The following is a 117,933-nucleotide window of genomic DNA, read 5'->3' on the forward strand; positions in this document are numbered from 1 at the left end:
CTGACCCACTGGGAGAGGGGATTTGCTTTACCATACGAAATAGGAATCACAGATTAATTAGCACTTTGGGCATTAGTTTTACTAGGGTTGATAATTCCAACATAAAAGCTGCACAAGTTCAATGTGTATATTTTCACTGGAGAGTATTCAATAATTGAAATCTGTAAGCCACTGCTACTTCTTTCTTTCATAGATTGTCTGAAACATGTCCAACACATTGAAGAAAAGGATAACATTATGTATTACAAGCTTGATTTAGACTCCATTCCTTGCCTTTGCTGCATCTCAGAGTGTAGAAATGTGTAAACGTGCAGTCATCTGTGATGCATTTAATGTTGCCTCACTCAAAATGATGATAGTTCTGTTCCTGAATGTAATACATTAAGCTGGTACTTTGATAATAATTTCACTTCTCTTGGTCACTTCTTTTTAAAGTACAGCATCTCCACAAGTGTGTCATCTTAGTGAATATAAATATTCTGCATGCTTTTAGAGAAAGCTGTCTATATTGAAATCCATTGTAGCATGTCTTACTAATATTGTAAAAATGGACAGACTACTCATAAACAATGTTTAGAGGAAAAAATCCCGTTATTACAGCACTGGATGTTTCTGTACTGCTTGATATTTCTTGTAATTGATGCATTATACTTAATACCTAATTCTTGATGAAACAATTAATTAATTAATGAAGCAACTTTAATTAATTAATTAATTAAATTTTTTTTTTGGATACTCTGGATTGTTGGGGAAGTAAAAGAAACTGGCAAGGCAGGAGTAAAGAAATGTTTGTGTAACTTTCATAGTGAAAATCAATGATGTACATGCAATAAAGATAAGATTTTCAGTTCTGTTGTCATGGGTCATGATATTATGACCCATGATTCATGTTTCAAACACAACTCTGGAAAGCCAAGACATTAAGTCAGTGAAGACACAGGTGTTCTTCAAAGGGTGCAGAGTTTCTGACTGCGTCCCTTTTGACTTTGGCGTTTTTCATCATTGGAGATGGCAGGTATCTTCCATGTAGAAAATAGAAAGGAACTTGTCCAGCCAGCATGGCCACTTGGGTTGCCCACAATATTTTTCTTTCTCAAATTAAACTAACAGAATGTAGCACACAGATGATAGGTGCAAGATAGAAAGGGAAGTGTTGAAGAGCAGTCTAGGCGCTCCCTGTTTGTGCATATTTGGTTGGAACAAGACATTTTGCAAACACTATAGTGAGGCTGCAGCTTACAATTTTTGGCTGTGTAAAAACATTAAGTTTGAGATACAGAATAAGATACTGACTTGTAAATCATGAGCAACATGTAACCTGTCATTATAAACAATCATTGAGGTAGCTGGTATTGTAACATGAGCAGAAAGAGATGATGATACAACAGCACTTTTAGAGAACATGCCCTAAGTAGCCCTAACTGTGTTGATGGAAAAATGCATCAATTCCTAAGCAAACAGCGGAGAGTAATGCAAGTCTTGTCTTCTTTACTTTAACCGTGGCCTATCTTTGTCCTAATGAGTATTCAAGAATCCCAACTCAGTTACCCAGGAACAGTGTGGAACATGATGCACTTTAGCTAGTAGCCTCTGGTGCAAAGATGTCTGAATTCCAAGCATACATATTTGGATTCACCAAACATCCCTCCCATTAACCATCACAGCATGTAAAAAATGCATCTTTCCTGTCATAGTATGCTATTAACTGGAAAAGGAATGTGGTCATAGTTGCCATGGTCATTATACCCATAGTTATAATTGCTAATTGGTTACAAGAGTCGCAGGTTGTATTCAGAACAATTACAGATGGCATATATGAATAATCTATTGCCTGTTTTGGAGCTGTAGTCAAAGACAACTTCAGCATCAAGCTAGTGTAGTATCTCCATTGGTTTACAAAACACTGCAATCCCTCCTTCCTGGTTTCACTTGGTCTTTCAAAGATAGGTCTCATGGTGAACTATCCTTGTAGTATCTGTACCATTTTCAATTTTCAAGCCCGTAAATATTTTCTTCCAGCACTGGAGAGTTGTTTGAAGTGGATTTAAGCCTCAATATTTGCTTTTTCATTTGTGGAGCCGTTAGACCCAAGAACAAACTGCTGATTTACAAAGCAAGGCCACACATCACTGGCCTGACTTTTTAGGTAGCCTGCATTTCATTAGCTCAGCAAAATAAGAATGATATTATAGGGAGCAGAAGTGCCAAGAAGCATTGTCCCTCATTAAAAATCTAACCTGAGGACCAAGCTGAATTAATGAGGTGCCAAAGTAGCAGGGTTATGTAATGTCAAGGATTAGATATTTTTCTCAGCAGAGGTTTTAATCTTTTATTTTTATGGTTAACAGCTACACTAGAGCAACAACAGAACTACAAGACTGGAGTTGGCCCATACATGTGTCTTAAAGTCTGGCTAAAGAAGGCTGGGTGGTCTAACTGTAGGTTTGCCATTCCTGTGACAGTTTCTGGCTTTATGTCATTCTCCATTTTAAGCATTCCCTGCATAAACAATGAGTAAGCAGCAGAATTGTGTTACTCTACAATCAATTTTCTATATCTAGATTACATGTTGCCTTATTTCTTCCGTTGCCTTAGCCCTAAGTTTCCTAGGAGAGAAAGTGAATAATAACATAAGTGAGCCCTGTTTCAGGGCTTGTCATTACTGTGTGAAGCAGCAACAATGACTGTGCCCAAATCCCCTTGGACTAGGCTGAGCTAGAAGAGTCAGTCTAAGGTGGAGAGCTCAGACCATTTCTCGGACACTGCTTGCACAGTGTTGCCATTGATGTGTGTGAGCCTGCACTGCTCTGAGCTGCTTATTTGCATTATTGCAGTATATCTGGGGAATAGTCCTCTGTGTTCTCCAGGCACGTAATCAAAATCAGAATTTTCCCAGTGGTGCTTCTTAAATGGTGAGCCCTGATGCTCTGAGGTTCATGGAGGGACTCACAGGGCTTGAGAAGTTTCAAAAGGCTGTAAAAAGACAAATGCATAATTTTAAGAAATAGCAGTAAGTGTTCAGGGGTCTCATGAGGACAGAAGATCAACAAGAATTGTAATTATTCTCTAAAAAAGCTACAGTAACTTGACAGTGCATTGTTCCTTCCCGGGCTTTTTCTACTGCATGTTTTGGGGAAGCTTTGAATTCTGCTCTGAACCACATCCTTCATGCAGTGCTGACACTAACACAATTACCATTTTGAATGCAGGCACAACATGCAGTGGGATGGCTCTTCAGCAGCTGCTAATTGCCCTCAGAACACAAGAACACCCCTTGATGAGTTTACCATCCAAGCCACAGCTATATTCGAGAAAGTTGTCGGACAAGTACTCCAGCTTAGTCGCGATGCGGAGGCGATTGTAGCTGAGGAGTGTGAATGCTGAACCGGAGGTCAGGATCACAGGTAGCAATGCACCTGTGTTGCATGTAATTAGAATGCATGTAATTAGTGCATTAGGAGATGAGATAAGGAGATGAGATCAGAGTGGGCTGAAGTATTCAAATACTTCAGACGTTCTTCTAGTTTCTGCATAGCCAAGGTCTGTGAAAGTCATATTACCAATTACTTTTCCTGAGCTTGGGTCACCTACCCAAGGTGTGTCAGCTACTTGCCGCTGACATACTTGCCGCCTGTGTCATACTGAGGCCATAGCATATGCTCGTTCCTTTTCTGCTAAAGGGAAAGTAAACAATCACACAAGTATGAGACTGGGATGCTGAGAAATCAACCCATGGCATACAAAGATAAGACAAGCAGAAATATTATCCCAGGACTGATTATTATTCAGGCCATTTAGAAGAAATCTGTGACACGTGCAGCATGTAATTTTTTTCATCTATAGGAATGGCAGGATGAGCTTTTTGAAAATAGCGCTGAACTAGACTTTATTGTAAAAAAAGGAAGCTGGTGGATCTCAGATTTGGTAGCTTAGTTTCCCACGTCAACATTTATGATCATTCCTGGTACTAATACATGCAATTCTATGTTTTGTTGCTGTGCTGGAAATCGAGAGGGAAGTGACATCCGGGAGACACTGGTTCATTGCCTTGAAACTTGAAAGGAAACAATTTAAAAAGGAATCTATCAAGAGATCTAGCTTTTACATCACTCATGTTACCTGAACAAAATTCCCTTTAACTGATGAAATATTTGAATAAAACATTCTTTGCAAGGATAACAGTAGTTTGAAAATCCTGGCTGTCAAACAGGGATCCACAAGAGGAGGAATACTAGTCACAAAATTTTGGTGTGTTTTCAGAATGAGATTATACAACAATATCTGTCATTGAGAAGCTTTCTAGGCAAATCCACCCACAGTTTTATGATAATACGGGGACTAGATTTCAAAGGCTATGGAGAAACTCTGCCTAATCTGAGCTTGAAAACAGACTGTACGTCATGTAAAACAAAACACTCAAATTGTAGTAACAACTTCTACTATTCTGAAATTATGTAAGACATAGAGAGTATCTTCACCTATAAAGAAACAAGTAAATCTCAGCATTTGATGTATTGCTAATGTCAAATTCAAAGATACAACTGTGAACTAAGAAACTGTCCTTGTATAAATTGAAATCATGGACAGTTTTATAGTATTTCAGCTGACTGTTGCAATCTTAAAACCCTCTGAAGTGCTCTTGATTCCAGAAGAATAGAGGTGTTACAGAAAAAAAAAAGAAGCTAACAACGAAACCCAAGAGAATGATAAGAACTAATCCATCCTGCACAGCTCTGAAAAATCAGCTCATGCAAATGTCTAACCTTATGCAAAAGGAACACATTACTGTCTTTTAGAGGGAACTGTTATAAGAAAAGTCTAACCAATAGCTGTATTATAAGTTCCTGAGCACAGAGCCAGATGGGTTCCAGATGGCTAGGGGTAAGAAATCTGGGAAAATAAAAGTCATCTTGAATTCCAGTTTGGAGGAACTAGTCTTGTTTGTTAACTGTTCTAAATGCTGCAAATGTTTATTTACTGGTAAAGAATGAAGTAGAAAGATTTGTTCTAGTAGCACTTCTCCATACAAGCTTTTAAAGCAAGGAAAGCCACATATTTTAACTCTTTTGTCAAAGTGCACTAAAAATGGCCCCCTTTAACCTTCTGTTTGCCACTAAGGCCAAAACAGTACCTTTGCCAAGTTTTCTGATCTTTCATTTGATCAAATAAAAAAATAAACTATAATGCAGACACATTCATGGGGGAGTCCACCTGTAAAATGTGAAGGCCATGTTAGTCTAATTTATGCCTTGACTTTGGCCTCTTTTGGTAGCAGAAATTGATATTTGGGTATACACATGAGCCAAAAGTGTCCATTCAAGTTTTTTTCTTGCTATGTTCATTGAAGGTGGTAAGAATTTGGCAATGGAGTCTGCTGATACTTCCAGCTAGTATTTTAATAGAGCATTGTAAGAGTAACTGAAAGTCAGCTATTTAATCTGAAAATCCTTGCTGTTATTTTAGCAGGCTCCAGTACAGCTGTAACACATCACATCCTGATGTTGCCAGCACAAGCCCATTTCCTGCAAGGAGTCCCAGAATTAGCTCAGTAATGTTATAAATCATCTGATGGGTAGTAGAATAATCTAACATCAGGCTCTATAATTTACATTTTCTCTTTACTATAAATATTATTTGGTGTCTCTTAAAAGTTGTATCGCTTTGTCAGGAACTCTATCAACAGAGTCTGTATCTGCAACTCTCTGGGCAAAGGAACAATCTCCCTTCAGTATTACATCTGTGGCCTCTGCAGATCAACGGACCGCTACTACAGCTGCCTTTTGAGTTAGTCATCATGATACTAATCTGTATCTTCTGGATCATCTTCTGCAAACAGTGCATTCTCTGTTTCTGCTTCATTTTGCAATAGTCTCTGAATTGTTTTCCACTTTTTCAATCATCAGTCATTAACTGCAAATTTTGCCTCATGCTTGAGCCACGATTTGTTGTTTGGGGTTGTTGGGGAGTAGACAAAAGGCTTCTGATATACAGGCTTCTCATTCCAGTCTCCTCTTTGAGAAGGTAACTGAACTCACTGTTTTACTTTCCTCACCTCAATCAGTGACTCAAATAGTGGCAACTCTCCACAGCTATCTCTCAATTGCAAATGTAAATTTATTTGACATTTTGCTTTCATCAAGAAGTTTTTCAATCTTTATTTAATAGCAATCCTAATTTCTTTTTCAAATGCACTGCTGCTTCAGTTTAACAATTGCAGCATAATTATGATTAAGGTTTGTTTCTATTCCAAACAAAAATAGCTGCCTCAAGCTCTATTATTGCACTGGTCTGACTCACTGGATGCAACTTGTTTTTTGGCTGACAGTTGAAATACATTTGAAGCCTTCACTACTGCAGTCTATCACCAGCAAGAAGCTCTTAGCAAATATCCTAGTTGGAGCCATAACAAAATAGTTTAGCGGTTCTGCCAATAGTCAGGGCACTGCATCTCACATCATAGGTCTGTGAGGTCCTGCGCTGCTGGGAACTCCTTTGTGATGCTGAAGTAGCAGAGCTCAGCATCATCCAACAGAGCAGCAGCACAGCAAGAAAACCAGAAAAAAGATTCAAAGACAGGAAACAAATAGGATGGGTTCAGACTCCCACTGTCCTCCATGCAGCCTGCAGTGGAAACAGGACACAGCGGCACAATGGCAGAGGTGAAGGCAGAAAGCATCCTCATGGTCCACTACCACTCTGCACCATTTCTCCTGCCTTTTTTCAACAGGGTGTGAACTGGAACACATTTGTATAATTGTATTTACATTATTCAAAAGATAACATGAAGGCCAGAAGGATTTGGCTGGTTTTTGACTGGATATGACCTTTATCCTTTCATTTCCCACCCCCACCACCCCTACTGATTAGCAGGCAGTTTATAAGGTACTAGTGAATTCTTCTTATGAAATACTGGTACTTCAGTTCTTTTTCTTCACTATGAAGCATATATTTCTAAGACGTCTTTTCTTTCACCCAAAGAGAAAAGATGAAATATGATAAAAGTACCTGAATAGTGATGGTTTTTAGACCTGGTTTCTGTTCTCAATTAGTTTGTCTACCATTAGAAGTATGTGATTACAGTAATTTAAAGTTAACACACTGGCTATTTTCTTTTCTTTTGTCTTTTATATACCTCTGGTCAAAGCATATGCTCTATTGTTTTCTTTATGTGCTAAGTTCGAGTTTTGAAAATAAAAAAAAATAAGAAGCAGTGGGAAGGTTTAGCTTGGTTTATATTTTTGTATGATGTTTTTAGCCTAACTTGAGCTATAAGAACTGCCCGTTAATTTAAATGTAACAATGTTTTTGCTTACATTCCCATTACCTCTTCTGCTTTGTGTTGCATTTTAGCATTGTAAGCTTGGAGAATAGCATAATTTCTTTCATTAGATATCTGAATTCCATTTCAAGTGTTGTTACTATGTAGCAATATTATTTAATGCTTACATGTACTTTGTTTAAAGAGGTGACGTGATAATTATTAAAATCATGACTGCTCACTGCAATTAACTCAGTAATAAGTATAATCATGACTACGGTATAAAAAGCAGGAGACGAATTCTTTAAGCTTTCTCACAATTAATGAAGTGTGCTAAGCTGCATGAATAACCGACAATCACTAAATATACCTTAGGGATTGCTGGGTGTCAGGCACAGTCTATTAAGCTAACCCAGAGAGGTTCAGCTAATCATCAGAAGAAATGTCTTTCTTGACCCATATGATCCTAGATCTGAAACTGGCCTGAGCAGCTTTTGTGAAAAAACATCTATTACCATTTGAATATCCTAACCACTGAATAATTCCAATCAGCCTGTTGGGAAATAATGTCCTCATTGAAAATTCCAGTTTTCTACTGTTAAGGAATATAACCACCACTCCAGCGCAAAGTGTGTACCTGATGAACTACAAAGTCTGAGTAGTTGACAAGCATTCTTAATGCAAACATACAAATGAGATTCATCCATGCAGTGCATCTTAGCTCTTAGCTGAGAACAGACAGAATGGGAGTCACCTACTTTAGGGTGATATTAGCATTGAGATAACTGAACTCCAGATCCTATCTTTGAAAGGTGTGGTAATAATAGTATAGCTTCAAATGAAGCAAGCTTCTAGGTGTACATAAGGCATAGTGCCACAAACAATCTTAAGAAAATAACTAAGGAAATAATGACGAGTGCTGCAGAGGTGGATGTGTGGGAAACTTGTAAGAGCTCAGCTACTAAAGCTCTCGAAGAGAGTCATAGTTCAAGGAACTGTCTGAATACTTTTCTCTACTGTCAGAATAATACTACAGGAGCAAATAAGGTTCAGTCTACTTAATCTGAAGACTTCCATGATACATGTGAAGCTTTTTAGGCAGGCAACAAAATCCACATCTCTCAGCAACGGGATGCACTATCTATGGCATATGGCATCTGTAAGAGAATACAGTGACAGTTTCACAACTTTGCACAGTCACTCACTGGTGAATAATGTACATTACATAGGTAGAATCCAATTATTTACTCTGGAAATGATTTTTCTACTTGTGTCCAAGTGTCAGTTTTTTAAGCATTATGATAAAAATACAGAGGTTTATTAAGTCATTGGCTCATATTTGTCTCTTTCTTCTAACAGGTATTTTTACAGTCCACTTTACCAGCTTATAATTTTAATTTCCGACTTAAACTGTTAAACATTTCCAATGCATGCATACCATGATGACTGTTGCACCCTATTTTACGCGCACTTGGTAATAAATCACTGCCGTAATAAATTACACTGTCTTGTGGGAAAGTTGAAGCGCAAAACAGAAACACAAACTGCTCTTTAAAATACTTAACCTGATTACTTGATAAAGGAAAACCCTTTATGAATAACTACTGGATCACAGGAGCAAAATGTGAGTGGTGGCAAATTAGAAAGTGCTCCTTCTCTACTAAAGATGAGGTAGGTGAGAACTGTGGTAGAGTACTGATGTTACTCAGACAATACTCCTCTAGTAATGGGAAGAGAGGATGCTGGAGCAATTCCTTTATTTCTGCTCTTCCTTTGTTACCTGGTAGAAACTGTGACTGTTATTTACACTCCTCTGTTATCTTCTTTGTGTTTTCACTATATATTCAATGTTTTACATACATTAAATAGGTCTCTGTTCTCTTTATGATGCCCTTAAACCAGCTCTGCTGGAGTCCCAAGGCTGCCTTCCTGCACTGATGAGTCATTGACCTTCTGTGATTTATGTTTACACCTCAGTGTGGAGCTTGGCCTCTGCTATTATCCTGTCTGCACTCTCGGGGGCCTCTGGTGTGCTGCTGTGAAATCCAGCAGACTTATGGCACACAGTGCCAGATCTTCAAAGAGGAATAGCATCCCAAAGCTCAATATTAGCATAATAAGCCACATTGCCCACGCTCCCTTCACAGTCAGCGTAGAGTGATAAGCACTCCAGAGAGAAATTCAAAGTGGTGAAGTTGGAGTTTCATTGCTTTCTGAAGCTCTTTCTGAAGGACCTCAGCTCTGACTATTAATTCTATATGAAGCCCAAGATGTTCAGTCTCAGTAGGTTGTATCAGCTTTTGAATATACTGCCCACCATCCATTTTCTCCCACCTATTGCCTCCACACCCTTGGTAAGGAAGGGTAGTTGTCCTGAGGAGCAATCAGCATGTTTTGCTGTGCAGCACTGACAACTAATACTAACAATAAGTCTTCCTATAAACTAGTTCAGCCAAGGAACTGAATTCAGTTACTGAAATGTAGAGAACAACAACAACATTTGAAGCATACATTTTAATCCCAGTAAAATCAAAGGTGTGATGGTAATGCTACAGCATCACTACAAAGTAAATAATCTTGGAGAACCTTTAAAGGACAGAGACATTTGTTTTCATTATTCTCACTCATTAGTCATTCTACTGCTACATCTGAAAAATTTTTTTCAATAGATCTTCTTGCTGAGCTTTTCTCACTTCATTCATATCTTTCTTTCCTAAAGAGTACTTACACCACTGGTGTTCATTCCAATGCTTAATTAATGAACTTCTTGTCTCTGATTCTAAGGTTAAATTTTTTTTAATATCTGAAGTCCACAACCAAATTGTCTCAAGCTTTGGATCAGTTCTTGTGGATTATAAATGGTTTTATGGAGGAATAATATAAAAAAGATATGGCAGATATTCATGTTACATAAAATGTATGAAATAATGATGCTATTTAGTGAATATCTGAGCCAAATATCAATGAATAAACAACATGCTAAAGAACTCCAAATATCTTTGGACCTTTCAGTTACAATCTTGTTCTACCATGTTTTAACTTATTCCTTCTGCTTATGTCATAACAAAACTGTTCTTATGTAAGAAAAGCCTATCACGTTTTTTGATGGTAAAATCACTATCAGAACTTATTATTTAACTATAGTTTACTGATCTTTAGAAGCAGCCTTCTGGTACTCCTATCCTTTCTTTTTGACATGGTGGAACACCATTTGTATTGTGCATCAGCTTGATGTTAATACAAATTAAAGATACAAGCACATCACTGCAGCAGCCTGAGAGTAAAAAAATAGCACATCAGGAACAAAGGTCCTTCTAACCCAGCAACCTACAGCAACCAACAGCAGATGCCTAGCGCACAGCACAAAACCCAGTCATAATGTAGTGATATTTTCTGAGAGCGATGTCCTGCTATTTAGCCCCCTATGGATAGGTTTTCTTGCATTCGTCAAATCACTCACTGAATCCATATACACTTTTACAATGAACAACGCTATGACTAGAATTGTTGTAGTTTATTTACTCATGTGGAAGATCACCTGTCGTTTGTTCTGCATCTGCTGCCTGCTTCCTTTATTTGGGGTTGGAACTAGATGATCTTTAAGGTCCCTTCCAACTCTAACTATTCTATGATTCTATGATGCTATCATTCTATGATGCTATGATTCTATGATTTGAGAATAATACCACTGTCTCTTGGATTGTAAAAAACAATTGTCTTCTATTTATTCTCTGTATTGCTAATGGCGGCAGAGGCCTCTATTGTATTCCCTTCTCAGGGTTTTCTTTCTCATGCTAGCACTTTTACTCACAGAGATGGTCCAGACCCTGATCATCATTGTTGCCCTTCTCTGACTCTATTCTAGTCTCTGGGATGGGAGAGTCATAACATCTCAGAATACAACAGATGCAGGCACACAGGTTTCATGAGGGAAAAAAAGAATGCTCCCTGTTCTGTTCTCTATTCCTCTCTCAGTCATTTCTAGCATTTCATCTGTTTTTCTGTAATCCAAGCACTTCAACACTTAGTTGGCATTTTCACAATATTCCCAATTCTAACAAAAGATCTTTACCCTGATCAGAGCAGATATTTTATGTATCAAGCTCTGTGTGAATCATCTGATCTTTACTACTTCTCTCGCTCTTGGTTTTGCTCCAAATACTTCTGGCCTTTCTTACTAGAGCTTCAGTGGCGATTTTGAAAATCTTGTTTTGCTTCATATAATTTTTAGCTGCTGCCTGCTCTGCATGTTGGAAGTGCATATCCAATTATTTGATGTAAATCAAAGCTTCCAGGCTACTACTCAATTTAAATTCTACTTCAAAGCCATGCCTAATTTGAATAGAAAAGGTTAATATCTCCTCATTTTATTCAGAGACATATTTTAATTCAACAAGGTTTTCATCATACAGGACACTCCTAAGATTTCTACCTTAGACCATATGCAGTTATTTCTTTAAATTAAAATCTCCTTATGCTTTTCTCACAAAGAACTTTCCATCATTTTGGGGTTTGTTTTTTTTTTTTGCTGTTAAGTTAATCTTGATCAGATCTACCACCATGTGTTCTGATCCCACATTGCTTTTGTCATTCCTTGAAAGTCCTTCGTAACTATCCACTTTTCCTTCAGCGGAATGTATATTCTATGCAGAATGTGCTATGTGGGAAAATTCCTGAATTCTTGCTTTTTTCATAAAACTTATGTTGTCATCTGGCAAACTGTACTTGTTCATGCCGCAATATTTTTTGAGATTCAGGCATTTAGAAAGTAATTTAGAGTTCACAGGCCTGTAGAGTACTCTATTCTGGCACTAATTCTCCTGCTATTACCCGTCTTGTGTGTGTTTCTTCACTCAAAACAATGTGTTTTCTCTGTTTGTCCTGTCGTTTTGCATGGCAAACACATTCTATGCTGACTAGATTTGTCATTAACTGCTTGCTGATCATACTAAACATACATTTAAGAAACCTCTTTGGGGAAAAATGTTATTAGCAATTCTGAAGACACAACATGTGATGTTTGGATAGGGAGGAGAGGAGAGGAGAGAAGAGGAGAGGAAAGAAGAGGAGAGGCAAAGTAAATATTTCTTGTCCTGGTGGTGGTGCATAATTCAGTGTAGTGAAGCAACATTATACCTGATTTTATGTGCAATTATACACTAATGAAAAACAGATAGCAAACGTTTTTTAATTGTTGTAAATTGCTTTATGAATATAAATAACTTCTCCATAACTTGTAGGGACAAACATTTAGATATGTATGTTCTGAAAGACCTTAAACCAGTTCTAGTGCTCCTAATAGCCAAAATTAGTAATAATTTAAATAAATCAGTGGTTGTTGAATATTGCTCTACAGTTTTAGTTTTAATTTTAGTTTTAGGCAGAAATCCCAGAAATCTTCAGTAGTAACATGAAACCAGACTAGTATTTTGCCTCTAGAGTAAAACTAGTGTTTGAAGTTACACATCTAAACTCAAGACCTTATGCAGAATAGTTTACTTTAAGAACATAATGAAATTTATTGATTTATACTCAAGGCCATGTTTTAGCAATATCAATGCAGAAAAAATGCACTATGGTAAGGTGTTTAAACAGTGTTTCCACTGGAATCTTTTGGTTCCCTCTATGTTGAACTGTTTCCAGGAAAAGACATAGAGACTACAGTTTTCTTGAAAAGAATACCAATTTGCAGCTGCCTGGAAATGTATTCCTGCCTTGGAAAAGTAAAGACTTCTCTGTTTCAAACCCCATTATTCTGTGAAATTATTTACTACAATTGAAAATATCACTAAGGATGCCTGTTGACACATCAAATTGACTTCAAAAAGCCAAATAAGCTCATTAGGTGTATTGAAAAGATTAGCTGCATCCATTATCTGTTCAAAGTCAATTAACTGAGTTTTATTTAAAACTAGAAATCCTTTCTACAACTGCGCATATTTTTTTTCAGTCATGATTACAAGACTAGACATATGTAAAAAAGTAATCATACTACAGAATACATTTATATTTAGGTCTCACCCCATGAAAAGCTGCTCAAATCTATTTCCTTCTGAAATAGCTTGCAAAAGCTGCAAAAGAAATGAGCTATGTAAGTCCTCAAACAGGACTCTCCAGGTATCTAATATTCTGCCAGTATGGTTCTCTCCCAGTCTGAGTTCCACTCTGAGCCATTCAGACTGATGCCATCAAGCTAGACTTAGGTAGCTAAATGCTGAAGGCTAAAAAACTCCCTCAATTGCTCATCCAGGCTCTTGCACAGCACCAGTTACATTTGGCCTTTTTAATTTTGTCTATAAAGCTGGGGAGATTTAAAGACCCAAAAGGGAGGAGAAAGTAAATTTAAGTATGTGGGGCTGAAAATAGTTATACCAAAAAAAGCCTATTTTTTAGCCTTATCTAAACTAATTTATTGTTTTTCTGGGCACATTTAAAATAAAAATATCTATAGTTGTAGTGTATGGGGAGCAAGTCTGACAGTATTTATCAGCTCTAATTTCTGATAAACAGTAGAGATGATAACACAGAATTTATAGTATTCAGTGTGTTGTATTTTATGCTTAACAAAATGTTTTTCAGACTTGTGAATATCCAAGAGATGTGCCAGCTGACAGTAGCCAACATTGCTAGAAGGGGCTCTGGCTCAGCTTTGGTCTCTTTCTTGCAAGTAATTATTGTGTGCTGCCCTTCGCAAAAGTACCCGAGTCACCCCCAAATTAAGGATTACTCACAATCTGTTGAAAATCTGTTGCAAAAACTCCTGTCTCCTCATTCCAGTTTCTGCCCTGACCATACTCTGTGGTGGCTTCTCTTGTTCGCCTTAACTTTCACCTGTTAACCTCACTTACCAAGGGAATAAGGCTTGTGTGATCACAAAGCCCAGAACTTTCACCTTCATGTTTAAATGTGTTTCCAAAATTAAACAATTGGATAAATGAGTAGAGGTCTACCTAAGAACAAGCTTCTTAAGACTATAAAACCTGGTAGTTTGCTGGAGGATGGACAACTAAATTAATCCAACTAGGGGGTGTTCTGCCTTGCTACTAGCCTATTAAAACATTTTGCTTGGCAAGAGGCAGAACAAGGCACTGCCGTGTAGCTTAGGAACAGAGAAGCGAGGCCTTGTCTGTGTAAGTTTTGGGATGGAAAAAAAGATACCATATGTGAGTCGGTGAGGTCACCGACAAATAGAGACGTGGGTGGAAATATTAGAAATATTGAAGCAAGAGAAGACAGAAAATGCTAGAGAATTGTATTTTTTCTTTTTCAAGGCTAGAAGTGCAAATTTCCTTAAACTGAAAGTGAATGTCCACAGACAGGCTTATAATCTTACAGTAATACACCCTGATAATAAACCATGAAGGCAATATTTACAGTACAGCAGCTGGGTTACATGTTGGCCACTAGAGAGCAATAGATAACCAGTAATGATACACTTGGTACAGCAAAACGTGATCATGGTGTAGCTATGTAACACTTTAAAAAAGACAGATGCAGAAATTAACATCATAATGTAAAACCACCCTCTTGACAATAGTTCTAATACCCTCCAATCAAACAAAATAGCAGGAGAGAGCACTCTGGTAATTCGTAGGAACCTGTATCTAAACACCTCTGGAATGCATCATACAACATATGCACTTTGCTTAGTCACTTGAAGTGGGAATGTATCATACAGCATCAAGATCAGCTGCAGAAATGTAAAGCAACACTAAGCTAGTTCATTCAGTGTCAAAGGCTGCATTATGAGGAGCTGGGAAACTTCCAGAACTGAAGCTTCTTTTGCTGCTATTTTAAATCCTGAGTATTGTTACTGTATGCAGCTTCTGCTTGCAAATTTCAGGAAAAAAAAAAAGATGGCATTTTTCTTTTCTAAGTACTCTGAATGTTTACAAAGTACTATGTTTTCACCCTGGAAGCCAAAATGTTCTACTCAAGATAATTCAGTACTACAAACTGCCTTCACAGAATACATACCCAAAGCAAACTCTTTCCTCTCTGTTCCCAGAGTTAATAGACTGTCATATGGCATTAATGCAGCCTATAGAGTGAAAAATCACATCCACTTGAGTATAGTTATGGTAGTGTCCTGAAGGGGGATAGGAGAAGCCCTTACGTGAGGGTACTGCAATGGGCAAGAGAGAAACTCTGTATGTCTCCAAAAAGTGCCCTTTTTAATTTTCAACTTGGGTTATCGCTGCTGGTTTTCTCAGGTTTTCCAGTACATTGCTTTCTTACTTTTCTGGGGGGTAGGGAAGGCTTGAGAATTTAGTAACAAAGCAAAGCAAAACTGCCCCAAGAAAAGCTCCTAGAGCATCTGATTAATCTTGCAGCCCATTTACTCACACTGTTTATTCTTTTTCCTCCTGAGCCTTCTCCAAACACATCTGTTTCTTAGTTCTGCACTTGAACTGCAAAGCTGAATCTTTACAGCAGCAACTGTCAACCTATGGCTCTCATGGTTCAACAAGACAGCATTAGCATTTCACGTCAGATAATCCTGTTAGAGGGTGGAAAGAAATGAAATCTGATGGCAGAACAAGCAGCAGAGGAGTTATGATAAATTCCTGGTCTGTGGATGTCCCACAGCGCATGACAGGACCAGTCTCAGGCTTTAGCAATGGTGCAAGGATGCAGGAAGGATATCACCTCTTTGCTGAAGAAACTAGGACACACTATGAAGTAAAATAGACTACTTGCTTGGATAATAGCATTAAAATTAGTCCTTGGAAAGTAACAGAATATGTGTAAGGTTTCTGGGAAAATTTATACATATACCTGTAAGTGGGAAATACATTCTGTCCCCAGCTCTGGTCTTGCTGCACGCAGTCAATGGAGATCACCCCCTCGTGTTGTCCAGGCCTGATAAAAGATGCTCACTTTCTTTAACTCCAATATGAGTTTTAGAGAGTTCATTTGCTGTCATTTTTTGCATCAAGAGCATATGAGCTGTCTCTCTGTTACCAGGAGGCTCTTTTTACTAAGCCTGGCCATAACCAGGGGCAACCAAATCTGCAGCAGTTGATTAAAGTGAGTAAAAGACTACCCTGAAGTAAAATAGACTACTTGCTCGGATGCTGTTTCTATTTGCCAATTAATAGCATTGCCACCAGCATCTGCTACCTAGGTAACAACCCTTACCATTAGTAGGTGATGAACCTTTCTTTAGGGTGACCGATGCTCGCGTGTATCTAACTAGCAACGCAGGATCCCTGAGTCGCAGGACAAATTGAGAAAGAACAAAAGACCTCGCGAGAGCTGGGATTTCAGAAGTCATCAAAGACGACTGGCAAACGGCAAACAAAAGGGGAGTGATAATGTGGTAACGCCAGCAGAATTACTCCCTGTCTGGTGATCTAAATAGGTTCAGGGATGGAGACTAAGAGAGAAAGAGGAGCTAAGATCTGATCTGTTCAAGTCTGACTCATCTCTGCGAAGACAGCATTCACACGATAGGGAGAGAAAATGGAGTAACTTTGAACTCAAGGTTAGAAAATGCAGGGAAGAGACTAAAGCTGGAAAACACAGGGGAAGATGCAAATTGACTCTCAAGCTTTCCATAACAAAGGCTTTTCTGGATGACATTGTTTAGTCTGGCCTTACTTAAATACTGAATGATCTATATGCTACTGCCTTTCTAATTTCAGAGCAAGCTAGCTAAATGCATCTAGGGAAGGGTGGTAAAAATGCTTAATCAGTATAAGATGCTAGATTTCATCTTACTGATATTTTTCTTGCACTCTGGAGCTGAAAAAAACATTTTGACTTGTGAACTATTTCTTGAGTTAGTGCTTGTGTCACAGTATGTAATCTTTTATTTTAGGCATGTTTCAAATTTTTCTGGTTCTGAAGAAAATGACCTGCTAAGTATAGGTGACTGTTCTGTTAATTTTGGAGATCAACCAGCGAGGCTAAGAAACAATGTATAAAATACAAAGGTAAATATTTATTTATGTATTTCTTCATTTATTCATGAGGTGTGCCAGCCAAACTGGGTCACCCTGAATGTTGCTTTTCACAGGATTCTCATACCCTTCAACCATTCAGGTACAAAACAATTTGACTAACCCACATTACCAATTACTAATCACAGTAATACTTGGCAAAGCAACTGTTATTTCTGCAGCATTCTTGCTGCTTGTCTATTGATCCTGACATCCGTGCAGTCAGTCTCGCTAGAACTACTCATCTATGATGCTGGCAGGGTTTCAAGGATGTGTCAGAAGGGCAAGGATGCTGGCTTTACCTTGGTTGTCCATAGGTATCCTTTATCTTTCATGGACAGCGCTTCACAATTCCCACCTGTAACTGTTTACATTACAATGTACACTCATGATTTTTAGCACTTTGTTATATCATAGTTATCTTCTTTCAGACAGCTCACTTAGTAGTTGTTCCTTACAGGAATGCTGAGAGCAAAGCACCCTTGACCATCCTTTTTTTACCTTTCATTGAACCTTTTCCACTATTATTCTGTCTTTCCTGAGATGAAGGAACTATGAACCACAAACAGCTTTCAGGATGTGGTCAGATCATGAATTGACATAGCAACATAAGCATCTTTTGTTCTCTGTTCCTTTTCAAATCCCAGCATACAGTTTCTTTTCCTAAACTCTATTAGGTACTGAAGAGAGGTTTTCAGAAAGATGTTGTAATTCTAAGATTTTACTACTGCACAGTAGTAGTCAGCTTGGCGGTAATAAGTTTATATTTGAAGTTAAGATATTCTTCCCCACCGTGAACTGCTTTTATCTACCTAGAATGTAATCTGTATTTTTCATAGAATCATAGAATCACCAGGTTGGAAAAGACCTCTTGTATCATCGAGTCCAACCATTCCTATCAAACACTAGACCATGTCCCTAAGCACCTTGTCTATCCGTCTTTTAAATACCTCCAGGGATGGGGACTCCACCACCTCCCCGGGCAGCCTCTGCCAGTGCCCAATGACCTTTTCTGTGAAAAATTCTTCCCTGATATCCAATCTGAACCTCCCCTGGCACAGCTTGAGGCCATTCCCCCTTGTCCTGTCCCCTGTCACTTGGGAGAAGAGCCCAGCTCCCTCCTCTCTACAACCTCCTTTCAGGTAGTGGTAGAGAGCAATAAGGTCTCCACTCAGCCTCCTCTTCTCCAGGCTAAACAACCCCAGCTCTCTCAGCCATTCCTCATAAGACTTGTTCTCCAGCCCCCTCACCACCTTCGTTGCTCTTCTCTGGACACGCTCCAGAGCCTCAACATCCTTCTTGTAGCGAGGGGCCAGAACTGAACACAGGATTCGAGGTGCGGCCTCACCAGTGCCGAGTACAGAGGGAGAATAACCCCCCTCGACCTGCTGGTCACGCCGTTTCTGATACAAGCTAAGATGCCATTGGCCTTCTTGGCCACCTGGGCACACTGCTGGCTCGTGTTCAGTCGCTGTCAACCAACACCCGCAGGTCCTTCTCCTCCAGGCAGTTTTTAGCCACCCTTCCCCTAATCTGTAGCACTGCACAGGGCTGTTGTGCCCCAAGTGCAGGAGAAGAGGCCGGCACTCTCCCCTCTACAATCTCCTTTCACAGCCTAATTCCTTTTTTACTGCCTAATTATTCAGGCTCGTAAATCCTTCTGCAGATCTTCAGTGGGCTTTTGTCCTGAATAGCCTGGTAACATTAGCAGGCATTCACTTGAGGCCCATCTCCTTTTCCAGGTCACTCAGAATCACCAGGTTGGAAAAGACCTCTTGGATCAACGAGTCCAATCATTTCTATCAGCCACTAAACCACGTCCCTCAGCACCTCGTCTGTCTTTTAAATCCCTCCAGGGACGGGGACTCCACCGCCTCCCTGGGCAGCCTCTGCCAGTGCCCGACGACCCTTTCTGTGAAACACTTGTGAGCGTGTCGAGAAGCTCCGCTGTCCCCGGGCGGCTCCTTTTCCTCAGCCACACACATCGCGGAGCGCCCCAACCCTCCGCAGCGGATCCCAGCGGATCGCAGCCCATCCCCGTGGCGCCGAGGGCTGGTAGAGCTCTACCCGCGGGCGCGGGGCGGCGCTGGCCAATGGGGCGGCGCGGCGCCCGTGAGCTCAGTTCCGCCGCCGGGGGCGGGGCCGGCGGGGCGCGGGGGAAGGAGCGGCGGGAGCGCGGGGATGCGCTGCCCGGCCCGGCGCCCGGCCCGGCCGCTCTTGTTCTCCTGCGGGCTCCGCCGCGCCAGGTAAGGCCGCCCCGGGGGAAGGGGCCGCGCGGTGCTGCCCCCTGCGGGCCGGGGGGTCCGCGGGCGGCCCGGCCTCGGGCGGGGGGGATAACGGGGGGCTTATGGGGCGGCGAGCGGCTGCTGGTGTGTCCTGGGCGCCCTCAGCGCCGCTTTAACCCGCCTGGGGTGCAAAGCTGTGGCCCAGGGTCGTCGTGGGGGTCTTCTTCTCGAAGAAAAGGACCTTTCGGGTTAGTAACTGTATGGCTGAGCAAAAGGGGGCATCCTCTGCTTCGGATGCGTGTTGTGTCCTTTGGGGTAAGAATTCTTTATCCTCTGTTGTGCCCTTTAGAATAAGAGTTCTTTAGTCTATACTGTGCTGTTTAGAGTAAGAATTCATTATTCTATGTTTTGCCCTTTAGAGTAAGAAGTCTGTATTCTGCTTTGGGCCCTTTAGAGTAAGAATTCTTTATTCTATGTATTTTGCCCTTTATAGTCTTTGTGTTGGGCCCTTTAGAGTAAGAAGTCTTTGTGTTGGGCCCTTTAAGAAGCCCTTATATTGTTTTTGGAGTAAGAAGCCTTTATATTGTTCTCTTTAGAGTAAGAAGTCTTTATATTGTGCCCTTTAGAGTAAGATGCCTTTGTATTGTGCCCGTTAGAGTAAGAAGTCTTTCCTCTGTGTTGGGACCTTTAGAGTATTTGGGTGTGAGAATTGCTTAATCAAATCCTACATTAAGTGTTGTTGCAAGAGAATCTATAATAAAAAAGTATTGCATTGGACACTTGAATGTAGAAAATGACTGAACTCATAGAATCATGGTATCACTAGATTGGAAAAGACCTCGGATCATCGACTCAAACCATTCCTGTCTGCCAATTCTTCTATGTAAGCCACCAAGTGTTACAACAGATGTAGCCTAAGTGTAAAATGACTATGAATTCTTCTAAATAAGCAACCCATTGTTACAATAGATGTAGCCCAAGTGCCCTGAAATACACGTTTTATATATAAAAAAATATTATTTTTAAGAAGACTTAATTATATCCTTCAGGACTTTGTCAGCATTCTGTTCTGCATTGTTACTACAGATAAGGTTATTGCCCAGGCTCTTTTCATCCACATATTTACGTACATTGATAATTTGAGCAGGAATTAAATTTTTAGAACTAGATTTTAGTGTCTACATGAGCGTTTTGAGGACTAGATGTGGAGAAATATATTCTTTTAGCACGTCTTTCCCCTCTTCTCCCACTTTCTTCAGTGCCATACTTCCTTGCTTTGTTGCTCACAGGCCTTAAAGCTTAGAGTAAGGTAGCACTAAACACTAGTCAGGGTGCTTTGGGTGTTCAAAGAGAATTTTTAAATGGTTGTAGATTGTATGAAATGTGCTGCATAAATTTAGAAGTCGATCATACATGTCATGATACTGAGAAAACATGTATGAGCACTCTCTAAAATACTCCTTTTGATGCAGCTGTTATTTGAGGGTGTGTTGCTTAGGTTATTGCAACACCACCAAGCAACTGAATGATAATGTCAGAAATGTGTATCTTTCAGATACGTATAAAGCTGAGCCTCAGTCCTAGCCTGCAAAGCAGACCTTAATTTCAGCAGAACACCGTATAGTATGTATACGTATCTGCTTTCTTACAATTCCAATAGACATCAATAAATTGGACATTTTTTCACTTATGCATTTGAAAAAGTGATTTGCTTTCAATCACTATTTTGCATAACTTTATAAGTAGTAAAAATTTTGAATGTAATTAATTGTTTTCTGTAGAGTGAAATAACTGTATATTTTCATAATAAAAGTAAGCTCTAAAAAACTGGTGTGTGGTCTTTGTTCTTAATTCTCTGCATTGGCATTCCTCGCTCATTTTGATGGAAAAAATTTGTGGATTTCAGGTACAAAAAGTGTTATGACAGTATGATTACTTGTTATTGTGAAACAAAATGTCTTCTTCAGAAGAAATGATTGTAGGTAAAATTTCTTTTGTTAATTTGTATCATTTAGCTTTAAGACAAAATACATTCTTTTAGTTAGCACAGTATGCTATATTTGAGTGAAGCACTTTGGTTCTCTTTCAGTCATTAGGCCTAAAATTAGTGACTTATAATTTGGGGCTGCATAGTGTGGTCAGTAGAGCAGTTGACAGTGCTTAACAGAGAGAGTCAATTGATGTTAAATGGGTAGTATGTGATATATATGTAATTGTAAAATACAGACGATAATTCTAAGCTTCCACAGGGATTTAAGTTTTTCAGAGACTTATTTTATGCTCTGCATCTTCCTGGTACAGTGATGCACAAGTTCTTCCAATTCTGTTTAAAATCCTTTGTTTTAGGAGATGACCTCTATGGGTGTTTTGATATCAAAGCAGACTTAGATTGCTGGATGCACTCTTTGAATTTAGCATGCAAGAGGTGTATGCTTTGCTGACAATAGGTCTTATTTATCTTATATGATAAATGTATGCTGTTCATTGCACTGATTTCATTGATAGCAGCAGATAATATGAGATGAAGTGAACTAAACCACTGGAAAATAAATACTTTTGTTTGGAAAGGTGATTGAAGTATCAATGCATTTGAAGTAAATGGAAATATCAGGAGTATAGAATGATGGGAAGACACTGCCTGACAGTGGCCGCATCAGTAGTTTATCTACTGCAATGCAAAATTACTTGTACTGGATGAATGTGTCACAGTCAGGCTGCACGTTTCTGCTTATTTTTTCTTGTTTTTAATTGGTCATTTTGTGATATCCATTGTTGGAATGCCTTTGGACTGCCGCAAGTCTGTTTATCTCTGAGTCTTGAGCGGCAAGATTCAAGACTTACTGGAGTGATGTGAAAGGTGGGAATGTTTCCCTTTGTTAAATGCCCCACTTTTTAATGTTACTGAGTTTCAGATGTTTGATAGAAGTGAATGAGAAACTGTTCTGTTTTCCTTTTTCTGTGTACCTCTTATGTTTCTTCCATTTTTTTTCAAAACTAGGATCTTTACACTTCTTCAATTTCTCTGAATTCAGGTACTTACTGTATTTCAGAGTGTTTTTGAAAACTTTCTGAATCCATTCCTGTAAAGATAGGAACTAGAATTGATTTTAGCATTCCTAGTATTTCTTACTCCATTCTTTATCCATCCTGTTCTTGTATTCACCATTCAGACACCTCGTAGGCTTTTAGGTCTTACTTCAAAGATGTCTTTGGGTTGGTCTTTGTGATCTACGTTTTATTGTAACTTGAAAATTTGGGTATGTATCTTTTAATTAAATCTTCTGAAGCATATCTCTCTGAACTTTTTAAATGTCAAAACAAATCTTTAGCAGAGCCCATGCTTTCCCCCCATCCTCCGCGTATCCTCCTGGAGTGATGGATGCTGGATTGCATCACCTCTCTCTGTACTTTGGTTTCATTTTTCAGAAGTAAACAGAAAAATAAAATGAATGAAATTACAATGTACTTCCGGGGTTGTTTTATCAAAAATAATGCTAAGTGGGCCTGTTTGCATCAACATTTCTTGTTAACTATTCAGTGATCAGGAAAGGTTGGTGAAAAATTAGATAGGGAGGCAAGAGTGGTGTCCCTTCAGCATCACTTGGTTAATCAGTTCTTTTTCACCTTGTACTGGATCTAGCTGGGGAAGAGTTAAACTTCTTCATAGCAGCCTTTCTGGTACCACGTTTTGCATCTTTGGCTAAGATAGTGTTGGTAACACACCAGTGTTTTTCCTGTTGCTGAGCAGTGTCTGACAATGTCAACGTTTTCTTTTTCACCCCTCTCTGCCTCTGCCACAGTGAGTGGGCATGGGGTGGGCAAGAGATTGGGAGGACATACCACTGGGACAGGTGACCAGAATCAGTCAAGGTGATTGTCCATACTGTGTAAGGTCATGCTCAGCAATGAAAGCTGGAATTAAAGGAAGAAAGGGATAGGGAGGTTGACTCCCAAGCTGGCTGTTGCTTGGAGACTGGCCAGGCATCTGTCTGCTGGTGGAAGGTGGTGAGTGATTTCCTTTGTGTCTCCTCCTGTGTCTGTCCCTCGCCTATTAAGCTGCCTTTGTCCAGATCTGCAAGCTTTCGTGTTATTCTCCAGTTCACTTCCCTTCCTTCTCATGGAGGGGTGGGGAACCAGGAGTAGATGTGTGGCTGCTTTGCTGCTGGCTAGGATCAACCCTCAGCAGAGCTGAAATGCAGCGGCCCTGGCAGGGGAAGAATGGTCCATCTGAGATTACAGGAAACATTTATTTTTCTTTTTCTTTCCTCTTTACAATCTGGATAATAGAGGGCATAATGTCACCAACATTAGAAGTGCTTAAATAAGCTTCAGATCATGATACAGTAGTCATGTATATTTTCCTCCTTCCTGGGACGCTGCCATTGATATGTTTTTCACATTGGAACATGGAGGGTTTTCGTATAGGATTTTACAGCTGTCTGCATTGCATTGAGATGAGATTACTGCAGTCCTAAAAACTCCCTACTGAGGAGTTTTAAAGGTGTGCAGCCATCAGTCTGGCTAGAGAGTGAAAAGACATTATGTTGTCCCTAGCCAGATTTCTAACTTATTTTCCCTGTTGTTTGGGGTAATATCAGTATTATTACTCTTTGCAGAGATGCATCTTTAGGGGGCAGCATTCTTATTGCAGATATTGGCAAATGGAGCACAGGGAGATGCAAGGGGAACTTTCTAGATCAGATCCTTTTTCCTATCAAGCCGTGGTGAAGATGTACCATGGTGTAAAGTTTTCCACATTCGCGTAGGATTATTGTAATAGATGCTAATTAGATGATCTCAGCACTGTACTTTTTGAGTCCAAATCAAACCCTGCTCTCTATAGATAAGCTTAGAGAGGTACTGGATTTCAGAAGCAAAAGCCTTCTGTAGTATGTATTGAAATCCAAAGGAATCTAGAAGTAACCTCGTGAAATAGGGTCTGTGCATGAATGCAGAGCTGTGTAACAATTATTTCTGTAAGTAAGAATGTTTGAATGAGAAAGATGTTGAGTAGATTTTACTTATTGCTGTTGGCTTTGGACTTATTTTATCTTATTTTATGTATGTTTCAAAAGGCTAATTTAATTGTTTGTTTTCCAAATAATAGTGTTTTGGCAAAATCTTAAAGGCTGAGATATTCATGTTAAATATAGGAAAGATACAGTAAGAGTGCTGGAACCTGTGGGGCCAAATATGCTGCGCAAGTTAATATGGTGTTTTACACTGATGATATTGTTCTTCACTGCCTTTCATTGTATTATTTTGCTCAATTGCCACAATCTGTATTATCAGGATGGATTGAATTATTTATGTGACTGTCCACATATATAGAAGTGATTATACTGAGATATTAATAGAAGTGAAAGTAATTAATTTTGCAGCCACAGATTGTTTTGGCTTCATTAGTTTGAGAAGACTTGTTATGAATTAATGTTCAAGAGTGTTTGGGTTTGATACATTAGCACTGCTTAGAAAAGAACTTCCTTCTGTACTTAGGAATTTCCATGCAAACTGAAAAATCTTTATATTTAGAAACTTGTAGTTGCATGTTTCTAGTAACCATTGTAGTCACTTTCCTTTTTCCTACTGGGATTCACAAATGAGTGGTACCTGCAATGTTTTGTAGTATCTTTTCATGAGTTAAGGACTGTATATGAATTGAAGTCATATTCTGCTCGGTTCTGTTACCAAGTATCAGTCTTGTTGCACTTAAAAATACATCTCTTAAATGTAAAATTTTTCATGACATGGAAATATCATGAACTCTTTAGCCCTTAATGCATACCAGATACTTTTATGAATTTATAAATATTTTTGAGTATGAGCAAATGTTAAAGGATTATTTGATTTGGTGTGTTTTGCTTAGAGTTAAATGGTTATATGTGCAGAATAAAATCAGTGGTATATTAACAGTACCCTTGCACTCTGTAATTCAGTGCTTGTCCACTAAAAGTCCAATTATTAGTTTATTGTATTTCAATGATGGGTGAATTGTAACTGACTTAATCTTCTTCTTTTTATTCTTTAGTGCTGCAAGTTGATTGAATAAAGTTAAAAGCATGGAATACTGTATGGACGCAGTTCCTTAAGCACCGCTTCTTCCAGAGTATATATTCTGCAGATTGACTTGAATGATTGGTTGGTAAGCGGCAATACACAAGACTAATATCAAGAAAACCTTCTCTTCTCCTGCTGTGTTTGACAAAACTGGTGCAGAGTCACATCTGAAATGCAGTTGAAAAAGATGAGGGAAATTTTACCGACACTGTATGCTGGACAGGTTAATGATGAAAATAATACCTTAACTACATCGCCAAAGCAATCTTCTGAGGACAAAACAAATCCATCAAAAGGGGATGGTGAGCAAAACTGCTGTTACCAGGGATCTGAAGCTGAGATTAATACGTTGTCACTGATAAGCTGTGTAAAATGCAGAAGTGTTCAGAAACTTTCATTGCAAGATATAGAAGAGCATAAGAAGCTTGGGTGGACTGAAGATAAAATTTTCATCTGCAAGAAATGTAGTAGGATTACACCACCAGCTTTACATTTTGTTCCCAAGGGTGCCAATGCTGTAGAGTTTGAAAAACCTGAAAAAAAATCCCAAAGTAAAACTCATAAAACTTTTAAAGTTAAAAACTTTCTGCCTGGTAAATACTACTGTGATAAATGTAGATTTTCAACAAAGGATCCCCTGCAGTATAAAAAGCACGTAAGTCAACATGAAGAAATTAAATTTATTTGTTCCCACTGTAATCATATATCCTACACCAAAGGAGAATTCCAGAGACATTTAGTGAAACACACTGGAACTTTTCCGTATCATTGTGAATACTGTGAGTATGGTGCTGTTAGGCATGATTATATAGTAAAACATACAAGAAGAGTACATAAAGCACCCATAAAACGGCTGTCAGATGCTATCATAAACCATAAGCAAAAGAAATCTTACTTGTTGAGTCAAAGTGCTTTATTCGAAAAACAGAAATACGATAAAATTCCTTTTCAGAATGAGCTTTCAAATTCATCTTCAAATATGGTTTGTGAGATTCCAGAAAAAGTAACTAAACTAGTCTGTTTGTCTCATGATGTAGAATGTAGTGTAAATGCAGCATCAGTCCCGGATAAAACAGTATTGGAGTCATCTGAAATAAGTGTATGTGAGAATCAAAGTGTGGAAGTTGAGGTTTATTCTCCAAAAATGGAGCCATTACAACCTGGGATGCCTTTAACAGTAATTGCACCGTCTGAATTTGTAGTTCCCTCTAACTGTTTAGCTCAGATAGTAGAGATTAAAATAGCAAATGGAGCGCAACAGCTTGTTCTTAAGCTAATTCCTATCAAAGAAGGAACTTGCAAACCTGTGAACAGCGCTGAAGAGGAACTTGAGAATCAAGGTACAGAACTATCTGCAGAAGGAAAAAAAACATCTAATGTTTCTCAAAATGAGTTACTAACCATGGAAGTGAATGTAGACAAATTATCAAGCATTAGTAACCAGCTTAATTTGGACAGTACGTATGACAAGATTTCTGAATGTCTTTTTTCTGATTCTCAACTCTCGGACTGTAATTCTGCATCTGTACAGAAGGAAGATGCATCAAAATTATGCTTCCATTTGGTGAAAGGTATTGATGTCCATTCAGGTGTCATAGAACTTTGTTCTTCACCTCTGGTGGTGAACAGTACTGAAAAAAATCCTGATCTTAAATCCTCAGGTTGGGAAGTAGATAGAAAAAATAGCTTACATAGTGACTTGCATTGTTATGAAGAAGGTGTGGCTATACCCGCTCCAAAACACGCTGTTTTTGAAGAGAAAAGTTCCAAGAACGTTTCAGTAGAGGCTGTTCGGGAGGGCAAAAATTCTTCCTCTTCTGCAGTCTTAAAACAAAAGGAAACATTGCCTCTAAAGAGGGATGAAAAAGAATGTAGGAGTCTGCCAGTCAGCTGTACAGAAACACATTTAGCTGGCAAGAGCTCTGATAAAAAACCTGTTCTATCTTCTGAAGCAGGGAAAAACTTCCATGTCACTAAAACTCCACCTTGCGAGCACGTGACTTTTGGCTTTAGCAAAGAAATGAGAACTGAAACCATAAGTCAAAGGAACAATCTTCTTCTGGAATCATTGGAACTACAGAAGGTGGAAAATAAGGGCAACCTTTTTGAGGGACCTGTTATTTCGTCTGTATTTTCTCTTAGCTCTGGGGCTGAAAATGTTCCAGATGGTGTCAGATGGGATGATGCAACACACAATAAGAAGTCAGCAACGTTGCTGTGTAGAAAGATTGCCCAGCTCATGTCTGCTGCCGAGTCTAACATGAAATCCATGCCTGTGAGATGTCAGGCTTCTAGTAAAAAGATGTTTTCCCCTCAAGAAAATTCAGCAAGCTGCGAGAGGGTTGTTCCTGCTACTAAAGTGGAACAGTCTGCCTGTTTGCCTCAAGTGCATGGTGAAAACAGTGTGATCGCTAGTGAAGAACACAGTGAAGGTCAGCTGCTTACATTTTCAAGAACATCTAAAAGCAGGGTAACTAAAAATTCTCATGTTGCTACTCCAGTGTTTATCCCCAAAGGGACAATGCTGAGAGTGCTGAAGGCTACTAACAGTCAAAACTCAAGTGGAATAGAAAACAGGAGTGAAATGTCAGCTCCTTCTGTGTATTGCAGTGAGATGTTTCTGCCTCGTCCCGTTCCTGTCAGTGGTTCTGAGACACAGAGCAGTAATTTGCCATATTTGCCTAATCAGAGTGAACTGAGTGCTCGGTCCCGAAGTATATCACTCAGGCAAAGACCAAAGCGAGAGGCAGGTGTTAAAAATAGTAGGAAACAAGCTAATGTACCATTTCAGAAAAGCAGTGGTGGAAATAAGCAAAGCAAACCCTACTCAAGAAGTCAACTAGGTCCCAGAAATAAGGCGAAGCAAGCAAGCATCAGGGAACTTCCTAAGAGGAAGATGAGAACTCAGTCAGAAAGCAGTTCAAGTTCTGACATGTCGTATCTGTTGACAGCAAGGCGTCTTCGGCTTGTCCCTCTCAGAATGAATCAATTAATAAAATGCCCTCGTCGTAACCAGCCAGTTGTGGTTCTAAACCATCCGGACGTTGACTCGCCAGAGATAATTAACGTCATGAAGACTATCAACAAGTATAAAGGTCAAGTCCTGAAGGTAGTTCTATCAGAAAGGACAACCAGTTGTCTTGGTGTCAAGCGTTATCGGAAGCGTCTTACTCTTCAAAATGGTGAGACAGGAAACCAAGCAAAAAAGCGGAGTATGTTAAAAATGAAACTAAAAAAGACCCATAAAAACAACTACCAGGTGGTGGAAACTTCACCACCTGAAACACTTCAGTGTATGTTTAAGTGTTGGTTCTGTGGAAGAGTATATATGGACCAAGAAGAATGGATTAGTCATGGACAGAGGCACTTGATAGAGGCAACCAAGGGTTGGGATGTTCTTTCTCTTCCAGCAAAAAAGCATTAACTGAGAGGCTAGAGGAGGATTGCCTTCTTATTTTTAAGTAGTGCCGCTAACTTGCTTGGAAAGGAAGATTGACACAACTTATTTTGCCAAAAGGTCTCTGCTGTTAGAAAAGTGGGAGAGCAAAGCAGAGCAGAGTTACAGAGAGACAAAGAAACCAGTAGTGAGGATTAAGCACTGCTTTGCACTGTTATGTTTGGAATTTGTATTGAAGGTCAACTTTATCTGCTCCATAGGAGAAATTTGAAAAAGACTTGCTATGCAAACATCTTTCTGGTTACCATTCTCCATGCTAGGATACTGTGCTGTAACTGGTTTTTGCTAAGTCTCTGGATTAAAATCTCTGACGATGAGATCTTTGTAGATTTAAAGGGTTTAGTTTGCTTTATTACAGCATGGTGTTTCAGAGATCAAGTATACATGTACTGAGGAGCACCTTTGATCCTCTGTGGGCAGCAAGTGTATCTCATAGATTTTAATGGCAAATTAAACTCCATGCATAAGAAATAAAACTTTAAATGCAAGTACTCTGTTTCAGTGAAACACAAACACTTCTGCTGACCTCAGAGTAGATACAGAGGTGTAAATGAAAAATCTGTGGGATTAAAAACTACTTCCACTAGGTCAGATAGCACTAAAAAGTTTAATGTTGTTTAGTACTTAGTCTTTACCTAGCCTGTATTGTGTAGATGTGAGGAAAAAGAGCAGAACACTGACAGCTTTCTTTACCATCTTTGTTGAACAGGCAGAGCTGGAGATACCCTTCAAGGCATGGACTGCTAGGAGAGAGAAGCTTTTCTGTGTATGGTCTCAAGGCTGATAGAAACACATTTGCAGAATTGGGCATTTGATTAGAACTCTAGTAAGCAAGTTAATACTTCTTTACAGGGAGAACTTGCTAAAGACTTTTCAAAATGAAAAACCATGTTGCACAGCTTTTATATTGACAGTGTTGAAACAGATTTTCAGTGCAATCTTTCATTCTAGAATTTGCGTGTTGTGAGACTACATTTTTTGTAGGCCTCAATTCTTATAAGCATGTGCCTAGTTACATATGTACGTCTGATGTGTATCTACCGACTTCAGTGCAGTGTAAATGTTGTTCAGTTGCTTAAACACTTTCCTATGTCAGGGCCAAATTTCAGGTTTTTAGTTGAGAAGAGGGATGGGTGATACTGAAGTCTGATGTTTCTGTACATGAACAATAGCTGTCTTTCTTCATCTTGTCAGTTTGAAATTGTTTTGAAATTGTTTTAAAATTGTATTGAATGAACTATATTGAAGCACATAGTTACAATTAAAATAACTTCTTAAATTTTTACAGATAAGAAAGTCAATATTGATTCAAATGCTGGATGTGTGTTCTATGTTTGAACTGGGACTATTGAAACATGGGTAGTTCCTGACTTTTTCACTGTTGATGCATTTTTGTAAACGATTTAAGCTGGGAATATTTTTTTTTATATACTCTAGCAGATTATACATTTTTTTTATAAAGTATGTATTGTTATCTGTATTGAAATGTAAATATTTTTAAAACTACATCTGACTGAGGTTTATTTTCAAAACCAGTTAAAACCTTGCTTTCCAGTCATTTTGCAATACAGTGTTAAAATCCTTCAGATAGTTGGTGCTTTAATTCAGATTTTTTCATGATGCTCACATTGAAAAATTTTGTATCATTAATATTGGACTGACCTGTTCCACAGAACAAACTTCCTTTTATCTGTTTTGTCGATAATAATGAAATGACAGTTCTCATTTTGTATTCAAATGGAATTATATTTTTTTAGTGGGTACACTAGAGGATTTTTTCACTTCATATACTTTGATGCCAAACCTAACAATACTATTTGCATTTTTGATTGTGAAAATATCTTCCATTTTAAAATTCTGGCATATCACATCTAATAAATATTGCAATTCTTAACGTAAGAAAAAAAAATGATTGAAATTCCTCCTTTGAACTTCTTCAGTTCAGTTTACTGTTTGAATTAATTTTGTCTCTGCAGAAGTTACTAAATAAATAGTTTTGAATTTGCTTTGTGAGAGTTGTCACTGGCAAAATTAGAACATTCCTTATGAAGGCTGTAATGGTGGGCCAGGGGAAGTGTTGCTGCTCATCAGTGTAAACTGCAGGTAGTTTTCCTTATGCTAGTAATGCTTGTCTTTTGTGAACAAGTTTACTGTTTTAGTAAACATCTGCAAAGCTTTATATGTCACTGCCATAATCTGCTACCTAAATTGTTAAGATGTGGCTTTTTCATGGGTTTAATTCAGAAAATATTTTTGTTTTAACATGAAAACATTTTGTAAGTTAAGTTGTATGGTGGCTGTGAAACTCTTAAAGCAGCATGATATCACACTGCTTATCCTTTTCATGAGCTCTGCTGTCAAACTCTGCTGAGCAGCTTCTATGCTGTTAATTTTCATTCTTCTTTATACATAATGTCATGTCAGAATAATTTCTTTCAAGTTTAACAGTCTCAGTGTTTGGGAGAAATAGTCATAATGAATGTGCTCTTGCATTTTGCTGCAGCATTGAGAAATCAAAAAGTTGCAAGGAAATAACAGGCAACTGCTAAATTTATTTTTACAGCTACTTTGTGTCACTACATATTATATCCTAAACTGGGTTGAAATGTCAAGTTTTGATCTCGAGTGATTTTATTCTTCTTGTTCCTATTCTGCAAGGATAAAGTAATGGAAGTTGCTTTCTTGGTAGATTCCAATAATCTAATCAAACTTCTCTGCGTGCTTAGAAAGGAAGATTACGGATGCTTTGCAGAAAAATACAAAATTTTGCCTTTTTTTTTATAATGAATGTAGTTAAGCCTTCCAAAACTCAGATTGTATGAATAAATATTATTGTATGTTTTGTTTGAAAAATATCACCTTCTCGTTGTCTTTGATATACACTGGAATATATTTTCTTGCTGAGTTTGAAGCACATGTGCTGTTCTAACTGATTTTTTTATCTCTATTTTTACATATAGTATAAATTCAAAGGGACTGTTTGTGTAATGGTCATACTAAGTGTTTGAAGGCTCAGATATGGAATAAAAACTATCTGCTACTTAAACTAAAGAATAAGTGTTAGTTAAGTAATAGAATAAAGCTAGCTTTATAATCTGCTCTGAGACTTATGAACACTAGTTGATACCACCCAATGACTTCAGTGGCTGCTGAGCACAGCTTGTAATTGGGCATATAGGTAAGCATGCTAAATGAAATAGTTAAACATTGAATACTCGGGTAAATAGCATTTCATGGGTATTTTTAAAAGCAAGACTATTTTATATATGACTGTAGTATGTTTTATTAGGTTTTGCTACTGACTGAGCTTCAGTGGCACTTAGGTATGCAAGACTGAGTTTGGGTGTCTTGTATTAGAAGGTACAGTGCAAGATAAGTAAATTGCTCAATTGTTGTCAAAATATTAGGATTCGGTCTCTCTTAACACTTTTCTGTGAATTAAAACAATGGCATATACTTTACCTGTATCTTCTAAGTTAAAAACAAGTTCCAAGCATAAAAAAAACGGAGTAGATCTGTATAATCATTGATAAGAAGTTTTTTTAGTGGAGCATTTACAATGTTTCATAATACTACGGGAAACTCCTAGTGCAAAGGCTAATCTGATTTTTGACACATTTAAATAATTTTTCTACTTTCATCTCTATGAACAAATTGGTGATACTAAGGCAGAAAATATCTTTTACACAACTTGAATGGATATGTAAGGTAGCATTGTTCTCTCCGGATTCCTGATTTATCTTTTCCGTCAATGAGTGTGATTGGAACATATTTGTAGAAGTCTATCATTTCTTCCATAGAATTAAATTTCTGGGGGAAAAAGGAATTTTGTAATCAGTGACTGAAAATGAAATTGCTAGATGATTTTATCTATAACATTAAAATAATTGCAAATGATAGTATTAGAAATAGGCAATATTTTGCATAGAATTTAGATTAGATTACATTACATTACATAGAAGCAATCATAAAAAGAAAAGCACTAGAATTCAATCCTCTTTATTCCTATGTGTGCTTGTCCTGTGTAGGAGAAAACAACTGGCTGCTTAGGGCAAAAAAGGAGCATGCTTAAGCCCTGAGAATGAAGTATCACCAGTGAAAGTTTGTGATGCCATATGTAATGATAGATTGCGAAAAGATGTTTCAACTACAATTCATTGCTAACTTTCCCATGTCAAAAGTTATGCTTAAATAGCATTACATGATACTTTACACTGCAAGTTTCTTTGTACCTTTTTAAATGTACCTTTTATTTTCACATTCAGTCTACTGAGAAAGTTGCTATGAAGCCCCTTTAAAATATGGAACAAGAAGGGTCTCAGCAGGGTTTTAGTCTTGTTCTCTGGTGTCCAAGACAATGACATCCTCCAATCCTGTTTCTAAAATGATGAAGGTGTGGTTTGAGATTCCTGAATTGGATCTAGCAGCCATGGAAGGCTATCTAAGGTATTTATCATCATCTGGCCTGGTAGGAGTGTCTTAATCCAACCACATCCAACCACAGCTCTCACCACCACATCCTTAAGCTATCAGTATTGCAAGCTTACTGTGACATTGATACTTGTCTTGCATTTCTGTTATATCAAATTTGCTATAAGTATGGGCATTCACTGTATGCATGGTAGTATCTAGTGGTAGTTTCTGTCATCTCCACCTGATCCACACCTGGTTTATAATAAGAGAATCTGATTAGATCTGTGATTTGGTGTTACTGTTCCTGTATTATTTCAAGATGAAAATTATTTGATGTCAAAACCAGGGTGCTAAATTTTTTAAGTTTTATTTCCATAATTTTTACTTGTGTATGTTTGTTCCACTTCACTGTTTTGTCTTTGCCATATGTTCAAGATCAATACTGCTACTAGAAATCTGGACAAAACTATGGTTTGTATTTCATGCCATAACAAAATAATCCTATTTTTTTTCATTCTAAATTTACTCTTTATCAGCACAAGTTATTTTCCTGTTTTCTTATTTTTTTTTGTTGGAAAGTTAAAAAGTTGTACTGTAATTTTATCTGCTTTGGACCAGAAGTAATGATTTTTTAAAATCAAAATGTGATGATCAATGCTTTTTCCTCCTCTTTATGGCCTTAGAGGACTATATGAGTGCTGAACTGCATATGAAAAAAACATATTCTCTGTATTCAAGAGAAGCAATATTGAAAAAGAGGGCTTAAAGTAACAAGTAATGATTACAGATTTGGCCTGGTAGAGCCAAATCTAAGATGTGCTGCTGGTTATTAATTAGATGCTTGAAATTCTTATTCTGGAATTGTAACTTTGCAATTTGACTGTTGTGTCTCCAGACCTACTGTTTAAGGTATGTACTTCTTGTGTGCAACTTGGAACAAACAGCTAAGTCATATATTTTGGTATTTCCTGATATGGGAGGGGTTGTGTTGGTCTTCCTTTTAGTTCACTAAGAATTTTTCAAATTGTTAGTGTATTGTTCAGTTAATTTTCTCATTGCCTTAATTGCTAAATCTGGTAAAATAATGAAAAACCAGTTTGTCTTTATTCTGAAGTGTACCGTTCACATACTACATTATCCTGTAATGCACTGTATTTCAGTTCCATTTATTTTTTTTAGTCAGTTATTGTTTCTTATTTGACCCATTTTTTTTTTCACAGCCATTGCAGGAAGACTAAACAATGTAAGAACCACAGAAAACTAAATTTGCTTTCTCCTATATCATCCAAAAACTGTAGGAAGTTATCTGGGAGGTTCAGTTCAGAACACTGCTTTTTTTTTTCAGGACACTGAAGGCTCATTACAGCAATGCTAGGGTGATGGTACTTGGAGTAGTTCTTGATTAGTTCTACCCTTCTGCGTTTCTGAACAATGAAGGACATTTTCCCCTAAACCAGTGTTCTTGAAGAACAACTTGCTGGCATTCTGCCTCATTTCTGAAAGCTCATGAACCCTATCCAGTGTTTTCTAAAGAGAGTCCAAATGTAAATCTCAGACCTGCCAAATTTACCAGGTTAGGGTCAGGTTTGATTTCAGTTTTTTTTTCAAGTCTGTCTATAGAAAAGGTAAGTTTTAAAGGTATTGACAAATGTAAAAAGGATGTAATTTAAGACTGAGCTACAAAGCCTTTGCTCTTCACTTTATTTAGTTTTCTGTCTGTCATTTACATAGCTAATAACCCTCATAATACTCATAGTGGATTGTTTGCTTTTTTTTGCTGTGTAGCTGGTCCTCCCTTATGCTGAATTTCATTTCATGCTCATGCTCGGCTGAGCATTTTTGTAGGGTTTTTTTTTTTTTTTTTGTGAGTATCACATCTTTATAGAGATGACTGTTGCAGTTTTAACTTCATATTTTCTTGTGTGAAAGACATGCAGATACAGTATCTGTTATTTAACCAGATAGAATAAGAATTAGACTCTTACTATGATTATAATTGAATTATGTAAAAAAGCATTGCTAATGTAAAGGGATATTCTAATTGAAATTTACCATATGTGAAAGAGTGATTGGTGAGGATCCATATGATTTAATTACTTCTGAATATCCATGATGACTTTAGTCCTATTTCCTCATTTTTTTTAAATGTACTGTTTCTGCTTTTGCTATGTGAGACAGACAGTAGGAGACATCATGCAGCAATAATTGCAACAGGCCATGCTATCAGATATGTGGAATTGTATATATTTTTAAATATATAGTTTAACAAGTTAAAAGTATGCTAAAATAACATGTAAGGGAAGACTTTTCTTTCCCCTTTACTTTGCAGGTGTTACTTAGAGTAGGTAGAAGGATTCTAAGTACTTAGGCAATTTTCACATTGATTTAAATTTGAATTTGAGCATAGTATGTGAAATTGTTTTTTAAATTATTATCTTGAGGTTGCAGAAACTTTTGGACATGGCTGAAATGAGAGCATTGTAAAAGACACTGTAATGAAACACAGTTTATGTGAAAGAGTTTATAACTAGTCTTTAGTATTAAGAACTTGTGAAATGCAGCATAAAAGCTGTAGCCTTGACATTATGTGGGATTTCACTTACGTCATCTCCTTTGAGCCCCGTTCCCAGTGCATATTGTTGACTCTCTTCCAGAAAACGTACTTTAATGTTGTATACTCTTCTTCCATAATAGACAACCAAAACGTATGGTTCAGCGTTTGATTTCTTTGAACAATCTCTAACCAAGAATGTCCCATCCTGCATGACACAGATTTAAGTTATGGATTGTATAGTTAGTTCAAAAGAAACCCTGTAAGCCTTTGTGGACGCTTTACAGACATTTTCTGCAAGAGATTACACCCCAGATTTGAAGATAAACTGTACTTACAGTGTTTTCCTGTAACAGTGCCTTCTCTGCTTCATGGCGATTGTATTCTCCAATGTACCATTCATATTTGTTTAAATCCTTAAAATTAAGATAGAATAATCAGCGTATAGAAATTAACCACAGCTTGGCAGGAACAAAAGCCAGTGAGAACAAATTAGATATAGTCTGCATTTGAATCAAGTTTAGCAGGGTTTATAAAAGTAATTGTAATGTATCTATATTGAGAAGTCCTACTAGGAAACTGGAATGAAATTATACAGTAAATTCTTATTTGCGATTTCAGGACTCATATTGGACTGTTTTCAGGGGTACTGAATACCCACAGCTTTCAGACCATTTAATTTCCTGAGGAAATGTTTTCCGTAAACATTAGCTCTTATGGTTTGTGTGCCCTTTTGTGATAATACTTTTTTCTTAATACCTGTCTCTTTATGAAGTGTTCCTTACCTTTCCAATGGGTTGTGTAAGAGATTGCATTTCCTGTTTTACAATTGACTGTTTTGATTTATTTTTGCATGATGGGTACGGTGCAGGAGGTGGTGACTTCTTCACTGACAAATTCTCTACATTTAATGTGGATCCTGTAAAAGTAAATTCAGATGGAAAAAGTTGTATTTTTTAAGCTTAAGTTATAGTTATATTTTATCCGGTCAGTTTTACTTAGTAGATCTGAGAATACCATTTACAGTTCAAAAACACAGTATTGTGGTATGAACCTTTAAAACATAGAGCTGTCAGTTATGACTGGTCTTATGCTAGTGCAGAACCAGTGATTTCAGATTCGTGCCCCAAGCGATATGATGCTTTAATTTCTAGATGTTTACTAATTAGCACCACTCTGCCAGCACCACTTGAGCACATAAACATAGTAAAATATCAAAGATAAACTATAATGAAATAGCAATTGCTAAATAAAATTACAAAATACTATGAGACTTTCGTATTCCACAAGTGTAATGGTTCATTCTGTTCTACTCTCGCCTCTTGAGCCCTTGGTGTTTGTGTCGGATCAGAGGTGCTGTTAAGTTAGATCATACTAAATGTGCTTCTCCCGTTGCCAACTAGCATTGTTTCCGCCACGCTCTAGAAACCTTAAAGGATTTGGAGGTTCTGCTATGGCAATATTTCAGTCTGTTCTGTGCCTTGTTTCAATTGACAAATTTAGGACCACACAGTGAGATTGCTCTTGCATTAAGGAAAAGATGGAAGTGGTTCCTGGCTTCGTGTTCCAGCCCCACACTGCGCTCCTGAGAAGGTGGCTGACGGAGGGACCTTACCTAGGGGAAAACAGTCCTTCCAAAGCACATGTGATTCATTGGCTGTAGATTCAGGGCTGCTATTTACCAACCAGACCCGGCTCACTGTATGACTGGGGAGCCCGCCAGTTCAGGGGGTGGGCAACAACACAAACAGAGCTTGGGGTAGTGTGGGAAGCTCAGGCTGAGTCTGACTAGGATGCACCAGAAACGTCGTGAGAAAAGCAATTGTGTATGTTCAATGTATAGTCAACTGCGGTTTGCAGGTACACAAAATGAGGGAAAAATGGTTAACTGAAGATAAAAACCACCATATCCTGCTCTACAACAGAGAGCATTTTTGTTTCATGCAGTGTTGGTTGGAGAAATGACCTAATGTTTATTATATGAGTGAGAAAAATGTAATTATCAATAACTTCCATCTTTTCCTTCTGGTTACTGATGGAAGAGACAGTACTGTTTGCCAAAGTGATATTTCATTATGTTTTTCCTGTTGTTTATGCTTTTATCAGTTTATTGGTTTTCTGCTTGTACACAGCATATGACAGAATATTAGCCTAGTTTTCAAAGCAATCTGGGGCTCTTACCTGAGCTGCAAGTGTTTTCAGAGCGCCATGTAGATTCAAGGCTAGGAAAAAGCAATGAATGAAAGTAACATCAGAAGATTATTTCTGTTAGTAATACTATTTAAGTAAGAGTCAAATTAGAGAGCAGTGCGTAGCAGTGCTTCCCTAGAAGCCCCTTCCTCTGCTGATTGCAACTTTGGACTTTTCTGGGTTTGAGATGTTGATTTTATATTTAGCATCCTTTGACAGATTTCCATTAATTTCACCAGCCTCTTTTTGAAGTTATGTAAGTTTTTACTCTCCACAGGAGTATTTGGCAAGAGTTTCACATTTTAACTGCACTTTAGGAGGACGTAGGTTTAAAAGTGTAGAAAAGAAAGATCTGTGTAGGTTAGAAAAGAAAAACGGGAACAAGTGTGTCTTTCTGTGGAAGAATAATTGGCCTTTGAAAGGCCAAGTATTATATTCTTTGTATATAAAACTAGAATAGAAGGCGGAAGGGTAATGCTGAGGCTGGAGAAGGCAGAGCTTCTTTATATAATGTATTTAACATCCTATCATGGAAAGTGATGCAAAAATGTAATACAGCAGTATGGTATTAAAGATAAAAATTGCATGCAGTTAGAATGGCTTGAAAGCAATTCCCAAAGATGGTTCTTGTCATGTATCAGAGCAAAACATAATGTATCACTACATGGCATAAGCAAGTGATATCATCTTGCTTTTATTGCATAGTGAAGTGTGAATTGCTAGAGTAGAATGTTTAGTCCTTGAAGTATCCAGTACAAACCATGAAATGCTTATATTCTTACCTAGCTTCAGGATGATCCTTTGGTTTGTACTTTTGTGCTTGAGAAGATATTTCAGGTTTCTTCCCCAAATCTGTAACTAATAGAATAAGAATTTATTATTTTCTTTTATTTATAACTGACAGTATCTAGCAACAATCATGAAATAAGTTAAATGAACTAAGCAGTTCCATAGAAAAATGTAATAGGCTGCAATCAGCTGACTTCAATGAGTCAGCTAATGATTTCAGTGGGAAACATTTATACTAGTAATGAATGTTAAATAGTGAGTGTTACAGGTTTTACTGATGCCAAATATAGCTTAATATAATGGTAAATAATGTAGAATGCTGTACTAGAAGTATATATAGAGGGTTGATAGATATATAGAACAAGATAGTCATTGAATGTATTAATGCATTCAATATTATTTTTAGCTGAAAATCAGGAAGCTGTGCCTTAATCTGCAAAAGAAAATGCCCGAGGAGATTATGAACTCATTAATACAAATTTGTAAACAACATAAAAATAACGTAGCCTCAGTCTGACTCCAGAGTATTTCAGAGTAATGTTTTTGTTGATGGACCTTCATGCACACATACACAGTGAGTAGCTTAAGCTTTTTTTTTCAAAGCTGTTTGTACATCCAAGGAATTGACATGTTTTTAAAACTTTTTCTTTTTTTTTTTTTTTTAGCAAACCTGTGGTTTATAACTTTAAAAACCTAAAACTTTTAAAAAACTTTATTTTGAAAATTCTCATCCTCAAATTATGGGAGAGGAGCAAGGTGGAGAGAAGGCTGGTGTTCTCTGTGCAGATCACATTAATCCAGTCTTCTTTCTTTAGGATATCCTTCCCTCAGGTTTTTAGGACCCAGCACTCTTATTTTCCTGAAAACACTAAGACTTTGATTTGCTTAGAACAAATGTTATAACCTGGTTCCCCAAACAGCTATAATTAATGACAAGTTAAATTCCTGTTTTCTACTACATCTTCCACAACTGTTGATGTCAGTCTAAATCTCTCTATTCTCAGCAGACATATACTTAGAATCATAGAATTATGAATAGTTTGGGTAGGAAGGGACCTTAAAGATCATTCAGTTCCAACCCTCCTGCCATGGGCAGGGACATCTCCCACTAGATCAGGCTGCCCAAGGCCCCATCCAACCTGGCCTTGAGCACCTCCAGGGATGGGGCAGCCACAGCTTCCCTGGGCAACCTGTGCCAGTGCCTCACCACTCTCATAGTGAAGAAATTCCTCCTTATGTCTAGTCTAAATCTGCCCCTCTCCAGTTTATACCCATTGTCCCTAATTCTATCACTACAAGCCTTTGTAAACAGTCCCTCCCCAGCTTTCCTGTAGGCCCCCTTCGGGTGACTGGAAGGTCACTATAAGGCCTTCTCTTCTCCAACTCCCTCAGCCTGTCCTCGTATTGGAGGTCCTCCAGCCCTCTGATTATCTTTGTAGCCCTCCTCTGGACCCCTTCCAACAGCTCCGTATCCTTATGTTGAGGATTCTAGAACTGGACACAGTATTCCAGATGAGGCCTCATGAAAGAGGAATAGAGGTGCAGAATCACCTCCAATTTGCCTTCTGGACTGTGAGCACACATTGCCAGCTCATCTTGAGCTTCCCCAAGTCCTTCTCTGCAGAGCGGCTCTCAATCACATCATCCCCCATCAGGTACTAAAAACGGGGATTGCCCCAATCCAGGTGCAGGACCTTGCACTTGGCCTTGTTGAACCTCATGAGGTTCTCACAGGCCCACTTCTCCAGCCTGTCCACGTTCCTCTGGATGTCATCCCATTCTTCCAGTGTGGCAACTGCACCACTCAGCTTGGTGTAATCTGCAAACTTGTTGAGGGTGCACTCAATCTCACTGTCAATATCATTGATGAAGATGTTAAATGCTGAGATGTCTCTTATTCATTTAAATATAGAGCCAGACGACCTGATGCTACATAGCAGGATTGATGTCAGATTCCCATTAGGAATTACTAGGCTGAATGATAAGCTATTTTGTTCTTGGAATATGAAGGAAAGACAACAAATTAATATAATGTTATTAAATACTAACCTTTTTCTCTTCCAGATGCCTATATGAAATGATAACACAGACAGTAAATATTTTCTTTTGATTATGAACTCAAGCTTACCCCGAAGACCCAACAATCATTAAATTTAAAATGATTTAGAAACATTTAATCATTAATGCCTGATAACTTTGTAAAAAACTCGGGCTGAATGCTGATTTCAGTCCACTAGAAACTATGCGAATTGAATTTTTAGAGACATAAGCAAACATATTGGTTTACAGCACTAATCGCCATTTTATGATGACTGTTGTGCTCCAGTGTAACTTATAATATGGTTCGACTTCAGTGGTCGTGTCTTAAATCAAGAGGTTGATTTTGGTTGCTCCAAAGATTAAAATCAGTCATTTCTTTTGAGGTTCCTTAACTGACAGTGTGATTATTTTTGCTATTATGGCAGATAATTCATTCAAAATCACTGTGTGGAGAGTCTTAATTCAGTATATTATGTTACAAAGAAATGAATGACAGGTGTCTAAAGACCAGAGTTTGGCTCATAAAATTTCACTGTATTTCTGTGTTATTTTAGTTCATATGAGAATGGTAAATATTTTGTTTGTTAATTTGATACACACAAAAATATAATACATAAATATTAAAAGAGAAGATTGTTTTACTCTTTGCAGATGTTGCTCTTTCAGTCTTCCCTAAAACTCACTTTCCTCTGTAATGTTTACCCATTACTTACAAATCCATTCTGATTCAGATCAGAAGAGACCTTGGCAGGTTATGAGTGCAAGATCCTACTTAAAGCATGGTGAACGGCAAGATGAGACTTGGACATGGAGCTTTGACCAGCTGAGTCTTGCAGACCTTTCAGAGCATACATTTCACAACCTTTCTGGGCAACTTGTTCCAACATCTTCATAAATACCCAATAATTAGTTTTTCTTCTTTTGTTACTGGTTGAAACCTCTCTCGTTTCAAGGTTGTGTCCTTTTGTACTTCCACTGTGCACTCTGTAACATACTGTGCTCTGCGCTCTTGATGATCATCTCTTGGGGACTGGCAGGCTGCTCGTGGGTTCTCTCAGAGCCAACCCCATTCCAGGTTAAGGGAGCCCAAGAACATCAGCTTAATTTCACAGAGCAGATGCTGCACACTCTGACTGTACTGGTGACCCTCTGCTGACCCTCTCCTCTCCGTCAACTAGAGCCCTGTGCAGTACTCCAGGTGCTGTCTATTTGATAAAGGGATTAGTTCTTTCCCTTGATTTCTTGGCTATGCTTCTCTTGGTATAACTCATTATGCTGTTATCCTTAATGGCCACCACGGGCGCACCAGTCTGGCTCATGTTCAGTCTGTGGTCCTCAGGTCTTTTCAGCAGAGCTGCTGCAAAGGGAGTTAGCCCATCCTGGGGCAGGATTTTGCATTTTTCCTTTCCAGCTTCAGGAGGTTCCTTGTGACCCTTTCTTACTGCCTGTCTGGGTCCTGGGGAAGGGCAGTCCTGCTCTCAAGCCTATTGACCTGACATTTGGTGCCCGAAAGCCTGACAAGAGCACTCTGTCTCTTCCTCCAGGTCACACTGAAACTGTCTTCGTATCTATGTGAATGGGAAGTGATCCAATTCAAATTTTATATTTTCTGTGTTACGAGATATACAATGTTTCTCCTTAAGATGTGGCCTAACTAAAAGCCTGGTGGGAGCCGCAATATTAGTGCGGCTGTACAGTGCCTAGCTGGAAATATTAATTTCAGATGTAAGACATTTGTTATTCTTGGGAATGTTTTCATATTTGGTTTGTAATGAGTCAGTATCTAGGACAAGACATAGCTTTTAATGTTAAAATATTCTCTTTCTTGTCAATAGATAGATTTTTTTTTTTTTTAGCATTAAATGTTAGTTGCAGTATTGTGACCAAACCATGTTTTGTAATGATTTGTCAAACTAAAAGTTTAAAACCATGGGAGGAGTGAGATTCGCAACAGCCTCCCAGTCAGAGCTGCAGAGGATTAGAACTCAAAGAATCTGAAAGTTAGAGCTAGACCAGTCTATAAATTTGTGGAACAGCCTGCTGTGGTAAGAAATGGCTGGGCATAACTAGCATAAAAATTCCTTTCTCTATAGTAGGGGGAGGAGAGGGAAAAGGGAGCTGGATCATAATGGGCGAGTTTTGTTCTGGATTTAAAATTTGTCAGTTTTTTATTTCTCTTATTGAAAAGGATCTTCTTTTTGAAGTAGCCTTGTATTTACATCACAGTAATACTATTACACTTCTCTGTTGACCTTATAACTTCAGTTTTCTGCTTTTAAAAATAGACGGTGAATATATTTCTCTGAAAGAGAGTGTCTCTCCTGCTGCTCACTGTTCTTGGGCATCTACAGCATCTGGCAGTTATGAGATGGACTTTTATGTGGATACTTGAAAAGGTAGCTTTGCACTGTATGTGTGTTTTTATTACTGCAAGCAACTTCAGGAACTTACCTGCCATTCAGAGGGTGGCAGTATTGCAAATGCTATACTCATTAATGATGGATACATTTATGACCCAAAGCTAGTATGATTCTTTTTGCCTAATAGGCTAAAATACTGTTACAAGAAAGGCTGTGCGACCAGAGAATGTGTATAGGTTTTATGGTCCTAACATACATGAAGATGATTACTTACTTCGTTTAGTTCCTTAAAAGATAGATGTCTGGAAAAGAAAGAATTATATGCAAAACATTTCATTATCATGAAATAATAATCACTTTGAGTAATTAAATACTTTTGATTACATCATCACTGAAAATTAACAGCCCTTGGCAAGGGAGGGATTTTATTACTGCTATAGAATTTGAGAGGCTGGTTATTTTTTACATAAATTATTTGCAGGAGAAGGTTATGGACTACCATAAGAAAAAGAATAGCATCCACTGAATTAAGTATGGTAGGTAAGAAGAGTCTTTGTTAAGAACTTTGTTATTCTGGGAACAGGGGAGAAGCGATATAAATTATTATCAGCTTTCTCAACACTTTTCATCTCATGCCAAAAAGTCTATAGCTGACTTTAAAGTCAGCTATAAATAGAGGTAAGTTCCTTTAAAACTGAAGAGTTTCAAATATGAAACTTCCACGGAGGCAGAATGGAAAGCATAGAGGGAAGGAGATGCAAACCAAGATAAGAGGAATGGAGAATGCTCCTTATGGTCCTGCTTCAAGTAGGTGTTAAACTATTTGTCTACCTTCTCCTGATCAATAGAAATAACTTCCTTTCCTGAAAAGGTTAATCAGAAAATATTCTCTCCTCAAAAAGGGTATGATAAACACTCATGCTTTTTAGCAGCATGTATCTTATAGTAAAAGAGATAGAGGAGTGGATTTTAGAGGTTATTTAGCAACATGAGTTATGTATAAGCAACTAGTAGTTTTTCAAGGGCTCCAGGATTTAGCCCTTGCTTAGCTTATGGTCTGGACTGAGAAAATATGATAGTGAGTTATTTCGCTAAATCAGTCAGAGAGAATGTAAAAAGAAGAAATGGTATAGAAAACCCTGGCAGCTATTTTTCAACACTTGTTCAGTGAGAAGAGGTCTCTTCCTTGTGCCGGTGCTGAAAACTTCTGCACAGAGTTTTAAAGAAGCAAGAATTTTGGGAATGATCTGCTAGGGGAAAGTTCCAGGAAGGCTAGGAGAAAGGAGAAGAACATTCTTAGGTTTGGATAGTTGCTTTTGTGTTAGCTTCTGCAAATTGTTTGCTTGTTCTCCAAGGTCATTATTTGACATATGGAAGCCTATATTCAGGACATTGGGTGCATGCTAAAGTGATAAAGGTGTGCTTGTGGGGCTGGCCTCCACCATGTGGCAGCATACCACTCGCATGACCCGCTTATAACAGGCATGTAAAAGTTTAAATCACACCAGAGCTTCCAAAATATATTCCAGGGTCCTGCACATGCCTTTTAAAAAATTTTTTTTTTATTTTATTTTATTTTATTTTATTTTATTTTATTTTATTTTATTTTATTTTATTTTATTTTATTTTATTTTATTTTATTTTAAATTTTTTATTTGTATTTTTTATTTTATTTTTATTTTATTTTATTTTATTTTATTTTTTTATTTGTATTTTTTATTTTATTTTTATTTTATTTTATTGAAGCTAATTGTAGTAGAGTGTATAACTAATGATGTGTTTAATTTCATAACTCTTACAAATCTTGTTCGAAAACAAGACTTGGAAGTCCTAAATGACATCTGTAGTTTGACAGCTTTGCTTATAGTCTAGCAGATAGTGGCTGTAATGCTGTACTCCTCCATACTGCAGCTCATACATATGTTTTCTTCTTACAAAGCTGTGACTGAACTGAAGATGAGTAAGAAATATTTTGAGTGAACTGCTTGTGTGGGAAATTTATGGTATCTTCCCCAGATCATGTGTGGTCTTAGTCTGTGCCGCTCCTCTTTTACTCATGTGATTAAAAAAAAAACAGTATGAGGAAAAAAATCCCAAGAAACTTACAGAAATATTTTAGTATCTACAACTGCAATGAGAAGTAGAGTTTGTTGTTATATTTGCTCCTCTATACTTCTAGAATAACAAACGACATGTATTTATATTATAGAATTTGGCTTTATAGTAGAACCGTGCAAATTCAAGCGCTCTGCATACTGATGTTAGTTGGCAAACACAGCTTATAACAATGCTCACGGAGCGTTCCATGTATGTGCTGCCCTGCCCAGGGAGGGGATCAGTCATGGGAGCTGGAACTTTCCAGCTATAGGTCAGGCTGTGCATCTGAGTATGAAGCTACTTAACATTAATGAGATGTCTTAACAGTCAACAGATTTTGGAACCTAATCTATGAAAGAATTACAGCACCATTCAGGAAAAAAAAACCCAACAACCTGTACTTGGAGCTTACTTCTTAATTATGTACCTATCTATAAGCAGAAGCTGATTTCATTGATTTGTAAGCTCTGCCTCTCCCCCCCTCCCCCCTCCCCAATGGGATTTGTAGTGACCACTGTAAAATGAAACACAATTCCATCCTGGTGAAATGAAACTGAAACCACTTAAGGAAGGATGGATGGAATTGACAGAACTCAGTTGTGCTCAGACTTCTGGCTGCAGATTAATCACCTTTGTTGAGAGGTGTTCGAGCCACTGGATGTGTGTCATTTCCCTTCCTTGCATGTGTCCAACATCATCCCCCTTTGGGAATGTGCATTTGATACACAGCAATAACACAATGCTTCTGGTTAGCTGGCAGCGAGCAGCGTGCATGTGTGCTTATCTGACTAGACATGTATGTTGTGTGAAGAAAGCAACCAGGCTCATATCCTGACACATGCGTAGGCTTGCGCATACAGCTGAACACGAGCAATTTGTGCTTCAGGACTCAGCGCTCATCCACACTGTCATGCCAGAACGCTGAATGAACATGGATGGATGAAGGTGAGAGGGATAGGGCAAGAAATTACTTGTGCTCTGTATTCGTTGGTCTCATGTGCTGGAGCAAGACTTCTGGCTACAGATTAGTAATTTCTTTTGCTGAATGTAACATCCTTGAGATGTGGAGTGTATTTCTGTATCTCCAGTGCTGTCAATGTATTCCTCCATCACTTGATTCACCAGCTATGCTAAGCAAGTACAAATGTTTCTTCTTAGAAGTGGTTGCCATACCACTAAAGGTTAGCAAGAAAAAGTAGGGCAAACCTTAAATAAAGTACTCATAGAAGTTCTGTCTACTTTTCTACTGCTTTACTTCTTTACCATTATGTTGGAAGTTTTTTCTTTAGAAATGCTAGTGTCACATTACACTAAATACCACTTCTCTCAATTATTCACAGCTGTCTAAAGAATAACTTCTATTTCTTAAGTAAAAGCGGAGGTGTAATGGAGTTAAATTCTTGTGGTTTGATCAGGGAGAATATTTTGGTTCTTAGGGAATGAGGATGAAGAATGCATCCTTACCTTGTGACTTTTGCTGATATTGGAAAAGTGTGAGCTTGGCTGAATGTTTTTCTCGTGTGAAAGAGCTGGCCGCTCGTCTTTGGCTCTGGAGGAAGTGGCTGATACTGCTTTGGCAGTGTCTTCAGAGGCCTGGAGAAGTCAAAGGAGAATTTGGAGATCTATTAGGTAACAAAGGAGGCAGATGTACTGTGTTGCAAGTGCAAGCTCAAGAAATAAAATGCTAGAATTTTCCAAGTACATTTAAATGTATTTTTGCTGAGTTTAGCTCAGGTCCAGGAGCTTCTTGGGGCCCCTCAGTAGCGGTAGTAATTTTGGATAATATTCTACATTTGCAAGATATTACTGTACTGTGTTACGTGCCACTTAACACTGTTACTATGCGCTTCACCAGTATGTGCCAAGTACGCAAGTCTCTAGTGTTGGTATTTCTGGATGGATATGGCTCCATATTAGGCCCATTCAGGGAACACACTGCAGTTCAGACATACAGGAAAAAATGCTTTTTGTCCCAGAAAACCCACAGCTAATGTGTGCCTGGTGTTTTCTGGCAGATGTGGGCGTGCTCTGCCCCTGCTCTGAGACTGGCCAGTCATGGTCCATCTCCAACTCAAAGCTGTAGCATGGAGAGCTTGGATGAGTAAAACTGGACGTGCATCCATGCTACACTGCACACCTGCTCGTCAGCGGTGGGCTCCTGGGAAGGGAATCCTGTGCATTTGTGTGTTACAGAGGAAAATTAAACCAGGTCAGAGCGCTAAGGTTCATTCTGGTCACCATAATACAAACAGAAACAAGTAGTGAAGTTTTGTTGAATAATGAAATGAGAATGTTCTTATTTTTGCAGTTTTACAGTTTTGGATTTGTGAAGCTACGCTGTTCTTTTATGGTCTTATATCATATTTTAGCAAGGAATAATCTGAATATGTCTGTAATGCTAATCGCACTTTAAACTTGTTTACAGCTTTTACAGCAGTCAGTATAGGCACTAAGGAATAAGCTTGCCAGTCCTGGATGACCTTGTGAAAGGAAGTCTTAATTGCAGCAGTTATTATTGTTTGAGGCTGAAAAGATCAAAAAGTGGAATGGAATAGAGCTTGTTCCATCTTCTATGGGAATAAGCGGCAATATTCCAGTTGATTTCTGTGGACATGATTTAGACTTAGAGCAAAAAAAATTGCATTAAGGTTTAAAAGGCAATAAAGTCAATATTATGGTGGTGGACAGAGTCTGAGGCACCAATCAAATAAATGGAATATTTTTCCCCAAAGAGTTTATACCTGGGTTGAACAAGATTCAAGATTTCTAGGCTTTTGAATTGGTTGAGGCTAAGCCAAGTTGATTTTAAAGATGCAGGCCTGATTTCCAGCTATCAACACTTACAGCTCATGTTTTGTTTTCCCTAATTTCATTTCAGAAGCTAAGAAAGGTTCAAACAGAGCCAGGTAGAACAAGGATGCCAGCTCATCCTAGTAATCTGTCACCATGAGTGGTACAGATGGGTATGAGCATTTATTAGCATTGAGACTCCCAAAGACTGCAGGCAAGTGTCCTTTTAAGTGATCTTACCGTGGGGGTGGCACAGGATTCTGGGAAAGAGAAGAAACAAAAAATCCATGTAAGTTTTTTCCCTTGTTTTACTAAGAGAAATGTGGAAAGTTTAGATAAAGCAGACATGCCTATGTCAACAGTTAAAGTGTTTCTGTACTCTACAGTACATAACATTATACTTAATTATACTGGTTTAAAATAACTGAGGAGTAAAAGATGTCTACATAAACCATGAATGCAAATAAGTGAGATAATGTAGGACTTCTGATATGAGTTCACTTATCATTTACTTAGTGTTAGCAAAACTGCAGCAAGCTTTTAAAAATATGTTCAATGGCAAAATGAGCTGTAAACATTTTAATTGATGAAAGATTCAGCTTACCTGGGGTCTGTGTGTTTTGACTCCTTCTCCTAAGGATAATGATTAGTAATCGTTAATGGAGTGCTGTCCATATAATTCACAAATAAAGGTATCGCTTTATTCTCATGTTGTTATTATTACTGGCAATCCAGCCTCATTCTTCCCCATCTGGCTCAGCCTCCAGAACTCTTTGCTCTGAGATCATGTTGCTGTCCCCATGGCCTTCATCCCACCTATCTCATCTGTATCCCTGTAACTTTTCCTGCTATCAAATGGGAAACACTAATTTCTGTGAAGCTAGGACTGGAAGTTTCAGAGGTTCAGTAGGAGGCAGCTGTGTGCGGGAACGTAGGCAAGTCACAGCCTAGACCTGCAGCTGGGACTGACTGCATTTTTTCTCTGTTATCTGTTTTGCACGTGAGCCTAGTGGGCTCTGAATGAGGTTTGTTTCACATGGTGTGGATTTTGTTTGGTCTGTAATTTATTTAGCCTTTTAAGAATGGATTTGTGGATGGATTCAGTTGCAGTTCCTAACTTATTCTCAACCATTTCTGCATCTTTCCATATAAAACACAAAACTAAGCATGCTTAGGTAGTTATGGTGATCATAGAACTGTTGAGAATCTTCTTCTGCTGTAGTCAAGTAAAATGTTTTTATATCACTTACAAACATTAATTTCATAGGAAGCATAACAAGGAATTATTTAAAGCAGGGAAAAAACCAAGTTTTTTTGGTTGTTTTGTTTTTAGCTTAAAATGTAAAATAAAGGAATTGTCATGATACTTGACAGAAGAACTTTGGTTTCACCTCTGACTCAGAAATATCTGAGGGTGATATTTATTCAGGTATTGTCAATTTAAATATTGTTCAGAGACCTTATATGTATGCTTATTAAGTTGTTTGGGATGCATTTTTTTGGCTGTTTTGATTTTCTGTATAGAAATCTATAAAAAACTTGAAAAGCAATGAAAGTAAATATTTTTTTTCCAAATTTACTAAAATATGACTGATTATTTAAGTTAACATAGGGCATGTTACTAATAAAAATCCCTATTTTACTTTATTTGCATTAGATTTTGATTTTGAAAATATTTTTCCTAAGTTCTACATATTCAAATCCAAACTAATGCAAAAAAAGACATGCAATATATCTTAAGTTTTCCCGCAAGTACACCATAATAAATTGCTTTGAATAAAATAATGGTACCTTTAAATGTTTAACAATGTTAGAAAATAACTGTTGACTAAAATTCTTCTGTGCTGTTCATGCCATCTTGTGGCAAACCCACTTAATAGCACTGGCATGAGAATACAAAATGTGTTTAGTAAGTCCTCTATAAGCACTATTAGCTCAAGATGTTCTGAAAGTATGTGTAAGTTGCATTCTCGAGCTGCAGAGTTTACCTGCCTGCACTATCTTTTGTTCATCTTTATTAATATCAGAACACATCTCATGTAGGCAAACAAATATGTAAATCCAATCTAGTAAATCCTGGTGGAAATCTAAACTGAAAGACTGCTAGTGGAGCCTTTCCTGCTGATTCTGCAGATTTTTAAGCTGACTTGCTTGACTTTCTCTCCATTCAGCTTTTTTTTGCAAACTACATCAGAATTTGCTCACAAGAGCCAGTCAAATGTTGTAGTGCTTTCTCATAATCTGTGGCAATTATTTGGGTCTATGTTTTGTATTATGGTATAAACTAAAAGGAGTAAAAAAAGGTGTTCTGTTTTGTATGGAATTCTTTGCGTTATTGTTCTGGTTAGTCAAATATTTACTTTCTGAGAATCAGCTGGTACAGCAAACGTAGAAAGGATTATATTTTCCTGACTTGGCAATTGTATACTTTTTGACTGTATGTAGCATATATTTGAAAAATGATAAGAAAAAAAATATTATTCCCTTTCAAGGTTAAACAGATATTTAATCTTACAGTAGTTGATGTCATGATATATTGCTACAACTAAAGTATATTGAATATAAAAAAATAGTATCTAGAAAAGTATATAGAAACCTACTATTAAAATACTCTTATGATTGAGTAAAATAATACATTAAAAGATTTAATAGTTGGACACCTCATTGGGTTCTTGAAGAATAAGATAGCAGTCTCTTTCAGATTTCACCACAAGAAACAAAACAGAACAGACAGAAAATAAAGATACACTGGTTACATAAAATTATAGGATATTGAAGGAAATTTACAATTAATGGTAAAGCAGTGGAGAAACAAATATGCTTGGTGATGTACTAAATAATTAGCATATTCTTAGTCAGAGAACCTCATCAGATAGCTTTTGTAAATAGTTACTCTGAGATGTAAATCCGTAGTAGGAATTGGAATGGTTGATACTACTATTTAAAAATAGATTATGCTTTACCATATATTCATGCAAAATGTCTAGGAAGGATATGGACCCAGAAAGCAAGAGAATATGTGAAAAAGTAAAGCATAGCGGGGATCTCACAGCCCTGTGGTGGAACAGTTCAAGAGACACAGGCTTCCCCTTGCCCTTATATTCTTAGAACAGTGGAGAAAAGGAAAACCTGATTTTTAAATTATTTCCCCCCCCTAAGTTGAGAACTAGAAGATCATGAAGTAAAATTTATTGCAAATTTTGTAGCATAAGTTGCTACTGTTTTGAAAACTGTCTCTTCTATCATCTGCCATCTCTGCTTATGTAAAAAAGCGAAATATAGAAGCAACGATTTCAGGTTTTGATTGAAGAAATGGGTAGATTTTTGTTATACCTGTAACACTAGGCACACTCTTCCCCTCCAGAAAAAATGTGGGTTTCTGTTAATAAAACAAAATAAAGACATATTAGTCATCATCCTTGAAACTGTGGCTAGTAGAAAAGGCGCTGCTGCTGACTGGGGTGCCTTTAATACGTGGTAGATCCCCAGCAGACAAGAAGTGAAAGCGAGTGTTGAGGACACTGGTCCGGAGTGAAACAGGAATAGCTCACAGAAACCTGCGCGACCTTGTACAATTGAATCCTATGTGGCTGAAACTTTAAATAGACTGCATTTGAAATGCTATTACAGAAAAGAGGAAATCTGTTTGTGACTACGGTTTAGTATCTTTACTTACAGCTGAGTTTTGAGGAGGCTGAGATGTTTGCTGGTTGTTCATTGAGGAAGCAGTACCTGAAGGCCTTAAACAACGTTTATCTAAAAGAGGAAGAAAAAGTACTACTGAGTGATTCAGTAATACTATATTTTAAGAATAAGAGCTTTTATTGTTCAAAATATATTTTCTGAGTCAGATCTTGCTATTCTTATAGTATTTTAATCTTTTCCTTTTCAGAACTTAACTGTTCTCTTAGTGGCTATATTGAGGATGTCAGGATGACCCTGGTAATGCATTATGGTTAACCTCCTCACTGTGGTTTAAAAAAAAAATGCCTTCATAGGCTCATAGAAAGTCAGACATTAGACCTAAACTGTAATAAATCAGTGAATTTGTTTTCATTTGAACCTTCATTTGAACCAATGGCTTCTGGTAATGCCATTGTGTTGTTCTGGTTGTGAGGGGTGTGTGTGGTTTACTCACTAGAGAGATTTTTAGTTTTTACTTTAGCTTTTAATAACTGCTACACCCATGGGCCATCTAAAAGAAATGTACAGGTTATACGCTAGTGTGTGATTTTGAGTCATTAGTTTTATAACTCAAGGGCATGTCATTTTTTTATGAAAGATGGCCAAGTGTGTTACTAGCATTGAGTTTTGCCTTCCTGAAATACAATTTCAGCTCTTTCCTCACTCTTGTATCTTTCCACATTATAGTTACTGGACATAACACACAGGCAAAAAGCAGCTTTTTTGTTTAATGTATATTCTCTGAAATCACAAACAAAAAATAGTGTATTTCTGGAATTTCAGGACAGTCTTACATAAATAACAAAGATGCTGACTGCTGACTGAAAGTCTGTTACTAACCAAGATAAAAAACATATTTGGAACTTACCCCAGTTTTCCAAATAAAATGCACAAATGAGTCTTTACAACATAACATAGAATATCTGTATGTTCAGAGGGCTCACACAGATCACTCAGCTGTTAAAAGTAATTTATTTGTTTAGACATCAATCTAACTCCCACAAAAATCAGTAGAAAATTTTTGCTGACTTTGATGTGAAGTGGAGCAAGGGGTCATATATTGATACTGTATTTTCAGATATTTCTGGTTTCTGGTTTCCATTATTCCTTGCCTAGGATTTCCCTTGTTTTTTAATGATCTAAAACCTCCACAGAGTGTTTATAATGGCTTCAAGCAATGGATATTTATTATGATATTTCACCTCCGTAAATGGGATATGAATTGGCTATGAATGTTCAGAGATTAAATATAACTTGGAATGGCTTTGGTAAACCAAAACTTGATTAATGCAACTATCTTGCAAGGTTAAGAATGCCTGAGAAATGCATTCAAAGTAATTGCTTATTACTGCTATTGAAAGAAGCAGAGATCACCTTTAAGAAAAAGACTACTTTTCTTCATCTGTGGATTGTCATCTGGAGGAAAGTTTCTTATGTCCTTTAATATTTTTTTCTGTCTTAGAGGTTCCAAGGCTTAAAAAGCAGTGGACTTTTTGGAAATGGTTGTGGGTTTAGCCAGTGCGTTCTTTGCACATTCCGTGTGGAGAGGGATCACATGTGGAGAATTTCTCTCATAAAGATAATACTAAAATTGCAAAAGCAGTGTGTAGTTATTAATTTAATATAATCTAATTGAAAGGAGGGTAACTATTGGAAGTGAAGATGCAGACAAAGCTTTTCTCTTGTTTTTGCCCACCAGTGTTTTATTTTTCGTTTCGTTTCATTTAAAAAATATCTGGACTGAAAACCCTAGATTTGGCTCAGTTTCTGCACACACCAAAATTTACCTGCATATTCGGATTCTTGTAGAGGTTTGGCAGGAAGGATTCTCAAAGCTTGGAGAGTCTCCAGAGTGGAAGAACTTACAGTCTCATAATGACCTTCTTCCTCCTCAGACATCTCGGAGGAAGATCGTAAATCACTGTTTTTCTGGACAGAAGAAGAACAGTTAGGTTCAAGATTAATTCAGTTTTGGAAATATTTGATTACCAGAACCAGACATTTTGATGTGCAGGAAATTTTCTGATGGAAATTCAAGAACTGGAAAGTAGTTGAGCAAGGATCTTGAGGATCTACATTTTTGATTTACGTTAATAAAAAAGCCATTTGGGAGACAGTTTAGTCTCTCTGAGATCTGCAACCCAAGTGAACACAATAGCAAGTATGTATTGAACAGTGGAGTCCACAGAATTGTGGTACTAAGAGTGACTCAGGATGTCTCTGGATGTGTCTATACACTTCCACTAGGTTTGTTCAACGTTATTTTCTAGAGTCCTGCTACACCCTTCACAGTCACTACTTACATGCTGGAATGTATCTGCTGGCCTCCATCAGGAGGAGACATGCGCAGAAAGGGCAGAACTGAGATTACAGCCAAGTGTACTCAACTGAGGGCACCCCGTGTCTTTCTAAGTCATATTTGCTACCAGGGGCAGTGTAGGTGCATCCACACTCTAGGATCTTCCCTGATGATCGTTTTAGTCTCTTCGTGAACTCACTGGTAATGGGGAATCAATAACTTCCTGAGGTGTCTTCTTCCATTAGTTAGCTGTCCTTTTAGTTCAAGCTTTTTCTCTTGTGTGCTACAAATTATACAAACGTGTTTTACCTGCAAAGGACACTAAAAAATTTGCTACTATCCACTTTTTTCCAAGCCTTATTGTGCTTAATGCCTATAATTGTATTTCTTTTTTGTCTTCTCATGAAGCAAGTATAATTATTTAAAATTTTGCCTAATTGTCCAAAAACTGAAAAGATTTTTGAGCCTCCTATTCCCAGTGTTGATTTCCTGTGAACTGTCTCCAGCTTGCATACATCTTTATTACAACATCAAGCAGACCTCCAAGGAGTGTTCTTGACAGCACAGTTCAGAGTGAGGTTTGCCTTTAAAAAGATACCCCTACGCCCTAGACAGACCCCTGCAGGATACCTTTGTCAGCAGGGTCTTCTGCTGTATAAGTCTTTCCAGTTAAGTAGCAGACTACTGTCAGCTAGACTGAGGGAGGATATTTTTTCAATCAGTTGCGCAAACTCTTTGTACATTTTCATATAGACCAGCTTTCCAGGTTTTTGCTTGTGAGACTATCTGCTGGGAAATGTCAAAGGCCTAACAAATCAAGATATATAATATTTACTGTTTTCTTTCTCCTTGTGGTCATATTTCTGCCAAGAAAGAAATAACTTTGGTTTGAGGAGTCAATGAGATGTTCTTCATATTCATATTAGCAATTTTTACATAATCAGACATTATTTCCCAAAGATACTTTCAGACTGACTTTGTTGAAGAGTTTCTCCAGGTATCCAGTCAACCCTCAGGTTTTACAAATTTTTTGTAAGAAATCGAGGTTAGCACTGTTCTTTTCCACTGTTTTAGGAACTCAGGACTCCTTGGAGAGTTCCCAAAGATAATCAGTTGGTGGCTTTGTAATTATTTAAAATAATTCCTGCAGTTCCTTAGCATAAGTAAATATTCTCCTGGCTGTTCTTTCCCTGTTCTGCTCTGTGCTGTTACTGCCTTCTGATTGTTATTAATCCCATATAATGTCCGATTGTAATTTAACATTTCTTTGAAACTGGAAGCAGCTAAAGAATTGATTGCAGAAAACTTATTTAGTTATGCTTTTGTTGTTCAACTTATTAAGCAGTAGACCTGTGCTTTCTTTTCATCTTTCTCTGACTTGTAAGGTATTTGCAGTCTTTTCTTATATACCTGAGCTGAAACTCAAAACCAGGTTTCAAATATAAATGGAAAGACATTGAAATATGTGCTGTTAGACTTTCAGCTTTCATTTGCATTGGTTACTTATTAAAGCTTGAGGTTTATGAGTTACATACTTGTTCAGATTGACTCCTGGTATTTTCATGTGATCTTATGATAAAGGTGCATTTTAGATTCATATCATAAAAGGGAGACTGACTAGTGAGTCACTTCTTCAATTTAGCTCCCACTAAAACGAAGTAAAAGTTCTTATATATACTTCAGAATTCTCATGCTTTCTTTTGCATTAGCAAAGAGTGACGATTACATTTTCTGTTACCAGCATTACAACCAAGATGATAGTAAGAGACATCAAGAAGCAAAGGAAAAGTAAAATTTTAGAAAGAGTATTGTAGTACTTACAGAATAATAGGTATGAGCAGGAACAATCCTTCTGTTTTCTGTGTGAAATGCAGAAAAAATGTCAGCAGGTGTCATTCTGTAGAAAATGATACAATAACTAATAACTTATATAAGGGAATAAAAATCTGTCAACTGCATACTATTTTACGGACACTAAAACAAAGGAGGTGAAACAAATCCATCCATGAGTTTGTTGACATACACAACGATGAGGAAGTTAGCTGTGTGGGAATAGGATTCACAACCACTAGCATGTCTAAGCCTGCCCACAGAAAACACTTGGAGAAGGATGTGCTCCTCTCTCTCTCTCTCTCTCAGAACTGTAAGGATTCACCCTGGTGAGCTTGGGGATCCTGGCCTGGAAATCTCCCTTCTGAATAAAACCAGATCTTGTTCCTTTAGTGCCAGAAGAAAATCTGACCTCCAGCTTTCAAGACTTAACTGCAAATGTATTTGTTCTGTTGTCTTTTCTGTAGTAGCACTGCACTTGCCCAGGAAATCGGAGTCCTGTTTTTAGCTTGAGGAGCTCCACATTCACGTTTCCTAAGACAAAGAACACACCATCCACCAGGCCAACAAGTATTCTGGGTAGTGAGTGTCTGCCAATGGAAGTTGTCTTGTGTTATAGCCGGGACAGTGTGAATTACAGGGCCAAAGAGCTGGTGAACAGAAGAGTATGCTCACTCGAGAAGAGACCGCCAAGTTATGCTGTTAACCTGATTTATATGTTTAATTCAGTGACCATTTAATTCAAAACAGCCATGGTATGCCCTTGTCCAGTACATGCTCTTGTTCTGGACTGTTGAAACAATCTGTGGTTGGGCTGCTTGTAGCCTCACAAATCTTGTATCTATGGCTAAACAATAGCCTGACTTCAAAAGCAGAGCATGAAAGTCCTATTAATCCTAATCTGTAACATATAATTACAGAATGCTCTACTGCTTAGGGAGAAGACAGAATTGTGGACTGATATCCTTTTATGCCAAGGAGAAGGTTAAAACCAGACTGACTTCTTGCCCAGGCATTTTTCCCTGTGGAAGCTTGTGAAGGCTTGGCAGCATCCCATAACCTTCCCTTCCAGCTGTATGCTGAAAGAAACCAGTCAATACCTAAACAGCCTGTTTACATTTGTGACTTGTTCTTTTGAAGTCTGAATACTGCATGAGCCTGGCATTGCAGAGTTTTGTATACCCCAGCAGATGGCATTGAATGTTCATTTATTCTATATACATAGTACTTCTATCTCTGCTCAAAGGGGCATTGATGGGGGCAGGGGTGAGGTTGGAAGGGAGAGTTATTCATGCAGACTCATTCTTTGATTTTATATTTAGTTGTGCTGGTGCAAATCAGAAGTAAGCACAGTTAAATCAATGACATTAGGTGATACCAAAGTAATAATGAAAAAAGGCAGTCAGTGTCTTAAGCTGTAGCCTTTTTACTTCTGTTAATAGATGTTAATTCTTTCCTCAAGTATAAGAAATAAATAACATTCAGATAGTAATCAAAGCTGTTAGCCATGAATTTCATGGTTTACTGCCTGAAGGGGGCTGTTTGATGCAAGCCTTTGGGGTGATTTATTGCTATCCAACATCAGTTTATAATTTGATGTCCAGGCTAATTTATAATCTATTGTGTTACAGAGCAATCATCAGAGTTTGGAGAAACTCCAGCCCTCCCTCTAGTTTTCTTCTAATGCCTTCTTTGCACAGTACAAGTGAAGGGAGAGGCAGAGTTGCTGCTGTCCTGTGGGTATTCCCTTTATAGAGGGTAAATGACAAAATATTTGCTCTGTGCTAGCTGGGGAGTGCGAACCAGCTGGAAACTGCTCTTGCTGTTATTTAAGGATGACATTTTGGTAGTGAAGATGAGTATATCACTGTCAGCTGTGCTGCACATATTCGGCCTTTGGAATAAGAAGTGCCATTCGTGCCAGGTTGGTGGAAAACTGTTGAAGAGGCTCACTTCTTGGGAGACTATTTCTGATGTTTGCTATAGATATTGCCCTGGAATATCCCATGTCCTGGCTTCTGGTACATTGGCTTTTGTACAGGGATGAAAGAGGACAGAATCTTTGTGCCAGGTAGTTGCAGTCATCTGGACCTTCTCACCATCAATAGTTTTTTTGCTACAAGCTAAAGACCTACATCTGGCAGAAGTCAGAACTTCCTCAGGGGGAGCTCAGACCTAGGGACTGGTCATATCTTATTCAGGCTTAAAACTTTTTGTTGCTCTGCTTCATCCTCTATGAAATTAATAAATGGAGTATATCGGTTATATCAATAGTAAGGTATTATATTTCTATGGCATGTGAGTGGGTGTGTTTCTGCCAGTTGACAGAGAATGCCTGATATCAAAGGACAAAAGGTAATAATTAATTTTCTCTTTAATTTGCAATGGAGTAAAATTGTGTACATTTTGTGGCAACCTTGCCTGCTTTTCAGAGGGACCTAAAAAAAGTCTTTTCAGAAAGGCTACAAGTTAGCAATTTGCACATGAAAACCCAATGTGAGGAACACAGCCCTTTAAATGAGAAGCAGAGTATTCCTGTTGACTTCCATGAGTCTATGAGAGTTTTTTTCAGTCACTATGGTGTTTCAGCCAGTGATAGAAAGACACAAAATACTGTATGTTGTATTTTAATACACCTTGTCATCCTGACAGGGTGTCTCCTAACCACTACAATAGGAAAAAAAAGATACTGGAAATGCTACAAGGAAGAACCTGTACAGCTTTCAGAATCATTTTTTTCTGTCTTGTCCAAAAGTACAGTGTAAAAACTTGTCAAGTATGTGAGCATCTTACTCTAGCCTCCAGAGGGGTTAAGCAAGACAAGTAGAAGCTTTGTGAATTGTATAGGTTTAATTCCAGGACCCAGCAAAAGGCTAGGCAGGCTTTGCTTCAGAGACTCTGAAAAAGGAGTGAGAATAAGTGCCAGTCATGGTGAGCTGTTGTGATATGGCCAGATAGTCACAGAGAATAAAAATTTTGCAATGAGATGATAGACTTCTGGTTTTTATTTTTCCAGAGCTGCTTTTTTTTCCTGCTTTAAGTATAAATTTTCTGTATTATGTGGATTCTGAATGCACTTATGCAAACTTCACTTAAGTCAGTAAACTTAGTATGCTAGATGAATTTATCTGGATAACTATGCCCCTATTTAGTTAGATAATATTATATGCTTTGCATTAAAGGTCTCTTCACTCCACTACAGTTGTGAAATAAGATGTAATTTTCCACTGACTTAAGTAGGAACAATATTTTACTTATGAAGTCAATACAATTTAAACACATTTACTACTGACCGTAATCTGTCATGGAATTAATTCAGAGAGCCTGTGTCATTGTCCTGTTGTATTGGAACAGCACACAGCAAGAAGAGAGGAGCCCTTCATGAGTGGAGGCAGAGCAAAAAGGACAGGTCCCTCAGTTGCTTTCTAGAAGTCATCAGCCAATATAATGTTTTCAGTCTCGAATAAGAGGATGACTTATTGATGGCTTTTTGCTGTGTATAAAATCACGAGGACAACATTTTTTGGGGGCACTCTGGAAGTAAGCACCTTTTAGCTTTCTTTGTTAATGGGTTTCTACTTAATGGGTATCCATTTATTTTCCTTTTTTCTTACATTCTAATTTTTTTGATTTTACAATGTCCTGATCCATCACACCTTGCATGTTACAAAGTATCATGGACTCTGTGTAATAAGTATGGTGAAAAGGCATGATATAGTAATTCCTTTTTCCGTACTGAAAGAATTTTACCTTTTGGTTGTATATCCAGATTAATTGCTGCACATATGTTTGGGCAAGATCTAAAGACAAAAAAAAGGAAATTCACTTAAATATTAGAAACTGGCATTTCTATAAAACTTCTCAAAGAGTCTAGCTTAACAGAATAAGGGAAAGCTGCAAGGATAAAAATTAAATTTGAAAAATGATTTGGCAGATTTGGAAAATGAACAGTCTTGGGTCAGACCTTACGTTTTTGATCTCTTACAGCTACAAGCTTGGTGCAGTTACAGAGAGCTTTACTCATTTTGCAAACACTCATTTTACACATAAATATTGTAACAGCATCATTGATGTTTTAGCATATTCAGAATATTGTTTATGGGATGAATTTTCTCAGGGAGATAGGAGCTAAAACTCTCTTTTAGCATGCAGCTGTGTCACTGCACATGGCTCTCTTCCCATTCTGCCAGCTAGCAGAATAAGTATAACAATTTCCCCTAGAATACCTGATATGGTATTCTTCCATCCTGATATTTCTCTATATATGGAATATATGAGATGTATTGAGTGTTGAAGAAACACAGAAACGGGTCTTGACCTTACTGTGGTTTTCTGGATGATGATTCTCTCACCACCAACCTCTTTACCCACTGGACTTTAGCTCTGCATCAGTCTGCCCAGCAATATTTATGCATCATTGCATTGTAGTACTTATAATTTAGAAACAACAAGAAATAATTTGCACTCAAGATGTGGCCAGGGATAATATTAGGACTGCATCAATGCATGCTTATTTTATCTAGTATCTAAGTATCCACCCTTGGAATTACAAGATAATTTGTGAAGTACTAGTACCAATCCTTGAGTTTTAACTGCCCCGCTCTTGGAATTGCAAGATAATTTAGGGTAGCAACAGCTTTTGAACAGAGTGAAACTGAGTGGTTTCCTGTTTAGTGAGCAGGCTGTAAACCACAGCAGACTCTTCTGGTCTTTCACCGTCTGCTGCTTAGAGCATGAACAAATCAATAATAGAACTTTTATTGATGTTACTTATCAGTGCTTTAAAAAGTAATTTATTTACTTACTTATTTTTTGGCAAAGTTATCTTCCTGCTGTTTGAGTCTGTTGGGCAATGCACTGTCATTTTCTGTTTAGCTCTGACAGAATTGAACAAAGTTTGCTGTTAGTAAGTGGCAGTAGGTGGGGAAGAAATGTCAGTAGAGTTGAAAAGCAAATTTTCAAATCTGGGAAATTCATATATGTAAATTATTCCCTTCTTCTCAACTTCAGGCATTTCCAATCTCTGAACATCTTGATGATTTTCTTGTTGTTTGCAACTATTTGGGAAACAGAACGAGTTTCCTGCTGAGGGAATGAAATGGTGGAAACTTAATTCTTGCACCCGGTGTTTTGGTTTCTTTAGAGTAGGATACTTATTAAACTCTTGTACAACTAAATAGGAATTAAAACCCGGGGGCACCTAACCAAGATCTCTATTGCTACTAAAATACTTACTAAACAGCAGCAATGTAGCTATCAAAGCAACAGAGATCTATCCCTTGGCCTCTCTACTTCTGGTTGTTTTAAGCCCCATTTAGAAACAGAGTTCCTGTTTCAGTATTTGCAGCAAGAGAGTTAGTATTAGCTCACCAAATAATTCCTAGAGATTGTAAAGATGGGCCATGTTCTCCTGAATGGTGTTACTTGTCACTAGTCCCACCCAAATTCCTTTAGATTCATAGATCCTATAATCAGTGCTGCCAAATCTAGGTTTAGTTTTTCTTTATAAACATGACCCCAAATTAAATTTGAAAAAAAATCCACAAAAAAACCCTCAACAAAAGCTCTGCTTTATTCAATATTTGGATGTGCACATTTTTCTAACTGTCAGTGTGGAAATACAAAAAGTCAAAATGCAAAGGTGCAAATATTAGGAGAATGAGAATACATATTTTCAGCTGTGGAGTTAGTGCAAGAGGTATGCTTGAACCGTTGCTAGAACTTTAGATAACTTTTGTTAAATGGTTAAATTTGTACTGCTTAGTTATCTCTCTGGTACATCAGGAATACAAAAGGTAGCTGATTGCTCTCATCTCTGTGATCTTTATCATTCATGTATAATTTTTTTTGTCCTTCAAAAGAGAAATTTCATTCCTTGCAAAACCCTTCCCCTCAACTCCCCCTAAGGCAGCGTGTACAACAAATGCAAAAGTCTATTACATATCATTATTACACATACAGTGAAATATTCTTTTTGTGTTTGCACTTACTACATTCCTCCCTGATCCTTCTGCTGGCAAATTTCCCAACATGCACCTGAAGAGTGACCTTCTGCAAGTTCTTCCTTGCCTGCAGCAGGGACCTATTTTAGTTTGTTTAGTCTGTTTTTTTTATCTGTGTGAGAGACGCAGCATTGAGGTTGAAGACCTCTTTTGCTGGCTGCCTCCATGAATCCTTCATCAGTATATACATGTTACTGGTCACTAGTAGCATAAATGTCTCACTAATATAGGGTTTGTCAGAAACTTATCACACATGGAGACCGTGAGGACCTTTTGGGTGATCTATGTTAAAAAAATCCCCACCTTGCCCAAAAGGATTACAAAAAGTCTTTTTTCATTGTTCTAGCTTTAAAAGACAGCTATGCTATTTTTAAAATCCCCATGTTTAATTATAGGGACAAAGCATCTTTCCTTTACAGCACTTTCTTCGCTCTCTGGTCATTGCTACAGCAAACTTCCTCCTTCCTGTGTCAAATCCTTCTTCATGAGAGACTGTAAATGGCAAAATTTGGCCCAAAATATTCAGAAGCAATTTGCTGTTAGTGAAATATCACTGTGATTATCTGTTTTTTTTATTTAATTTTGCAGTTATTTGCATATGTATTTGGTTTTGCATAAGTGTTTGAGAACTCCTGTCATAGAAGAGATCCTTCCCGTCCTTAGTTTGAAAATCTAGGCATATATCAGGCCCATGGAGAGAGAAAACCACTTCTCTATAATTTCTACTATTGAAAAAGGTCATTAATATATTTTATGGGCTACTTAATACAACAAAAGAATCCTACTATTTATCACTCCGATTATCCCAATCCATGGCTTAAAGCTATTTCCTGAATAAATATTTACCAGGGTGATTATTGAGGGATAAACCTGCTTGTTTCCTGAAATGGTGACTAAAGGTGGTATGTGCACTGCACGTGAGAGTGTGATTGCATTTCGGGCGACTTAGTAATCACAAGGTCATTCTGTTACATAGTGGTTTGAAAGTACATTGTACTGTTCATTTTGTTTTCTTCCAACGTCTGTCTCTGTAGATGCTGTTAATTCATAGAGGGAGTTGGGTTGGGAGGAGGCTTTGCCACCTCTGTTGTGGACCTAAATAAGCAAAACTGAAGTCAGCAGGAAGCGATGCAGGCAAGTAAGAGAGATCATGAACCTCAATTGATTGGGCTGTCTCACCATTGAAGATAATAGTGTCCAGAGAAGAGCAACAAAGCTGGTGAGGGGGCTGGAGAACAAGCCTTACGAGGAGCGGCTAAGAGAGCTGGGGTTGTTTAGCCTGGAGAAGAGGAGGCTGAGGGGAGACCTTATTGCTCTCTACAACTACCTGAAAGGGGGTTGTGGAGAGGAGGGAGCTGGCCTCTTCTCCCAAGTGACAGGAGACAGGACAAGGGGGAATGGCCTCAAGCTCCGCCAGGGGAGGTTCAGCCTGGATATCAGAAAATAAGTTTTCACAGAAAGGGTCATTGGGCACTGGCAGAGGCTGCCCAGGGAGATGGTGGAGTCCCCATCATTCCAGGAGGTATTTAAAAGTTGGGTAGACGAGGTGCTCAGGGACATGCTTTAGTGGCAGGTAGGAATGGTTGGACTCGATGATCCAAGAGGTCTTTTCCAACCTGGTGATTCTATGATTCTATGATAAGCTTGGATTTTGAAGTTGCCTGAGCACAGATATGCCTTTAATTTTGGGTGCCTGTGTACATCCTGCCTGGCCTCCAGATCCTGCTCAGGAGGTACTTAGGTCTTTTGGAGGTCTTGGGCTGAACTTCTTTGAGAAGTACAGTACAGTTATGTATCTGAAAGCAGGGTCCATAACTGTTTAAGTAAAAGAACACCACTTGTTTTGTTGTGGTTTTTTTTTTATGTTTTTTTTTTTTTTCTTTCTCTTCTTTTACTAAACTGTCTTTATTCTACCCACAGATTTTCTCACTTTTGCTCTTCCATCTCTCCCTATCCCCTGGGGTGGAGGGAGTGAGCGGCTCTGTGGGATTTCACTGCCAGCCGGTGTCAGCCCACCGTATGCACATGGGCAGGCAGAGACAAAGGGAAGGGGGAGAGAGGAGTCATCTGACCTTTCAGCTGTCACAGGGGCTTCAGGGTCATGGATTTGACGCAGGCACATAAGCGTCATCCAGATCTGAGGCAAAGGCCTAACCACTTTTCTGAAACACGTCCCAGATGATACTGCTATAAAGTGTGCTTTTGCTTTTTTTTTCCTTTTAATTTATAAAGGTCAGTTTTATGAATCAGTAGTAAGAACATCCATGGAAGCATTGTACTCAGTGTTGTGACATGAGAAAAAATTCCATAAACCAGATGCTATATGATAAATATGTTTAAATTTCTACAGCTGTGGTCTTCCAAGTGAGTAATGTAGAAAGAGACCCGTTTTTTTTACCTAAAGTAAATGTTAATAACATAATAATAATTATTGAAGACTATAGTCTCTTAGCATAGTTATGAAACCAATCACTTGCAAAATTAAGATTGGCACAGTTTGAATTATTTTCTTAAAAAAAACAGTGCTCTATGTTTCCCTGGCAACCTTTAAAATGGTACGTATAAACACATCAACCAGTCAGCATAAAAGCAGTTCAAATAACCTCGCAGAAACACAAATACAATGAACATTAATTAATTATTGTACCAGTAAATGCAGATTTTAGAAACATTTCTTTAGTGCCAACTTTATTAACAAGCTGCAAAATGCCAGCTCTTTGCAAGTGCACATGCAAAATATTAAAAGATATTAAAACTAGCTTTATCAGAGAAAGAGGTCCCCTAATTTATGTGTTATGAATCTTACTTCTCTAGTACTGGTTAATATAGATATTCATGCTGACAATCAGGATAAACAGAATGTACTTTTATTTGTCTTACAGCCTCATCTGGTTTGGAATTGCTGTAATGAATCCCAGCCAGGTGGCTTTGCACTGGATGGAAGAGATTAAAAAGAGAAAAAATAGTAACCTATTGTGGCTGAAGAAAAGGATACCACTACACTAAGTCATGTTTAAAGCCAAACATTCATGATCTTGTAGGAAAAGAAAATATTTTACTCAACCTTAATTGCAAATACTCACGGAGCCTGGCCTTTCTGAGCCATTACTGTTGCAAAACTGAGATTTGTTTTTTTGTTGTTGTCTGTGGCATCATGCTGTGCAGAGAAATGCCTGGAAAAGATTTGGTGTTTGGCCTGCTTTTCTTCCCACAACTCTTCTATTGGATCAGGCAAAACATATTCACTCAGCAACAGAGTGTTTTGGGGCACTTCAAGCCAAATGCTGCAACATAATCTGAACCACATTGCAAAGCTTCGTTTGGGAGGTGTTGCATGAAAGCCTTGCCCCTGAATAAAATATTATGGATCTTGAGCCTGCCTTCTCCTGGCCTTACCCTTCCTGTATGTCTCCTTAATGGTAAACATTGCACAAGGCAGTACCATGCAACTTCATTAATAAAATGTATTTGTTTAAGCACAGAATCTGCCATCTCAGTCCACACACTTGAGACCAGCATGCAGTTAGTCAGCTTCTTGTAGTCTGAACTGCTAATAAATTGTCAGGCAGAGATTTGCTGCCTGAAGAAATGCTGTCAGGAGAGACAGGGGCCGTGAGAACCTGAAAGGTAATCATAGACATTTGACAAATGCTAGTGGGAGGCTTTGGTACCTGCGGTTACTGTTCATATTACTGTGCGTGTTTGTGCCAAGCACTTCCTTATCTACAAGAGCAGCTCTGCCATGGCACAGCATAGAGCGGGGAGATTAGGCAAACTGTGGATTGAAACAGAAATGCTTATTAAGTGTAAATAAAAATAGTCTCTCGGTGACTTTTACTAAACTCACCTGAAATCATGTGTTCTACAAGAAGGTGAGGAGAACCATAAATGAATCAAATCTATCATGTGGATTGGGTTTTTGCATTTTCAGTCCAAGCAGTTAAAGTGAGTGAGCGTAACTGAGGGAAGTCTTTAAGGCATGTAAAATGGTTTATAGTGACATAATAATAGTAAAAACATGCCTCTTGAAGCTCTGTGGTTTGTGACCATAGAAATGGGAGTCATTCAGTTAAAATGCCTCATCTAAGTTTGGTCCTGAGATGATATTAACACTTTGTAGGGGTTTAGGGTTACATCACTGCAACTATTTTAATTTTTACATTTCTTAGCATCTGTGCGACCCCTTGGGTTGCATGTTTCTTCTTGAACAAAGCTCAAAAATGTGAATGGGAAACAAATATGTTTTCCTTTTTCATGAAGATCCCAATAACAGGGGAACTCTAAGAGGAGATGCAAAATTTGAAATTGTGCCTTCTAAAGATAATTCTGCCTGCAATATACATCTTTCAGAATGTTCATATATATACATTTTACATTATTTTCTCTTTTGCCTCTCGTTTATAAGCATTATAGCTTTCAGACTTGTTCTGTGTTATTATCTACGAAGTTATTTTTACTGGCTTTTTAAGTCCATACATCAGGACACATTGCTTATCTCTGCCCTTGCACCTCATAATGAAGAGTGCAAATCCTTATTCACCTGGATAAGTCAGAAGGAAAAAATATTTAACTTCTTAATTCTCTCAGTAGTACTTGAAATCTTGAGGTTACCATCTGCCAGACCTTTTGGGGGCTGCTTGTTGTGAAAAAGGAAGCTAAAATCTTCTGCCTTTTCACTTGCCTATAGAACACCTGGGTACCCCAGTCTCAGTGGTCAGAGGAGCTGAAGGTTTTTTCCCTCCTCCTCCATACGTGAGTAACATCCTGGGAGCAGGCAAGAAGCCAGGCAGATGGTATCTTATCTCAGAGGATGTGGTGCTGGCTAGAGCTACGTGCCAGAGAATCTAGGGAGGTGCTGTGCAACCCAGCACTGCCCAGGGTGTTGTCATTACCTGTATAGATCTTTCTAGCATATACCAGAGTCTGGCAATCTTCCCCACAGTCATAGGCAAACCCGCTGTTTCAGCAGACGTTTAACTCAGAGTTAAATGCCTGAATCAAAACTGCCTCCTTACTCCTGTTATGCTGATGGTTTGCTGCTTCTCTACAACAGCAAATCACAGAACAACCTGAGCAGAGCTATTGCACCACAGGCAAGTAATGAGATAGAACTCAAAGAAAAACTACTTTTTCTGTCCTTACTTGATATCTGCTAGCAGGTAAGCAGCTTTTAATCTCATTTCACTCTATCTGAATCAAGGTAGAATAATCTGCGTATGAATATAACAATGCAAGTGCTTGATCTCTCCCTCACAGACATGGAGTTTAACATAAAACCTATGACTCTTAGTAACCAGGGAGAATAAAATTACCCAAGGTAGGAGAGAGATATGTATCTAGAGAAAAAAACCCCACGTATACTGAAGTACTCCAATTTACAGCTACTGCACGTCCTTGGTATCTGTGAACTGGACAGCATTAGGATGTAGATACAGGTTGCCAATAAAATCCAGTTTACAGGTGGATGAAAATGATTAAGTATTCTCACAAGGGTGGTTTTCATCCAGTTTTAGGATCAGTATAGTAGTAAAGTATAGTAGTCATTCTTTTAAGTATTAGTGAAAACAAGTAAGTACCTTCATAGCTGATTCTTTCATTTGTATGCATACTGTTGGAGTTTATAAATCATCAGCAAATAAAAATAATTAATTTGATAATTTTTAATAAAAATAATTAATTTGATAATTTTTAATAAAAAAATTACCTCTTTGGGTTCTGTAAGAAAAACGGCCATCAACATTTCCTAACCGCTAAGTTCTTCATGAAGGACAGTAGATAATTAAACAACTATTTCAGGTTGGGACCTGACTGGGAAACTATGTCTATTAATTACCTGTATATTTTACAGGATATATTGGTGTCTTGATTCAGCAATCTGTAGAACTCACTCTGGAAAATTAAATAGAAGAAATGCTACAGTTCGGGAGAAAGAGAAGAGGCTTTGCTGAATAGGCTATATTTGCTTATTTAAACATTTATATCACTCAGATTGGGGCCCTAAAATAAATTACATGTTTGAATTAACCTGCTGTTGACTCGGAATAGGCACTCATGTTTGAAACAACTGGCTTTTCTCTACCTCTAGCTAAAAAACCGCCTCCATTTAAGAGATGTTTTTCTTTCTCTGTCTCTTTTAATTATCCAACTTGATGTAAATACCCATGTTCTTGGCCAGTCCTAGACTGCCATCTGTGTCAGTTCCTGACTAATCCCGGATTAACCCTCTTACTGCTTTTGACCACTCTTCTATAGTTGTACCCTTCTCTGGAGGGTATAAACCCTACAGAAGTTATGGCTGAATATCTGCTCAGCACTGCCAGCTACCTGATCTTGTGGCTTCCGGGGACTGAAGCTCGTGCTGCCTGATAGCTACAGACACATATGTAGGGTAAATCTTGGATGTCTATGTGAAAAGCTTACTAAATGAGAGTGACTGGAGTGGAATAGACCATGCTGTTTCTGAAGCCTTTATGAATAAGTGCCTGATTCTGGGTAGCCGGCAAAGATGAAAACAGGACACTTTTCACAAGCAGCACAGTGTTCCGTTTAAAAAAGATTTCTTAAATAATTGCCTTCAACTGCAGCCTAATATTTAGTCCTTGTCACAGTTCTTCTCTCCTTGAAGGTCACTCAACAAAAGCAGAAACATCCAGGAATGACAAACAAACTACTCTGTAAATAACTGAGCACTCTGGGTTTTCACAATGGTTTGGAAAAATGTTAGCTCCAGTTTGGCTGTGATGAATGGGCATTAGAAGGTGCTGAAACTTTAACAGCCCTAAGATTGTCCATCCTTTCTGCAGTGAAGTGGTCTTAGAACAAGTATAGGGCTTGGGTCCACACTCAGCTAGTTAATTTCTTCCAGTTATGCTCAATGCTGTATTTTTTTGTTTCATTGATTATTTCATAGAATGGTAGAATCATAGAATCATAGAATGGTTTGGGTTGGAAGGGACTTTAAATATGATCTAATTCCACCTGCCCTGCCATGGGCAGGGACACTCCTACTAGATCAGCCTGCTCAAGGCTCCATCCAACCTGGCTTTGAACACCTTCAGGGATGGGGCAGCCACAACTGCCCTGGGCAACCTGTGCCAGTGTCTCACCAGCCCCATGGTGAAGAAATTCTTCCTTATGTCTAGTCTAAATCTGCCCCTCTCCAATATAGAGCCTTTGCCCCTAGTCCTTATCACTACATGCCTTTGTAAAAAGTCCCTTTCCATCTTTCTTGTAGGCCCCCTTCCACTACTGGAAGGTCGCTACAAGGTCTCCTTGGAACCTTCTCTTCTTCAGGCTGAACAACCCTCTCTCTCTCAGCCTGTTATTGTATGGGAGGTGCTCCAGCCCTCTGATCATCTTTATAGCCCTCCTCTGGGCCTCTCCCAACAATTCCGTATCCTTCTTATGTTGAGGATTCTGGAACTGGACACAGTACTGCAGGAGAGGTCTTCTTGCATTTAGCAACTTCAGTTGCTGTCAGACATTGCTTAGATGAGCAGAGATCAAACTTAGTGATTTTGCATCTGGGGAGAGCACAAGGGTTAGACTACTTGGTAAAAATCAATAGTGCTACTGTAATGCCATGACCTTCTCAAAACACCTCCTTCACCTCTGCTACCTCTGCAGTTAATCATTAATATTACATGATTTTATCAGCAAACACTTTCATAATCTAATGAATGACCCTTTCAGTGAAGAAATTATTCCTAATGTCCAATCTGAACCTCCCCTGGTGCAGTTTGAGGCACCTCTTGTCCTGTCGCCTGTCACTTGGGGGAAGAGACCAACACCCACCTCCCTACAACTTCCTTTCAGGTAGCGGTAGACAGTGATAAGATCTCCCCTCAGCCTTCTTTTCTCCAGGCTAAACAGTTCCAGTTCCCTCAGCCACTCCTCATAAGACTTGCTCTCCAGCCCCTTCACCACCTTCGTTGCTCTTCTCTGGACACGCTCCAGAGCCTCAATGTCTTTCTTGTGGTGAGGGGCCCAACACTGAACACAGCATTCGAGGTGCTGCCTCACCAGTGCCGAGTACAGAGGCACAATCACTTCCCTGGTCCTGCTGAATGCAGTGATTCTCATACAAGCCAAGATGTCATTGGCCTTCTTGGCCACCTGGGCACACACTGGCTCATGTTCAGTCGCTGTCAACCAACACGTCCAGGTACTCCTCTGCCAGGCAGCTTTCCAGCCACTCTTCCCTAAGTCTGTAGCCCTGCATGGGGTTGTTGTGTCCCAAGTGCAGGACTCAAAATTTGGCCTTGTTGGTCTGAGTCCATCAATCCAGCCTGTTCAGATCCTTCTGTAGAGGAAACATGTCCAAAAGAGACATGGATAAAAACTTGTGCTGGGAAAGGCTGTCAAATGAGAACTGTAGGCTCTACTGCAGGGAAAAAGATGCTTAGCAGTGTCTTTGTTGAAAGATGAAGGGTGTTCTTCTAGGTTTTAAAGTAAAGCTTAATGCATCGTTTACAATAATTGAAAGTTCAATAAATTGGTATTGGTTGGTATTCTTTTCCCCATTAGAATAAGGAACAGAACCTAGAGAAACATGTCCAGAAAAATGAAAAGGAAGGCAACATTTTTCCTCATCTGTATTGACTGTCACTACAAAACTGTTCCACAAACTCCATACATTGCTCGCTATGTGTATATGCTTTTTCAAATGAATTACTTTCTGTTAAAAACACATATTCTCAGGTTGTTTGATTTTGCATTTGTATTCATATGCATCAATAATTTTTGCTTTCTTGCTGTCAAGGTGTCAGTGATCACCACAGAGATACTCTCTTTTGACAGCAATACAAATTTCATTTTGAAGACAGAGGAGTGCAAAAGTCTTGTACTTTCCTTTGAGGATGTCACCAGTAGGATCATCAGGATGCTACTAAAAGAAGGAACACTGACAGCTTAAAGGCTGCCAAGTGTGAACACATGCTGGAAGAAAGGAAGACTATTTTATTTTATTAGCGTGAATTAAAATACTATGAAATGGTTCATAATAATTTATTTTTGCATTATTAATCCCATAACATAGTTAGTAATATAGTTGTCTTTATTGTTTCTATAGTATCTATTACAGTAAAAAAGGAACAAACAGAATCTTCATGATGCTTCCACAGGAACACTAGATTACTCCGAGGAGGCACTCTTTTCTTCCGACTGGAGTGAATACTAGTTCATTTGTTTAAAGATGTGGGTTTTTTGTGATGGAAGATTTCACATAATTTAATCAACTTTTCCTGTCATGAGAGCAGACTTAAAGGTTCTTCACTGGCTTTATAGGACCCCCATTCTCTCAAATGAACCCACTGTCACAGTATCAATGCAGGCTTTGCCACCTGCCCTTGAAAACATTCAAAATGCTGCCAGCAGAATTACTTTCAAGGATAAGGCCAGTAGTGCTGTGCCGAGGCAGCTTTAGTATGACAAAATGTTCAAGGTTGCAACCTAAGAAAACTCCTTTGAAAGACTTCCCAATAGTCCTTCTAGGTCAGCAGATCACTGGAGCTGCTAAAGCCCAGATGGTTTTTTCTTCTTCAAACATAACTTTAGTAAGACCTAACAACATTGTCAATTACAACCAAAAGCTCTTCAGAAGGGGGAATCCATATTCCATATTTAGCTATGCTAAATTGTCTATTCACACACACACACAAATCTTTTTTTCTGAAGGAATAAGTTTATCCAAGACCCTTATCCTTGCATTCAGCTGATCTGCCACTTTTTCCTGTTCACACACAGAAAAAAAGACCCACCAGAAAGCCATTTCAATTTTTTTCTTTGCCATTTTGGATTCTTAGTAAGTTCAATCAATGCTTGGATTTTTATTCCCAACTGGCAAACATTGTGTCTTACCTCTCTAGAGAGACACTGCAAGACTATCTGTTCTCATCCTAAACCTAAACACAACTCATTCAGCCAAACACAGCTCTTACCCCAGCCTTGACTGACCCAGCATTAAACCATGCCTTTTACGACACCACTTCCTGATTCCCTGACTGTAACTTAGCCTTGACTATACTTGAGTGATACGTGCCATAGACATAACCATGCTGCTGCTGCTGGTAGCCCACATCCTAATTCTGTGCGGTTTATCTGACACAGTTTAAAGCTATCATCTCCTCAATCTAGGTTGTGAGCATCAATCCCAATTCTGAGCCTTAAAGGTAGCTCAGGGACTCTTGTAACTCACCTCTTGGGGTTATAGTGAGGCAGGTGTTAGTCTCTTCTCCCAAGTAAAAAGTGGTAAGATGAGACAAAATGGCTTCAGGTTATGCGAGGGGAGGTTTAAACTAGATACTAGGAAATACTACTTCACTGAAAGGGTTGTAAAGCATTGGAACAGGCTGTCTAGAGAAGTGGTTGAGTCACTGAACCTGGAGATATTTAGAAGATGTGTAGATGTGGCACTTAGGGATATGGTTTAGTGGTACACTTGGCATTGTTAAGTTTATGGTTGAACTTGATGATATTAAAGGTCTTCTCCAACCTAAACGATTCTGTGATTCTATAACACCTCATTGCCATCTACTATCAGGGCCCTGAGGGAAATAGGCTTTGATGGTTCTGACCAGCCTCACCTGGGTCCACTCCTCACCCCTGCCCATGGCCAAGGAGTGCCATTTCAGCTCAGCTGGTGCTCGTCAGACCTTACCCAATAAACTATATAACAAGATTCAGTCTCCAGCCCAGCCACATCCATGCCCGTGTCTGGCCATAGCCTCGTCAGACATTATCATATCCATGATCAGCAAACCAACTTCCCAGCTTGGTCTTGGCCCTGTGTCTTTGCATTAACTTGTCTGAACTGGACCCTTGGCTGAACCTGGCTACCATCCCTGGCTGTGCCCTACTTGTCTCAGTAAGGTGTTACAATGGGCCCTGGCTGGTAAGACTCCTGCCACGACAGCCCTATCATCCCTCTTGGCTTCTGGCTCTGCATCCCTTGGGGTGATTCTCATCCTAACTCTACCACTCTGGTCAAATCCACTGGCATATTAAGGTCAGTTCAGGCTCATCTAACTCCCCCATCTTTGCCCTAGATGTTAATTTGTCTCAACAAACCACACAAATCTGTAAAGTCACCTTCAATAATATGCATTTGCTGGCACTGTGGGTCTCACTATCATTCAGCAACACAAACAGCTTTTCAGTTCTTACTCTGAGAAATTTACACTAACACCAATCCTAGTACTAGTTTTAATGTCTCCTCAAACAAACATAAGCTCTTTGTCCATAGCAGCACCATTCGTCTAACCCCTACTGCCTTGAACAGTTCTGTAATAAACAAGATCTGCTTACTTTGCTTTTAAGCTCCAGTCCTAGGTCTGATTGTCCCAGATTTGAAAAAATACTCCACAGTTCCATCTCCACACCTTACTCATCAGCGACCGGATTCACCACAGAGAGTTGGGCTTGTTTAGCCTACAGAAGAGAAGGCTCTGGGGAGACCATATAGTAGTCTTCTGATACTTAAAGGGGACCTACAGGAAAGATGGGAAGGGGCTTCTTATCATGAGTGTGGTGATAGGATGAGGGGGAATGGCTTTAAGCTGAAAGAGGGGAGATTTAGGCTAGATATTAGGAAATAAATTTTTCTGTGAGGGTGGTGAGGTACCGGCACAGGTTGCCTAGAGAAGCTGTGGATGGTCCATCCCTGGAGGTGTTCAAGGCCAGGTTGGATGAGGCTTTGAGTGACCTGATGTAGTGGGAGATGTCCATGCCCATAGCAGGGGGATTGGAGCTAGATGATCTTTAAGGTCACTTCCAACCCAAACCATTCTATGATTCTATAACTGTTTTCGCCTTATCCCCCATTTCTTTACACTGCAGCGGCTTGACAGGGTACTTGGCTGAACTTGAGACATTTGGCCATATTACAGTTCAAAAATAAAATGGTGAAGCCCACCTAGCCCAGTTTATTACTTTGATTTCTTTGAGTGATTAGCTTCCTGATGTAACCAATTTCATGCTTTTAATATTTTTTCCTGAAATATCTTCAGTTTCTAAAAACAGAACTAGAGTTATGTTGCATGTCATAAAGGAAGCAACAAAAAATTCAGAAAATTCCAATTCTGTGCTAAAAGCTTAAGGATTAATGCCTGCTAAAGTTTGCTTTCCCAGCTGGGGTGCCTGTCTTGCTTTCCCTGGGGCCAGAGATGGCATAAGCACCTTAAAAATTAACAAAAATAAAATAAAATAAAAAACTTTTCTTAAGTGCTTCTGTGTGAATTGAAAGCTGAAGTTTTAAGCATACTGTTTTTGAAATAAAAATGTTTAGAACATGAGGGAAAACAGATGAAAAGGAAATCATGAGTGTGTACAGATCAAAACTGCAGGAGCATCTGACGATCTACCAGTTGCTGGAACATTGACCTTAATAAAGCTATGACAACTCACACGAACTGAGCTCTGTACCACAGAGCAGGGAAAGCCATAATGGCTTTGAACTGTACGTTTTCCACTTCTTAATGCAGCCCGTAGTTATGTTGCATGTACATAAACTGCTCCAAATGAAGAATTAGAATGAAAAAGAATATTGCATTGGGAAGGAAAGGGGTAATCAGCACTGCAACTATGTTTTTGCTGTGACACACTGAAATATTAATAATACTAATGTTTAGTACCAATGTATCATAATTTTTGCCTGCCCCCTCAGTCACATATCATCTAAGAAAGCATTTTCCAACATCCCATAGTGATGTCCTACTTTAAAACTTTCAACGTTAACTGGAAAATCCGACATACTTTAATAATAACAGATAGCTATGAAGTGAATACAGAGCTGTATTTCACTCTTGGGGCGTTGTGGCTATTCAGAAGCCACTTGAGTTACATGCTCATGGTTAATAACATCAGCAGAGCCACTCCAGTTAATTACAGCATTATATTTACTTCACAGCTTTCTATTATACTTTAAGTTGCAGTAAGAAAAGGGCAAACGTATAATCCCTCCAAAGACATTGTACTGCCCTTGTTAAAAAGACTGAAGAATCTTCATAGCTGTAGAAAAAATGTAAAACCCAATATGGAATAAGAGTTAGTCTTTAATTTCTCTTGCATGGAGCAGCTTCATTGACACTAATTCCACACTGGCCAGAAAGCAAATATTGTATTGCTTCTCATTGTGGGCTGGTGAAATGGAGGATTGCCTCTTCGGAAGGGAAAAAATAGGAGGTGTAACGAGTATGTAGAAAGGACTCCTAGGAAGCCTCAAGCTGTCCAGTTTAATTTAATTTTTTCTCCTGATTTCATCCCATTCTCTACTTTTGTACCCGTTTTTCATTTTATTTCAGAAAGAAAGAAAAGATATAAATAAAGCCAAGTAAACTAGAATGTTTTGTTCATCAAGTAATTAAGACAAAGTAAAATAAAGCTATTTCACTGAGGAAGTCTTAAGAAGTTTTTAAAGAGACCTTTTTGTCAGCAAGGCTGTAAATTATTGACAATTTTTTTCATTAAAAATAAAAGGCCAGACTCTTAAAAGGAGAGCTGCATTTCAGAGGAAATAAAAGCCATGACTTAGAAATGGAATTAACAGCCCCAAGAAAACCGGAAGTTACTTTTCTGCTCCTTCTATTGGCTCAATACTGCTTGTAAACAATGGTCAGCAAGGAGTTTTCCTTCTGTGGCCCTTGCTGAGGTCTAGATCCTTTCTTTGGACTCCAAACTCGGAAGGAGAATGGGAGAACCACATATCTGTGGGTCAGTGATAATATAGGAGGGAGGTTCTGTGGATTTTTTGAAGAAACACCATATAGAAATGTGTCTTAGTGTCATAGGGACTTTTATTTATTTTTAACAGTAGCATAAAATCTGTGCTTTCCCTCAGAATGAACTAAGCTTCTCCTGCATGTAGTGTTGCTGTGGTGAGGAGCTTGTTCTCCCTCACCTTACCATGCTTACAAAGTAACAAAAGCTGCAGTCTTGCTTTTAGGTCTCCCTTCATGTGCTAAGCTATGTGCTTGAAAAATTTTGGTTATTTCTGAACAAAGTGAGGGGAATAATAGTGTCTCTCTGTATAGCAGCACCGGCCTTTTTGCAGTGAATGCTGTACTTGGCTGGGTTGTGAAGTCGTTGCTCGGTATATTGTATGAATATTTCAGAGACCTTGATTAATAAGAACAGTTCTACCTGGCATACTAACGAAGGCAAATCTTACTTTCAGCACCTTACAAAGCTACAGGAGGTATATTTTTGATCCTTTGGAAAGGAAAGCCTCTGACAAATATAAATAATTCACAAATGCTAAAACATCTACTTCATCTAAATAATTTTTTTAGAGTATAGCTATATTTAAAATTGCAAATTAGTGTTATAGATGGCTTCTTATTTATTAAAATGTGTACATTCATAAAACTATTGCTGGAAACCTTTGGATCATAAAATCTAGCATGTGTTGAACTTGGCATCTTAATCCTAGCTGTAGCTCCAGCTGTGGCACCTATGCCTTTGAAGTACTCAGCTGGGTTTGAAGCTTCTCTCTGAAGACAAAGAAACCTGCTGCCTTAAAACATTGGCTTTAAATTTGCTTAGCTTAGTTGGAACTTGACGTAAAGGCTTGCTTCTCATTGTGGAGAGACATCTCTGTTTCTACTTCAAAGGCAGGTAATACCACAACACCTTCAGTCTCAGGTGTAGGTAAAAAAATCACTCCCACAGCAAAGCTAAAACATTAGTGTTGAAGTGCAGGTTAGGATTCAGTTCATAGTTATGTTACAGCTAAATGCAAAGACCTAAGCTTAAATTTGAGCCTATTTCCCATTCAAAATGTCATTTAATCAATTGCAGTATTTCTATGCAACTATCACCCTTTTATTTGAATCCCTCTGCCTGCTGCTCGGCAGGTATTTTTCCAGAAAAAGCAGAAAGTAAGCTCTCCCAGTTCGGGCTCCTTGGTTTAAAACAGCAGGGCTTTCTCTGCTGAGCTCTGCCTATCTGTGAGCACTTCAAAAGAACAGCCACAGCAGGGGCTGTAGCTGAAACTGAAACTGGTAGGTTTATCTACTATGGGAGCCTTCACGAGTCTCCATCCTTGAGGGCAACTTGTTAATAAAAAAAAATAATAAAAAATTAAAGTTATATATTGCATGGCTGTTATAAGACCTTGAAGAAGATAATTGTAGCTGCATATTCTTTCCCTCTGGTCAGCTTTGTTAGAAAATGAAATTAAAACCAGAAAAGAGGATGACTGCAGTGTTCCAGAAACTCTGTGTTAACCCCATTTCTACACTGCACCCACAGAGCGACAGTATGTGGAGAATGAACCACGAGATGTTGTTAGTTCTCTAATGTTACTTTATGATGTACAAAGACGGTACCATTTTAGATATTATTTCTCCTCACGGTCTTAGTTAAAAATATCAGGAATACTGTGCTGTAGGACTGACTTCAGCAAGGGTTTGAGAGATTTTGGGAATGTCTTCACTTGAGGAAGAAAGACAATGATGACTTTAATGCAATTTAAGCTCATGGTTTTAAAGGTATTTAGATATTTATTTCCCATTGATTTCCAAGTTAGAGGGAATAAATGTTTTGTTGTTTTTGTGTTAGGAGAGAAAAGCACGTGCATCTCATGGCTTTTATTTCACTGACTAGAACATGGATATGAGAAATTCTATGTGACTTTATAAATATTTTTTTTTCTACAAAAATTATACTGGTCAGGTTCACATGCATATGTTTTACTGCCAACAGTTCTAGAGATTACAGTAGTTTATTCAGTGATTACTGAATTTCTGTATTTACAGAATGCTGTGTCATGGTTCAAATTAATACATTATAGTAATTTTGGGGTTTTTTTCTGTTTTTCCTTTTTTTAAACACCTGCAAAATTATAAACTCTCATTGAGTGAGTCCTGCCACTTCTCAGTTTGGTCTCAAAAAGGTAGGTAAGCTAGGATGGAAAGATGACTAGCTACATATTTGACAACCATAAAGCTGTAGCCAAGTATATATCTGATAAACATGGCAAGACCTCAAGACCTTTTAATATTTTAAATGGTATTTGCCCCTTCTTGTTCCTAAGTCCAGTGCCCTGTGAAAGTCTTACCTCCTACAACATGCATTGTATTTTCTGTTGTAGCACAGAAAATGGGTATTTATGAAGTCTTCTCATGTAACTCAGCCTGAGAATTGAAAAAGTCTCCTTTTCTCCAACTGAACAAGAAAAAAATCTCCAAGTGAAGCGTAGGTATAGTTTTGCAGACAGAATGACATGATATTGGCTATTGTATGTACAACTTTGAATGAAAATGAATTTGTGCTATGTTATTATGTTAGTCCTCCTACACACTCACAAATTCAACCTTCCACCCTCCGCATAAGTCTAACTGCTTATCTTTAATTTAGTTATTAGAAGGACTTCTTCCCAGATATATCTACTAAAGCTAATTTTAAATTGAAAGCTGTAAGCCTTGCCTACTGATGGGGGTAAGTATTCTGGTAGATAGTTTTATTGCGTGGTCAGCCACTGTGGGTATGTTGCCATCAGTAACAAACTAACTTACTTAAGCTAAGTTAAGCTATTTCTTTACAAAGTCTTGTAGCCACAGGGTGTTTCTACAGTAATGTTTCTTCAGTGTCTGAACTGCCTAAAAATAATCACAACAGAAAATAGAGACATAGTTTCTACAGAAAAAAATCTTTTTCATAGATCCTTATAATTTCAATGAGGGTGGCAAGCAGAAGCTGCAGACCCTCTGCTCTTTGCGGAAATGGTGTGGTGTGATCCTGACCGACGGGCCCGAGTCTGAACAAAAGAGTGAAGTAGCTTAAAAGAAACCCAACAATCTCCCCACCATCAAACCACAGCCTCTGGCCACTGCTGAAAATAATGTCTTCCGAAATACATCTTCAGTTGTAGCCACAGTGACATGAAAAACCTGTGGGTTTCAAAACCCTGTAAGTGAGAAGTTTCATGGTTTTCCGTGTGTTCCCTCTGAATTTCAGTTCTACCTTGAAGCCAACAGATGAAAAAAGCGAAATGTAGTTGTGTCCCTGGGAGAAAACTTGAAAGTAGCAAAGTTAAAATTTTGAAGCAAAATTAGATGCTCCACTGTTACTGTCCTCTGAACTGCAGTGCTCCTACAGCAGTCACGGGGTGAATTCCTTCATCCAGATACACATCCCTGCCCTGACTCTGTGAGTGACAAGGGCATTAAAGTGTGCACGGGGATGCAATAACATCTGTTCTAACTTGTTAGAAGAATGGGAAAAGAATAGGAAGAAAAACTGCAGCATAATATTTGCATATGATATACATGATTCATCATCATAGGCAAGCTGAATATGGGTTAGATAAATGGGCAGCAAAGAGGATTGAAAAGTGACTAAATAGCCAGGCCTAGAGGGTTGTGATCAGTGACACAAAATCTAGGTGGAGGCCAATCACTAGTGGTGTACCACAGGGGCCGATACAGGGGCCAATACTGTAAAAGATCTTCATTGATGGTCCTCACAATGTGGCAAAGTGCAGCCTTAGCAAATTTTCTGATGATACAAAATTGAGAAACACAGTTGATACAGCTCTTGGGTTTGCTGCTATTCAGAGTGACTGGAGAAATAGCCAGAGAAAAACCTTATGAACCTCAACAAAGGAAAGTGCAGAGTCTCGGACCTGGGGAGGAAAAAACTCCATACACCAGTCCATGCTGGGTTTGGAAAGCAGCTTGGTGGAGTAAGACCTGGAGGTCCCGGTGGACGTCAGTTGAATATGAGTCAGCAATGTGTCCCTGAAGAAAAGAGGGTCAACTTCATCCTGAGCTGCATAGGAGGAGTGTTGCCAGCAGGCGGAGGGAGGGAATTTCTCAGCACAGGTGAGGCTGCTTGGGTGTGGAGTTTTGGGCTTAACCAATAAAAGAAAGAGACAGACTTGCTGGAGTGAGTCCAGTGCAGGGCCACAAAGGTCATTGAGGGACCAGAATGTATTTTGTATAAGGATGGCCTCAGAGGGCTGGTCATGTTCAGTCTGGAAAAGAGAGGGCTTGGGAGACTCTTATCAATGTTTACAAAGATTTGATGGGAGAGAGTAAAGAGGAAGCCAGGCTCTTCTCAGTGGTGTCAGTGACATGACAAGAGGCATTGGGCACACACCAGAATACAGGAAATTCTCTTTAAGTACTCTGAGAGTGGTCAAACATTGGACAGTTTGCCTAGTGACATTTATTCAGTATGGATGCTTACAGAAGGGAAATATTTTCAGAGATGATTTGTGACACAATAATGATTTTAAAGTCCATTTAATACCAATAGAAAAATCCATTGGCTCCAGGTTATTATTTAAAATATACACTGAGAGCTATCTGCTAATATGTGACTCTGGAACTGCTCTGAAAACACTTCTCTCTAAACGTCGTGGTTGAAAAGAATATGAGAGGCAGTGTTTCTTCTTGAAGGACATCAGTGTGGGATTTGGAAAGCTTATGTTCCTTGCTGAGTTGTGCTGCTATACGACCTTGGGTGTATGACTCTGGCCATGCATTCAAGTGTATTTTAGCTGGCTTCAAAATGAAGCCTAGGCTTTTTTTTGCCTCTCCACACTGTTACTACTAGAAGTTCCTACAAGCTAACTCTTGAGTGGTGCAGCTGCTTTTGCCCGGTATCAGGAGATCCTTAGGTTTCTCAATCTCTTGAGGTCTACTCAAGTTTGCATGTGTATAATTTGCTCTGGCTTCACTGTCTCCCTGCACCCCACGAGCGCTGGCAGTAGCATTGCATGACTGGTGTCAGGCTGGTGGTCCTTTAGCCTTCTTTAAAATTCCTGAACCACTCTGCTAGAAATACAGATGATGTTTATGCACTGAATACTGTAGCTAAGTGTAATGGAGTTAAGAATATTCCTCAGAAATAATGCTGGAGGAGTGATTTGAGAACTAGGAGATAAAGCAGGAGAGGACTGTTTCAGAAAGGACAAAAGCAGAAGGTACTAACAGATTAGAGAATAGAGGGAAAGTCTGTGAGATTGCCGCACAACCTTAAGCGTGAGTGAAGCATAACTAACTTTAGTAACCAAATGCAATAAGAGCTAAATATAGAGAGGTGGACAAACATTCAGGTACAGTACTTACTCCTTGTTCATGATTCTTGACTCACGGAAATGCAAATCTTCAAAAATGTCTGTGATGAAAAAGTAAATACATTGTTTATTTATAGTCTAAAAAATCTAGATTAATGCCTTCGTAGTCCTTTTTTTTTCCCTGAATACTTTTTGCTAAACTATCACAGAACTTAATTTGAGGTGTCACCTATTCTGAAGAGAAAAATGCTTCAGTTTTTCAATGTTGACAGAAGTTATTCTGTTTAAAAATCTGATGAGTGTGACCAGCACTATAAAGTATATAGTATAGTCACATTTTGAAAGCTGATCTTAATGACATCTCCATTTGTACATGGGCAAAGTTTCATTTATGCATACATTGTTCTGCCACTACCATCTGTGCTGTCAGTAATGGGTTCATACAGATCTGTATTTATGTGAGAATTTGTGAAGTGAGATTTAAGTTTTAGAAACCGAGCTTAAATTTAGAGAAGGAGATCTGAACACCTTGGTCACAAATGAAGGAAATAAAATATATATTGGCTTGCCTTAGAAAGCAAAAATGAATCAAGCTGATCTTGTTGCAATAAGACAAGGGCCTTGCAACTTTATGTATACCAATAATTTTTGATTTTTCTACTATTCTCACTCTATTTCACATTTTAATTTGAAATTAGCCTTAAATTTGCACACACATTCTTAAATTTTCTATTTACAGGGGAGAGCACACATTCAGTTTTGTTTAAGCACTTCAGTTTTAGCTACGGCTGAATGATATCTGCAGCGAACCAAAATGTTTTATTCTTCTATAGTGATTTTTTTTCCTGATGTTTTTCTGTGGTGATTATTTTTATTCAGGGTTTGTGAAATTCCTGGTAGATTTCTATGGCAGATTCCTCTTTATTTGAAATCACATTAATGTGTTTGTGATAGTAGAAATAACCAATGGTGACTTGTGATTTACAGTAAGCACTAATCTTGGACATCTGACTGAAAAAAGTGATTGCCTAAATACTTTTTAAAAATTAAGACAGAATAAAAATTATGGAAAATGTGCAAGAAAGAGCACTTTTATCTAAATGTCTGCTTTTTAAAAAGTTCACCAGAGAGTGTTGATTTCTCTTATCATGTAATGAGAAAAGCTATTTTTTCCTGCCTTAAATATTTGGACATTATGTTTCAGATATCTGAAAAGAGCTTAACACGCTGAAGAAAGCTACCTGAAAATTGGCTTTTGAATATGAGATAGAGGATCAAAAGAATAATTTATGAAAAAGTTTGTCCCACATTTTCTCTGTTCGAGTCTTTGCACTTGTTAAACTTGTTTTCATAATATTCAGAAAAGATAGCATGAGCCAAACTGTAAATTTATAATAAGTGCAACAATTACCAGAAACTCATAGTACTGTTAATTATGGGGCTAATATTTATTTAATAATTGCTTACAGCTATGTAATAATCTGGAATTTGAAATATTTCTGGGCACTCTGATGTAGAACGGATATTAGAAGTGCAATATATAAATTAGAGAGAACACAAAGAGAAAACTCATATGAAAAAAATCAAACCTTACAATTTTTCTAAGCCTCATTATGAGAGTTTTGAACGATTGAGGATGTTAGTAGTGGGGACGTAAGACAGAGTAAGCAAAAATTTCAAAAACATTAGCAGATTCAAGTGAGAAAAATACTGGGGATCTCTAAATAAAACATATCTATCAGATCATCCAAATTCTGTTCAGCAATTCACAGTAATGCCTCCTTATTTCTTGTAACTCAGCCTAGCTAGGAAACACTCACAGCACTTTCCTTATACAATTCTTGTGAGAAGCCACTTTTTTTGGCAGTCTACTCCTACTGAATTTGGGTGGCTGCCTTTACTAAGGGTGTGGGGCCTTTGGAAATAACATTCTTGGAATAAATTCAGTTAGTCAAATTACCAGACGTGTCTGTTATTGATTAAGAGAAATTTTTGCAATCATTTAGACAAGTAAACTTGGCCCAAATTGTAAAAGTAGGTGGATTAAAAGACAAGTAAGTGACGATCAACAAACTATAGCTGTGTGTCTGCTTTTCAGCAGGACCACAAAAATCTTTTGCAGGCAGTTGAGATGCTGGGACCTCATGATGTGCTTCACACTGACTTTCTACCTCTGTCCGTCAAATATAGGGACACAGAGATGTGCAGCACATTGTGTAGGACTCGGGGAGAGTGTCTGTTTCTATTGGCTAAAACCCTGTGGTGCGCAGGATCCTCATCAAGCAAACTGGTGCAGAGGCAGTCAAAATAACCAATAAAATATACTCTTCCTTAAGCTACTCTTCCTTTCGTATGAAAACAAGCAAGGAAAATAAAAGACCCCAAGTCACCAGCAGTTTATAAAAAGTGTAACTAAGTCTAAAATGAAAATGGGAATTGGCTTTTATGTGCTGACTGAAAAAATAACTGCAGTCAACATATTATGCATGATTAAAACGTCAGCCAAATATTGTTTGCTAAGAACAATGAAAATTAATCAAATATTGCTACTTGAATGAAATTTCAAAGTGAAAGTAAGGGAAAAAATGTAAAACTATGTCCCTTTACTTTTGTTTTAGCTCTATTGCACAAATTCCAGTAGATTTCCTGGAGCTTTTACTTTTAGAAGAGGGATGCACAATGCAAACAGATTTCATGCCTCTACAATAAATTTCATGAGTTGTTTGTCCAAGCATCAGAATGTCCAATCCCAGCAACTTGCATTATCCATGGGATGACCCAATGTCCTAAAATGCTGAGCAGCAGTGTTCCATTTTAGAACTTAGGTCACTGTCTGTTCACATGGATAGTTAGTGTTTGTTCTATGAACAACTTGCTAGACAGTATGTCCTAGTTAGTACTTTAAGTTTTTATGCTGTAGTTATTCGAATAAGAAGAAAATCTACAGGTTCTTCAGGAATTTAAATTTTTCATAAAAAAGCCCCAAACCCAACAGAAAATAACCAAAACAAAGCCTACATGGCTTTGGTATAGAAAAGAAAACACTTTTTTCTCCAGTCAAAGTCGAGTTAGCAAGAACATAATTTGTTTCTGAAAATGGGACATAAGCTTCTAAATCATTTTGACACCTTTGAAAATCGGATTTAAAAACCTAGCTGACAGCACAGCCAGATTCCTCATCAGGCACCACAGGAAGAAGAACTGAAGAATTTGGTTTTCAGTTCTGTAAATCATTAACTCAATTTGTCTCTTACATCAATTCCTATAAATAGCTAAAAATGTCTACCAGAAGCCATATCTTCATGCAGAGACTGCGATGCTACAGAGGCCTTGTGTAAACTTTACACTGCTTATTCTCAGTCATTTGGACCTCAGTATTCTCACAATAAATTTTAATGAAATGGATGAAAGTTGCTGTAGACATCAAAATACGCCTGGTTCAGAAAATTTATTGTATGTTTACAGTTAAGGTACAGGTAATATTGGAAAGCTTAATTTTTATGCTGCCATTGTCCTACTCTATCTGCTTTTGAAATACCTTGTAGTGTTGGGCCAATTGTATTTAGTGCAAGAGGAACAGTGGTAGAAACTGAAGCAGTCATTTTACCAGCACCTATAAAGCTGTTGTTAAGTGTCATTGTCAAGATTATTTTCAGTCTGTCTTCACAACAGCAGCAAACAGTCACATGTAGGAGGAAGTACTCATTTATTTGATTTAAATTAATACAATCTGGTTTCACTAATTTGTTTCTGGCAATAATTAACATGTTGCTCAATTTATTTTAGTAACACATTAATTTGATTCTTTCTTTTGCCAGAAATGCATCCAGAAGCTTCAGAGTAACAAAATATATTTCTAATAGGATCTGCCAAAGTTGTCTGTAAGGACAGTTATTTAGGGAACTACTTGTGTTGGTTTATTAAGTGTAACTTATCAATGCAACACTAATACATTATTTCTACGCAGAAACATAAATTAGCAATGCAGAAAATAAATATAGTAATATCAGGCAAAAAAAGGCATAGTTGCTTGGTAGATGCTTTATTGATTTGCTTAAAGGAGAAAGGAAGAAAATGGTTTGAAAAAGCATGTTCAAGCTTTTGCTGTATGCCGTGATGCTGCCCAGGGTGTCAGGCTATTCATAGGACCTGCAGCCCATGCAATCCATATGTTTCGCATCCTATTAGGCATCTGCTAGAACAAAAGCAGACCATGGAATACAAGCTTCTCCTTTGGTTAAAACTCTCTTCAGCAAAAGAAACCTTTTAAAAGTAGAAGAGTGTAAGAAGAAAGAGGAGCAACTCACAGATGCTTTCCTTCTGCATGGTTTCAGAGCTGGCTCAATGCGAGGATGATTTCCCCTGTAAAGCAATCTCTTTTAATTGCTAAATGCTTCATAACACTATCTGAAGGTCAGTGATACTGATAAGGTGAAACAGTGCAAGTAGAAGAATATTCTGCAGTTTTTTGGTGTGTTTCCTGCAGATGGCTACCACGCGCCCAGGCACCAATCAGAGCTACGAGACCTGACCAGCGGATACCCATTATTTCCTCTCTATGAATCTGCCTCAGAATCAGATAAGGCAGAGAACAGGCCCTCTCACTCTTGTTTACCTTATTCTTGTTGCCCATCTTTAACAACTCTGTCTCCATGGTAATAGCCATTTCAAACCTTAGCATGCAGAAAATAAATTTCTTTTGATGGGCTGCTGTTTAATTTTAACAGGGGAAAATAATTATTTCTCCTGATTTTAAATTTTCTCATCTTCTGGATGCTTTTCAGAGAACTTATAAATGATTTTAAGATATGTTTAAGTATTTTCATTATCTATTTCTCAAAAGAAATGGATATTCCAGTAATAATGTTCTTATTCTTACACTATGGTTTCAAGGGGTTTCAGTAGATCTTTGTTCCTATGTATAGGACTACTGTGTAGAATATGAAGAATGGTTTTTCTTCTATTCTAAAACATAGGACCTATATGTAGATAGAAAAGATGTATGTGATTTCTAAATATATACTTCAGTAAATATATTTTTTTCAATTAAAAATAACATTTTGTAAATAAAATTGTGGCTGTAGGGGAAATCTGTGTGTCCTGAAAACATCTGCCCACAGTATATAACGAGGAATGATGTCCATCATAACAGCATAGCAGCATTTGAAGGAGCCCAGAAATTAGCATACATGGGGCACTCGCAGTATAGTCCAAATAAATCTTTGTAATTGAATTGCCAAAACAAATACTTTTGTAGGCTGTCTCCCCCTACAAAAGTTTTGCTGCAGGCTTGCAATTCTCAGGAAAATAAAGGGATTTCATCTGAAAGTCTGCTCTTCATGCAAGAAAACAGTTAAAAATAGAATAAGTAGTTCTGGTTCTCTATTAGTTCAGCATATGGCCCACAAACCAAGAGATATTTTGGCTGTATTTGGAAAGCACAGTATGTTTGTATTTAAGACTGAATGCAAACATTTGAAGCCATAACATTTACAATACCATCAGTATAAATACAATATTATAATTAAAATGTTGCATGAAGCCTTCATTATGGCAGGTGGACAAATTTCTAATTATATTCTGCAAAAATACAAAGTCCTGATTTAGCATAAACTGGAGTCAGCAGGAGCCCTTCTGTTCTCTTTAATTGTTCTTTTGTAAAGTGAATATGAACTCTAGGATTTTCTTTGTAAAGTAACATGCAAATTCAGTTTCCTTCTTTCTTTTCTTACTGTGCTATGGGCAATCCTAGCTATCCTGCTCAGGGAGAGTGACTACAGCAATTCTTAGGAGGAGATTTAATGGAGGAACAATGATGGCACGAATACTGTCCATTGCACGATAGGCACTTCTGGCTGCATATCACAGGAGCACCCCCACAGCTGTTTGCCCTCTTGCTTTCTGTTCAAGGTTTCATTCAACTGAGGCAGTGCTAATATGACTTTTGTTTCTGTTTCAGAAGCCTGTCCTTGCTCATATTTTAAGAAACAGAACGCTCTGGACCTGTGAGGCAGTTTCTAATGGGATTGTATCTTTTGTGCTGTGTTTGTGACTCTATGATTAGGGTATTTTTTGCCTAGATTTACTTGCTTTAGTTGCCGATAAAAATAATTTCAAGTGACCTATTTCTACTTGCAGACTCTGTTACCACTAGGTTCCACTAACAGGTCAGCTGAAAAGAAAGTGGAAAAAAACATGAGCCATTTTAAGACAGTTGCTTTTGATATTTCTGAAATTAAGCATATGTTTTTACAGTCTATGTTCAGAAAGTCCATATAGGTACCATTTATAAAAGCTCTATCTGACTCCAATGGAATAAGCCTTCCCTAATGACTTTGTGGATTACATAAAATTATTTGTGAAAAATATATATCTTTTTATAGGCTGAACAGCAAGGTACATGTGATTGCTATGGAGTGACCAATCTCAAATTTTTTTTTTGTGTAACCATCATCTCAGAGCAAGAGAAATTGACAAGAGCTTAAATCTGTAAGCACTGAGGTATTTCAACTGGGGAAGTTGAAAGATCTCACTTCCTCAGAAAATTTCTCATCATCTTTGAGTTGTTAGCTGCTAAATTCCCTCAAAGTCTCTTTTCTTCAGAAAATGGCTTTTAATGTTATCATTCAGATCAATATTACTTTGCTTTTAATAAATGGTATGTTGCTACTTTAATATCCAAACACTTAACTGTAAGAAAATGTCTGATTTACGGAGCAGAATCTCAATGGCCATATTTTTCTGCCTCTGAAAGAGCAGCATCCCAGGACAGATGTAAATACTGCATGATTTGCCTCCTGCAAGCTTCCCATCTGCATGGCTGCTTTGATACATAGCTTGTAGACTGCCTGCGAGACAGGTGTAATGCACACGGACTCACTGGGCATCCTTGGACCTGCAAGTTATTAGAATCATAGAATGATTTGAGTTGGAAGGGACATTCAAGATCATGTAATTCCAACCCCCCTGCCATGGGCAAGGACACCCCCCACTAGATCAGGCTGCTCAAGTCCACATCCAACCTGGCCTTGAACACTTAACAGGGATGGGGTGTCCACAACTTCCCTGGGCAGCCTGTGCCCGTGCCTCACCACCTTCGTTGTGAAGAATTTCCTCCTAGTGCCTAGTATAAGTCTTCCCCTCTCCAATTTAAAGCCACGCACCTTAGTCCTATCACTACAAGCCTTCTTAAAAAGTCCCCCTCCAGTTTTTTTGTAGCCCCTTCAGATACTGGAAGGTCGCTATAAGGTCTCCTTGGAGCCTTCTCTTCTCCAGGCTTAACAACCCCAACTCTCTCAGCGTGTCCTCATATGGAAGGATCTCCAGCCCTCTGATCACCTTTGTAGCCCTCCTCTGGACCAGTTCCAACAGTTCCATATCCTTCTTATATTGAAGATTCCAGAACTGGACACAATACTCCAGATGACGGCTCACAAGAGAGGAATAGAGAATCACCTCCCTTGAACTGCTGACCACCAGCACATTATTATGTACTATGGGCAATGCTCTCCTGTCCCATGTACAGCTGCTCTTGCAGGCTTACAATATTGAAGAACAATCTTAATAGGGCCAGTAAAGGCACCCTTTTATGAACTATATAGACAGAATATTTTTGTTTATGAGGCAGAGAGAATGGATGGTGGATTGCCTTTTGTGCTTTGGAGAACAGTGTGTTTTCTGTTTATTCCCTTTAGTTCTTAGATGAAGAACTGAAAGCCCTACATTCAGATGTCCATTTTATTTACCTTTCATTTTTGCACCTTCTATTTTTCTTTTTAGTCACTTATTTTATTAGTCATGACAACGTTCGGACATCACTCTCATTTTGGGATGCTACAGGTAGCCATTAACACAGGATTAAATGCCAGAATCACCAAACTGTTTCTAACAACATAATTATTTTTGCGTGTGAGTGCTGAGAAACTGTGATGGGAGACGGTTTTTTTTTTGATGTTTCTGAAATACAGCTGTCAAAGAGACAGCTTTTACAGCAGAATTTAGGAGCATCTAGAGAAAAAGGAATGAGGAATAAATTCAGCTTAGAGTTACATGGAATAAAAACTTATTGCCTTTCCCATGCCAGTGTAAGTGCTAAGAAAAATGGGTTAAGAGTGTGGATGCTTAGCAGAAATCTTCTGTCTTACCTGGGTACTTCCAAACTCTGAACTAAGCGAAGCTGGAATGAATAAATAGTGGTGCGAGACCTATTATTTATATGTTGATTGCATTTGTGTCCTACAGGTGACATCCGATAGAATAGGCATTGTCTTTATGTTCGGTGAACAAAAAAGCCAACAACATTTTTCTATCTCTTTTATTCCAGTTTATGTTTTGGTGATGGATAGCTTTGTGGATGAATCCTATTCATAATAATGGAATTTCTATTGCACATGGAATGTGTATATTTTATATTGCTTCCCTGAAGCAATAATAACCTATTTGTAGTATTTCAGAATTATATTTAAACCCTTCTAGGAAGGTTATTTTTTCAATTACTTACAGTTTTTTTTTTCTCCTTTCTAGTGCTTGTAATGCAGCTTTGAAAAGCAGAGCTTTTCCCTCTAATTGCAATGCATTTTGCTGACTTCTAAATTTTAGTTCTTATATATTTCTGAGTGTCTCTTACGTGGCCAAATTACAGACCAGTAAATGCTGCTATACGTTATGCTAATGTAAATAAGGCTGGCATGTCTGGTTGGGAGGCTCTGTACAGTGTGCCCTTGGTAGTTTTTGAATGGAGACCATCTCCATATTAAAATATCTACGTGTTATCAGGGTCACCAAGTTTACAGTAATAGATCGACTCTGCCAGTATAAATGAGGTCAGAACATATCTTTTTAATCTAAATGTATTTTTCTTCCAAGCAAAACTGAAAGATCATAATGCCAGAGAAGTCTTGTAGGAGCCTTTACTTAGTTACTAGCGAGGATGCAGTACACTCCTGCTACTTTAGTTTCATGTAATTGTTAGGAAAATTACATCAATAGAGCTAGAAAAACAATACGTTATGCTTTCGTGGACTGAATGATAAATGAAAATAAGCAGCAAAACCTTGCATTAATTCAGGTAAAAAATGAAAGAAAAGTAAATTCTGGAGAAGTGAAAGCTGAAATTTTGGTGCCCAATGACTTGTTTAACTTTGTTTTAGTTGAAAATTTTGTTTAGCCTTTTTCATTTGTACAGTTTGAGCTTCAAGTGCCAAGCTTAATGACTGAAGTAGGAGGCTGCTCACTCTATGGTCAATGGAGGGAGATTCAGTTTTTCTTGGTGATTCAGAACACTGCCTTTTTATGTGCTCTGAACAGCTCTGACTATTTCCATTCTTTGTATGGAGAATCTGGAGGGAATGTAAATTTCCAGTGTAGGTCAATATGGTTCTCTTTCTATTACCCTGAGTGTTGAAAAGTTTCATGTTGTTGTATAAATAATTTTTTTATTGCCAAAATGCAATTTGCTGTTTTTGGACCATGGCAATGCACTTTGATCTAATTTATGAATATTTTTGACCTCCTTCTTTCGATTGCAATCATCCAATTTCCTCCTAAATGTCTAGGAATGTGGTATTTGCATACAGGAAAATATCAGTCTGTGAGGCACAAAAAATTACTGAAACAATCGATACAGGTTTTGACTAGTAACAAATCAAGTTAACTAATTTGTGCAGGTTTTGTTTTGTTGTGTTTTATTTATTTTTTTTTCCCAGAGACACAGTAATTGAAGTCTGCACAGTACATTGCCAGGAAGCCTGACTTATGTCAGATGAAAGTTTTAACTGCTTAAGAAATAAAAACCTGTCACCCTGCTCAACAATGAAAGTAGACCCCATTCGTATTTTATTCCAATTCAGCTACTTCTAGAACACACTAATTTAAAAACTTAACGCAAATCATTAGCAGCTTAGCTCCTTAGGTAGTTGGTGTACTTAATTTGAGGTTTTAAATAAGCCAGCTGTCACATGTGGTTTTGGGCAAAAGTGGCTGAAATCAATTCCTTTGCAGAAAGAAAGGTGTTTGGATTAGTCCATGTAAATTGCATTGATTACCTCTCTGCTCAAGTAAGAATTTGGAAAAGGGGTTTAAACTCAGAGATAACTCTGTGAGATATTTTGAAATTGTCTGTCAACATAAGCATGCTTTTGGGAGCTGGATGCACCCTGTCATGTGGCTCCCTGGTGTTAGTGGGAGATTGCCAAAAGGATCAGCAAAGCATTCCTGATTCCTCTGCCTTTAAAAACTTGAAAAAAACTGCTTCATTTCTGTCTCTTGCAATTCAGCTGATATGGCAGGATAACTTATTCAGTGTCTCATGTCTAATTAGGGCATGAAAGAGCAACTAAGCAATTGGGGCAGTTGCTTTCCTATATCTTTTTACTCATCAGTGTTTCAGTATCGCTATCACATACAGAAAGCATTTAAGCTACATGTCATATTCTATCTTTTCATTATTTTTCTAAAACAAAATCATCTTGGGCTCCAAATTCCAGAGATGAGAAGCACAGTTTCTTCCACACCCCCTTCTTTCTTTTTTAATTTTTACTTTATGCAAGCTCTGAAATGGTTTCATACGAAGGGTTTTCAGGTGGCTTAAATTAGTCCACCAGTATGCCGTGTAGCTCAATATCAAGGGCTGATGACATGAATACAATGTTTCATCAATATAACACCGATTTAAAATTGTTCAATGTAGATGCACAGCTCTCACTGGGCGTTATACCTCTGCAGTTCAGAGGACCACTGTGATAGTAGCTGGTTTATGAGTTTTGGCCACCCTGAGGAGCATGAGTTTCTGATGTGGTATGCAGCTGATAAAAAAAGAGTTAGGTAGGACTTACTGCCTATCCAAAAGGCCATGTCCATCCTCAGCAGACTAGAATTTCAGCTGATGTTAAGCTCAAAGCTCAGTAGGAAGAAAAAGTCAGGAACCAAGACAAGACAAAATACCGTTGACGAGATGATCACTTACCTTTTTGGTTTTGAAATGTAATTTTCAAGGAACTGATCTGGTCTGCCTGTGTGAGAATTCAGTACCTCTCACTGGGTTCCTGCACACATTCTCAATTCAGGTGTTTTCCAACAGATGTGGCATTTACCTGATGTTCTGCTCAGAAAGAACAAATCAGTGGCTGAGACAGTGAATTCTGAACACTGCTTTGGTAATGTATGACTGCAACTTAATTTTAGAGATTTTTGTTAACAAAATACCCATAGCCTATGCTTGAGTCCAGGGCTGAATACTTCAAAATTTCACTGGCGATGTATTTAATGAATTCAAATGGGAATTGACCAATTTTAGAAACAGAGAATTCAGTAACAGTTCACACTGTAGTCAAAAAACTTGAAGAGTTCTGCATATGCTCATGCTTTTTGCAGGTACTTTTCTTCCAATTTAAACTTTTTGTGGTTGATCATATTTCCTGTCCTTGAACTGAGATTTTGGTGAATAGAACTACTTTCTGTACAAAGATTCGCTGTACAAAGATTCTCTGTACAACATAGCAGCTAGATTCTCATTTAGATAAATGCAGAGGTTTAAAACACATCACTGAATGTGTGATACATTAAATACACCAAATATATGTGGTAAAACACATCTAATCGTGTTTTAATCTCTGAGAGTTTATAGAATGATTCAATATTAGAATAATTTCGTGGAGGTTGCACAGTCAACACTTAGAATTTAAGAAATGCCATAATTTTTTGTGGGCAAACATTCAGATTTCCTTTTCCTTAGTTTAATTTTTTTATTTACTTGAATAAAAATGCCTTGCTAAATACATCCAGTGACTGGGATTTGCTCAGAAAGAGCCTATTCTTTCTTCGCTGTTCACTTTGTGCGTCATATTTTTACTGCACGTTGTTGCAAACCTGTTTTGAAGACAGAGTAATTACTTTCTTGACAGTCTTGACAGACTTTCCTATGGCATCATCACTGTGGTATCTGAGTATTTCACAACCAACAACTAATAAATTTTCACAGCACCCTTGGGACGCGTTGGCATGATACTGTCTAAATTTGACCGAGGAGAAATTCAGGTAAAAAGCTTTCATTAATTTTGGGAGTCCACTCTAAGACGACAAAAATCTAATATTTCAGAGTGCTTATCCTTCTACAGTGCTCTATTTATCCAAAGCACTGCTCTCTCTGACTTCAGGTAACAAACAGTCACATTTTAATTTTCTTTTTGTTTTTTTAAAGTCAAAAAACTTTGTTACTCTAAATGTTTCATTTGAAACCTCTCATCTTTGAGAAAATACCATTGAATGCAACAGACAAAATCTCCCCGCAATTGTGATATGTTACATGGTAGTTCTACAGTTGTGAGAGAAACCTACACTGGATGCTCTGACACCAGACAGCCAGCAGATCTTGATTTGAAATCTTTGGGTACTTTATTTCCCAAAAGAAACATTGCATTCTGGAAGCACTGGTCCATTCTGCCTGAGCTCTGAGATACAACAACTTGCCTGATGTCAACAACCTGACTCCAGAGGACGTAACCTTAGACAGCAACATTTAAATGGACCCTCTCTGACTGAGTCTATAGCCGCACAGCTCGGCTCTCACCTTCACAAAAGGGAACAGGGGACCACTGGGAAACTCAGTGTAAGTCACATCTCCAGGTTTCTATACCCTTTGCTGTGAAGTTGGAATTTAGGACATTGGAGTACTCTAGAGTAGTCTGTCAGGAGGGGACTTCTCAGAGTCACACTTCGCAAGATTCCCCTAGAAGTCACTCAGAAAACTTACATCTCAGTTTATCTAAGCAGCCATAGATTTGTGGGAGTATTTAGTTTGCATAAAATTTTGAAATACATGTTTTAGCAACAGAAAAAGAAATTTGTAGCATAAATGTAATTTCTGTGTCCCAGCCTTTCTTTAAAATCTGTGTGCTGGAACACTAGATCTGTACATAATATGATGATAAATATTTTCACATATCTAAAATATATTTAAAATATATTTAAGATATACTTAGAAGTCTTTTTACATGGATAAAATATTGTAATAATCCTTAGTATCCATCTTAGAAAGAACAAAGTCATCTGGTCCAAGGTAAGAAATGACAAAAATGTTTTACTTGGTTTGGATTCTGAGTTTCTAAGTCCAATAAGAACATAAAAATGACAAGAAATGGATAAGGAATAGCACATACAGAAATATGATCATGTTTTAGTATCACAAGGTAAAGGAAGCCTATGTTAGTAAAATCGTTGCATTTAGGCACATTAATCATATTTGCATACATATATATGGATGTAGATATGAAACGTATATAAATCTTACCTTCTACTGACACTGGCTTGATAACAAATGCAATTTTATTTTTTTAATTACTTTTAATTCATTTAATTAAATTAACTAAGTCAAAGACCAGTCATGCATGAGAACAACTTGTTTCATCTTGTTTATATTACAGATCATCAGGTAAGACCAAGAATTTTAGTGCTCAGTAAACATGTGAGTTTTCTGCAAAGACAGGAACATGGGGAGAGTAGAATTACTCTTCTTAACTCAGAAGCTGTGAAAAATTAATGTTTCTGCCATTCTCACTGGAGAGGAGATTTATTTCCCTGCATTGAATTAAATTATTTTTATTTATTTATTTTAAAAATATACCTATTGAGAGGCTTAGAGGTTCATACTTCTCCATTTCTTACCTTTCTCCATAGCTAAACTCTGTTGCTTCTGAGGGAGGTAAGAACCCTCGCCCCCTTAGCACTAAATAAGGTGTCAAGAAAACCTGTCATTTTCAATACTTTATTGGTATTTTGACAAATCCCAAAGCATGACATCTGTAAACCTTATCTTAATGCAGAACTATGGAGCATGTAGATCTGTGTACAAGTCTTGGTATCCCTGGGGCTCAGAAATAAAAGACATGACTGATACTAATCCAGTCCAAAGAGTTCAAATCCAGAAAGCTTCTCCAGCCCTAGTCTTCCTTGCATACCACGATCACAAGCTAAGGAATTTCTTCCAAAAGAGAAATTAATTGTGGTTTGGAGAAATACATCTCATCTCACTTTACAGGCTCAAAGTGTTAGTACAGCTAAGCTGTTGAAGCATTTAATCACTGTTGTTTCTCTGAAATTTCATCTTTTGAGAAATTTCAATGACTTAGAAGTGGAGTTGTCTGATTTCCATTTATGATCTTTGGATCTTGTTATGTCATTGTCAGCGAGGTTCAAAGGCCTTCCTCTATCAAGAAGTTATTTCATGAATTCATGATCAAGCACTTATTTTATAAGTTGAGCTCTTTAAGTCTCATATCATGGAGTTTATTTTTCCTATCCCCTGATTCATTATTTTCGCCCTACTTTGAACTAATTTTTCATTTTCACATCCTTCATCTATGGAAAACAGGTAAGGTGCAGCTCTGTTAGCAGTGGTCTTAGTAATGCCCAGTGTCAGTCCACAGCTATTTGTTAACAGAGCCTTTAATAAATCTGCACTGTTGGCAGAGTCTCTTATGTAACATTAGTGTTGTTACATACAATAATTTCCAAGTTTACTTTTCTATAGTGCACACACAGAGACACACAGACACACATAATATTTCAAAAGAGAAATCTTTTAAAATATAGAGGAAATACCACTCTGGGGGTCTAGCTGTGTACAATGCATTCACTATTTTTCAAGAAAACATACAAGTTGCTTTTTTGTATTTATTATGATTTTTAATTTACTTTATATATTTAATATCTTAAAATGAGTCTGTAAATTATTTTAATCTCCAGTATATAATTCCCTCTTGTATAAGAGAGGAAAGGTCATTTTTCTAACATGATAGTACAAAAACTAAAAAGACATACCGTCATACTAAATGACATCAAAAACATTTAGCAAACCAAAGGATAACAAATTCTTCACTTTAAAGCAGAATAATGAGTGTGTCAGTGTCCTCTTATGTCCATGTCACATTTGTTGTTTGAGCTTTTTTTCTGTTTTTCAGATTTGTTTTAGAAGTTTAGACCTTCAAGACACTTAAAGTCCACTTATCACTCCTGATCAAGTGAGAATGTGTTTCAATGCAACTAAAACAGCATTGGCCTATGCTTCTCAGCGTATATACACTGTTCAGTCTGCTGACAGTCTGCAGTTCAAGAGTATCCACCACTGAAATCCGAACCTTCCCAAATAACAAGCAATTTCTGAACCTTTTAATGCTGCCGAGGAGACAAATTTATTGAAGATCTTTTAAAAGACTTTGATTTCTGATACTTTTTTTGTCTCAACTAATTGGACAGTGTGTGTGTGCATATTTAGGTGAGGAATACACCCCAAAGAGCAGCGGCGTACATTACAACCGTATATGTAGTATAAACACAGATGGTTATTTGAAATAGCCCACAGAATGATTCCTAGAAGTGCATGGAATGTTAACAGCGATAAAAAAGAATAGGTGTGATATGACAGATGACTATGAAAATTTATTTTAAATAGTGGTCTGTGAAACGAGAACTTCTGCCTTAATGCAGTGAACATTGTTACTGGAGGAAGACTAATCGCAAGCTAACTTTCAGTTAATGCTTCATTCCACTACTGCTCTGTATATAAAACAGACCAATTTGAATAATATCAAATTTTTTCAGTACATTCCTTCCCAGACAATTCTTACTGCTTTTGGGCACTCAGATAATCAATTTCCTAACTGGCTGGAATTTCTAAAACAATACATATATCTGTTTCAGGTGGTGTAATATATTGTTGGGATTCTCAAGTAAAACCTAGCTCAAAGCACACTGAAATCACTGAAAAGTGACCTTCTTAGTTGCATTTCAAGATAAGGCAGCATGATGTTAAGTACTGTAAGAAAAACACCATCATCTTATGGCCAAATACATAGAGCATGACTCTCAATTTCTTACAAGTTGTGACTTATGATTATTATTTTATCCTGTTACCGCATTTTATATTGTGAAACCAAACATAGCAAAGCCTCACGCTTATTCATTATTACATGTTAATTCTGCTGTATTTAAAAACCAATTTCTACAGCTTACTACAATAAATAATCACTAGAGATACATGACAGGAGGAAAATAAAATAAGAAATAATATTTATCTTGTCTCTGACAGAATCACTTTTATTGAGATTCAGAGAAGCTTTTGTTCTTAAGTGAGTGTTATCCATATTTGTCCACAACAGTCTTCTCCATTCTGGGTACAGGAACTACGCCAACTCAGATTTGGCTTGTATACTCTGCATAAACAGACTTTTGTACAATTGAGACTTGAAAGGAATATTTTTCACATTTTATTCTGGTTTTATATATTTGATTCCAAACATTCTGTTATGATGATTGAAAGACCAATGTTGCACTCACTGTTGCCAGTTCTCATGGGTGAGTCCTGCAACTTATGTTATTTTTCTCTAACAGACCATAGCCCCAAAGTCATGTGGTTATGTGAGATTCAGCTTTCCTTTAAAAGGAAAAGGTTTCTAACCCTCAGAGGAGGGTTAAAGCCTGTATTCTTTTAAAAAACCCAGACACCTCCCAAAGAAAACGAAAGGTTTTAAAATAAATAAACAAATGTTATGGATTTTATTTATTGTTTATAAAGAAAATAGGATACCTTTTTAGTTACAGACATATATATAATCATGAGGCCAGCAACAGAGAGAACCTAAAATTAGAAAAAAACAATTAAACAGATTAATTTGCCCAATTACTGAGAAATACGGAAAATAAATGCACAGCAGAAATAACATTCTCACAACTACATCTTTGAGGTTTCCTCAGCCTAGAGAGATGAATAAATCTGGGATACGGAGCTTGATTTCTACTACTACTTACCTCTTAAATAATTTCCAACTATGCAAAAAATGGGTTGAGCAGATAATCAGGCCAGGGGTTGTTAAAAAGATGGTTACAAACTCGGAGAAACATGAACTAAAAAAATTGTATTTCAAACTCTCTAAGAACTACTTTTTCTAAGTGAATTGCAAACAGCTCCAGCCTGGAATTTTCAGTGGTGTTTTCCCCATTCAAAATCCTTCCAAACACTTCAGGTCTTGACTGACCTCAATAGATGCGGAATAGGTCTAGGCTGAGCTGGAAACTCAAAAACTGGCGTTGACCAATCAAAAGTTTAAAACTAATCAGTTTCTGAAACAGGAAGACAGATGTGAAACTGCACATAAATAGGTCTGATCTACTTGTCTTTGACATTTGGAAGAAAAATCTGGAAAGTTCCTTTACAATAGATTACACAGTATCAGTTAGACTTTTGAAAAGAAAATCTCACCTTCCTACGGAAAACAGAGAATAATTACTTTATCATTATGGAGATCCCTCAGTTTCACTGTGATTTTTTTTTTGTCAGGATGTCCACAGGGCCTAACTTTTCATAAATTTTCCCTGTCATTGATAGCATTTTGCTAAAATTTGGCAAGAGGTGCACGTGGGTGTGTTTGTGTTGCCATTATTATCTGCTTGCTCTCTGAGTGATCTCATGTTTGTTTTTCCTAGGAGATTTAAAAGAAGAAAATTACAATACGCAGTTTCTGCCTTATCATGAAATGTTTTCCCAACACAGATCCATAAGTCACTATTGTTGTAGACTGCTGGGGAGCAAGAATGATTCCTAGTATCTTACCTGTAAAGCTGTGTGTGTCAGGTTCATGAAAGAAATTGAAACGGAGGATGTAAGGGCAAGAGAACGAAGACATATTGGATGAAAATAAGCAGGAACATCTTGTATAACAAAGTCTAGGAGGAGGTTCTCTGTACTAGCAAGGGAAATAATGGGGAGGGAAGAGTTATTTAAACTTATCAAAATTGTCACAGGAACAAGTGTGTACAAGTACATACATTTGACTAAAGGCAGAAGGTGGTATAAATCAATAAAAAAGAATTTGTAACACTTTCAAAAGAGAGCTGCTGGAGGGAGATGCTGTCTGCTTTCAAGATGGAAAAAAAAAAAGTGTTTCACAAAAATCAATTAGCTGCTTGTAAAGGGGAAAAAAATCCAGACTAGTCCTATGACATACCAAGGAGCTGGGGACACACAAAGATTGGAGACTCAAATTTATGCTCTAACTCAGAAGAAACAAAGCCGCATATTGCATTTTCTCGGAGAAAGGCCACCCATCATTACTATTTTTTTACTCCTAAACTTCCCTAAGTATCACTTGAGAGAAAGGGAATGAAATAACTGTATTTTGTCACAGAGAGGTATGAGGAGTTTGTGGGCATTGCAATAACCTCTCAATACCAACAAATACTTCTGATAAATACCCTCTTTTTTGTGATACTAAGTAATTTTGAGGTATTACATTTACCAAGACAATAAAGATGCCGAGGTAGAAAAGGTGTTTAAAAATCCAATGTGTTGATGAGAAACTCAGAGTGAATAAATGAGTAGTCTGTTTTAAAGATCAGGAAATAAGGTCAGGTACTTGTTAGTATAAGGCTAATAAAGCTTAGAAAAGCTTAACTGAGTGTGGATACAGCCCTTCCCTGAACTTATGATTGCATAAACTTATGAGATAAAATTTTCCAAATATAAAAAAAGGCATCTGTATAATCACTTAAAAGTTGAAGAGATTTAGTGATTTTATTTGGTGTATTAGTGCCAGGGAGGTATTTGGAACAGAAGGAGCAAGCCGGAGCACAGAGGGGAAAAACTCAATGTACCAAAACTTGCTGTGGCTACAAAAACATAAGCCTTGACAGAGTTTGTGACAAGGTACTGACTAAAAGTGCCTTGTAGCTATGAGACGCAAAATCATCTCAATTCCTTTCTCTCCGAAAGGCTTTGTAAAAAAAACCCAGAATTGTACCAAAGGTCCCTAACTCAGTTGTTGTCAGAACCCCAACTAGTTATTTAAGTAAAAAAGGAAAATACCAGATGAAGTGATCCAAAATTTGTTTATTTATCTAAATCTATTTTTAAAAAAACTTTAGCACACGCCCAGCTTAGTTAGATATTGGTGAACTATTTAGGATGTTTTTCCTTCAAGAAAGCACTCTGGGGTCTGATACCACCAGAGTGCTGTGCATTGCTTTCTTCCTACTAAGCTGCCCTTGTGGAAGGAGTATCCTTCCCCGTTTTCCATTTTCCAGGCTTCCTTGACTTGGTGTACATCCTGGGCCAAAGAATGAAGCAGCTTTTCTGCCTGCTGCTCAGATATGACTTTGTAAATCATCAAAACCATGTAAAGTTGTAGTAATGGTGAATAAGTAAATTAAACAATTAAACAGTCTGTAACAGAAAGGGTGTGAGGTTGGAAACCCCCTGTCATCCTGCGCCTTTTAGCTGGGCAGATGGGGACATAAAACAGCTGAGTGAGTTGCTCAGGGTCTAATCTGTGAGTATGAAGTACCAATGCTTTGGGAGAAGTCAGCTCTGCAGGGAGATTTAAAAGTAATAATTTCTTTTAAAAAGGTAAGACACTGTTTAAAAAAAATGGTTTATCCCTTTCTTCCCTTTTAGACTTGATATTCCTTTTTTCTCCTTTTGATTTCAAATCAGAATTTAGGTTGGCATGATAATCTTGAAACATCTGGAAATAGTAAATCCAGAAGGAAAGACTTTCTCTTGTTCCGAGTAATTAGAAGATCATAAAATTCCTATAGGTTGTTTTTTCATTTTAGTTTAATATCTTGGAGGAAAATAATTTTTATTCTTTTTACACCCTGGTGACACAATGTCTTATGATATGACATAACTTATATTAATGGCAGTAGATACCAGTTCATCAGAAAATGTTCTTGCTACTTAATCGCTGACTTCAGTGTTGCAGGACTGAGTTCTTATAGTGACATCACTGTCTCCACTTGTTCAGGACACTGATCCTGCAGCATCATTTTCAATGATATATGCCAAAACTTCCTTATAAAGGAAGTAAGGTAGAATTAATGTAAGTTTCCCATCACTTACAAGGAATGATTGCAGTGGTATTGGCTATTTTCTATTTTAAAATCTATCTTAAGAAAACTGACAATTGGAAGTGCTCTCATGTGCCAAAGAATAGGCTGGCAAAAAGCTTTAAGCTTACATTATTATGATTAGAATGTAGGTGCTAGTGGAAAACAAAAATGGCACAGCAAATAGCATTATTAAAAATACTGAAAATATCAATTTAATGATTTATAAAAATAAATTTGTCTGGATCCAGGTGTAGATATGGGCTAGACCTATGTTAGAGGGATAATAGGGACTGCACAGTCACAAGCTCAGGTTATCACACAGCATTGGATAGCGGGTTTTCGTGGATAGAGAATTGACTCCCTGAAAGATTGATACTTCAAATTCACTAAAGGTAAGCATTTCAAAGTTCTGAAATATTCATATGTAAAACATCAGTTCAGTAGTTAATACCCCCTTCTAAAATGCCTCGTCCTTGGAGATTAATCAGGAAGGAATTTTTCCAAGAAGTTTCCTGACAGTATTTTTGGACAAGGTTTGTAGGAATCCAATGATCAACGCCATGTTAGGCCATGCAGTTCCTAAATTATTCTATCCTAGCTATTAATGCTTGATAGGAGTCTGGTTCATATTTGAATTTAACAATCAAGCAATGTATGCTCATTTTTCAAAGCTAAAATACAGAGTCTTTTTAAATACGTGACAGAATGTTCCCCACTCACCTCATGGTATAACTGCAAAATCGTAAGTAGGAAACATTTAATAAGAGCTGTGTGTCAATAATAGACCTGAATTAACAATGAATTAACATCAATCTGTTTGTCAATGCAAGTGGAGGTGGGAGATAGGGAAAGGTGGAGCCCTTCTTCCTTGCAGTATGCTTGTGAGATTCTCGACTTTATGGACAGGTATGAGCAGAAGCACATACATAACTGTGCTTACAATATGCTGAAGGCTAAAGTAACACATCGTGGAGTTACATAGCAAATCTTTAACTACATTATAGTCATATAGATATGCTATATCTACATTACAACTCTCTTAGAATGTCTAAAGGAAGTCTTAGAAAAGAAATTTTTCTTCTCAAGAGGTTGCAGTGGTGTATACTGGAAAATTGAAAGCTATATTTTAATAAGTAAAAATGAATGAAATAAACTGATGCTGTCACATGAAAAGTTCTGTTCTAAGGATAGCTTTCTGAAAAGAAAATGACAAGAATATTTGAGCTCTGTCACCTGGTATCTCTGTTATTCTGTTTTTACTTACTCTCTAGTATCTCTAAATCTCTCATTTCATACTCTTTATTACTCACCCCTACTGCATTACTGAATCTTCATGGTGCTACAAATAATTGTAACATCACAATCATTATTTACAAAAGCAAGATTCACTTTTCTACGGTTCTTTGCACTATTTAATTCTATACAGGAAGCATCTGGTACAGCTATAGGAATAGACCCTGGGACAAATGTGTCCATGAAAGGAACAACATCACTTCCCAAAATGTGGAATGAGTCTTCTTATTTTTAATAATATGTTGATTTTAATTATTAGTAAAATTCCATTGTTTTAAGTCATTCTTTGGAAAATATAATCTGGCATTCAGCTTGTGATACAGAATTAAATATATCCTTATTTATTCAGAGGTTTAAGAACAATAAGGATAGATGAGTATTTGTACAGAGAAATAAGGAACAGCATTGGCAATACCTTTTGAAATTAATTAAAACATTTTATAGATAATTTAGTTGAATCAGGTAATGAACTGTGAAGAGCCATGTTTTTAATACATGTCAGGAGCACTTGGGTATTTAAATGTTTTCCCAGCTGAATATTCATTCATTCATATCTTCTGAATTTAAAGTACTGAAAATTGCCTTTTAGCCATGCAAGAGCACTCTACTCTCCGTTTCCACTGGTAGGGGATTTGAGCATATTTGAAAGACTTAACTCTGAGTCAAGTGCTACTGCAGAGCCATCAGAATGGAACTACCGTTTTAATCAAACTGCTCTAAGCTTGTTGGTTGGAGTTTGGTCTGTGCAATATGGCCAAATGAAAAGCAGACTGTTGATTTAATCAAGTTTAATCCATTTCTAGTGACACAAATCTGAGTTATTACAGCAATAGGAGAAGTGAAATTTTCAGACTTAATTAAATAATTATGAAAATACAGGCATATGTACATTTCATCCCATTTACGCCTACCTTATAATAAGCTTTCTTCTGACTTGCATGCAAGAATGGAATGGGAAATGTAAATAAAATAGTATTCTTGGAAGTAATACTTCCATTTTAATCTCAGAAGGAAATAGCTGACACTTAGAATAGACATTTGCTTGCATCAAATATTTGTTGATCTTCTAAGGTCACACAGTTTCAAATTTTCCATTCTGACAACTCTGGAAAATTTAAAGGGGTGACAAAACTGTCACATACTACAAAGCAAACGAATTCTAATTAGTGCTAATGGAAATCTATGAAGTCTGTGCCAATTGTTGACAAGCAGGACTGAAGTAACAATTCAGGACTGAAGTAAAAAAACTTTTCTATTCTGAAGTCAAGGGTAAAGGAAGACTTATTCATTAGGTTATGTAATTATCATTGCCAAGTCTTCCTTGTGATAAAATCATTCTGGTTTAGGAGTTATCCATAAAAGATTTAGAATTACAGAATTATACTTTTTCTTCTGTTAATGACTTAGCAAACTTTGGCCAAACCAGCTCTTCAGCAGCACTAATGCACAAAATTCTTAAAATAATAATACGATAGAGCAATGTTTGCAGGTCAGAGTGCTAAGGTCTTTTCAGTCCTAAGAACCATTATGAGGAAGGCAGGCATTCCAATGGTTAAATAAAACCACAATGCAGAGTGAAGTAAGATATTTTTCTCATCTGTAACACTCTTTAAAGAGGATGGAAAATTATCATCACTTTGACAAACCTTGTTGATTTTCCTCCTCTGAAAATGGAATTAACATTGCTGATTTTGTTGCAGAATCACAACTTTAGCTGAAATGACACATTAACTTGCCAAAGCGTATTTGTTCATATAGTGCACCTGCTTCATCACTGATGTCAGCTGAGCCCTGGAAAGGGTGATTTTTAGATAAACACTACTGTACAACCAGCCATGATAGTATAAAACTTACAGGCATTTGTTCTGTTTCTATGAATTAAAAAAAGAGGGAAAGAAAACAGCAGGTTTGAGCTAAAGCAGCACTTACCAGCATTGTGGGGCACATGCTAACCACCCAGGACACCAGTATTAATGTGGTTTAACTGCTGAAGTGGCCTAGGGAAAGTTAAAAATCATCTCTGCACTCTCATGCACCTCACATATGTGTATTGACAGCTTCCTGTGAAAACATCTGGGGCCTGACCTAGTTTGCAGGATTCAGCTAGAAAAATTAAGAGTGGTGTGAAAGACCTTGCAGCTCTCTGTTCATACATATTCTAAGTAAGTTCCCAAACATGTAAGCTAGCTAGCAGGGGCATGCTGGCCCTTCTGAGGGGTTCTAGCAGAACCTTGCACACACAAAAGGAGGGGCCTTACTCCAAAGATAATTTCTTTCTCCTATGTTTTGCAAGTTCTCAACAATAAAAGAAAAAGTACAGCCACTTAAACTCAATTAAATGTCTTGCAAATCTTAACTACTGAAGCAATGACACATTTTTACAGAAGTTCCACTGATAACCAAATTATTAAAAGATTTATACTTGAATATATTAAAAACAAATTACAGAGTATTTATTTTTGTTTTAAAGTATTAGGTATTTCCTTCTTTTTACTTTGCAATTCACACTGCTTCTGACATACTGTTCTTGTCCAATTCCTTGCCCACGTAGAAGGGTCACTTAGTACTGGCAAGCACTGTGAACATAAAGCCAAGGTAGAGATTCCAGCCTACTCAGCTATCTGTAGTGGTCCACAATCAGGTATCAGCTCAAAGAAACTCTTCTGAGTATCTTAATATGTGAATTAGGCTCCCTTAAACTTGTGTCTAATTATTAATGTCTATCAAGTGCATATTATTATGCTCCATCTCGCTGCATCACCTCCTGCCAGGGGTTTTGCCTGCACTGCTGTCCAAAGCTCATGCTGACACTGTAGCTCCACTTCTTCTGATTTACTGCTGAGCAGTACCACAGGCTGTATAACAGCTCCAAGTGACACAATTTAGGTGGAAAGGGACTCCGCAGAGGCCAACACAATCCACATCACTGCTCAGTCAGTCCTAGGATGATTGGGGTGCTCTGACTTGTATCTACTTCAGTCCTGAGCTGCTGTGTGTGCTGCAAACACTGACCGCAAACAGCAGCCTGGTGCCCTGTCCCACCAAGAGCCACCTCTGTTCTAACTGCCCTGCTAATGACAGCCCTACTTCTAACTCCATCCCTACCTCCACAATGGTCCCCCAGTTTGAACTGCCCCACTAATGGCCACCTCTGTTTGCAGACCCCTGTCTGCAGCACTCCCATGCCCTGTGCCATCCTACAGGACAAGGAGTCATCATTGACGACATGGTTGAGAGCAGCCCTGCAGAGAAGGACTTGGGGGTGATGGTTGATGAGAAGCTCAACATGAGCCAGCAACATGCGCTCGAAGCCCAGAAAGCCAACTGTGCCCTGGGCTGCATCAAAGCAAGAGTGGCCAGCAGGGTGAGGGAGGGGATTCTGCCCCTCTAATCCTCTCTTGTGAGACCTCATCTGGAGTACTGTGTCCAGTTCTGTAATCCTCAACATAAGAAAGATATGGAACTGTTGGAACGGGTCCAGAGGAGGGCTACAAAGGTGATCGGAGGGCTGGAGCTCTTTCCATACGAGGACAGGCTGAGAGGGTTGGGCTCGTTCAGCCTGGAGAAGAGAAGGCTCAGAGGAGATCTTATAGCGACCTTCCAGTACCTGAGAGGGGCTACTAGAAAACTGGAGAGGAACTTGTCATAAAGGCTCGTGGTAACAGGATGAGGGGGAATGGGTATAAACTGGAGAGGGGCAGATTTAGGCTTGATATAAGGAAGAATTTCTTCACTATCTGACTGGGGAGGCACTGGCACAGGTTGCCCAGGGAAGTTGTGGATGCCCCATCCCTGGAGGTGTTCAGTTTGGATGGTGCCTTGGGCAGCCTGGTCTAGTGGGATGTCCCTGCCCATGGCAGGGGGGTTGGAGCTGGATGATCTTTAAGATCCCTTCCAACCCAAACTATTCTATGATTCTATGATTCTATGATTCTATGAGTCTGCCACACCCCTCATGGCAGAGGTCCACCAGCACCCATGCAGCAAGTCAGATATGGAAGTAGTCATGGGTAAATGAGCATGAGGTAGAAAAGATGGCACAAGGACATTAGACAAACCAGTCAGGCCCAGCCTTCCTCTGTGGACTACAGGAGATACTAATTATGCTCCTGAGAACCACAAACTACAGCTGTCCAACTGAGAAATAACCACCTTTTTGTTTGCTCTCAAAGAGGAGTTTAGACAAGTTATTCTCAAGGCACGTGGCAAACTGTACTTTTAACTTTCCTGGTTTTATACTATTGTTACCATTGTTTTATCATTCAAGTGGCACTGTGTGTCCCCCAAGCAGAAAGATGTGACTGATAATTCTGGACTTAATGAATTGAAGGTATTTAACAATTAATTTTCTTTTTTTCTTTCTTTCTTTTTTTTTTTTTTTTTCCCTGGAGATTAACAAGGTGTACAAAAATTCAATAAGAATTTGAGATTTGCAAATACTGCCACAAATAAGCAAGTCTGCAGAATATTCTTGAACTTGGGTCATCAGAAAGATATCAATTGTCCAATTAATAGTGTTATTTGTGATAATATTTGGTATAATTTAGTTAAAAACATTAAAACTAACAGAACTTGGTGCTTTTATTTATTTTTTAACAGTCTAACATTGCTAACTACTCATAACTCTGGATAGATTGATTCTTTGCAATTACTGACCAGACTGAGATTCAAGTTTACTCACCCATTATCTGTTCTGCACAGTCTTTTATACAAGCATTCTCCTAAAATACTGTTCATCCAAATCCTATCCAGCTCCATGGACTGGTAATGTGCTGCATTCACTCCAGAAAGGAAAAGACAGATAAATAAGCAGAAAGAACGTGGAGTGATTTCTATCCATGTGTCTTTGGATGCAAAGTTACCCTATGCAAGTTAGAGGGGAGCAAGCTTGCTTGTCAAAGCAAGAAGCACAGGCCCAGGCAGGATATGTACTAAACTAAAAACAGACGTTATTCCAGCAAAGAAAAGCAAACTGTTGCAGTCTTTCTATTGAACTAAAATAATTTTTTGTGTTAATTACCTAATGCTAGTTCTCCAGTGTGATGATTCCTATAGATTTGTCTTTTAAAGAGCCATTAACAGTAAAAAGATAAAATGGAAGAGTGACAGAGAATTAATGAACAGAGATTTTACATCTCACAGACCACTGTTCAGACTTTTAAAATAAACTGGAATACTGCATAATTTATGTTGTAGGGTTAAAATAATCTATTTCAAAAATTAAACAGGGTTGGAGGGTTAGTAGAAATTTATTAGACTTGAACAGAATATAGCCTCTTTGAAAAAATTTATATTAGGCTAAGTAAGGAATGTTATTGAATTAAAATTAATGAGCAGAGAACATGTACTCATCTCTACTGTTTCCAGCGACTGCAGGTAATCTGAGATGAAAGAAAAATAAATGGGCTTCTAGAAGTTCTAGTAATTTTTGCCTAGATTAATCTTATTTTATTTCAGCCATCATAAAAGATACAGCTCTAATCTAAGATAGTCATCCAGGCTCACTCTCTAGTCAGTGGAGAGAAATAGCTATCTCCAGAGAGCTATTTATTCCATCTTAAGATGGATGAGATGAATTGCCTTTTTTCAGTGTCCATCTCTCTTCATTGACTACAGGGGAGTGTAGAAGGCTAATTTGGACTAAGAACAGGATTTATTTCCCAGATCCTTTGTTTTCCAAAGCCTAGATGTCTAAAGTAAGGTTTGGGCTAGGACAGTTCAAGGCTTTTTACTATTTGTGAAACTAGAATGAAGCCCAGTGGGGATTTCATAGTTAGCATCTCTACAGGCATCAATCTGACATCCATCATTAGGGCTTATCTGATAATTATTCAGCTTCCTTTGTGGACGCTATTCCAACCAGTGCACTGAATGAACAGTCAAATCCCTTTTATTTTAGAAGCTGACTGGATTCTTGTTGTTTAGAACCCACATATTCTGGCTTCTAATGCAGCCTGTACCTGTCATGTCTTCTGATTTGAGCCATGGAACTGGTGACAGAAAGCACATATTTGAAAACAAAGCAGGTAAAGAGACCATGGAGCTACTTCATCTGCTACCTCTCGTTTCCTTCTTCCCCCACAGTGCAGGTACAGATATTTCCATATAGCCTCTCTGTGAAAATCTCCCTCTGTATTTTTTCTGTGTACCAGGCACTTATTTACATTTACCAACAATTTTCTTTTACTTCCTATACCAGGTTTCACTTCTGGTGATAAATTAACACTAGTGTTAATTAGCTGGTGTCATGTTCTCCACAGATGCATCACTTAGGAGGCATATTCTTTAGGGAGTTGAGTAAAATGCCAGATGTCAAAAGTTCAGACCAGAACCAGTAATCCAAAAATTGACATTCAGCCACTCTTTGGTACCTCAATGTTTCTGCTTAATGTTTCTGTATTTCTAAAGATAGATACCTAAAACCCCAAACCTTCACCTTTAACTGAATTGGAATTTCTAAATATCAATGCTTTAATAGTGTTTAAAGAAAAATGTCAGTAAAGCATGGATAGATATTCTTGAATGTGGTGTACTGTGCTGAGAGGGCAAACACGACAACACAAGAGCAAAATGAGACTGAAATAAATCAAGAGATTTTCTCTTTAGAATTACTAAATGCTCCCTCCTCCCCACCCTTCTCCTTTGCAAGTCTAAAACTCAAATTCAGTATCACACATCAAGATACTAGCAATTTTTTTTTTAAGGAAGGGACATATTTGTAGGCAGAAAGAGTACCCACCAATGGAAAAAGGTATTATAGCCCTTATTTTTAAAAGATGTCCAACATCATACTTAAGGGCTTAAACTGTTCTCTTAGTATTAACAATCAAGGGACAAGCAAAGATAGCACATGCTATGGCTAGACATTTTATTTGACCTGATATGAAATTCCTTACTTTGCTTTGGTTGCCGGATTGTTCAACTTGAAAATTCAAGTAGAGAGAATTGAGGTAGTGGGGAGGAAGAGAAGAGAGAAGAAAAGGAAATAACATGATTTGAATGCATAATATGGCACTTCGATAACAAAAGAAAAAGGGAACATAATAAGGCAAACAAGAAGTGTTAAGCAATTCTCCACCTAGCTGCATACGTCTACTAGAGGCAAATACCCTTTCTATTATCATTTCCCTTCTCTTGTCGCATGAACCCCACTTATACCTTGATTTCAACAAGTATGACAACTCTGCAATTTTGATATGCCCACAAGAAAAATTTCCTCAGTAAGTGTTGTCAGGCCAAATCCTCATACTCCCTGCATCTCATTTAGATTCAGTCATTTTGAAATGATATAGAAGCCGAATAGGAAAATACTCTGCAGAAATAATTTGTGCTGTTGTCCTCTGGGGCTCCAAGAAAGATTCTCTTTGCATTGAATTCTTCCAGGAAACCATCTCTGCATCATCCTTTGTTATTACTTCCTGTGCTGAACCATATAATCCTGCAGCCAGCAGGTCAAGGGAAGGGATTCTGTCCCTCTATTCTGCTCTTGTGAGACCCCACCTGGAGTATTGTGCCCAGTTCTGGAATCCTCAACATAAGAAGGACATGGAATGGGTCCAGAGGAGGCTACAAAGTTGATCAGAGGGCTGGAGCACTCTGCTATGAGGACAGGCTGATCGAGTTGGGGTTGCTCAGCCTGGAAAGTTTCCAGGGAGACCTTATAGTGACCTTCCAGTACCTGAAGGGGGTGTGCAAGAAAGCTGGGGAGAGACTTTATGCAAAGGCGTGGAGTGATAGGGCTGGGGGTAATGGCTGTAAGTTGGAGAGGGGAAGATTTACACTAGCCATTAGGAGGAAATTCTTCACAATGAGAGTGGTGAGGCACTGGCACAGGTTGCCCAGGGAAGTTGTGGCTGCCCCATCCCTGGAAATGTTCAGGGCTAGGCTGGATGGGGCCTTGAGCAGCCTGATCTAGTGGGATGTCCCTGCCCATCTCGGCGGTGTTGGAACTAGATGATCTTGAATGTCCCTTCTGACTCAAACCATTCTGTGATTCTATGTAGACAAAGCAGCTTTCAGGCTGCTCTTTACCATGCTTGTCAATGTAAAGAGCTCTTCATTCTCTACAGCAGCATTTTAAAATGCATTTACAAGTGACCTTTATTTCAGACTCTTGACCTTATTTCTAAGGTCTGTCATCAAACCTTAATTCATTTGATATTCCAAAACACTCTTAAGAATGCTTAAATAAACATGGGTAAAAGCCTAGCAAAGCATAAGTAAAAGTCACAGATAATACAGTCCCAGAATAGCTTTTGTTATTTGTAATAGGAAATAAGATGACTAGAAACTGTTGTCAGGAAGAAGAATCAGATATAACAAATGACTCAAGGCCCTCCATGAACACAGATCGATAAGACAAAATAGGCCAATAGTTTTGTTTTCAACCATAAAAAGATATAAATTTTAAATTTAAATTTTTACATCTAAATTTCCTGTGTTTTTTCTGGAATCCACTATTATTTATTTACCCTTCTATAGAAAAGTTATGATTTTAAGTCAAGTTCTTTGTTACTCTGTTAACCAGGTTTTTCTGGCAGCTGTTATTTCCCAACTTATATCAGGTATCAACACTTCTGATTACCAAAGACACTTCTGCAACAGAATTTCTATCATGAATTTATTGACAATTTCTATGGCCTCAGGAGGCTTTTTATCTCTGCTTGGGGAGTTCTTGGTCCAGCAACTCAGGGTTTTAAGAGCTAGTTTTAAAGCTGGTTTTGTTCCTTCTATTTGTTATTCATTATATAGATATGTTTTATTTTATATTCATTTATGTGATTTTATTCACTCCATTTACCCATTTTATTTGTTTTTTTATATTTTCTCTACCACCAAAACTCTTGATGTGCAATGCAGCTACTAAAAATAATAAAAAAAGAGAATTGGAAAGTGATCTATTTTTAGGTCTCACTCTGAAAAGAAATACGCTTTATGCTAGTTTCAGACTAATTCTACTCTGATCTCTACTTTGGAGATAATATTTGAGGAAGGGTATAATTTCATCCCATATCTTTGGAGGCAGCAACGCACTGTTAACACAAACCACTGAAATAGAGCCAGAAAAATCTTCAATGTCTGCAATACCTATTTGCTAACATTTAGATTTCATGACCTCCAAGTGAAATTAAGATAAAAAATGCACTCAGTAATTGAAATTGTGTTGCAGTGCCACTTGATTAGGGTGTCCCTATCTTGGTTTGCCCATATGTTGTCTAATCTATACATTCAATCCATACTTTATATATGTGTGTTTAAATTACAAATTAAGAACCATATCAGGAAAACTACCGTTAGGAAATAAACCTCCCACATAAATGAAAGGTATATTTAAAAGTTTATTTTCTGTCACATAGAGGGGAAAAATAGCATAATAGCGATCATCTTGGTGTAAGGTAACAGAAAGAGTAGAAGTATGTATAACCAGGATTGCCGTAAGATGAAGCAGTGAACATCGGTCATCATTACAAAAGGAGATGAGGAGGGCCGAGACTGTGAACATGGGTAACACTCGTACATGAAATAGATACTGAGCTATTCAGTCTTGTCAGGACTAGAATTCATGACACAAAAGGTTCTGGCATACTTTAACTTTAAAAGATAAAATGAAGGAATGTATGGATTGCAGGCTTTTTAGAGTCCTTCTGTTATCTTTCTCTGGGACAGTCACTCAAAATTTAGCATGTTACCTTGATAATTTTCAGAATTTATATATACTGGCATATAGTTGATGTAGTTGCACTGAGTGTGTCACAGCTCACAGCTACGTTACCCACTTTAGTAACTCTAATACAGTCAGTGCAACTACTATGCCAATAAATTTGTAGGATTTGTCTCGTGATCCCATATATGGTTCCACCAGAAGCTGGAATGATCCCCTGCATACTGAAAATTAACTGATATAGTCCACTTATTAGACTCTCTTGTGAAAGGTATGCTGTGGGGCTGGAGAGAAATGGATGTAGAACCAAAAGGAGGAACAATGTAAAGGTCAAAGTAAATATTACTTTTTAAGTGGTGATAAACCTAGCAGTGATTTTGGTCAAGTCCAGTGACTGAGTCCTTTTGCAGCATGGATAATAGTACTTTGGGACACTGGAAGATACTGAAGACTCTGAAATACTCAAGGTGCCAGAGTGAAGAAACATATATTAGATAAAATATGAGGTGGATAAGTATATCTCAAGAGTCTCTGAACTTCTAATTGTGGAAACAAACCCTGCTTTGTAAACAAATTAAATATATTGTCTTTCTTTGCTTTTCCTCTTCTCATGTAGGATTATGATAAGACAGGTGAGGAGAAAAAGCAGTGTAAGACATTATCTCCGTGACAGTGAATATATTTCTACATGCAGTAGGTTTGGTTAGACAATGAAAGAAGTTACAGTCGCTATCTCTAATCTGTTATGTCAGAAAAGACACTACATACTCTCTGAATTTTTTTAGCTATCAGAATGGTATGAAAAAGTGTTGTACCACTCAGGGCTTCTGCTTTGTCAGAAATCAAAACAGGCTCATTAGTAAATCACTCTAGTTAGCAATATTCAGCCCTGTGATAGGAGTTGGCATTGTGTCCTTTGTTTGTCTGACTGGATAGAAAATCTAGCTTGTAGCTGAAGTGTTATAGGCAAGTGTTTTAGGGGTTAAAACACTCCCCTGAGTTTCCATGGTGTTTTCACTGGAAATGAGTCATGAGGAAGTTTTCTTTATGTAAAAAAACTTTTTCTATATTGACACATTGGTTTAGAACAAGATATTTGGATTTTTTTTTTTACTGCATGTAAAATTCAAAGTTGCATCCAAGCACATGTAACAAAAGCTTAACGGCACTATTTAAAGTAAGCTGAGTAAGTGATCTATAAAACAAAGTAAGTTTAAAATCAACCACAGGCAGAAGAAACGTGTATATTTTACAAAAAGGTGTTCTATCATTTCGATTGCCTGACATAAAATTTATACTTCCTTTTTTTATTATGTGATTAAAAATAAAAACAGGTGCTGTCACCAATTTATTACCTGCAAGGAGCAAACTGATACTGAAAACAAACAGAAAAATATTTCACCACTTTTTTGACAATAAAGAAAATAAAATACTTCATAGCTCTGTTTTCTTTAAGCTGAGTTAGGAAAATATAACAAATCATTGGAATGACTGTATTCAGTTGTAATGGTCAAGCCTAAGGGCTATCTAAGTCATCTGAGATCTTGACTATACACGAAAGCTGTAACATGTTAACTGCAGTCATAACACTGAAGAACCTCCTTGGGGATATGGTTAATGTAATATAACACTGCCCTGAGTTAATAAAGTTTATACCTCTTTCCTTATGGATATTAAAATATTCAGAATGACATAAATTCATCTGTTTGGTGTTGTATGAATGAAAATCTACAGTGAAGTGTCTCCTCAATGACCTAATGAAACTACAGAATAGTCATGACTAAAATTTGTAGGATTTTCCCATATCAGCTAAGGCTGGATGTATTCAAATCACAGAAATTAGTTGTTGCTAGCACTAAGAAAAAGTAAGAAAACCATAATTTTACTGTCTTGAATGAGGTTCCTTCTTCATTTTGTGCCTGGTGTTCCTTGTACTTTAGCACTTAGGATGCCTCAAAGATGTTGAGAGGCATGATTTTGGCAGCAGTGAATGGAGTTCCTATTAATGGCTGGAAAGCAGATTTGGGAACAGGTGGGAGGAAGGCAGAGAGGTATTACCAGAAAGAATGTGGATGTAAGTCACAGGTGAGAGATGTAAGCAAAATACCAAAAGAACACACTAAAAAGGTGAGAATTGGGGCAGGATAAAAGTGAGGATAAGATGAACATCTGATGGAGCAGAAAGTGTGGTCTTCTGGGGAGGGTCCAGAAGAAACAATAACAAGGTAAAAGGAAATGAGAAAGAGAAGCAAAAAAAATAAAGGGAAGGTTGAAAAACAAAGCTAAGCTAACTCTAAAAATCTCCCAAATGTGTAAAGCAGAATCTGCTGTAGCATTGAAAAAAGATTTCCAGAGATGGACAGACACATATTGTAATGAAGAAAATAAACATCTAAACTAAAATGAAGTGCAAAGATTAAAACTGAAGGGAAGACAGGTGAGTCAGAAAGGACAGAGTCTGTATCAGTGAGGCTTTTTAAAGGAAAAAAGTAGTATGGTTGGATATTCCTGTGCAGACCTAAGTTCTTCAGTTATGTGAGCTCTGTGATCAGCCACAATCAGTGCAATGTCTATTCAAAGCAAACACTGATTTTCAAAGGTGGATTTCCTTCCTTTCTTTGCCATGCTTTTCCCTCCAAATTGCTATTGGTTTTGTGCTACCCAAAAGTCTTAGGCTGCCAGGAGCTGAAGAGTCATTCAGCTGAAGAGTCAGTACTAGACATCAGTACTTGGATTAGAGGAATCAAATTCCTGTCAATAATGTCATCTCTTTTTGGCAGCCTGGGATATTCTACCAACTTTCACTGTAGCATCTGAAAAGTAAAGTCCAGGAAGAGACCTGCTGTTTACTGAACTCGGAAACTGTGCTGTTAGGTTAAGCTGGTGACATATCCAGTTACATCCCTCTCCTTCATGTGAAACTTAGAGCTAGTGAAGTAGTAGTGTTGTGGATTCTCAGATTCAATACCAGTTTCAGAAGGTCACTATTTCTATTACTGAGAACTGAACATTCCATACAATTTACATCAAGTGTCTTCATAATTTCAGTTGTCATTTTAAATGGAAGCATTACAGAAATATACGACTGACTATAGTCATTTAAACCTTGCATGTTTCAGAACTGTACTCAGACCATGTTCTTATTCTCTTCTCAAAAAGAATCATGCACCTGTTTAAAACAACTTATTGAAATGTTGGGATGAGCATATTTGCACCTTTTCAATTGCCATATTAGTCTATAAATATTTGTACTAGTCATATGAAATTATGTGGATGGACTGCATTTAAGCAGAGTTCTGTGGTCTGCAAATTGCTTTCCTGAATTCTCTGGAGCTGTCAGGCATGGAGCTCCTTTGGTCTGTGTCTGTACTACTATTTGAAGGAGAACCAGGTATTGACCACTAGTCTGAATATCTTGCCATGCACTCCCTCTATAGAAGAGCTCCCTTGGAAAGAGCTTGTTGGAGTGAACCAAAGCAAAGCCAGTCCTGTCTAACAGTGATATGGTGTGGGTGATTTGGGGTCCACACCCTCCTCCACTTTTGTACTTTTTTTCAAACACTGTTTGCTAAAATTTCTAGTGAAAATTGTTGTTATGAATGTTTTATTACTGAGCTTTTACCATTATGTCTATTGCAAATAGAACAAAAATATGGTCAAATCAAAGCTGTAATGAAGGTTCACTTACTAGATCAACGTTTCCCATAAGTTTAATCAGCAAATGGATATAGTGGATAACCAATTTTGTTTTGATTATATTGTTGGAGCTGAAAGATACTCCGTCATTTTAATACCCTCTTGATGAAATTTAAGAAGGGACCCACACATGCAGTGTTTTAAATCATGATGTTGCTGGCCTTGTAGAAGTATCTGTAGATCATAAATTTTCACTAGATTATATTTTATTCTTAGAACTTGAACTAAGGGATTAAAGCTCGCTGAATCCTCCAGAACTGAAAGGTTGTAAAAGAACTGTTAAATAAATTGGCTTATGGATTGTTCCTAATGGCCAACACAAGTGTGTTTCCCTTAAAGACAATATGATAAGATTGTGGCTTTTCTTCATCCCCGAGAACAGAGGTCACTTGTTAAAAGGTGTATAAAACTGAATATCTGTGTCCTTAGAAGACTAACCACTGGATAGATGGACACTTTTAAAGGACAGAATTTGGGAATTTGGACAGACCGTGGGGTGGGGGAAGAAAAATAGAAGTGTTGGAACTGAAGACTTGAGGGACTGGCACCTATTTAAAAAGTTGGCTTTAGGGGCACTTATGATAGAAATATATTATTCATAGAGAGCTATGCAAATGGCATAATTTTAGTTCTGTCTCTGGTTTTCCTTTATTTCTGGTGAAAATCCAACTGTTTCAGGAGATCTGTCTGTAGTAAAGAAGCATTATTTTATCCATGGATTTTCAGAACTACATATCAAACACTTTTCCAGAACATATGAGGTGAGAAAGCGGACTATGGAATTTGAACAAGTGTCTCAGTTAAAATTTTGAAGGCTGACTTTTAGTATCCATGTTGATGGTGCACAAAGAATCTACATCCATAATTTCAGTGTGTTTTGCTGAAAACAGAATCACATAATATTGACAGGTCATAGATTGGGAGTGAAAGGGGAATATAGTGAGAGAATGTGAGTAGTTATCATTCATGACAAACGATGAGAAGCAAATGAGATAAAATAACCAAGCCTTTCCTTCTTTTTTTTTTTAATAAGTTCATATATATTTATGAAAAAAGGTTACTCTTTAGGCTATTTCATGTATTGTTTTGATTATCTTCAGTTATAATCCTTAGAGTTTTATGATGGTATCTCATCTTGTGTCCCTTATCCTAAATCATCAGAGCTGTGATTGCTCTGAGTTAAGTAAGACTAAGGTTACATTGATTGATATCAAATCCTAATCCCTTTGCTTTGTAATTTCAATTATTAAATTTCCATTTGGGGCAGATTTTTTAAAAAGGACTGAGCTGTTAGTTTTTCTCTAGTTGTAGCAGCTGTGGATATGTGATATGTTTGTTTGAGCTTTTATAAATTTTAGTGGATACAATGAATATTTGGAAAGAACAGTAACATCAACTGGACCAGTTTTAGTATAAAAGTTGCAAGAAGATCAAATAATTACAGGAATTGCTTTGGTCAGTTAAAAGCAGCAAAATGGAAACACGTTTACAAATATTTCTCAGCTTTAGAAGGGGTGTGAGGGAGAATATCCAATCCAATTTAATGATATCAAGGAGCATGAAGCAAGTAGAATACAGTAACATGTCAAGAATCAGGCTGGTATATCAGTGATACAATAAGGAAGACAGATTACATGGTAGCTTCAGTGACTGCTAATGGTCAGCATCTCATTCTTGTTTCTAAACTGGGCAAGGAATGACAAAAAGTGGCTGTGACACATGGAATGCACTTGTTTCAGCCTGACTTTCTGGAGTAACTCCTCAGTATGTGCCTATGCCTACACAGGCAAATCTGCTATGATATATTCCATAGAAGGTTTGTGACAAATCGTAGGGGCCTTGTGACTGGAAAAGTATGATACAGCAGTTGAGGACCATCATCTTTGACTGCTTCAGAACTGCTGGTCCGACTCCTCGTAACAGTGGATTGTCTCCTTGACAGTAGCTTGAGCTGCAGTAAATATTCAGTTTGCCTACACTGCAGGAAGAAAAGGCTGCTTTTCTCAACATAGGAACAGATTATTGCCCAGATTCTGCAATGCTTTTAAAAGGCAAAAATGCAGTGTATTCTTTGATTAAGCCTGGATTAGCACAGTTAAGTTTGTGCTTTCTTGTTTTCTACTCTATACATCTAAAAGAAGGCTTAATGAGAAATTTAGGGTAGCCAAGCAATAACTAGTATTATAAAAGACTACATGAGATTTTGAAGAGTATGAGAATAAAAATGAGGTGGTCCCAGGCTATTTAAACACTGGTTACAGGATCTAAAACAAGTGCACTGCAGAGTTTTATGCACTGAACTAGACCCCCAGTCCATGGGCAGAGTTTGAGATCATGCCTTTAGCCAGTCAGACTAGGAATGCTGATGGAATTATGCCTTTCCTCAATTGACTAAGAAGCA

The 117,933-nt window shown here is 37.8% G+C and overlaps 2 protein-coding genes across 3 annotated transcripts; one reads left to right on the plus strand and one right to left on the minus strand.

Annotated features, from left to right (window-relative positions):
* Positions 1-19,333: 19,333 nt before the first annotated feature.
* On the plus strand, positions 19,334-31,796 carry ZNF518B (zinc finger protein 518B). 2 transcript variants are annotated; one of them, XM_054065773.1, is made up of 3 exons: positions 19,334-19,448; positions 25,456-28,666; positions 29,651-31,796. In XM_054065773.1, exons 2-3 carry the CDS (start codon positions 25,657-25,659, stop codon positions 29,686-29,688), a joined length of 3,048 nt encoding a protein of 1,015 aa, XP_053921748.1. In that variant the 5' UTR covers positions 19,334-19,448; positions 25,456-25,656; the 3' UTR covers positions 29,689-31,796. The 2 variants fall into 2 exon arrangements, with proteins under 2 accessions (XP_053921748.1, XP_053921747.1); XM_054065772.1 differs by having other exon boundaries at positions 25,456-31,796.
* Positions 31,797-31,944: 148 nt separating this feature from the next.
* On the minus strand, positions 31,945-85,435 carry CLNK (cytokine dependent hematopoietic cell linker). The gene is made up of 19 exons (XM_054065774.1): positions 85,312-85,435; positions 81,057-81,105; positions 60,790-60,861; positions 59,735-59,784; positions 55,976-56,013; positions 53,643-53,784; positions 51,848-51,927; positions 51,505-51,550; positions 48,776-48,804; positions 48,412-48,431; positions 46,846-46,974; positions 43,559-43,586; positions 40,934-40,952; positions 38,878-38,953; positions 38,087-38,127; positions 36,691-36,824; positions 36,244-36,321; positions 35,958-36,113; positions 31,945-32,751 (listed from the first exon to the last, which is right to left on the minus strand). Exons 1-19 carry the CDS (start codon positions 85,328-85,330, stop codon positions 32,605-32,607), a joined length of 1,353 nt encoding a protein of 450 aa, XP_053921749.1. The 5' UTR covers positions 85,331-85,435; the 3' UTR covers positions 31,945-32,604.
* Positions 85,436-117,933: the final 32,498 nt, after the last annotated feature.

This window comes from Cuculus canorus, chromosome 4 (genome assembly GCF_017976375.1).
Source record: "Cuculus canorus isolate bCucCan1 chromosome 4, bCucCan1.pri, whole genome shotgun sequence".
Classification (NCBI taxonomy): Eukaryota; Metazoa; Chordata; class Aves; order Cuculiformes; family Cuculidae; genus Cuculus; species Cuculus canorus.

What these genes read in the sequence shown, in the direction of transcription:
- ZNF518B (XM_054065772.1), top strand. Translation starts at nt 25,657, where the DNA reads ATGCAGTTGAAAAAGATGAGGGAAATTTTACCGACACTGTATGCTGGA.
- CLNK (XM_054065774.1), bottom strand. An exon ending in ATAACTTTGCCAAAAAATAA is followed by an intron (nt 59,785 to 60,789) that starts GTAAGTAAATAA and finishes TTTTGTCTTTAG; the next exon opens with ATCTTGCCCAAACATATGTG. An exon ending in AATCCTGTGCCACCCCCACG is followed by an intron (nt 46,975 to 48,411) that starts GTAAGATCACTT and finishes TGACTTCTCCAG; the next exon opens with GCCTCTGAAGACACTGCCAA.